We start from the raw sequence: 144,179 nt of genomic DNA, 5'->3' as shown, positions 1-144,179 counted from the left end.
AGAGATAATTCCCAAGGATCCTTCGGATCAGATCGTTTTGCAAGTGGAGGAGATACCTCCATTGGATGTCTTTTACAACCCAAAGCACCGGGCTGTAGTAAAACGACAGCGGAAAAGGAGAAGGACTGATCAACCTTCCCTATTCCCTGAACAAACAGTGACAGCCAATGTGGTCTGGAAAGAGGAGTTTGATCCTTCTGATGACCTTACAAAATTGTCCCAATATGCTAGAGCCTATTCGGCGGCCACCATGGACAAGGCATCAGAGTGACTAATCTATTAAGAGAAAAGGACCAAGCAATCGCCTCACTACAAGTACAATTATCAGAGGCACAGTAGAAAGCAGAGCAACTTGAACAGCAGTTGTCTACACAGCAACAAATAAACAATTGCAGGAAGAGAAACAAAGAATTGATTCAAGTGCCATTCAAAAGCAGAAAGAGCTGTCGGAAGCGCTGGCAAAATTAAAAACAATGAATGAACAAATGGGGAAATCTAAAGATGAGCAAATTGCTCAATTATCAGCCCAAATAGAAAAGTCAAAGAATCTTCCGTAGCCTGCAGAGTTCAGAGAAGAAGCACAACAGATTAACAAAGCATTGGTAACACAAATAAGGTTGGATTTGAGACTTCTGCGATCTGCATTATGTGTGGTTATATCTTCCGGATCCATCGCATTTCTGACTTCTTCACAAATCTAAATCCTGATGATGAACCACAGAGGATGGTTCGAAACGTCGATGCATTAAATAACAAAATGTGATGGATCCGGAAGATATAACCACACAAATAAGGTTGTTATGTCAACAAATCGCTCAAGCAGAACCCTTATGTGACATAACATCATCAATAATTGATAAATCGGTTGATGCTAGAACAGATTTGGAGCAGGCCGATGAGACCTTGACCAATTTTCTTGAGTGGCAAGACACTGATGAGGGACAGGCAATTAATTTGCCAAAAATCTTAGAATCCATCCTATTTATGGAATGGCAATCCCAGTTAATGAAGGCAGAGAGAGCAGTTTCCAGATGCAAGTTAACCACAAGTAATTTGGTTGAATTGATTAATGATACTCTCTACTTATCTAACATGATCTCTCAATGTACTCCAAGTAAATTACTATCGGCTAAAACATTGGAGCAGTCATGTTATCAAGAGCTGGAGAAGAATGGGAGATTGATCGCAGGTATTAACAGTTTGACTTGGGACACCTATTGTAGTAAAACCATACAACTAGAGAGCCGCCCTTAAGTGCCTGACAGATGCAATCGGGTGTATCATTCCCGATATACAAGATGCCACCTATGCTGCCCAACTCAATTCTCGTCTCAACCGACATCCAAAAGTGGAACCAATGCTAGCAATATGACAACTCAAGTCAAAAGGCAAACAGCCAAAGTGATGAATCATGCTGCCGACTGCCAGATTGCTATGAGGAAGATACTCCAAATCAAGTTGTACGAATTAAGTAGGATTTTAATTTCATAGTTAGTTAGTTTTAATCAAGTATTTATAGACCCTTTCAATGCATTGGAAAGGGTCGTAAGTTTTTGTATATGACTTAAACCTGAAGTTGCACTACTGTACTTCAGGCATATTTTTTTATAAAGACTGGGCCAATTATTCCAATTTTGATAACGAAGCTTTTATGTGGATGTGCACTACTGCCTTTGTTTAAAAGTATTTCTGAGTCGGAAGAAGGAATTCAAATAGTGATTGATGTTGGGAACGATTTGTAGCTAATATGGTACTACTATCTATGTCTGAGTTCATTCTGTTTATGTGAATTGTTGTTTGATCGCTCTTGCCATTATCGGATATATGCGTGTGTTTTTAACAGCATTCTTTACAATTTCCACTATTGGATGTTTACAGCATGCTTTTCTTTTATCATACATGTATCGGTAATATAAAAGGATAAGTGTAACAATGTTTTGTTAATCACTTTGTTCAACTATTTGAACAAAGCAATCATTAAGTGAATGAATGTCTATGTTTATTGTGTAGAGTCATCTATATGCCTATCAATGCGCAGAGATCATCAAGCGTTGCACTTAAAAGAATAGAAGCCTCCCGGGATAGAATAGTCATTTATGTTTTTGCTGTTAGATTAAGTCATCCATTCATTATCATTTATTAGAAACCAATCACTCATCCATCCCCTTTTTATTCATTATTGGGAAACTGGTCCCATTATATCCAGTCGGAACCACCATCCCAAATGGAAAAGGGGCTGTATTAAGGTCCGGACCAGGTGGTTATCCCCCAATGTTTATACAATGATTTTCGGGGCATCAACAGGATGTTAAACCCAACGGTCACATATTGTACTATAAATGTATATCTCTTGTTAATAAAAATGGCACTCTCATGATTTATCATTCATATTGTTCTTGCTCCCATGTGTGTTTAACAAAAATGTGTCTGCAAAAAGGCGCTATGCATTGAGATGGCACGGCGCATTGGGCAGTGGTTTACAGTGTAATTTTATAACTGGTGCTACACATTGGGGCAGTGCAGTGCATTGGGCTACAAAGCTTGAAATCCATTCAAATCTTCCTCCAAAAGCTCCAAAAATTGCAAATTCTTCATTCCACAAGTAAGTTAACATCTCCATAGTGCCAATGTATGAGTTCCCATCAGTGTTTATGGTGTTTCAATAGGTGAAAAATAAATTCCTAGCTCCTTGCATAGTTTCATTGAAAATCTGCCTAGGGTTTGCAAAATTGCCATTTTTTGCTGTCTTATTCCCCTCTACCACTTTTACATCCCCTTCACTACATTTCACTAGTTTCATTTCCCATTCCTCCTCTCATTTCCACTCATCCTACTCCCCTATCGCCAAAGCCCTAAAACCCTAGCTTCAACGGTGAAACCCTTGTTTTCTTCATTGCACTAATGGTTGTATACCCTATCCCCTTAATCCCACTCCCCTCATACATTTTCCCCTTAATCCCATTCTCCACATATAATTTCCCAAACACTACACTCCCTAAACCCTACTCACATCCCTAAAACTCTTACTCCCATCCCTAAACTTTGTTCACACATACATTTTTACACTCTCTTCCATACACTCTACCCATTTCATTCCTCCACTATATTTTTACACTGTTATCCACAAAGCCATCCATATACAACCACATTTTTCAAAACCAAAGGAAAAAAATGGAAAGAGACAATGATCATGGGTATGAGAAAGAGATTGAACATGACTGGGAATCTTGGCTTGAGAGAAAAAAATTTCACTTGGGAAAGGATGCTAGAGAAGGCCAAAAATGAGAAAAACATGTTGAGGAACATGGCATACCACTACTTGTCAATAAATATGGTGTGAAAAGCAAGAATCCGGATTTTGAAGGCCAAGTTGAAGAAGGCATCGAGGAAGCGAAAAAAGAAAGATAGACTTCAGATCTTGGTTGAGGCTTCCTTGGCCCAACATAGTACTTAATGGAGGACACCCAGCCCAAATTTCAAAAAATTTGGGACACTTTTTGCAATTTTCAAATTTTTGGCTTAAAAAACAGGGTTTTCTGCCCGATGCGCCGTGCCACCTGGCTCTCGCTTTTGATCGAGACCTCCTTTTGAGGAAAACCCAGCATTTTTGGATTTTTCATGGAAAAATATGCATGCCAACAAATGGCCAAGAAACTTTGACAGGTTTTGAGCTTCCGAAAAGGTCAAAAATTCCTCAAAAATCACCTTTTTGCCCCTTTTTGGACACACAGGAAGTAGTGTTGGGAGAAATCCGTTTCAGAGGGGAAAATGGAGGCCAAATTCAAAAATTCCACTTTTTCTGGAACATAGAAAAGTATACCTTTCCAACAAGCCCACTTGGAGATAATTTGGACACCGGAAAGGCCTCCAAAATCAGCTGCAAAGAGGCACTATGCATAGGGAAATCAGCGCAGCGCATTGGAGGAATTTTGCTCAGTTTGACCAAAAAACTCTTTTTTCGCCTAGTTTCTTGACAGTTGGACTTTTCTCCTTCTAATTGTCAAACTCATGATGTAATTTAATGTGAATTGATGGATTTTGATTTAATTATGCTAAATGTTCACTCATAGAGGTAGATTCATCCATGAAAAGGTAATTTGCAACTGAATGAATCAGTTCCCTAGTTTTTAGAGGCAAGTTGTTCCACTACTTACTTTTTAGTTCTCAGTTTAGAATTTGTTGGAATAGCTCCTAAACTTATGAGCTCGAACCCTTGAGGTTAGGATGAGTTGTTGATTGCCTATATCTATTTTTTTTTCAGTCATTAGCATGGTTGGACTTTTGAGAAAACTTGGAGCTTCATTGTATACACATTTCAGCAGTTTGGCTAAGGAATAGACTAGGGTTTGCAGCACTTTATGGGATTCCTGTGGCATCTTGCTTTGGTATTGTGTTTCCTTCTGTAATTGTAAGTTTACATGTGTTTTATGTATACCATCATCTCTATTTGCTTCATATTAACTAAATCAAACAAGGATAAAGGTAGAATCCACTGAAATTGCAGTGCTCTACCTAAGGTTTGTCTAGTTATTTATGTTTTCAACTGTTTGAAGAGGATCCCTGAGACTTTCTTGCCTCTTCAACTCCTCACCTATCTAAAGCTCTCCATTTCATTCAACTTGAAGTACCAAATCATTTTCCTACTTTGCCCCATAGAGATCTCTGCAAAAACTGAGTCTCATCCCCTAGACCCAAATCTTTGTTTCCATTTGAGCCAACAAAACATCATCAAAAGTTAATAAAACTCTTCTGCACACATACCTAGCCTAAAATCAGTCTTCACATCAGTCATCTCAAGCCTCATTGATCATATTTTGCTGAGATTGACAAGGAGAGAGCCCTATCCCGACCTGGTAGGGCTAGCTACCAGGTTAAGCATGGTTTGATGTTATCCTAGATCTTACCTTTCTCATCCTGAGGTAGATTTAGGAACTAACAACACCTACTTCATTATCAAACCTTTATTCCACATTCTAAACCTACTCACTACCCTCATTCCCCTCATTCCCTAAAACCCCAACATTCCTTCAAGCATTCACATCCCCATACATCTCACTTACCTTATATTTTAAAATCTCTTCATACTCATCTTGGTCCCACTACAATCCTTCATCTTACATCACCTCTCACATTATCAAAAATCCATGGAGGGAGACATAGACTATGAGAGGGAGGAGGAGACTTTCAGTGACACTTCCAGAGAAGCACATGTGCCAAGAAAACCCCACAAAGGGGGAAAGCACATCCGGGAGGAACCTATCAGTCTCACAGAATTGCTTGCTTGTCCTCTTGCTATATCTAGTTTTAGACATCAGTCTTTCTATGAGTTTTGTGAAATGGTGGAGAGGGTAAAGTTTCATCATGATCTTGCCCAGTTGTTTGTCACCCATCTACATAACAGCCAAGTGAACCTTGCTGGTGTCTCCTTCACCTTGTCACCTACCATTATTTTAGAAGCAACAGGCATCCCTAATGTGGGTGAGAAATGGAATAAAGGGCAGTATGTGGACATAGAACATTATGAGACTTACATTAAGGCTAGATATCATAGCAAAATCAGTAGAGTATTTCCTTTCAAATACTTTGAGAACAATTTTTCCCTTCTCATGAAGCTTATCATCAAATATTTCATCTGTGAAGGAAGGTTTTCCCGCTTGTATGCATATCATATCAGGTTGTTGATGCACTTTACTAGGGTAAGGATGACGAACCTCCCTTACTTTATATACAGGAACATTGAGAAGATGGCCCACTATGTTCAAAGAAAAGCTTTTCCTCAGCAACTTAGCAACATTTACCACTTCTCATTGATTAAGATTGTCGTCTTGCACCAGTTAAACTTACAAAACATACCATGGGAGACCTTTATTGCCCATGAGATGTTCAAAGACCCTCAGGTTTCATCAGTGCCTCAGGAGGAAGGAGGACCATCAGGACAACCAGGTGTCCATGAGACTGAGACTACAGGTGTGCCAGTATTTGTCACTTATGAGAGAGGCACAAGGAGTCTTTTTGCTGCTGCCAGGCGAGTACTATCTCCACCAGGGGTGGAAGGGGTCTCACCTTCTTCACTAGATCACAGGAAAATGCTATCTCCACCGATGGTGGAAGGGGCTTTTCCTTCTTCTCCAGCTATACAATTTGGCCAGCAGTCCAAGAGTAGAGACAAAGGGAAATAGAAGATGCATGAGGAGGGCCCTACTGAAGGGCAAGACAGGGATTTTATTTTGATGGAGGAGGATGTCACTGACTTGGGCTCTCAAGGCTCAAGAATCAAGGACATGATTATCAAAGAGAAGGAAGCTGAAATACGAGCCTTATCAGTTAACCTTGAGAGAGCTAAATGGGTCATTAGATACCTTGAGCAAGAAAACAAGTAGCTTACTGACAAACAAGACCTCATAGAGCTGCAAATCATCAAAGAAAACCGGCAAAGGTCCAAGAGGGAAAAGGTTAAGTTGACCTCCATTGAAAAAGAAATAGGGAATCACTGGGATTATTTGTTGGAGAAGGTGAATATGCACTTGGAGAGGTTGCTTGAGAAGGAAAACAAATGTTGGGTTGTGTTATATTCTTTCCACAACTAGCCCATGTAGTTAACCGGGGGGTTAGAGGGGGGGAAAAGCACCCCTTTCATTGCGCTGATTGTGTAGCGGGGGGGGGGGGTGTCACAGGGGGTTTGAGGTGTACTCGTAACCCCACTTTATGGGGTCTGGGGCAGCGCCCCGGAAAATTTTGGTTTTGGATCCTATGTTAGGTTGGGTGGACCCACCTATGGTTTTGTGCATGATTTTCAGACATGTTTTTTGGACGCGATGGTTTTAGGTCCATGGTATTGGACGCGATGGTTTTCGGTCCATGGCATTGGATGCTTCGGCATGTATAAATATGTATTATAACATTGAAAGGAACATAATGAAAAATCAAACTAGTAGTCCCGGTTTTGGGATTCAGGGGAAAATCTCTGTGTATATGTGTTTTATGTGTTATGCTCTCGTATTGTTTATTTTATGTGTTTTAGAATTCGTATGTAGGTAATTTCTGTATGGGGTTAAAACCTAAAACAAAGAGAAAAAGATGCTTCGCCACATGGCCTACCACTACCTAGCCCGGAACAAGATTTGTAATGCAAGGACAAAGAGGCTAAAAGCCAAACTAAGAAGAGTTTTGAGGAACAAGAAAGAGCAAGATAAACTCAAGATCTTGGCTGAAGCATCATTGGCTTAACAAAGCACCTAACAAGGATTCTTCATGCCAAATTTTAGGAAATTTTGAGTAATTTTTGTCATTTTGGAATTTTGAAATTTGAAAAACAAGTTTTTCCAATAGGTGCGCAACACCACTGGCGCTACACTTTTGATGGGGAGCTCTATTTGCAAAATGGCCTACATATTTGGAATCAACATGGAAAAATAAGTAAACCTAGAAATATTGAGAATATTTGGACAAGGTCTTGGTCACCAAAAGGGAAAAAAACACCCAAAAAGTGCCCTCCCTGCCACATTTTTGCCACACAGGAAGCAATCTTGGGAGAATCAACTTTTGGAAGGGCAAATGAGCTCCAAATCTAAAAAATCAAATTGTTCCAGAAACTAGACAGGCAGGGCTTTCCAACAAGCCAACTTTCACCTTATTTGGACACTAGGAATGCCTCCAAAACTAGCCCTGAAATGGCACTACGCATTAAATTTTTGGCGCTACACATTAAACTGATTTTGCCAGTTTTGCTTAAATTTCCAGTTTTTTCCTAGTTTTCTTGGAAATTGACTTTTTCCTCATTCGTTGGTAAATGTATGCATGGTTAATGATTGTATTTGATGTAAATATGGATGAAAAACACCTCATAGGGTAGATACATGAAGTTTCAAGTGGTTTTGATGATGAATGAATTGGTTTCCTAAGTTTTAGAGGCAAGTTGTTCCACTGCCTACTTTTGTGTTCCTAGTTTAGATATGGTTGAAACCACCCCTATTCTCATGGATTCGACCCCTGATAGCTAGCATGAATGGTTTGATTCCTATATTATGTACTTTTTTAATCATTTGTAAAGGTTGGACTCTTATGGAAGCTCTGAACTCTATTGTATATCTCTACAACAGTTTGCAAGGAATAAAACCAGGTTTCATAGCTATTTTTGTGGGATTCTTGTGACAGTGAGTTTATGTATTGTTTCTTCTTTGTAATGAGTTTTTCTTATGTTTTATATGTATCCAAATCTATCTTTCTCTTCTAAAACTAAATGAATCAAGGTGAATAGGAAAAATACACTGTTGTGCTTTGTTTTGGGAATGCATTTGGTTTCCAATGTTTTCAACTGTTTGAAGAGGACTCATAGTTTCTTTATGCCCTCCTCAACTCCTCAGCTGTCTTAAACTACCATCTCAATCCATTTCTAGTACATAAACCCTTGTCTACCTCGCCCCATAGAACATGACTGTATCCCTGAGTTGATTTCCCAGACCCAATCTGCCTTCTCCAATTGATCCAGCAACCAAAACATAAAAATCAAATCAAAAAACCTAAGATACTATACCTAGCCTAAAATATATATTCAATTCAGTCATCTCAAGTCATAATTACAACCATCCTAACTAAGATTGACAAGGAAAGAGCCCTATCCCAACCTGGTAGGGCTAGCTACCAGGTTAAGCGTGGTTTGTGGTTATCCTAGGATTGCCTTCCTTCAGCCTGAGGTCAATCTAGGCTCTAACATAGTGGCGACCATACTTGGGAAGAACAGAAATGTATTACCCCAGTACTCTTAAAAATTCTAGACCTTTGATGATAGGTTTAGAATTCATTAGGCTGAAAATTGAAAAATTGTAAGGTCCATTTGAATTTTTTTTGGGAAAATAAAACACACTAACTGCAAGAAGATATACCCGAGCTAATCCTGATCCTGATCCTCCTCTTGTATTTGAGAATCCCAATTTGATTCCCTAGTTCATTAGAAAACAAGAAAGATCACTCAGCCCCAGACCCTTAATCAGATCTAATTCTTGTCCAGTCGAGTGGCTTTTCTTAGAAGATATGCTTAACATCCCTTTTAATGAATATTTTGAGCTTTCTTTATTTAGAACCTCATCTGAAACTGAACTCTTGGATCTAGTCCAAGATCTTGTCTTTTTAAGCGAACTTGAAGATCAGAAAGCAAAACTATTAAGTGATCGAAAGCTACAAACTGTTGATCAAATCCCTGAACTTTCAGCTTCACCTTCCACATCTGTTGTCTCTACATCACCTCCTAAATTCATCCCTTCAATTCCTCAACAGCCTATCATTACACCTCAAATACCTGTCTCTTTCGTGTCATCAACTCCTCTCATTATCACAAATCCCTCTGTTATTTCAACATCAGTTTCAAATCCGCTGCGAGCCATGGCTGCCAGATATGCTCCTCTCATTCTACCTCAGAATTTGGATGCTATGCATGCTGATTACCAAAGTAAGATACCATTGTTTGATGCCACTCAGGGTATCACAGTGTAGCAGCATGTTGACCAGATGAATGACTTTTTCAATCTTCATGAGATAGATGAAGAGAATGTAACCATGCGATTGTTTGTGCAAAGTTTTGGAGGCGAGGTTCGGAAGTCATTCAGAGCACTACCCGCGGGGACTATCAATACATTGTCGTTCTCCACAGACAATTCCTGGATCGTTGGGAGGTAAAGAAAAATCCACTCCAAATTCTTTCTGAGTACAAAAATATAAAGAGGAATGCTAGTGAAAGTGTTTAGTATTATTGTGTGAGATTCAATACTGTCTACAATGCTATTCCAGCTGATATCAAGCCACCAATGGGGTTGGCTTTGATAAAATTTCCCGATGGTTTTGATCTTGATATGGCATACCAATTAAGAGAACGAGATTCTACTACATTGGAGGATATGTAGAAAAAAGCCGTGAGTGTGGAGGAAAATCTACTATCTAAAAGAGCTATGATTAAGACCGAGAAGAAAGTGACCATAAAGGAGGAAGCATCTTCCCAGTTGTAAAGGCTGATCACTTGCTGCATAAAATTGAGAAAATGTTTGACAAATTGACAATTGTAGATAAACCTGAGGCCCCAATCAAAAATCCAAATTTCCATGGTCAGCAACAACCACAATTTAGAATCAAACAACGGGAGCAGAAAGCACAAGTTTAGTCGGCACAACAGCACATCAAAACACCTTTACAATAGAATTATGTGCATGGCCTAGAGTTTGAAGATGATGAGGATCCATTAGGGGAGGAAAATCATTTCTTTACAGCTGATGGTTTGCCTATCTATCTCACAGAGGACAAGGAATATTCTGAGATCCCAGATGTGCAGAAAGATGAAGATTTTATATTAGCTAATGACACAAATTTGGAGGAAGAATCAGATGAATATTAGAGGGGATATATGAATGCACTGACAGCGCAACAAAAATAGTATTCACTAAGGAGTACGGATGTACCAATCAATCCGGTCCAAAAGGGAAAGGAAGCAGCACAGCCTAAGAACGATCCCTCAAATGTTCAGAAAAAAGGAAAGGAGCCAGCAGATCCTACTTCCAGCAAAGTACAATCTACAAATGAGAAGACAAATCAGCCCAATACAGCGAAGGAAAAGCCTGAAAAGAAGGACTCTCTTGTCAAAGAGGTAGATAAAATCACAGCCTTTAGCTTAGAGAATGAGATTTCTAAGTTAAAAGTTTTGATACCTCTGACTGAATTGATAAAGAACAATAGTTATAAGAGTCAAGTGTCAAAGATTTTGAATGTAGATCCCTTGTCTGATATGGTTAATGTGGAGGATGATCAACCAGAGCTTATTTTTGGACCTGCATTAGAAGGCCAATCTGAGGATAGTGAAGTACCCCCATTTTACATCAGCCTTAGATTGCATGAGTTTGTCTTGCACAATACTATGTTTGATTCAAGAGCCTCTCATAATTTGATGCCAAAGGCTATTACGGAAAAATTGGGTTTAGACATCACTAATAAATATCATGATCTCTATTCTTTCGATTCCGGAAGGGTAAGATGCATTGGTCTCACTAAGGATTTGGTTGTGACCTTAGATCAGATTCCAGCAAAGAATGTTCTCATGGATGTAGTTGTTGCCGACATCCCTCCTCATTTTGGCATGCTTCTATCTAGATCTTGGGGAGCGAAGCTCAAAGGGACTTTACAGTTAGATTTCTCCTATGACAAAATTCCAGTATTTGGTCAGTTAAGAAAGTTATATAGAGAAAAGAAGATGAAGTATATGATCACAAGCAAGGAGAAACCATTGAATCATCCAATTAATGTTGTACATACAGATTTAGAATCTTTTGTTCTTTATTCAGATAGTGGTTTTAATGATGTAAATAGCCAGCTAGTTGAAGTGGAATATGTTCCAGAAATAACAGAAAATTTCAAGGTAGTACTTGCTCAAGAAAGGCAAAAGCTTGCAAGTACCGCTGAGCAGTCTACATTCTAACAAAAACAAAAAATTGATGGACATCAGCCAAAGGTAGAAGAGCAGACAAAATTCCAACACTTGGAAGAAGAAGTCGGTTTATGGAGTATGGATTCGACAGAGCAGTAGGTAAGGATGGTGCAGGTATTGGGATTTGGATACGTAGCCCTGTTTTCCTACCAAATAAAGTCCCAAGAAATGTAATAATTTGTTCATATAAATTGGCTTTTGATTGTTCTAACAACGAAGCCGAGTATGGGGCACTGATTTCAGGGTTGAAGATACTCAAGAAGTTGAATGCAAAGAGGATATCAGTTTATGGAGACTCATAGTTAGTAATCAAACAAGTTAACGGTGAATACCAAGCCAAACATCTGCGAATGAGGGCTTACCGTAATGCAATTTTAGATATCCTAAGGATGTTTCCAGATTTTACCTTGACATGTGTTCCACATACACAAAATGTCATTGCAAATTCACTTGCTACAGCTGCAAGCAATTTAAAGATCCCGATGAACACAAACAATAAGTTTGAAATCCATGTTAAGCATCGCCCGGCTGTTCCCGACAATCTGAGATATTGGCAGGTATTTGAAGATGACAAGGAAATTGATAATTTCTTGAAGAATGAAGGCAGCTAGAAAGATACCTCCATAGATGGCGAGTAGGATGAGGATGAACCATAAATTGAGGTAAATCATATGGAAGTTTTACAGTTGAAAGACAATGTCATCCCTAAGGGTCTTATACCTTTAGAGGAACTATTTGATCAAGATGATGTAGCCCAAAAGCCAAGCTTGGTGCCGATCGAGAAGGGTGTTGAAGATATAAATATTGGGACAGCCGAGAATCCAAAGTTGGTGAAGTTGTCAAAGACATTATCTCCTCAAGTAAAGGCTAAATACATTATTTTATTGTCTTCATTTTATGATGTATTCACTTGGGATTATACAGATTTAAAGGAGTACAACAAACATATAATTCTCATTAAGCCAAATCAGAAGCCGTTTCGCCAAAAGCTGAGAAGGATAAATCCCAAGTTGCTGCCGTCAATAGAAAAAGAGGTAAATCAATTGTACAGGGTTGGTATAATCATTCTGATCAGATTTTTAGATTGGATCTCCAATCTAGTTCCTGTAAGGAAGAAGACAGGTGAGATCGGATTGTGCATAGACTTCAGAAATTTGAGTAAGGTGTCATTACAGGATAACTACCCACTGCCAAAAATGGACCACATTCTCCAGAGAGTAGTTGGAGCATCTCGTATGTTGCTGCTCGATGGATATTCAGGCTACAATCAAATTTTGGTGCATGAAGATGATAGGGATAAGACAACATTCACCACCCCTTGGGGAACATTGCACTATGCAACGATGTTGTTTGGTCTAAAGAATGCCGGAGCAACATTTCAGCGTGCCATGGACATCGCCTTCGCAAATGAAAAATATGTGTTTTTAGTAGTATATCTTGATGATTTGACTGTATTTTCAAATTCAGATGAAGAGCATATTTACCATCTAAAAATTGTATTTCAGTGATTCAAAAAATATGGAATATCACTTAATCCCAAAAAGAGCCTTTTTGCTATGGATGAAGGGAAGCTACTCAATCATATAATATCAAAGGAAGGAATCCACATCGATCCTGCAAGGGTGGAAGCTATACAGAAGATAGATTTTCCTCGTAATAAGAAGGAGATCCAAGCTTTTAATGGTAAGATAAATTTCTTAAATAGATTTGTGCCTAATCTATCTGAACACTTGAGGGAAATTACTAATATGTTGATGAAGGATAGTGTGGTCAAGTGGACTGAGGATGTTATGAATTCTTTTAACCTGGTAAAGTTGGCTCTATCTTCAACCCCGATTTTGATCAGTCCAGATTATACATATGATTTCATATTATTTTCATTCGCTTTTGAACATACTATGGCAGCAGTTCTAATGCAGAAAAGAGATCAGTTAGAAAAACCAATCGCCTTTTTCAGTAGGACAATTAGTGATGCAGCCTTGAAGTACAACATCATTGAGAAAGAAGCTCTTGCCTTAGTTAAAGCTTTGAAAGACTTCCGAGTATATATTCTGCTCTCTCATATAATAGCATACGTCCCTAACGCAACAGTTAAAGATGTTTTGGTACAAACATATCCAGAAGGAAGGCATGGAAAATGGATCACAGCATTGCTAGAATATGACTTGGAGATAAAGCCTACAAAGTTGATCAAGGGGCAAGGTCTAGCAAAGTTAATGGTGGAGTCCAATATACATGCATTAGATATAAATCTTATTGCAGCCATGTCTGAAGAAGAAGAAGATAGTTCGTTGATTCAGGTGTCTGAAATTTTTCTCCAATCTCCTTGGTATTTAGATATTGTGTACGTGCTTCAGCATCTTTCACCACCACCGAGGATGGCTAAAAATAAAGGTAGAACTCTAAAACTTAATGCTGCTATATTTTTCATTCTAAACAATGCACTTTATTGGAAGGATCCTGGAGGCATTTTACTGAATTGTTTAATTGAAGATGAAGCCCAGCAGGTCATGAGTGATTTTCATCAGGGAGACTGTGGTAGTCACTTATTTTGGAAGATGACGGCTAACAAAATTTTGACAGCAGGTTACTACTGGCCTACCTTGTTTGCCGATGTTTACAAAACTGTCACAAGCTGTCATAAATGCCAGATTTTTCAGGAAAGAAGAAAGTTGTAGCCTCTCCCTCTCAAGCCAATCAAAGTTAGTGCACCATTTCAGCAATGGGGCCTATATTTCATCGAAGAGATTCATCCCACATCCTCAGCTCAGCACAAGTGTATTTTGACAGGGACAGACTATTTCACAAAGTGGATTGAGGCAATTCCCACTCGACAAGCCAGAGACTCAGTAATCATTCAGTTTCTTGAAACAAATATTTTTTCACGTTTTGGCTATCCTAACAAACTTATTACAGATAACACCGCCGCTTTCAAGTCCAAAAAGATGATTGACTTTTGCAGCAAATACAAAATTACCTTAGGACATTCTACTGCATATTATCCGCAAGGTAACGGATTGGCCGAATCCTCTAACAAATCATTGGTAAACATCATTAAAAAGCTGTTGGAAACCAATAATAAGGGTTGGCATAAAAAATTGGTTAATGCATTATGGATGGACAGGGTGTGCCAAAAGAAGTCAATAGGTATTTCTCTGTTTGAGATTGTATACGGTATTGAAACAATATTCTCGACATCTCTTGCGTCCCGGTTGTAAAAATTTTACAGGAAGCTGGCAGCGAGGAAGATCATTTTCAGCAAAGAATAAGTCAAATGATCCATTTACAGCAGATGAGAGAGGAAGTTTTCCAGAATACCTTTAGGCTGCAGGAGAGAATTAAAAAGATTTATGATCGAAAGGCAAAGGCGAACAAATTTCAGATTGAAGACATAGTGTTACGGTGGGATGCTAGAAATGAGGATAAAGGAAAGCACAGCAAGTTCGAGAACCTATGGAAGGGACCATACAGAATTGCTGCATATAGGGGGCAAAATGCTTTCCTACTCAAAGAAATGGACAGGGAAGATTGTTCAGGAGGACTAGTAAATGGTAGGCTTCTGAAATGGTACTATTTCTAAGGAGATTTTTGTTATCATATTCATCATTGTACATACCATTTTATTCATTCCATTGCCAAAGTTTGTACTATCACCATTCATTTAGCTTGGGGCCCGAAGTGAAGGCTATAAGGTTGAATGTCTAGTTTCAGTGTTTGAGTGTCTAGTGTCAGTTGTTTGAGTTAGTCTCAATTATTAGTTAGTTCAACTGTGAATTTTGAGTCAAAGCTTCATAGTGTCGGTTTTGGGTGTTTTGAAGTTATTGACTCTATACTGCCCAATGGATGAGGCACTGGTCTGCTTTTCCAAAGATCTGTGGTTCTTGGCACCTCTAAAGAGCTACCATTCCCATTGGAGCCAATGTTAGTGTCAGTGTCTTCACACTTCCAATAGTGATCAAATTGCTCTTTTGCATGCATATTAGGTGTCTCATTCAATCAGCTGCATTCCATTAGGTCATGAATCAACTGATGGTAGTGGTTTCATTTCAATTTCCCTCATGTCATATACCTGCTGACTTGTTCAAACATCTTTTCTGTCATTCATAGTCATTCCAGTTCATTTCATTTATAAAAACCAGTCTTACGGTTTAGTTTCAGTAGGTCTTAGGGTTTGTCATCATGTTCATTTAGAATTGAATAAAAGGGTCAGCAGGCACATGAGGAGGATAGAAAGGTTCATATGGTCATTAGTTTACTTCTGAAATGCTGAATAAAGCTCTTTCACCTCAAAACTCTGTTTTGAGGTAAAATAGAGCATTTGTATTTGATAAGTTCATTTGATGTAATTTTATGTAATTTTACTGTTCCTATATGTACTAAGTATGTTCCAGGTGACTTGACAACAATGCCAGCTCCTGCCACTGCAAAAAGGTCAATGTGATTAGTATCAATCCACCTGCAAAAAGGCAAAAAGTCAGATATTAGCAAAACAGATTATTTTGAAAAAGCTATCAAAACAATAGAAAAGTGGGTTTTGGTTTATGAAAAATCAAAAGAAGAAAAGTATAAAATGTGAATTCATATGTTTTATTGATTCCTTGTTGAATTGGAGAGCTAAGGAAAACTGAAAAAATCGATTTTTAGCCAAGGGAAGAAAACAAGGAAATTCTGCTGAAGATTCACGGGCGCTACGCATTATTTCCCCAGCACTGTGCATTAAAATGGCACTACACACCTATTTAGCTCCTGTTGTGTTAATTTACATGTGTGCTGCGCATTAAAATGGTGCTACGCACCTGTTAGCAAGTGTTGCGCACCTGTTGGGGAAGCCAAAATTGCCTCAAATCGCCTCCAAACTTCCTAAAAAGCCATTTGATGCTTGTTTCAAGTAATTATATCATTCCTCATCATTCCTCCTTGCTAAAAATATTTGTGCTTGGTTGCTCGAGTGTGTTTTGTTTCCTTCGACACAAACCCTAACTAATTATTAAACACAAACCTTAACTTATTGCTAAATTACCTCTCACAAGCTATCAAAGGTTATTTGCTATTCTCTTTTTCTACATTCATACTGAGTTTTCCAAGTTCCATTCCCTATCCCTCAGTCATCAAAGTTCACTCCCCTAAACCCCACTCTCCTTATCAAACCCTAGCCCTATTACACTATTCCCAAACCCTAACTCCCAAATCCTACATCTTCACTACACCTACTTCATTATCAAACCTTTATTCCACATTCTAAACCTACTAACTCCCCTAATTCCCCTCATTCCCTAAAACCCAACATTCCTTCAAGCATTCACATCCCCATACATCTCACTTACCTTATATTTTGAAATCTCTTCATACTCATCTTGGTCCCACTACAATCCTGCATCTTACATCACCTCTCACATTATCAAAAAGCCATGGAGGGAGACATAGACTATGAGAGGGAGGAGGAAACTTTCATTGACACTTACAGAGAAGCACATGTGCCAAGAAAGCCCCACAAAGGGGGAAAGCACATCCGGGAGGAACCTATTAGTCTCACAGAATTTTTTGCTTGTCTTCTTGCTATATCTACTTTTAGACATCAGTGTTGCTGTGAGTTTTATGAAATGGTGGAGAGGGTAAAGTTTCATCATGATCTTGCCTGGTTGTTTGTCACCCATCTATATAACGACCAAGTGAACCTTGCTGGTGTCTCCTTCACCTTGTCACCTACCACTATTTTAGAAGAAACAAGCATCCCTAATGTGTGTGAGCAATGGAATAAAGGGCAGCGTGTGGACAGAGAACATTATGGGCCTTACAATAAGGTTGGGTATCACAGCGAAATTAGCAAAGCATTTCCTGTCAAATACTTGGAGAACAATTTTTCCCCTCTCATGAAGCTTATCATCAAATATTTCACCTGTGAAGGAAGGTTTTCCCACTTGTATGCATATCATATCAGGTTGTTGATGCACTGTACTAGGGTAAGGATGATGAACCTCCCTTACTTTATATACAAGAACATTGAGAAGATGGCCCACTATGTTTAAAGAAAACCTTTTCCTCAGCAACTTAGCAGCATTTACCACTTCTCATTGATTAAGATTGTTGTCTTGCACCAATTAAACTTACAGAACATACCATGGGAGACCTTTATTGCCCATGAGATGTTCAAAGGCCCTCAGGTTTCATTAGTGCCTCAGGAGGAAGGAGGACCATCAGGACAGCCAGGTGTCTATGAGACCGAGACTACAGGTGTGCCAGTATTTATCACTTATGAGAGAGGAACAAGGAGTCTTTTTGCTGCTGCCAGGCGAGTACTATCTCCACCAAGGGTGGAACGGGTCTCGCCTTCTTCACTAGATCACAGGCAAATGCTATCTCCACCGGTGGTGGAAGGGGCTTTTCCTTCTTCTTCAACTACACAGATTGGCCAGCAGTCCAAGAGCAGAGACAAGACAAATTGCACCTGATTTGGACACCGAGAAGGCCTCCAAAATTGGCCCTGAAATGGTGCTAAGCATTAAATTTTTGGCGCTACGCATTAAACTGATTTTGCCATTTTTGCTTAAATTTCCAGTTTTTTCCTAGTTTTCTTGGAAATTGACTTTTTCCTCATTTGTTGGTAAATGTATGCATGGTAAATGATTGTATTTGATGTAAATATGGATGAAAAACACCTCATAGGGTAGATACATCAAGTTTCAAGTGGTTTTGATGATGAATGAATTGGTTTCCTAAGTTTTAGAGGCAAGTTGTTCCACTGAATACTTTTGTGTTCCTAGTTTAGATATGGTTGAAACCACCCCTCTTCTCATGGATTCAACCCCTGATAGCTAGAATGAATGGTTTGATGCCTATATTATGTACTTTTTCAATCATTTGTAAAGGTTGGACTCTTGTGGAAGCTCTGAACTCTATTGTATATCTCTACAGCAGTTTGGCAAGGAATAAAACCAGGTTTCACAACTATTTTTGTGGGATTCTTGTGACAGTGAGTTTAAGTATTGTTTCTTCTTTGTAATGATTTACTCTTATGTTTTATATGTATCCAAATCTATCTTTCTCTTCTAAAACTAAATGAATCAAGGTGAATAGGCAAAATACATTGTTGTGCTTTGTCTTGGGAATGCATTTGGTTTTCAATGTTTTCAACTGTTTGGAGAGGACTCATAGTTTCTTTATGCCCTCCTCAACTCCTCAGCTGTCTTAAAATACCATCTCAATCCATTTATAGTACATAAACCCTTGTCTACCTTTCCCCACAGAACATGACTGTATCCCTGAGTTGATTTCTCGGACCCAATATGCCTTCTCCAATTGATTCAGCAACCAAAACCTAAAAATCAAATCAGAAAACCTAAGCTTCTATACCTAGCCTAAAATCTATATTCAATTTAGTCATCTCAAGTCATAATTGCAACCATCCTAACTAAGATTGACAAGGAGAGAGCCGTCTCCCGACCTGGTAGGGCAAGCTACCAGCTTAAGCGTGGTTTGTGGTTATCCTAGGATTTCCTTCCTTCAGCCTGAGGTCAATCTAGTCTCTAACATCTTTGATTCCTCCACCATCCATAATAGGCCAAGACCCATAATCTCTTTAAAGTCAATGAAAATCTTGATTGTCCAGCCATCTGCACCAGGACACTTATCTTTTGAGAAAGATTTAAAAATCTTAAACATTTCCTCCATAGTGAGAGCATGGGGGCTTCACTCAATTAACCTCTAACCTATCATGTGCATTCATGGCATATTAAACAGTACCCTTAATTTGACTACATATTGGAAAATACCCCTAGAAATCATATTATCTAACCCCCTACCTATACAAAGCCAATACAAATTCGCAATTTTAAAAACCCATACTTCCACTAGATATTGTAGGTATCCAATTTTTCATTAACTATTTTGATACACCTTTATATTTTTTCTTTAACTTTGAGTTCCATTTTTTATACCTGCCAATGTAAAAAACCCTTTCTCCCTTATATATATCGCCCAATTTATTATGCCATTGTTTCCTTATTTATCCCCCAATATGAACCCACGTGGTATGATATTGCTCCCCTAGTGAAGTCCCTGTGAGTGAGAGGGGGCTCCAACCAACCTTTCTTCCTACTCATAGAAAATTTCTGGATAATTTTCTATGAATTATAGTTGATTCTCTATTTCAGAAAAATCATTGCCTTTATAAAAATTCTCAAAAAATTGCACCACCAATTTATGAACCTCTTCACTCTTGGATGCTTTACCACTCATCCCATCCTCAATCTCCCATGTTCTATTGTGTTGTCTCATGTTTGTAGTGAACTTATGGGAAAATGTATTATTCTTATCTCCACATGCTATCTAAATCACACGACTTTTCAATCTCCATTGTGTAATATGTGTCTTTTGTGAGTTTCAAGCTCCATAAGTCTATGGTTCATATATATAGATAAAAAGTCCTTTGAATATGGATCTCCAATGAGGGCCATCTCAAAATCAATCTCCTTAAGTTCCTTCTTGTGTTGAGCCTTCTTTTGAGTTATCCATTTATAGACTCCCCTATAAAACCTTCAATTTGGAAACCACGATGCTAATACGAGATTTGGCCAATGAGTCCAAACATTCACTCCATGTCTTAGCATTTAGAAATGAGTGCGGTCTTGCATTTATAAAGTTATCCAAAACATTTCAGAGAATAATTTTTATTAAAATATTTACGAGAATATTTTTTGATTAATTTTATGAGAGGTTTGCATTTCGATGACTAAATTTACCCCAGTGGCATGTGAAGTCAATGCTTTGTGATTAATTTTATGGAAATGTGATACATTTTTCTTACTTTATTCAAACTTCAAAAAGGAAAATTTAATTTATGTGAGTGTGCTCCTCTTTTTGTAAAATTAACGAACCCGAAGATATCAGAAAGATTTGACTCTTCTGGCAATTCTTGATCTATATAGCTACACTGCCAAACTCCATTTTCTGTTGTATCAGTGATTCTAGAAATGTAGATTTATTACGTTCCCTCTCTTTTCTCATGTATTATGAGAATGCTTCTCCTCACCACCCTTTATTTCATTCTCTTTCTCAATCCTTTTGTGTTTTCCACAACCATCGCCCATTTCCTCACCATCCTCCTCGTCTCACCAATGCTTCTGATCAACACGCTCTACTTGCTTTCAAGTATGCCATCACATATGATCCCTACCAATCATTAGCTACTACTTGGAAACCAAATGTTTCATTCTTCAAGTGAAAGGGTATCATATGCAGCAGGTGCAAGCACAGAGTCGTTTCCCTCAATGTTTCAAGCATGGCATTACAAGGTACAATCTCTCCCCTTCTCGCCAATCTCTCCTTTCTTACAGTACTTAGCCTTCGCAATAACAGTTTCCATGGTCAAATTCCTTATCAATTGGGAATACTCTCTCGCTTAAAGATGCTTCGCCTGTTTCTCAATCATCTCCAAGGTTCCATTCCACCCACCCTGGGTATGTACCATAATTTGTGGAAATTGACTTTGTCCTATAACAATCTCACAGGAATCATTCCCCCACAACTATGTGTTCTCCCCAAGCTAATAGATGTGGCCTTTGTAGATAAAAATTTGATGGGAACAATCCTGGACTGCTTGGGAAACATATGCTCTTTGCAGTACTTATATTTGGAAACCAACAACCTTCACGGCAGTGTTCCTTCCGAATTGGGTATGCTAAGCTAGCTCAACTTTCTTAATCTGGGATTTAACCATCTTGCGAGACACATTTCATTGGAGTTGTGTAGCAAGGAACTCTATCTGAACATTAATCACCTGAGTGACAGCATTCCTTCTTCCCTTTTCAATTGTACAAAGTTTCAAGTGATTTCCTTAGCAGGAAACCAACTCAGCGGAATAGTGCCCATGGAGTTGGGTAAATTGACAATCTGCGGAATCTTTACTTCGGCGGCAATCACCTAATTAGCGACAGCACCACGATATTCCCCATTCTTGCTGCTCTCAATAACTGTTCCAAGCTACTATTTGTACACTTATCCGAGAATAATCTCATAGGGAAATTTCCATTTACTATAGGCCACCTCTCTATGAAACTCTACTACATAGGCTTGAGTTTCAATGAATTAGCAGGAGGAATACCTCCACAAATCGGAAACTTAACTAGTTTAACATTCCTTAGTTTAGAAAGTAATTCTTTTAGAGGGTCAATCCCTTCTTCAGTTAATATGCTTCAGAAGTTGGAGAGGTTATATATGGATTCCAATAAATTACAAGGAAACATCCCTATGGAAATTGGGCCACTAAAAACCTTAGGGCTCTTAGATCTCTCTAAGAATAATCTCTCTGGAAGAATCCCTGATTTTGTGGCCAACCTCCAACAGCTAAGATATTTATATCTTAACCATAACTAGTTATCAGGAAATATACCTGCAAATTTAGGGAAATGTGTGAACTTACTATTGCTAGATCTATCATACAACAAACTTACTGGGCACATACCTCCACAAGTTGCGGGCCTTGTAAATTTAGCCTTCTATTTCAACTTGTCAAACAATTTATTACATGGCCATGTACCTTTAGAATTAGGAAAGTTCAATAAGCTTCAAGCTATAGATATTTTTGCAAATCAATTAACTGGTTACATTCCAAGTGCACTTGGAAGTTGCCAAGAAGTAGAATATCTAAATCTTTCTTGCAATGCACTTGAAGGTCCAATTCCACTATCCCTCAGTGAACTTTTAAGCCTTCAAAACCTAGATCTCTCGTCCAACAATTTTTCAGGTGGAATACCCATATCACTAGAAAATCTCACAATGCTCCAATGCTTGAATTTTTCTTTTAACAACTTGTCAGGATAATTCCCTAAAGAGGGAGTTTTCAAAAAGATTGGCACCATGGCATTTATGGGAAATTTTGGTCTATGTGGACCTTGGTTTAATCCACCACCATGCTATGCTTATAAACATGAAAGTGTTCTAAATCTAAAAAGAGTTACCACACTTGTTTTTGTTGTAGCATTTGTTGTATTGTGTTTGTTTCTTGCAATCTTGTGGAGATGAAAATGCAAGAGACATATTCAGAAAGAGACTGGTCCAACATTAAATGTGGGCCATCGAAGAATCTCCTATGCAGAGCTCGTCATCGCAACAAATGAATTTAGTGATGCCAACTTGTTAGGAGTTTGTACTTTTGGCAAAGTGTACAAAGGGCTTTTGAATTATGGCACAATGGTTTCTCTCAAGATTATCAATCTACAAAATGAAGGGGCTCAAAAGAGTTTTGATAGAGAGTGAAAAGTTTTGGGTAAAGTTAGACACCGAAATTTGATTTGAGTCATAACCTGTTATTCAGATTTCCAAGTCAAAGCTTTGATATTTCCATTAATGCCAAATGGAAGCCTAGAAAAGTGGTTATATCCTGATGATGGAGAGAAAAGTGGTTTGAATTTGATTCAAAGGCTGAATATAGCAATAGACATCGCGCAAGGCATGACATATCTCCATCACCATTGTTTTGTGCAAGTGATCCATTGTTATTTTAAACCCAACAATGTGTTGTTGGGTGAAGATATGACTGCATATTTAATAGACTTTGGCATTGCTACTATATGTTTTGCAAGTAATGAAGATGGAGCTCTCACTTCCACAAATGAACTCAAAGGATCTATAGGGTACATTCCTCCAGGTATTATTTAAACTATATACCATCTAAAGCAATGCTATGATTCTCTTATGTTTGCTTCACATTTTGAATTAAAAAATTTAAGATGAGGATCTATGAATGCAGAATATGGAGTGGGAGGAGAAGTTACAATAAAAGGTGATGTATATAGCTATGGAATAGTGTTATTGGAAATGCTCACTAGAAAGAAGCCCACACATGACATGTTTGTGGAAGGAATGAACTTGCAAAAATGGGTGGGTAGTAGTTTTCCAAACCGAGTACAAGAAGTAGTCGACACGGGTCTATTGAGGAGGACTAATAGATGCAGTGAAGAAGATAAGGATCTCAATTGTCTCAGTTCACCCATAAATGTGGGCTTACTTTGCACAAATGAATCTCCTCAAGGACGACCTACTATGATGGGCATTCTATGCATGTTGCAAAACATCAAAGGCACTTTTTTGAGCACTACTGCCATTCCCAAATTCCATTCAAATCTAACACATTTGTTGGGGAGTACAAGTACTACTATGAACAACATTTGTGAAGACCAAAGTTCTTCCACATCTTAGTCTATTGTAACAAAGTGGTAGTTATGTAGCTAAACTACGATGTAATTTGAGTCTTATTTCCCTCTCCTTGTTTGTACATAAATATGTGGTTGATTGTATGCAAATGTGAACAACAAAATTAGATCCATTGTCAATGGTGTTTTGGAAATGTGGAAATGTCTTTATTATTCTAAAATTTCTTATTCTATATAATAAAAAAAAAGTTATATTCAATATCCTTTGCATGTATAACTGAATGCATCACACTCACTTGTATTAAACACATTAAAAATTAAGTATAAATGCATCACACTCACCTTGTATTAAATAAATTAAAGTTTTGTATTTCTTATAAATGATTAAAATATAGAAATATTTTTTAGTTTTGGAAATTTTTGAAGAAAATATCATAATTTCTAGTTGATAAATATAATTATTGTTGAATTTTTTCTTTTCTTTTTAATGAATATAACTAGTGTTGTGCATCCATACCCATGAAACTAGAATGATTAGAACAAAGTCATAAGAACATATAGACATTCATACCTTATTGAAGAGGTTGTGTATCTTGCAACGTATATTAGTAATATAGTAAAAAGTTGAGTGTTATTATTAGACTATGAAACATGTGATACTTCTTTGCCTTGAAATGTGTGATGTTATGCCACAACAAACCTAATTATACAAATTAAACATTCCTTCATTTTCCAACAACCTATTTTGATTCTAGAGATACTATGATTCAGAGCCATGTTAGTTCTTATTAGAAAGAGTCCTAAATTCTCATAACCATGATTGGAAAGTCCTAAATTATTAGAGCCATGATCCATTCTTGAAAATTGTATTTGATATTGGATGTTAAATTAGTGGAAGTTCTATTTTTAAAATTATCATTGTTATTGGATGTTAACGTAATTGAAGTTATATTTTTTTTAGATTTCATTGAAATTTTTAGTGAGTTTTAGGCATGCTAGGGACTATTGGTTTAAGGAATAGGTCAATGAGCTTCCACATAAGAAGGGGAAAGTACAATTAAATATGAGAAGAATCCTACCAAGATAAATGACGAGAAATTTAGCAGGAACATAAAATGATGGGGTAGAAGTGAGGGTTCTGTAGCTAAATGTTGCGATGTTGTTTATAACAACAAGAGTTTTTGAAAATGTCCCAGGAGAAGCATTTGTGTGACAATGTCCCAGGAGTTATAGCTACAATTTGCTCGATTTTAAATGCATTGTCCAGTTCCCTGGCAAGATTCTTTTAAATGCAGTGTCCAACTCCATGGAAAGATTCTTTTCGACAAAATTTCTTACTAGTTTAGCAACTTCAGCCTTACCTTTGCCTTCAAAATATCCAAGGTGGATAACATTTAGGACTGATGTGGCTAAAATTCTTCTCTACATATCCCTCCTAAAAACTTATTTTATTTTTTTCTTTTGAAGCAGACACTAATTTGGAGTTAGATATAGTTAATGAAGTAGAATGCAACAATGGTGGCTGTGATTCTAATTTCTACATACAAAAGATAGTTGATAGGATACTTTGAGGATCAACAAAATAAATGGCAAGATTCCCACCCCATGCTCTCCTTCATTAGGCACTGAAGATATATATTTGGACAGTAAATAAAATTTAGGAAACTTGATATTGAAAGAAGATTTGATATTTAGGAAACTTGCTATTGAAAGATTTGATGTCAAATTATAGCTATAGAGGGGGAGCAAGTTTCTTAAGAAGGGAGATCGAGAAATGGGTTCAGGCAGTCGAGAGAGGCGGTGGTGTGGTGGTGGAAGCTGTAGCCAGTGGAAAGGAAAAAATAAGTCACAACAACTGATTTGGAGTCAATGCAATATCCATTGCAATATACATGATTCCAGGACTTAGGCTAACATATACTTTTTAAAGAAAAATATATGTTTGGAATAGTGAAGGCCTTGATAAGACATTTATTTTTCTTCCCAATAAAAAACTATTTATAAAAAATAAATAATCTTAAATACAATTAAAACAAAATTTGATTCCTCGAATCTGGGCAATCACATGTGAAATAAGGAGGGGTAGTTGTCGCATGCCACCTCTGCATGGAGTCTTAATGGGAATAGTTAGGTGGCAACCATGCCTTGAACTCACCACATACCACATTCATTGCATCCAGTTGAAGGACGTCCAGATGAGGACAAGGCCATTAAGATTAGAGTGTGACATTGTTATAGACATATTTGGGCACTTCAACCCCAATCACATATGTCAATAAACCAAGGGCTCTTTAACCCCTAAAAATGTTGTTTCATACCCTAAAGGATCATGGTCAATTGATTACATCATTTCCCAGAAGTTCCACTAGAAAAACCACTCAGAACTGGCAAAAACTAGACCATACTGACTGCTCCATGGTCAAGGTGCGATGCATACTAAAAGAGCCTTTTGTGGGGTGAGATGAGCGAGAATAGACAAATGGCAGAGACAGGTTGCTAAGTGGAAACCCAGGGAATCTTCTAGAAACTTCTCATATGACACTTGCCTCTCTGAATTTTCCCAGGGATGACTAAGAGATCAAAGAAATCTCCAAGTGGAACCAAGAAATATCAGTGGAATGACACTAATCAGAAACCCTGAGCTGACTCACACCCTTGCAGGACATCTATATATGGATCCCTCATCTGAGAGATCTAGAGGCTAGAATTTTGTAATTTGTAAGGAAGTGCTATTGGTTTCTCTTTGAAAGGGAACATTGTATTTTTGGGTGATCTTGCTTTTCATTAGGTGAAGAGGGCTTTGATGATGGGAGGAGGGTTGTAATCCTCTCTTCTACTAATAATAAAGATATTTGAGTTTTCCTCCATATAATCGTGTATTTGTGAATCTTGTTGTTTATGAATGCAATTGTATGGTCAATGTATTTCTAATTCTTCATTGTTTATAGTATTATAGATCAAGATGCTTTGATGGTGTTTTGTTGCTTTGCCTCTACAGATATTCTTTAAAGCGGGACAAGTAGGAGAGGAGTGGCAAGCTCTATTAAGGGAGAGAGGAAACAAGCAAGGAGCCAAGTGGAAGATCCAAGTTGGTCCCCTTTGCTTCTCTCTTATCTATCATACATAAAAGAAATCGCAAGTTGCTTTGATTGTTTGTTTCTAAGTTAGCTACCCATCTTAGTTGGGCTAGAAGATGGAAAAGACACTAGTTTCCTGGAAACAGACATGCATTCCACCATTACTGTGGATTTTGGCATTCACTCCAACATTCATTCTTTCATCCTCTCTACTCTGCAGGTGGATGGTCAATGGGGGTTGGGAGTAGGAATCAAACTTAGGTTGTTTCAGGTATGTGGAAGAGATTTTATAAGTCTATTCATCTTGTTGAGTGAATGAGGTCGAGCTAGATGTGGGGGCAAAGGTTGTGGGTGCCAACCTTTCTCTCCCTGGCATGGTCAAGGAAAAGAAAAGTTTGATGAAGACATGCATATTCATATCCACCACCTCATTACTTCCATGGACATTGAAGAGAGATGAAATATAGGGAATGGCCACTGGTTCATACATAATTTTCTTTGAAAACAACTCTCTAGGTAGGAACAATCTTGGGAGAGATCCAAAGGAAGATTTGCTGAAATCAATGCTTTCTGGTTCACACACAAATGGCCTTAAAAATCATGTCTAGAGTAATGGAATTTCCATTTCCCCTCCTCCCCCTCCTCTAGTGTTGTCTAATTTGAATACAGGGACTAAAGTAGTGGAATCCTTCCATCAAGGGAAGATACTTTCTAGTCTGGCTCACATAGAACCTAAAGCCAAGAAAAAAATGGTGGTCAACAGTCACATCTCACTTGAACCAGTCGGGAAAGCGATGAAATTATCCAGTGAGTCTGGTGTTGAGGGAAAAATCAAAGGGGATCCCTCACAAAGCAAAGTAAAATCATACACTAGGGGAGCATTCATCGAATGGGAGTGTTCCCCTTGGATTCCTAAAGGATACGATAACCCCTTCCTCTACTTGGAGCAACAAGAATTGGCTAGGAAGGAACAAAGTTTGTAAGGTAAGGTTCCCAGGAACCAAGTGCATCTCACCCAAACCAAGACTTATGAGGACAAGCAACCACCCAAATAGGCATGCTAAATTCCCTAGATAATCTTTCTTAGAGTATTAATTTTGCATGTTATTTATGTTTCAATTATGTTTAATTTGTTTTGGTGTCATTTTATCACCATTATGTCTTTCAACTCTTACAGAGAGCGTTTGATTCCCTTTTCATGGGAAGTCGGTCTCCCCAATTTTTCTCTTGTCCTCTTTGTTTTAGTCATGTTCAATTTGCTTTTCTATCTCTAAGTTACCACTTTTTGTTCAAAACTATTTGAGAGACCATGTGAGTTCCCTCTCATGGGAAAATGGTATCCCAATTCTCTCTTAACATATTCATGTTTTTCTGTCGACAAATAGCTATTCCAAACCTCCATGATTGTATTCTACATATATTTTTTAAAATACAAAAAAAATTGGCTTTCTTTCAAAAAAAACTTTGGTTAAACGAGTGATATAAATATAAGTCAAACTAGTTAATAGGTTGTCAGTGTTGTTATCACTTAGGTTTTCCCTTGGCTCCTTAAGGGATACGGTCGAGGTAACCACAAACCAATCTTTGGACTGCAGATGCTAGCCCACCTACAATCAGAGAGGGCTCTCTCTTAATGATTTAGCTTTGTTGATGATGATTTTAGGCTAGTTATTGAGTTCAAGGGGTTTTGTTTAAGTTTTGGTGGGAAGGATGATGCTTTCAAGTAGAGAGGTAATGCATAGTGTGATAAGTTCAAACCATTGGGCATGGAGTCAAGGAGTAGGACTGTTGGTGTGTTTTCTTGGTCACAAGAGGAATATGGAGCAAGATAGCTACACATGAAACAACTTTCAACCTAAATGGAGATGGATTGAAGGCTAAGGAATGAGAGGCAATTAAGAATCTCTCTTTCAGCTTAACAGAGGGAAGGTGAATGAGCTCTATCTAGGAGCAGTAAAGAATCCCTAGATAACTATCAACATGGGTGAATTAGGGGAAATATGAGCCAAAGAGAATTCATATTCATTACCAATTCAGAGGACAACATAAAGAAACAACAGAAATTGAGCATAGAGTGCAGTTAAACAAAGTCTAAGCTATTCATTTTTCCTGCTATTTTAGATGGTGAGATATGTATGATATGAGCATATATCAATGGAAAACAGAGGTAGAAAACACTTATTGAGTCATGTTGCAGCACGAGAATTCCATAATTCACTCTTCAAAACATTAATAACACAGCAGGCAGTCCATCTTCCAAACTTTCAGCAGTCTTTGATTAAAGAAATCATCAAACATACAGAGCGAGTCTCTAGTGGAGCAAATCAACCAACCAACCCTCTAAACAGTGAATTAGGGTGGTTTATATAGAGAAAATATCCAAAAATATCTATTACAACAGACCTTAAACAGGTCTGAGGGAAACGAGTTTTTTAACCTAATCTTGTCCTGAAATTAATGCAAGAAAATATCTTTGAGCTGCGCTGGAGGCAGCTGTATCAAAATGAGTTAATATGGTGTCCTTATGGCTCTGTGCTATTCATTTAGCCATAACTGTGCTTTGGGTTTTGATCCCCTACTGTTTAGTGGCTTTGATGTGCATTAACTGTGATTTGAGAGCCTTAAATGGCTTCACCGCTTTCTTTGACTTTGCTTGGGGGCCTTTAATGTTCACCTGCTTTGGTATTGCCGATTTGATACTCTTTGCCGCTTCACTGATACTCTTTGCCACTTCACTGATACTCTTTGATTTAATCAGAGCTTCATCTTTCCTCTAATACTCTTTCACAATTGAATCAGGCCGTTTTCTCTCCCTCGACATGTTTGAAACTGTCAAATCGCCCCTTTTCTGCCCTTTCAAGGCAAAAATGGCTGTTGCAAATGCTTTTCATGGCCTCTGGAATGATATCGGCGCTGGCCGATTTGAATATGAATATAAATGAAGAAATCCTGTCAAATTGCGAATTTTTGGGTTTTGCAGGTAGCCGAGCCATGAGAGGCCCTCCATTTTGACCAATTTTTCTTAGCGTTGCCTCAGTTTTTCTTCCGGGCATCCTTTGCTGCGATTTTCGCCTTTCGTGCCTTTTTCGGTGATGACGTCAGCATGACATCAGCAGTGGGTCCTTGTTCGGCAGTGACGTGGCAAGGTAACATCAGCAGGGTGACATGGCGTTGACCTGTTGCTGTCGTGAGGGGAGGAGAGACAGAGGGCGGTTTGTGGTTTCATCGGACAGCCTTCTGTATGAGAGCGGTAATTGTCAGAGCCCGCCCGATGCAATAAAAGGCGGACATGCATCCTTCTATACGACGGCAAAACTGTTGTGCCATCGGACATTATCTGTCGAGTGACGGGGCGGCTCCGAAATCGTCGAGAGCCGTCGGATCTGGGAGGGCGGATCGGAGGGTTGACAGAGCGCGGAGCTGGCGACAGGTTTGCATGCGGGGCCCGCTGGAATATTCGAATATTTATACAATGCTGCGGGGGTTTTAGACTTTGGGTTTGTGGGTTTTATACATGGTTTGTGCACTAGGGGTAAAGTTTAATCAAAATATTTGAACCAAACCCGAAAATGTGAGCGCGCAGGGTAAAATATTTAAGGTTTATGGGTAGAGGGGTGAGGAAAGAGGTTATTAACTTTAACCACATGTTAAGTTAATCCCACGGTTAGGACACGGAAGGCTAATGCTAAGCCCCAAATGAACTCAGCATTTCCCCAAACAGATATTATAGGGCTATAGTGCCAGGGGATGGGACTATGTACATAGGGGAGCTATTTAGTGCTTTTAGTAAGGGGAAGGGGAAATAGATAGGGATTTACATAATAATGTTTAGAAGTTAATATGAATTTGTGAGGTGAAGTGTAGGGGAGAGGCTAAGTTTGTGAGCTGAAACTTAGACATAGGAAGTGAATGGACTATGGAGACATGATTTTTACACAAGAAATGTGACTTCTTTTCACTGAAGAAAGTCAAAGCTTGACTTGATATTCTACAAAAATGAAGTGACAACAGGACTGGTTAGGCAGATCCCAAGGTCCTCAAGGGGATGTTAGTGAGTGATTTGGAGATTTAGAAGAAGGGGGAATTAGACATGCCTCGCTTGAGCTCCTCCAAAGGGAAATTGCCTTGTACTTGTGATTTGAATAGATATAACATTTGAAAACATGAAATGGATCACACAGCTTGATTCTGCAACCACAAAACTACTTACCCGGCCTACTTACCTATCATTTTTTCTTCTTTTTGCATGGGTGCACTTGGACTTGCAGACCCTGATTATCCTTTTTCTTTTGACTGCCCTCCTATCTAAATGTACCCTTATATCATCCAGGGGCTCAAATTAAGCTGTTGAGCACCCTTGTTTCTCTACCTATCTACAAATCTGCCAATATTAAGCTGTTTGGACATATATTCATTCTCTATATTCTACAATAAGAAATTGAAACCTAGGGAAGCCAAGATTAAGCTGTTTGGACTTCCCTTAACTGAAAAACTCATCAAAATGGATTAACTCATCAAAATTTGGAATACAGCAGTGGCATTTAGACTGGCACACTTTCATGGCCTCTTCTTCGGCCTCTTTCTGGAAATATGGAACCTTGCAGCATGACAAGATGACATATTTGGCACTTTCAACTATCAATCATGAAATATGAACACCTATTGTGATAGGAGGCTAACAAGTGTGATATCTATCAAGTCATCAAGGTGATATTAATCGCCATATACCTATGGCTGGTAGGTATAAGAAGTAATTACATCATTTGATAGCTTCAAAACAATGAATGAAAATAATATATCACTATTATGTTAGAGAAGATATGTGGATCTATTATGAACCAAATGTTTTTTTAATTTTTTGGTATTACGAGAATGCTTCTATTCGTTATTTTATTCTATTTTTCATTCCTTTTTGGTTTACCCCACTTCAATTATCTAATTTTTGGCATTCTCATCTCGACAATGCTTTTGTTTAAGAGTCTTGTTGACTAACAATTATTGATAAGTTCTATGTGTCTTCTCTCGCTCTATATTATTGCCAACTCTCTCCTTTTTTGTGATATTTAATAAATTTTACATTTGTGTGGTGTCAAACACTTTTCTATGTTATCCCTCTTGCATCAATCACAACCCAGAAAATCCACCACACTTAGTTGTTTTTGTGTAGGTAGGTTGCATACCCTGTTTTTCTTCAAGTCATCTTGCACCAATATCTCCAGTTTCGAAATTTTTACCCTCATTTCCACAGCATATAAATCATACCTTTTCCTATACTTACCCATTTTATCATTGATGCAAGTTACAACAGGCATTTTCTTCACTTCTACTCCCGCATGAGCTCCTCTCGCGTGAATTCCTCCTACATTACCTTGTAGTCTTTCCCACATTATTCCCTACTTAGGAATTCCTACACTTTCTCTCTTGTTTCAGGTAGATACTAGAGGAATTCCTTGGTAACATCCAATATTCAATTCTCATATTCATTATTCTCCCCTTGACATTTTTTGAAGATGCATTAGATCATTAAGGCGAGCACATGCTTCATGTGACTTAAGATATATGGTATTAAATTAGGCACATTTCTCATTGACATAAATAACCATTATAGCCAAGGCCAAATGAATGAATGACTTCAACAAATTTGTTGATTACTTGAAAGAGAATATTAAAAAGTGATTGATTCATTTCATTAGCAAGAAAGACCAGTTTGACATAGTACATAAAGTTGGTTATGATTTAAAAGACATTCAAGATGAGTTACCTCAATTTCGAGTGAAACAAGAAGTCACCATTGCATCTTTACAAAATTCCATTGGGTAATCGAACAAAGATACTTTAAAGAAGGTACTGACTTCAAGATAACTCATTTACAATATCAATTGTTAGGCCTTAGGCACACGTCAAGTATTTTAAATGGAAGAAGTACTGAACACAAAATAGAGGTTTTTCCAACACTATTTTCTCTTTATTATATGGTTAGTGGGAGCCCCATCACTATCCTTAAATGGATGAATGCATTTTTTATTTTCTAGAATATTATAGATCTTATTTAAACACTTGTATATTTTTTAGAGGCTCCTTCAAGAACTACCAAGATTCCATCTCTAATGTAATCTTTCAGATTTGTCTTTTAATCTTGAAGATTGCAAGAGTGTAACTATTTTCATCCCAATGTGTCTAATGAAAATGTCTTTTAAATTTATTTGTAAATGCATCCCATGATTAATTTCTTATGTCAAAATGTCTGATTCTTTACTCAAAATTATGTTGGAAATTATTGGTTTCAAAACTTTATTTAATTCATATATCAATGTATATTATATCATTGTGAATATTTAATGTTTGGTCCTATCTCAAGCCTCTATAGTTTTCTATATTTTCTTGAATTTGAAAGTTCTTTGTTAAAAGGGAGTGACCTCTCTATAAAAACAGGGGGGGGATGTTGTTACCTCAAATGTTATCATTGAAATTTGTACGCATCATGTCTAGAGGTAAGCATCTACGCTAACACTATCTTCTCAACCTTACTCCTCATCAAGGTTGATACAAGATCAATCAATTGGAAGAGGAATTTTACAAGATCAAGGAATTGTGAGAAGTAGTTTTCAAGACCAAGGATTTGGATGAGATTTTTTTTTAGGACAACCTCCAAACATAAGAATTGTTGTATACGAAGTGTTAAGAACCTAACAAGAGGAAAACATTGTGTATATTAATTACACACTACAAAAAGTGAAAAATGAGATTACATGTCTCAAGAGAAGCGATAATATTATTTCACAAAATTTTTCCCATGAAGGAATAATGATGATTACCAAACCCTAGAGAATGAAATAATAGAAGTCAAATACTTTAAGAAAATAGACCAACAACACCTTGCATGCAAAATCCAAATGTAGTTGTATTAGGAGATGATCCAAAAATGGGTCTTGAATAAACCTCTAAGTCTAAAAGACTTCATATAAGAGGTAAAAGGTGCCAACTGGCACAAATCCTTTGTAAATTAGAGGAAAATGAAAGTCACAGGCTTCTCTCAGAAATAGCCCCATTGCATAGATCTTTTCCTTCTGAATCTACTGCAACTTGAATGGGCTAAAATGGACTTAGGATGTAGAAGATATCACATGCAGAAGACACCCAATTTCTTTGAAAAAAAGAGGCAAAACTCCCTAAAAATGGAAAAAAAAAACCCTATAAGGAAAAATCGCATCGCATAAGGCAAAGAGGAGGACTTAAATTCGGGCAGAAAGCACCCCCAATCAGTGACCTCTGATGATTGGATCGGCGGGTCGGATCGGAGGTAGGTGGTGTATACCCAAGGCAAAGGTCCCAGGCCGATGCGATGGTGTGATTGTCGATATTGGTGGATCACAATCGGAGCTACACAGAGGAGAGGCTATAGACATACATATATGCGTGATGTGATTAGTCAGACCTGATGGAAATATAAACGCTATTTCATAAGATTTGAGATCCGTCAATTGTCATTTTTAATGTATTTTTGCATGTTTCATTTATTAAACGAAATGCGAAGGGAAGCGCCGATGCGATGAAACCCGGACCCGAAGGGATTTGGGAATGAAAATGAATAATATTTCAAATCTGCCCAAAGCCATTTTTACAGGATTTTAATGTTTTTAATGTATTTTTAAAATACAAAGAGAAACCTTGGAACAGGACTGAAGCGACTTGTGATAGCGATTTTGGGAGGAATCGATAATGTTATAAAGTGCAATTATGAATATTTGAAGTTCGGGGAACATTGTTCTCTGCGGATTTTTCCCGTGTTAGTGCATTTCTCTGTGTTAACAGAAAGCGGCCGTTTAAGGGATTTCACAAGCTTGATGCACTCATCCGTTACAGAATAGGTGGCATCCATCCCTGAGGGCGTTTAGCAATGATTTCTAATGCTTAGAGAGGGGATTTGAGTGGACCAAAACAGGAAGATAGGGAGCCCAAAAGGGAAAATGAACCAGTAGTGCTAAGTGGGCTTAGAAAGCCACAGAACGATAGAAACAAGGGCAGCTGAAGGGCTGCTGAAGGGGCTACTAAAACGAAATGCTGAAAGCAGTGGCAGAGCCAAGAGAGAGCCGAAGAGCTACTATGCAGAGAGGTTGAGGGAGCCTTTGGGGTCACTTGAAGTTCAAGTGAAAATCTAGAGAGCCAAAGATTACAGAGGACCAAGAAGCCAGAGCCGAAGAGCCAGAAACAAGAGCCAAGAGCCAGAGTCAGAGCCAAGAGCCAGAACCAAGAGCCAAGAGCCATAGTCAGAGCCAAGAGCTAAAACCAAGAGCCAAGAGCCAGAGCCAAGAGCCAGAGCTTCAAGGGCCAGGGAATGACATGTTGTCTGAACCCACTGTTTTTGTGCAAAATAGTAGGAGTTGAGCCAAGAGCTTGTTAAAAGGACTTATACCATAATCTCAGAGAGCCTAGTTGAGTTGAGTAGAGTTCAAAGAGACATAGCCCAAGAGTTTTGGGTGAACTCCAAATTAATATTGTTGTTCTGTGTTTGTTTTTACTGCTGCATTATTTATTGTTTATGTATTTATATATCAGTTCAAGCACATTTACATATCAGTACAAACAACATAGTTTAAAGCATATAATCAATTAAATCAAATACTAGCATACACCTATATTTTCAAGCATTTTTAATTCCGCATTGTTTAATCATGAAGACTTGGGGATATTTTAAGCTTTGGAAGTGGGAGAGGTTCTTGTAACTTAGACAAGAAGCCCAAGAGCCCCATTTTCAGATTAGGTGGTATCAGAGCCTAAGATTGATTAACCACACCTTCAAAGAAGTTTATATCAGAATTCTTGATTGACAAAGCAAAGATTGCTTGTCTAAAAGGTGTTTGGGCAGTTAAGGATTGATTGTCAGAGGTTGATTGTATGCTTGTTGCAGACATAATATTGTTTGAGTTTGCAGAGGTGAAGAGGAAAGGCCTAAGTATTTGGGTCTTGGCTATGGACAATCTTATGGAAAGTGTTCCAAAGCTGCAATGAAGGCCATTGAAATAGCTCCAAGAAGGGGTTGCATTACAGAGTGTGAAGATTGTATTTGGGAGGAATGCAATAGCTTGAAACATCAGTTGCAGGATGCATGTGTTTAAAAGCACACACTTGAACCAGAGAGTCGGGGAGACTCTAACAACCTTGAAGAGATTGATGGTGTTCCAAAGGGAGCCACTTATTCATTTTCTTCACCTCCTCATGATGGCAATAAAGGTGAAAGAAAAAGGTATAAATCTAGTTCTAAACATTTTCCTTTTGATTGTGCAAAGCATGATAAATTTCCACATAGAGATGGGAAAAGAATTGCTTGTTCCTTTTGTGGTTTGGATAACCATAATGTTTCTAGATGTTGGAAGAGAATGGACACATATAAGAAACTTTTGAAGGAAAAGAAGCAAGAAGCTGAAGGTCCTTTGGACAAGGAAAATCATGCTGTTAAGAGGATGCACATGGAGTGCACTCATTACCATAAGGAAAGACATCTTGCTACACAATGTTGGACTCTAAATCCAGCAATGCTTCCAAAAAAGCTAAAGAAAGTGGAAAGAGAAGATGGCAGAAATGGAAAAAAATATTCCATGAATGATGTGTCTCAAAATGATTCACATGATGATGCTGATGTACAGACAAAGGTAGTACCTTTGAAAGGGATTGGTAAGGAATGGTTAGAGTTCTTATTTGATTGAGATTGCATGTCTATTGATGCATATACATTATATTTCATTTCAGCTTTGAAAGTACAGTGTGCTAAAGTGAAAGTTGAAGATGAAATGCATGCATGAGCATGAGATGCATGAACATAGGGATGTTGATGATTTCCTTGTTTTTGAACATGTATGTGTAATTAACTTGCAGAGTTTATTTATTTGACATGCATGTGATGCCATGTTGGCTTGGGAGAAGTTAACTTGGTCTCCAAATGGAGATGATGATGAAGTGTTTCATCTTTTGAAAAAGAGTCCTAATGGTCTTTTTCCACATGCTTGACTTGAAGGGTCATTTGTTTTAAAGGCATGTTTTGTGGGCTTGTTGTCTATTCCATCATTTGTATGCAGATGTAAGACATGGAGGTGTTCACAAGATGTGAAATATGTTTCTTTTGTTGAAGCAGGAGTTTAGGCCATCCATTTGTTGTCTGTATTCTGTTGTTGTTAACAGATGTTGTTGACAGCTTGTCAAATAGGTACAAATGAAAGTTTTTTGGAGCAGATGTACTTCAAATTTGTTTGATCCACCTTGGATCAATGATCAAGGCAAAGAAGTTCAAACCACCTCCTATGACCAGTTCAGTAGAAGTTCTACAGGAAGGCAAGGAGGAAGACAACTCTTCCTAGGAAGACCAACCCATTCGGGGAAGGGAAGTGGTTAGAAACTTTGGTCCAGAGGCATTATGCAAGGCAAGTGTAGGGAGGTTGAAAGAAGAGGGTGAGTCACTCTCATTTACTATTCAGATCAGTACATCAGTCTTTTGGAGACCAAAAGTTCTTTAGTGGGAAGGCGTGATCCAAAAATGGATCCTAAATAAACCAGAGAATGAAATAGGCAAAGAGGAGGACTTAAGGTCGGGCGAAACGCACCCCCAATCAACAACCTCTGATGATTGGATCGGCAGGTCGGATCAGAGGCAGGCGGTGTATACCTAAGGCAAAGGTCCCAAGCCGATGCGATGATGCGATCACCGATATCGGCAAATCGCAATCGGAGCTACACAGAAGAGCGGCTATAGACAAATATATATATGTGCAATGTGATTATCTGGGCTCGATGGAAATATAAACGCTATTTAATAAGAATTGAGATCCATCAATTGTAATTTTTAATGTATTTTTGCATTTTTTGTTTATTAAACAAAATGTGAAGGGAAGCGTCTATGTGATGAAACCCGGACCCGAAGGTGTTTGGCAATGAAAATGAATAATATTTCAAATCCACCCAAAGCCATTTTTACGAGATTTTAATGTTTTTAATGTATTTTTAAAATATGAAGGGAAACCTTGGAACAGGATCGAAGCGACTTGCAATAGTGATTTTGTGCAGACCCGATAATGTTATAAAGCGCAATTATGAAGATTTGAAGTCCGGGGAAAATTTTTCTCTGTGGATTTTTCTCGTGTTAGTGCATTTCTCTGTGTTAACAGAAAGCAGCCATTTCAGGGATTTCACAAGTCTGATGCACTCATCCGTTACAAAATAGGTGGCATCCATCCCTGAGGGCATTTAGCAATGATTGCTAACGCTTAGAGAGGGGATTTGAGTGGACTGAAACAAGAACACAGGGAGCCCAAAAGGGAAAATGAACCGACAATGCAAAGTTGGCTTAAAAAGCCACAGAATGACAGAAACAAGGGCAGATGAAGGCGCTGCTGAAGCGGAATGCTGAAAGCGATGGCAGAGCCAAGAGAGAGCTGAAGAGCTACTGCACAGAGTATCTGAGGGAGCCTTTGGGGTCACTTGAAGTTCAAGTGAAAAGCCAGAGAGCTGAAGGTTACAGAGGGCCAAAAAGCTAGAGCCAAAGAGCTAGAACCAAGAGCCAAGAGCTAGAGTCGGAGCCAAGAGCCAGAACCAAGAGCCAGAACCAAGAGCCAAGAGCCAAAGTCAGAGCCAAGAGCTAGAACCAAGAGCCAAGAGCCAGAGCTTCAAGGGCCAGGGAATGACATGGTGTTTGAACCCACTGTTTCTGTTCAAAACAATAGGATTTGAGCCAAGAGCTTGTAAAAAGGACTTATACCGTAATCCCAGAGAGCCTAGTTGAGTTGACTAGAGTTCACAGAGACATATCCCAAGAGTTTTGGGTGAACTCCAAATTAATATTGTTGTTCTGTGTTTATTTTTACTGCTGCATTATTTACTGTTATATGTATTTATATATCAATTCAAGCACATTTACATATCAACACAAACAACAGATTTAAAATCAGTTAAATCAAATACCAACATACACCTATATTTTCAAGCATTTTTAATTCCGCATTGGTTAATCATGAAGACTTGGGGATATTTAAAGCTTTGGAAGTGGGAGAGGTTCTTGTAACTTAGACAAGAAGCCTAAGAGCCCCATTTTCAGATCAGGAGAAGATGATGTGTTTGAAGAAACTTAAGAATATTTATATCCATTAATGTTGAAATATTTTAGGAGTCTCATATCTTAGAATCAATGCAATATGAAGAAAATATGTAAATTCTTACTCATGATGACTTTGTTGAACTAGAAAATTATAAATAATACTAAGAAAATTTGGTTTAGACAAAAGTCCAAACAAGCAAACTAAAACTAGATAATTAAGTCAATGAAGGAAAAAATATTAATAATTCACCTCAATCAACATTGCAACAAGGAACTCCATATTTGATATAATTTGTTCAACGATTGATACCAGATTTTGCTTCAATATTGAATTGAATTAATGAGCTGTTAAAAGAGGATCAAGCTTTTGAATGGAATCCATAAACACAAATGGATTTCACAAATATTAAACAAGAAATTAAAATAGACCTACTGCTAACAAGTCGATATTTTGAACGAGACTTCATACTCTACTCCCTTGTTTTGAATAAAACTATTGCCTCTTTACTTACTCAAAAGAATACAAATGGAAATGAACTTCCTATTTTATGCATGAGAAAAACATTACATGACTATGAATTGAAATATTTAGATCTCAGAAAGTAGGTTTTTTCTTTAATTAAAGTGGCTTCTTATTATGTTAGGAATTAACAATTCCCAGGGGGTGAATCAGTAATTATAATTTTTTTCATTTAATTAACCAATCAATTAATAAACTGCAATCTATAGACATCAATTATACATTCATACATATACACAATGATTTAAAATGGGAACCCTTTTGGGAGAAAAACCACCAAAGCTTCTATTTATTATGATGTAAATTGAAAGCACTAACTGTGATTACATCAATTATTTTGTGAGCACCTATTCAAATAAGGCCCCAACCCCTTGATATTTGTAAGCACCAACTTTCTAGAGGTGTCAACTTCAAATTTTTGCAGGCACCAAACTACTGTTTCTAGTTGGAACTATTCTTTTCATAGGATTTTCAAACTCATACCTCTCTCAATATTCTTTTATTCTATTTCTGAATAATTCCATTGCCTTCTTGAACCCACCTCCCTACTGTAGCTCCTTGATATCACCAAGATTCTATTTCTTCTACAAGCACACATTACCACCATCTACAACAATAAACTTCAACAATTCACTTTCTATCATGCTCTGTTGCTCTCACTACGCAATTCACATTCACACTCTGGTTGCTTCTACACTTCATGACCCTGTGGCTTTTTTTTAAAGAAAAATCCCACACTGGTCGAGAATAGGAGCTTCATTCGCTCCTCAATATGCTTGATATAAGCACTTCATTCAATGTTCTACTACTTGAGGAGGAAATTCATCTCTCAGTTAGCTCACATCCAGCCTATGAACTTATGGTTCTATAGTCTTAGTGCCCTATTCTAAGATAGAGAGTGTAAAATATTATCTTTAATTCTTACCCACTACAATATCTCACACTTTCTCTTAGCCTTCTTTTGCTAAACTCTTTATATATTTGTGTAATGTTCATAATTTAATTTCCTCACAAGTTACCATTATCCATGATTTGTCATCAACAAATCAAATCCTTTGTTCTTGTAGTTCTCCATTGTACAACTATGTAACAAAATATTTTAATTCATAATTGAACTCAGCACCAAATTCTAACTAACTAAACTCTTGGAGACTTTAGCACCTTTTTCATATGACCAAAAATGTGACCATGTTCTTTACAATTGATGTGCTTATGCTTGAGTTCAGGTTTGGAACTTTTTGTTGTTATGCTCGATAAAATCACCTAAATGATGAAGTCTCGAACTAACGCTTGTTACGGGTCCCACAATCTGGGATTTAGTATAATGTTAGAAATTATAAAACAAAGGAAATCTTCGAAAAACTTGATCCGCTAACTCAAATCCAAACACTATGCCACATCATTTTCTAACAACACTTCTCATGTCATGGTGATGTCATCATGCCACATTGCGACATCTGAATGATGCCACATGTCAAATGGATTTTGCCCACTTTTCCATCCAAAGACTCCAGATTTTCCTTCCATGTGTCACTTCTCCAACATGCCATGTCATCACCTCGGTCTATTTGGCAGCAACTATACGTACTTTAATAACCACATTATCATGCCATGTCATCAAAACTTTATAGAGAGGAAAGACTGGGTCTGAGTTCTTTTCTTATGTTTCCTTTAAAACAACCCTTCGGAGATGAATTCCCATCATACTCTGGAACTTCACCAACACATGAACTCTGACCATGAGTTTTGATTTAGGACTCTTCTACACCTGCATCCTTGAACAACTTACCTCGCCAGAACATCAAAATGAGTCTGAACTATTCAAAGTTCGACACTTTATCTGTGGACAAAGCACATGAAATTTGAAAATGAGTTTGAGTTTGGGAACATTTTGAACCTACATCCTTGAACAACTTACCTGGCCTGAACATCCATATCAGTCCAAATTGTTTTAAGTTCGACACTTTAGCCATAAACAACCTATTTTCTTCGTAAGGGGCCCAGACCTCCGAACTTCAACATTAAAGCTAACCACCTAACTTCAAAACACACTATATCTACAACTCTTAGGATCTTTCTTAAGTGTAATATACCATTGGAAAAGTCTCTTTAAGGATTATCCATCCATGCACTTTGTGGGGGCACCTAACTTGGGTTTCTACACACAAAATTTTCTTTAACAAAGTGACCTCTACAACAAAATTTTCTTTAACAAAGTGACCTCTACAACATACCTTCATCAACCGTAGGCATAAGTTTTAGGAATTCTTCACCATATCCTATTACTGTGATGGTTCTCAACTAAATACCTTAACTACCATCCAACTGATGCTGACTTAAATGAATTCATACTTGTCAATAGTGAAATAGTTGACATCAATGAGAACATTATGTCCATCAATCTTTCCAACAATCTCTAAGGACAACATTTTGTCAAAGATTCTCCAAGGCCTACATTTTTTCCAACAATCTCCCCCTTTGGCATTGATGGCAATTGTGCCAAACATTTCTAAGGCATTCGATGGCTACTAACTTGAAGAAATCCCCTTGACACTAATCAAGCTCATTCTTCTCCCTCAACAAGATTACACATATTTTCCCTAAGTGTGATACTGGCCAAGCCTAATTACACATTGTACCTCTTCATGTTGTTCTATCTATACGACATGTTGATACATCTTCTTTCTTTGACTCATGCATCTTCTCATACTTTTTTTGCGTGTGAGGAACATCTGTATTCATACCACCCAACTTCTCCAGGATGAAGCCATGCATTTGTCTGTGTGGGCCACTGATTTTTGCCACTGTGTGGAGGAGGTGGACAATATGCTTGTTAGCGATAATTGAGGAAACCATTTAGACAATAGAGCCTTCAGACGGCAAGACAGCTAGTCGATCAGACAAATGAAGCTCAAGCTGAGATATTAGGTAACAATTTTTCAAGTTCTCCCTCTCCTTATAAAAAAAAGGGAAGAAAGACTTAACACAGGCTCCAGAATTCTGCATCGAAGAAGCTAGAATTTGGTGGTTCCAATTTGGTTCAAGTTTCTTCTTCATGAGGGACTTGAGCTATACAATTGCTAAATGTATTGTATTGGTGTTTTGGACTCCCTCTTGAAGGTTAATGAAACTGTTTTGTTGATTCCTATCAGAAGAATGTGCAGTATGTTTTATCCTTTGCATGTCACTTCACGTATGTTTTTCTTCCTCTGAAATAGTGTAATGAATTTGTTGGCTTCACTCTCATTCATGGTTGTATATTTTCTGCTAAGTAGTAATAGTACCTGTGTTAACTACATATTTACTTGTGTTATGTAATAGCCTACAGTACCTGTAATGTGCATACATTTACTTAATGTTATTTGGTGAAAAATGTATTCATGAAGCATAGAGTTTGAGGCCTTAATTCGCGCTCCGCTGTTTCTGCATTTTCATCTCCTCACTCTTCCATATTTCTGTTGGATATTGTTACTTATGATTTTTTGTTATGTCTAGCCCTTTGCATCAATTCCCCTCCTTTCCTTCCTCTTGTCTACCTATACTACAACAACAATTTTAAGCTACCTATTGTTGTGTGTTGGCCACTAGAACCAAGATAATCCTCATTGAGATTAGCCATATTTACCCCCTGAGTGTTTAGAGATATGTGTTTTCTTGAGTTTACCTTATGAAGGACTATTGAACCAAGCCCCTTAATTATTTATTTTCAAACTAAGTTACATATGGGGTGAAACAGAAGTCCCTCTGATAATATTCAAAAGCACTCCTCTCTCATGCCCTAGCCACTGGTCTCATATCAACCCAAAGGCTCTCTCTAGGAGGCTTTTATATCTTTTGAAGCGATTATGTGATAGATGATAGCAAAAGCTACATTAGAAACTATGAAAGTGAATATTTTATATCATGTGCACAGATAGATGGAATCAAATATTTAGATTGAGAAGCACATTGATTTGTATTGATCAAGAATGAAAGCAAAAGAAGGAATATTGAAGATAGTGAATATGACAGTGAATCAAATGAATTCTATCTTATGGGTAAAAGTGAAAGTAATCTAATGGCCCTAGAAGTAGAGGTTAAAAGGCCCAGACATAGAATCAGAGATCAACAAAATCTATTTGATAAAAAGGATTGTACCTACAAAGAAGAGATTACCAGGTTAAAGACTCGGTTGCAAGATGGAAACAAATATTTGATAAAAGGGATTGTACCTACAAAGAAGAGATTACCAGGTTAAAGACTCAGTTGAAAGATGAAAACAAAATAAGGAAAACGTACAAGGAAAAGGAAGATCAATGTCAAAGGTTTCAGGATGAAGTAACATCATTAAGAAACGAAGTGAATGAAAAATATACAACATCCAAGGAACTTATAGAAAGAAGTAAAGGACTTGAAGCAAAACTCATTTCTCTAAAATATGATCTTGAAAAGTCAAACAAATGATATGAGGAAACTCTTCTAGTATTCAAAGAAGAAGGAAACGAGTTTAAAAAAGAAATCATTGAGTTAAGAACTCAATTGGAAAAGACTAGAAGTGAAAAAGAGGTCGAAGTAAGTATTCTAGAAGTAAGTTAGCAAAAAAAGATAAGCAATTAAGTGCGGGCTTTTTGCTCACTAATTCTTACCCCACTGAAGAGAGCCATCAATATTTTATTTTTATTTTTTCAAAATGGCGTATTACTTTCAGGATATTTACGCCGTAAGGCGTTTCCCTCTGAGATCAACTCCCCTCTCTGCCTACCTGTCATCTTGTAAGCCACAGGATTATATGTTAGACGATTGCAATCATTTCAGCCGTTGATCGGAGTTGCCCAAACGGTTTGGGCGTTTCATCGAATAGTTTCATCCGGGCAGCAGGGTTTGTACCTCAGATCAAACGCTTGCCCTCGCTCTGGATTTGGTTTCATCGCTCTGGATTTGGTTTCAGGCTCCCTGTTCTTGCCGGTCTTCGTATTTTTCCTCTAGGTAATTATTCCACTGGATCATAGGCTGCTGGATCATGCCATCAAAGGCGGCGCCATCAGATGCGATGTGCAGCAGATCAGGTCTTTGAATGCGAGTGCAGGAACAGAGCTTTCCAGGGAGACTCCAGAGGTTGGGAGCACTGATCAACTAAAAATAGCCCTAAAAAATTCCTTACAAGGTTAGCTTATTCTTACATGGGTATGTTATGCTTTCTGTTATTGAATTTGGGGTCCTTATTGCATTTTGGATGATAACAGTAATTCGAAGCTGAAGGATTTAAGCCTTTTCTGAAAGTAAATTGCTGATTGCCCGTTTGGGTTTTGTGAATGTCAATGCAAGGCCTGAACAGGGGTGTTTTCGGCGTTCCAGTGGCTAAAAGGAACGAAATAGAGAAGCTTCTAATGCTGCTTGAAGAACAAAACCCTGTACACAATCCTACTGAAAATCTCCAAATGGTAAATGCGTTTGTATTTCAGTGTGACACCTTCATTTCACATGAATCTAGTTGCAGGATTCCACGTCGATTCCTTCACCGCGTAGCCTCCGACCAACCATGCCTGCAACTTGAATTCTCTCTATATATATATCTATAACTTCTTTGCATATTCAATGTGGTTTTCGTAGGCTCAGTGCAAATATCCATTGCCTCTGTAATTGCGAATTCTGTGATATGAATATGATGGAACAATCAACAACTCAATTCGATTGTCTGCTCTTCGGTACTTTTGGCATGAATTCAGAAGAAATCCTGGATTCTGTTTCAATTTGAACTTTTCGCATATCTTTAATTGCATTTATCATGAACATTTTGCCAGAAATTCCAAAGTTATTTTGATGCTCTGTTTTATTTTTGTCACAGATTTGGATGATACTCTGTATCCTTCCAGTACAGGCATTGCCACAGCCTGCCGCAAGAATATTGATGGTGTGCTGTGAATTATGTCCCGTATTAAGTTTTACATACAGATTATTTTTTCCTTCCTCTATTAGAATTCAATTAGTTTTTTCTCCCTGGGTGTTGTTTCATGGATTTGATTAATGTTGTTCCAGAGTTTCTTGCACAAGTTTTCAGATTCAGCAGAGAAATTGTTTCCAGCCTCCGTACAGAATTTTATAAAACCAATGGGAGCACTCTGGCTGGGCTGAGAGTAAGATTTCCCGCCTTCCATATTCAATCTGCAAGAAAAAATCAATTCTTATTCACTCCCCTTTAAGCATCACCATGTGACAACTTCATAGAGCAGAACAGAGGTATCATTGCTTGGAGGATTTAGGCTGTTTGACTGTGACTAATAACTGTTGTTTAAAGTTGCAGAAACTGGGTTATGAGGTTGATGCAGATGAATATCACAGGTGCAATTCTATTTTGTTTGTGCTGTGAATGATTGTTTCTGTCACATTTTTCCTTTCCTACAATGAGCAAAAAAGAAAATCAATATAGAGTGCTGTGAGAGACCTATTTCAGAAAAATAGAAATAGCTTTTCAGCTTTTGTATTTAATTTTCCATGACATTCATGCTTAAATTGTATCACTAAGCATCATGGCTTAGTGAGGAGATTCACCTCTATTTCTCCCCTGAGATAATTGAAATTTATCTGGCTAGGTGCATATGCTTTATTGGCATTTTATCAAAAGGAAAATCTTATACATGTGTAATTTTCATAATTTCTAGATTTGTGCATGGGAACTTGCCATATGAAGTCATTGAACCAGACCCTGCACTGAGAAGCGTTTTGATGAGCATGCCTCAAAGGAAATTGGTAAGTATTTGGTAATGAGTTGCATAAATTCAATTTTTAGGTCAACTTCAATAGAATTTAAAGCCTTACAAGCACAAACACAATTCTATAAGGTTGCTTCCCCTGTGGATAGTTGAAAGAGATCATGAAAAATACAATAGTTGGCATTATTTCTCTAAGAATAAAATGAAATGAATGCAACCATAACTATTGTTTAGAGATATCTTATGTGCAGATATTTACAAATTCAGATAAGACTCATGCATGTAAAGTCCTAAAAAGACTAGGCTTGGAAGACTGTTTTGAGGATGTCATATGTTTTGAGAGCCTTAATATGGCTTATCCTTTTAATCAACAAACTGATGAATGCAAACCCAATACTTCTCCTGTTTTTATCAAGCCCTCAATTGAAGCCATGAAGCGTGCACTCACAATTGCAAATGCAGATCCACCAAGAACAGTAAGTTTCCAGCGTTTGTCTTTAATTTGTTTACATATTTTTACAGTGATCCTTCTTCGAACTCTTCTGCAGCTCTTCTTTGATGACAATGTCCGAAACATAGCAGGAGCAAAAGCAACAGGCCTTAATACAGTTCTGGTAAGCCCTCAAATGACCCTCAGAAATTACTAGTACATGTCATAATTTTATCAAATTGCAGGAAACTTTATAATTCTTTGTGACATAGTGGGAAAGGTTTAAGATGGAATTTATTCGTTACAGAAAAATAGTGGGGGAAAGAGAGTTCTGTGTTGTAAATTGTGAAAATTGTTTTAATAGTTTTGACCATTGGACTCGAAAACTCCTGTTCGTAGTCAAATTTCTTTTGAATCTGAGAGAAGTAAAAAGATTACTTGAAAGTCTAGATTATCATTCTTGGTGGCTTGATATTTATTGGTTTCTTACTTAATTTGGTATGTTGTTTGGGAAGGTGGGCAGCTCTGTAAAATCTGAGGAAGCTGATTATTCCCTAGAAAGTATTCATAATGTGAGGGAGGCAATTCCTGAAATTTGGAAGGAGACAACCAAATACATGGGCCATGATAGAGATGACAACTTTGACTTTTCAATTGTTAATGTGAATTCCATTGAAGAAACTCCTATTGAGGGTTAACTAGCCAAACATTCTGAAAAAATTTATCATTGAATGGAAAATGATAAAATATTCACATTTAAATAAGCTTGTAGAGTTTGTTAATTTCTACATTCAGGTCACTTGGATTGAATCCCACAACGGTTTCACAATCAAATGACCTTCTACTATGATCACTTATTGTACAAGTATGATCTAGGAAGCAATTCTCTTTGATACATTTGCAGATTTTTATGGGTCTTCTTGCAGAACCCAAAGGGCTTTAAACGCTTGTTCAGTTCTGTGGCCAAGGAATCCACTACCATTGCTTCCAATTCCTTCTGCATGGACATAAAGTGTGCCCTTTCTGCCATGTTGCTAAGAACTATTGGATAAAAATGCCAAACCACAACACTGAGGGCCTGCATGCTGGTTAAACTTAAAAGCCTGAGGAAAGGTAGAGATTTGGCTGACAAGACTTCTTTGGAGACAATCAATTGTGAAAATGACCATCCAATTAATGAGAGAGAAATTTTCTACTTGAGTTCAACCCAGATTAATTCCCTTTCCCTTGCAAAGAAATGCTGATCTAGAAAGCATCAACAAAATACAAATGAGAGGAGAAGGAAACAATCAAAATCAAAATCCAGCAGTGCTTGGAATGCAATCCGTCATTTGCAAGGGAAGCAATAATGCTTTTCTTCAGATTGTAGGTTGCTGAGAAGAAGAGAGCAATAACATTTATTTTTGCAGATTCTGCACTTCTTTCATCCTATTAAAGCAGCAAAAAAATTAATTATCAATTTACATTTTAAGAATAAGATATTTGGAACCCTTTCATATGATAGGTGTAATGTCTTTCAACATGCATTGGGGTTTGTAAGTTTGAGAAATTTCAATGGGCATATGCTAAAATCGGATCCTCTGTTTATTCTGATAACTAGATAAATATGTGTATGCTATTTCTAAACAAAGACGGAATTTAATACTTACAATTACCATCGTTCTTTGGTTTTGAACTCTTATCAAAGGAAAATTCAATCAATCCATATTCCTCGATCCCACTAAATCTTGTTTTAGATGTTGAGGATTGCTAATTTATTTGTTTTCACAATTGCAGCTGTAAATGCTGATGGCTTCTTAGCACGGGATATAACATTCGAAAATGCAGCAGGGCCAGGTAGTCAACAAGCGGTAGCCCTAAGAGTAGATAGTAATCACTCTGCCTTCTACATAGGAAAGGTTATTTCATTAACATTTAAAGTAGTAGCACATGATATTAATCAAAATTCAACAATTGCATTCACACTTATATAGTTTTTTAATGTTGTTTTGAATGAAAATACTAAGTTTTCATGGTTTCTTCATAAATAAGTGTAATTTGCACAAATTCATGGTTACGTTTCTGTGTTATATGAAAGCTCAATCTATTCTATTTTGAATTTGGAATCAGGAGCCAAGTCGGCACTTCTAATACCAACTTCAATGGACATGCACAAACTATGAAAGTTGAAGAAAGCTATATAACTTCCGAGGTGGGTGTTCTTGTTTTTGTGATGCAGCAGAAAAGGATCAATCCAGAAACCAAAAAGACTCAACAACACTGCAGAATACCAACTTCAATGGACATGCACAAACTATGAAAGTTGAAGAAAGCTATATAACTTCTGAGGTGGGTGTTCTTGTTTCTGTGATGCAGCAGAAAAGGAGCAGAAAAGGATCAATCCAGAAACCAAAAAGACTCAACAACACTGCAGCTGCTTGTTCCCAAATAGGGGGCTTATCTCCAAATTTTGTTTTCCCTTTCATCCATTTCTCTTCTCTAATTGCAGGGGTGTCACTAAACTGAACAAGGTACTCAATTTATATCGTGTTAAGAGGAGCCATTCTTTATTTATTTGTGGGATCGAACATATGACCTTTCCCCAATAAATAACTTATCCTGCCTGGCTTATCAGTTATCAGTCATAGTTAAGACCGATTTTATGAGTTTATGAAACATCGTTCAGATGAATTTTTAGGAGTATTACATAATGTGCAAATTTTGCATTGCAGTCACACTTCGTGTTTTTTAATCTTTCCTGTGAATTGGATCTGAATCACATTGAAACAAGTACAACAGGGGTTGTATTTAAAACCAATAAGATTCACTCAAACAAAACTCAGAGAATATGTCAAGCATCAATAGTTCTAGTTTTCTTATCAAATTTCAAAATAGAACAAATTTTACCACAAGAGAGCTCATTCCAAATTGATATTCCAAATTGATATGGTTCAGAAAAGGGCACGCCATCCCATCCCTCATCCCATCCCTTCCCTTTCCATTTGAGCAAAACAAAGATATATTTTTATATCATCTGTGGCCATGCATTTTTTACCACAAGAAAGCTCATTCCAAATTGATATGGTTCAAAAAAGGGCACACCATCCCATTGCTTCCCTTTCCGTCCGAGCAAAACAAAGATATATTTTTATATCATCTGTGGCCTTGCATTTTTCAACAGCTTCTCTGATGCAAACAATACATAGAATATAACAGATGGACAGTTCTCATGCCTCTAATCTTAAGAAAATATTTCTACCGTAACAAGTATCACTCCATGAATATGGTGGAGAAGCAATTAATTTTTTCATTTGTTCACCCATCAAAATCAGTTTATAATGACATTCCACGTTGCAGAATGCTTTGTCACCTCTGCATTAATCAGCAAACAGAGAATGAGATTAGCTCTTGAGAATTGGAAAATATAATCAATTCAAGGTGAATTTCAAAGATTAAAGAAAATTCTAACATAAAAACCATGTTTTGATCATTATAACAAACCTATACATGTAGATGTCCTTCCAATGGTTCAATTGTCGATTGCAAAGAAAGCATGCTCTGAGAAAATGGGCAACATGAAACACTTCAACATTTGAATTGTTGAATTGCTTTGAGATGGGGTGGCTAACATCCCATACTCCATGTTCATGTTGTTTCCAAACAGGGCATTGCACAGTTTCACACTTGATAACCGTCAAGAGCCATCGGTAAGAGTAGTCCCTGACTGTGCATTTAAGAAAAGTGTAGAACATTATACCTGTGGGTTAAACCGAGTTCAGGCAGGCTAGACCCTTGCTTACCCGGGAAAGATCACAAACCATATTCTTGTAAATAGCAAGTTTAAGGGAACCAAATCCATGGTGGTTGTCAAGATAATTAACATAGAATAACAACATAGCAAGAAAATCGTCATTCACTACACACTGAATTTAAAATAAATCCTTATGGTCACGGTATGGGTATAAGCATAAGGAGAACTAAGTTCCATTACACACAGAAATCACGGTATGGGTATAAGTAGAAGGAGAACTAAGTTCCATTACATACATAAAATTGAAAGACATTCTGAAAATATAGAATAACAACATAACAAGAAAAATCGTCATTCATTACACACTGAATTTAAAATAAATCCTTATAGTCATGGTATGGGTATAAGCAGAAGAAGAACTAAGTTCCATTACATCCAGAAAATTGAAAAACAATATGAAAATATCAATCGCATTGTCTAAACTAAAAAAGCTAGGAAACTGTAGTAATCATTCTCCTTGACTAGACTATTAAGAAGAAATTAGAGCAGTTAAAACTACCTAAACGTCGTTGAAGTAGCCATAGCTAAATCTGAAACCCTCCTCCGAGAAACTCTTCCGTAGAAATTAAATAGGGTCCATGCATTAATAACAAAAAAATAAATAAGCCGCAGACTTGGTGGAACATTTGTCAACCTGGAAAAAGAAAGGAAGCACTTGGTTATTTAGGGGAAGATAATTTCAAACCACCTTCGAACTGTGATTGAGAACCATTCACTCACCTGTGAACAAGAAAACAAGACGGGTCTCATAAGACCTAGATAACTCATAGCAAAAAGGGGAGAAGAACCACTTTCAACCAAGAGAGCAATCGCAAGAGGAAGATGAGATGATGAACCCTCGTGGAGTCAATTACCCGCCAGACGAGGATTATTGCAGAGACAAGAAATGAGCAAGGTTTCCACTCCTGTAAGCCAAGGGAGAGGTCGAGGATTGGTATCATCACTCCAGAAGCTGGGTAATGGATCGTTCTTTGCTTCAGAAGGTGTCGCATTAGCTAAACCTTAGCTAGACTTTTCCCTGCTTTCAGGGCGGACAACATGTCAGGCATATATCCTGCCTCCTTCATCCGCTTAGACAAGTGATCCAGCATTGCATAAATTCTCTCTGACTGTGGGTGTGATCTATCTCCTACAATAAATTTGTGCACCACATTCTTGATTTCAATCCAACTACATCCAGGATTCTTCTTTACCTCCCTATCTTTCATCATTCTTCTCACCTTTGCAACATCATCCCACTTGCCTGCAGCAGCATAAATATTTGACAGCAAGACATAGGAAGCTGCATTTTGAGGTTCCAAATCAAAAAGGTGTTCTGCTGCACGTCTACCTATATCAAGGTTTCCATGGACTCTGCAAGCACCAAGCAAGGCCTTCCACAGAATAGCATCAGACTCATAAGGGATGGAGTTGATAAGGTCCTCTGCTTCATCCAAGTGCCCTGAACGACCAAGAATATCTACCATGCAGACATAGTGCTCCACTCTTGGTCTAATACCATGATGCTGACTCATGGATAAGAAATAGTGCCAGCCTTTGTCCACTAGGCCTGTATGACTACATGCAGCCAGAACACCAAGAAATGTAACGTGATTTGGAGTCAAGCCTGCTTGTTGCATTTCTTCAAAGAGTAGTAATGCCTCCCTGCCATGTCCATGCTGAGCATATGCTGATATAATTGTGGTCCATAAGACCGTGTCAGGTTTGTAAATTTTATCAAATGATAGCCGTGCATCATCTAGGTTCCCACATTTAGCATACATATCAACTATGGCACTTCTCACAAAAACATCTGACTCAATCCCACTTTGATTATTTGAGCATGAACCTGTTTGCCCTGTTCCAGGGTTGCTAGGCCAGCACATGAACTTAACACAACCAATTAACCAATTCTTTGTTCCTATGTAGCATCCTTGCTTTGACATAAGTTGGACATAGATGAGGACTTACACCGACATTCCATATTCAACAGCTCTACTTAGACATTGACATAACTCATATAGACATCTCTATGATTGGGACTCAGCAACAGACAAACTCTGCTGTCAACTCAGCAGCTTATGAAATGGCCAGAGTCTTCTTAAAAATTTCAATATTTCTACAGTTGAGGATTGTAGCAAAGCTCAGGGATCAAACTTAACTCCATGCTTATGAGGCATCCGCGTTCTCACAGTTACTTGCAACTCATTCTCAGTTTTAATGGGAAGGTGATATATGGTGTATTATTGTTGTAGTGGCAGGGGATGGATTTTAATTGTTGGTTGGACCAAAAGAAATTGATGCAAATCAATATTAACTAGTTATTGATAATTTTGCCCACTGAGTTCCCTGAGGTCGAGTATAATGCTTTCCTTGCTTATCAAAGAGTATTGATTCTTTTCAATAGGAGTAGCATGTGAGTATCAGTTTTATAAAGAAGATTCTTTTTATTATTAATAAAAATATAGATAGTTAGTTTCATTTTAAAGGGTTATAAATATGAGTTATAAATACAAGACTTAAAAGGTTGTAAATATTTCAAGGGTTGTAAATATGAGTTATTAATTGTTTTTACTCAAAACATGATAAATAGCAATTTAGCAATTTCTTTTTAGTTGAGTGACTCAAATTCATGTTTCTTTAGGTTGACGGTAAACCCACTAAAGTGGAAAAAATTGTGATTCCAATAATTAGAGGAATTGTCATCATGGGGTGATAAGAAATTTAATATTCCAAGAAGAGGAGGTAGTAGTAGATTCTAAATAAATTAGCAATGCAATAACATAAATGTTTGCAACAAATTTAAAGAGATCCACCTTGTTGAATAATGCACACACTACATGGATAATGGATTTCCGCACTTTATGCCTTACGGCGTTTTCTTTGCAACATCTGGTGCAAATGCTAGTTTTTAGGCTCAGCCTCATTTATTCAAACTCCAAACAGACGGAAATATTTATTAATATGAGGGGCGGGGGTCTTCCTTTTTTTAAATTTACCCAGCTGGAAGATGCCGAAAATATTTCTGAATATACTTTTTCATTTATTCAAACTTCGGTTAGACGGAAAGATTTAATTAATATGAGCGCAGTCTTTCTTTTTGAAATTTAGCCCGGAGGAAAGATTTAATTAATATGAGTGCGGTCTTCCTTTCTGAAATTTAGCCAACTCGAAGATGTAGAAAAGATTTCTGAGAACACTTTCTTCATTTATTCAAACATCAAATAGACGGAAAGATTTAATTAATATGAGTGCGGTCTTGCATTTCCGAGAATATTTTTCCATTAATTTTATGCCAGGGCTGCCTTTCTTACTTTTTCTCACGGTCCACTTTATTCAAACTTCAAAAAGGTCCTCTTTTTGAATTCTTCCCGCAATTATCGAACAAACCCGAAGATATCGGACAGATTTGATTCTTCTGGCAATTATGCTGCATATAGCTACACTACCAAACTCCATTTTCATTCCAGAAATGCAGATTTATTACGTTCCTTCACTTTTCTCAGAATGTGTATTATCAGAATGCTTCTCCTCGCCACCCTTTCTTTCATTCTCTTTCTCAATCCTCCTTTTGTCTTTTCCACACCCATCGCCCATTTCCCTCGTCTCACCAATGTTTCTGATCAACACGCTCTGCTTGCTTTCAAGTCTGCCATCACATATGATCCCTATCAATCATTAGCTGCCACCTGGAAACCAAATGTTTCATTCTGCCAGTGGACGGGTATCATATGTAGCAGGCGCAGGCAGAGAGTCGTTTCCCTCAATGTTTCAAGCATGGGATTACAAGGTACAATCTCTCCCCTTCTCGCCAATCTCTCCTTTCTTACAGTACTTGATCTTCACAATAACAGTTTGCACGGCCACATTCCCCATCAATTGGGAACCCTCTCTCACTTAAAGATGCTCCGCCTCTCTAAGAATCAACTCCAAGGTTCCATTCCACCCACCCTGCGTATGTGCCGCAATTTGCAGAACTTGACTCTCTCCTTTAACAATCTCACAGAAAACATTCCCCGACAACTATGTGTTCTCCCGAAGCTACTGACCATGACCTTGGGAGAAAACAATTTGGTGGGAACAATCCCGGACTGCTTGGGAAACATATCCTCTTTGCAACAATTAGAATTGGGGGAGAGCAACCTTCACGGCAGTGTTCCTTCCGAATTGGGTATGCTAAGCCAGCTCAGCTTTCTTAATCTGAATGCTAATCAGCTAAGTGGCAGCATTCCTTCTTCCCTTTTCAATTGTACAAAGCTTCAAGTGATTGCCTTATCAGGAAACCAACTCAGCGGAATAGTGCCCATGGAGTTGGGTAAATTGACACATCTGCGGAAGCTTTACTTAGGCGGCAATCACCTGATTAGCGACAGCACCACGAGATGCCCCCTTCTTTCTGCCCTTAGTAACTGTTCCAATCTACTAGATGTAGACTTATCCCAAAATAATCTCACAGGGCAATTCTCGTTTTCCATAGGCCACCTCTCTACAAAACTCTACTACTTAGACTTGAGTTTCAATGAATTAGCAGGAGGAATACCTCCACAAATTGGAAACCTAACTAGTTTAGTGTACCTTGGTTTAGGAACTAATTTTTTTACAGGATCAATCCCTTCTTCAGTTAATATGTTTCAGAAGTTGGAGAGGTTATATATGGATTCCAATAATTTACAAGGAAACATTCCAATGGAAATTGGGCAGCTAAAAACCTTAGGGCTCTTAGATCTCTCACAGAATAATCTCTCTGGAAGAATCCCTGATTTTGTGGCCAACCTCCAGCAGCTAAGATATTTATATCTTAACCATAACCAGTTATCAGGAAATATCCCTGCAAATTTAGGGAAATGTGTGAACTTACTCTTGCTAGATCTATCATACAACAAACTTACTGGGCACATACCTCCACAAGTTGTAGGCCTTGCAAATTTAGCCTTCTATTTTAACTTGTCAAACAATTTATTACATGGCCATGTACCTTTAGCACTAGGAAAGTTCAATAAGCTTCAAGCCATAGATGTTTCTGCAAATCAATTAACTGGTTACATTCCAAGTGCACTTGGAAGTTGCCAAGAAATAGAATATCTTAATCTTTCTTGCAACACACTTGAAGGTCAAATTCCACTATCCCTCAGTGAACTTCTCAGCCTTCAGGACCTAGATCTCTCCTCCAACAATTTGTCAGGTGGAATACCCATATCGCTAGAAAATCTCACAATGCTCCATCACTTGAATTTTTCTTTTAACAAGTTGTCAAGAGAAGTCCCTAAAGAGGGAGTTTTCAAAAAGATTGTGGCCACTGCATTTATGGGAAATCTTGCTCTATGTGGACCTTGGGTAAATCTACCACCATGCTATGCTCATAAACATGAAAGTGTTCTAAATCTAAAAAGAGTTATTGCACTCGTTTTTGTTGTAGCATTTGTTGTATTGTGTTTGTTTCTTGCAATCTTGTGGAGACGAAAATGCAAGAGACATATTCAAAAAGAGACTGGTCCAACATTAAATGTGGGTCATCGAAGAATCTCCTATGTAGAGCTCGTCATCGCAACAAATGAATTTAGTGATGCCAACTTGTTAGGAGTTGGTAGTTTTGGCAAAGTGTACAAAGGGATTTTGAATGATGGCACAATGGTGGCTGTCAAGATTCTCAATCTACGAAATGAAGGGGCTCAAAAGAGTTTTGATAGAGAGTGCAAAGTTTTGGGTAAAGTTAGACACCGAAATTTGATTCGGGTCATAACCTGTTATTCAGATCTCCAAATCAAAGCTTTGATATTTCCATTAATGCCAAATGGAAGCCTAGAAAAGTGGTTATATCCCGATGATCGAGAACAAAGTAGTTTGAATCTGATTCAAAGGTTGAATATAGCAATAGACATCGCCCAAGGCATGGCGTATCTCCATCACCATTGTTTTGTGCAAGTGATTCATTGTGATTTGAAACCCAACAATATGTTGTTGGGTGAAGATATGACTGCATATTTAATAGACTTTGGCATTGCTACTATATGTTTTGCAAGTAAAGAAGATGGAGCTCTCACTTCCACAAATGCACTCAAAGGATCTACAGGGTACATTCCTCCAGGTATTTTTTAAACTATATACCATCTTAAGCAATGTTATGATTTTCTTATGTTTGCTTAACATTTTGAATTAAATAATTTAAGATGAGGATCTATGAATGCAGAATATGGAGTGGGAGGACAAGTTACAATAAAATGCGATGTATATAGCTATGGAATACTGTTATTGGAAATGCTCACTGGAAAGAAGCCCACACATGACATGTTTGTTGAAGGAATGAACTTGCAAAAATGGGTGGGTAGTAGTTTTCCAAACCGAGTACAAGAAGTAGTCGACATGGGTCTATTGAGGAGGACTAATAGATGCAGTGAAGAAGATAAGGATCTCAATTGTCTCAGTTCACTCATAAATGTGGGCTTATTTTGCACAAATGAATCTCCTCAAGGACGACCTACTATGATGGGCATTCTATGCATGTTGCAAAACATCAAAGACACTTTTTTGAGCACTACTGCCATTCCCAAATTCCAATCAAATCTAACACATTTGTTGGGTAGTACAAGTACTACTATGAACAACATTTGTGAAGGTCAAAGTTCTTCCACGTCTTAGTCTATTGTAACAAAGTGGTAGTTATGTAACTAAACTATGATGTAATTTGAGTCTTATTTCCCTTTCCTTGTTTGTACATAAATATGTGGTTGATTGTATGCAAATGTGAACAATAAATTTAGATCCATTGTCAATGATGTTTTGGAAATGTGGAAATGTTTTTATTATTCTAAAATTTCTTATTCTCTCTCAAAAAAAATTATGTTCAATATCCTTTGCATGTATAACTGAATGCATCACACTCACTTGTATTAAACACATTAAAAGTTATGCATAACTGAATGCATCACACTCACCTTGTATTAAATACATCAAAAGTTTTGTATTTCTTTTAAATGATTAAAACAGAGAAATATTTTTTAGTTTTGGAAATTATAGAAATAAATGTCATAAATTCTAGTTGATGAATATAATTATCGTTGATTTTTTTCTTTTTTTTTTAAACAATATAACTAGTGTTGTTTACATCCATACCCATGAAACTGGAATGATTAGAACAAAATCATAAGCACATACATACATTCGTACCCTATTGAAGAGGTTGTATATCTTACAACATATATTAGTAATAAAGTAAAAAGTTAAGTGTTATTATTAGACTATGAAACATGTGATACTTCTTTGCCCTGAAATGTATGGAGTTATGCAGCAACAAACTAACTATACAAATTAAACATTCCTTCATTTTTCAACAATCTATTTTGATTCTAAAGATACTATGATTCAGAGCCATGTTAGTGATACTATGACTCAGAGCCATGTTAGTGATACTATGATTCAGAGCCATGTTAGTTTTGATTAGAAAGAGTCCTAAATTCTCAGACCCATGATGGGAAAGTCCTAAACTATTAGAGCCATGATCCATTCATGAAAATTGTATTTGATATTGGATGTTAAAGTAGTGGAAGTTCTATTTTAAAAATTATCATTGCTATTTTAAAAATTATCATTGCTATGGGATGTTAACGTAATGGAAGTTCTATTTTTTATTTTTTTTAATTTGTCATTGAAATTTTCAGGGTGTTTTAGACACGCCGGGGATTGATGGTTTAAGGAATATGAGAAGAATCCTACCAAGCTAAATGACCAGAAATTTAACAGGAACATAAAATAATGGGGTAGAAGTCAGGGTTCTGTAGCTATATTGACATTAAATAAGATTTAGGCAACTTGCAATTGAAAGAAGAATTTATGTCAAATTGTTTGAGAAAAGCAGGATGAATTTCTCAGATTTGATGTCAAATTATCTGAGAAAAGCAGGATGAAGTTCTCAAGGGATTGCAGAGATTTTCGACATCAATTTTCCCACTCCAAATCCCACCAAGAAAATCTCGCTAGTTGGAAAATTTGCCGAGCGCATTGCTCGATCATTATTATTATTCATTACTATGTTCATCCATCTTCCAGAGAGCCTGTGCATGTGTATACCTTTAATTTCAAGATTTCTTGAAACACATAGTCGAAGTTCATTGAAGAAATACAGAACATGTTTGTGATTTCTTCAATATAAAAAATCTCAGTGAAGCTCGTTGCTTTGCTTTAGAGATTGAAGAAAAAATAAGCACAAATGATCCCAGATGCCAATGATTTCAATTATTCGTTTTTTGGTATTTTGTATTTGACTAAATCAACTCTTATTCAAAGCCCCTTTTCGAATCTTTGCCCGGGTTAGTAGTATGAATGGTTTGTTTGTTCAGGGTGAACCAACTCAATTCATTTTGAGTTGGGTTTTCATTGCTAATGATCTCTATGATGCTAATATTACAAATCTGATTTGATTTCAATATATATCATAGTGTTATGTTATGTTATGCATTGACTTCTATGATGCTAATATTTCAACAGGATTGCAGTGTTATGGAACAACAGGAGGGACTATTTTATTTTTTATATTGACAGGAACAAAAACAATTATTTAAAATGGGTCTAACTTCGCCACAAGGTATATGGAGAATGCAGATCAAAGCGGACAGCAACATCTTCCAGATTCAGGATTTTTGTTTTCAGGGTATACAGCTTTAAAGAATGGTAATTAATTCTGGTATATTTTTACTTTTCACATCCACACATGGCAGATCTCTCAGTGAAGGTATACCCATCCTTATTTGCAGTTATATTTTGCAGTTTTGTAAATCTCTTTGATTTCTATATCTACTGATCTCCTCTCAGTTTCCGTGTATGTATTCTGGATATCCTCCAAATTATTTTGTCATCCTCAAAGATGTGGTATGATCCATTCTACAGTCTATGCATCTGGCATTATATCATAGACATGTATGCTTATAGTTTCAAAATATATATCATAAATATATAGTTTTTTTTTTCGTGCTGAAAAAAAATACTTCAAATTTGACTTCTATGATGCCAATACTTCAAATCTGATTTGATGGCAATCTATCTCATAAGGTCTTACGTATATTGGCTATGTTGCTGTTATACAAGTAATCCAAACACACTAGAAATGGAAACAATACGACAAAGCCAACCATGGGTAAATAAAAAAAGTGAATTATAATTATAGAGTTAATCATAGGTAAATGTTATTGTGTTAAGGTTTTTCTTTAATAGGTCACCCTTAAGTATTTGAAGAATATAAAAAAATCATCCATATTATAGTGAATATAGTGAACTTTATATTTATTCAATGTTTTCAGATACTCCAAAGTTAATAGTCCATCTTGCCTCCTTCCTAATTCAATTTTATGACGTTGGGAATCAAGGTGAGATGATTTTGAGGTAGACCAAGCCGGGATTGTATTATCACTTGTTTATCATAGTTCTAGCGATCAAAATTAAGTCTCTTGCAATGAATCAAGTATGGCTTAGCTCTTAGTTTGCCTAATTGTTGGGTATACGAACAAAGTCCCACATTGATTAGAAGTGGGAAGGATCATGGGTATATAAGGATGGACAAATATCTCCATTGGTATGAGGCCTTTTGGGGTAAAGCCCAAAAACAAATCCATGAGGGCTTAGGCCCAAAGTGGACAATATCATACCATTGTGGAGATATGCGGTGTCCAGAGTCCTTAACAAGTGGTATCGGAGCCAAATTCGAAGTTACCCAAGTAGATGAATCCTCCGAATATTGAACAAAGATGGTGAGCCCCGGTAAGCCCGTGGATGAGCTCGGTTAAATAGGCGGTGTGCTCCGGATTCTTCATGGACGTGTCCTGGTCCCAACACGGTGAAGAGGAGTTGACCTGGGATAGAGCAAGCTCTCGAGACAGGTGGTGCTACCATGTAAGGCGGGTGCTTCCAACGCATTGGAGCAGAGAATCCTGGCCATGTAAGGCGGGTGCTTCCAACGCATTGGAGCAGAGAATCCTGGTTGGTAGAGAGGGGAGAATCCTGCGGATGGATAATCGTTCGAGGGGAGGCTCGATGGTCCTTTGTTCGAGGGGAGGATTGTTGGGTATACGAACAAAGTCTCACATTGATTAGAAGTGGGAAGGATCATGGGTATATAAGGATGGACAAATATCTCCATTGGTATGAGGCCTTTTGGGGTAAAGCCCAAAAACAAATCCATGAGGGCTTAGGCCCAAAGTGGACAATATCATACCATTGTGGAGATATGCGGTGTCCAGAGTCCTTAAAACTAATATGGTTTTGCTTGGTATCCCTTCCCCTAGTTTGGGGATGAATCCTTGGTGTTAGTAGTGTTTTGTAGGTGGTGATTCAAGAAGATTATTCATCTTATATATCTATATATAGCTATAGAGGGGGAGCAAGTTTCTTAAGAAGGGAGATCGAGCAATGGGTTTAGGCAATGGAGAGAGGTAGTGGTGTGGTGGTGGAAGCTATAGCCAGTGGAAAGGAAAAAATAAGTCACAACAACTGATTTGGAGTCAATGCAATATCCATTGCAATATACACACTTCCAGGACTTAGGCTAATGTAAATTTTTTAAAGAAAAATATACGTTGGGAATAGTGAAGGCCATAATAAGACATTTATTTTCTTTCCTAATCAAAAAATATTTATAAAAAATAAATTATTTTAAATACAATTAAAAAAAACTTTGGTTCCCCGATTTTGGGTAATCACATGCGAAACAAGGAGGGCTAGTTGTCGCATGCCATTCCTTGAACTCACCACAAACCACATTCATTGCATCTAGTCGAAGGAGGTCTAGATGAGGACAAGGCCATTAAGATTAGAGCATGACATGCATTCCACCATTACTGTGGATTCTGACATTCACTCCAACATTCGTTCTTTCATCCTCTCTACTCTGCAAGTGGATGGTCAATGGGGGTCAGGAGTGGCAATCAAACTTAGGTTGTTTCAGGTTTGTGGAAGAGATTTCATAGGTCTAGTCATCTTAGTGAGGGGATGTAGTCGAGCTAGATGTGGGGGCAAAGGTCATGGGTTCCAACCTCTCTCTCCCCTGCATGGTCAAGGAAAAGAACAGTTGGATGAGGAAATGCCTATTCATATCCACCACCTCATTGTTTCCATGGACGTTGAGGAGAGACTAAATATAGGGAATGGCCACTGCTCATACGTAATTTTCTTTGCAGACAACTCTCTGATTAGGAACAAGCCTGGGAGAGATCCGAAGGAAGATTTGTTGAACTCAATGCCTTTCTAGTTCACACATAAATGGCCTTAACAAACATGTCTAGAGAAATGGAATTTCCCTTTCCCCTCGTCCCCCTCCTCTAGTGTTGTCTAATTCGAATACAGGGATTGAAGAAGTGGAATCCTCCAATGAAGGAAAAAGACTTCCTAGTCTAGCTCACACAAAACCTCAAGCCAATAGAAAAATGGTGGTCGACAGTCACATCTCACCTGAACCAGTCGGGAAAGCGATGAACTTATCCAACGAGTTCGATGTTGAGGGAAAAACCAAAGGGGAGCCCTCACAAAGAAAAGTAAAATCATACACTGGGGGAGCATTCATCGAATGGGAGTGTTCCCCTTGGATTCCTAAAGGATACGATAACCCCTTCCTCTACCTGTAGCAACAAGAATTGGCTAGGAAGGAAAAAACTCTGTAAGGTAAGGTTCCTAGGAAGCAAGTGCATCTCACCAAAACCAAGACTTATGAGGGAAAGGAACCGCCCAAACATGCATGCTAAATTGCCTAGATAATCTTTCTCAAAGTATTAACTTTTCATGTTATTTATTTTTCAATTATGTTTACATTATTTTGGTGTCATTTTATCACCATTATGGCTTTGAACTCTTAGAGAGAGCGTCTGATTTCCTTTTCATGGGTTGTTGGTCTCCCCAATTTTTATCTTGTCCTCTTTGTTTTAGTCATGTTCAAATTACTTTTCTGTCTCTAAGTTACCACTTTTTGTTCAAAACTATTTGAGAGACCATGTGGGTTCCCTCTCATGGGAAAATGGTATCCCAATTCTCTCTTAACACATTCATGTTTTTCTGTCCACAAATAGCTATTCCAAACCTCCATGATTGTATTCTATGTATATTTTTTAAAATATAAAAAAAAAATTGGCTTGATTGTAAAAAAAAACTTTGGTTAAATGAGTGATATAAAGATAAGTCAAAATAGTTAATAGATTTTGAGTGTGATATCTATCAAGTCATCAAGGTGATATTAATCACCATATACCTATGCCTGGTAGGTATAAGAAGAAATTACATCATTTGGTAGCTTCAAAACAATGAATGAAAATAATATATCACTATTATGTTAGAGAAGATATGTGGATCTATTATGAACCAAACATTTTTTTTATTTTTTGGTATTACGAGAATGCTTCTATTCTTTATTTCATTATACTTTTCATTCCTTTTTGGTTTACCCCACTTCAATTATCTAATTTTTGGCATTCTCATCTCAATAATGCTTTTGTTTAAGAGTCTTATTGACTAACAATTATTGATAAGTTGTACGTGTCTTCTTTCACTCTATATTATTGCCAACTCTCTTCTTTTTTGTGATATTTAATAAATTTTACATTTGTGTGGTGTCAAACTCTTTTCTATGTTATCCCTCTTGCATTAATCACAACCCAGAAAATCCACCACAGATAGTTGTTTTTGTGTATGTAGGTTGCATACCCTGTTTTTCTTCAAGTCATCTTGCACCAACATCTCCAGTTTTGAAATTTGTACCCTCATTTCCATAACATATAAATCATACCTTTTCTTATACTTACCCATTTTATAATTGATGCAAGTTACAACAGGCCTTTTCTTCACTTCTCCTCCCGCATTAGCTCCTCTCATGTGAATTCCTCCTACATTACCTTGTAGTCTTTCCCACATTATTCCCTACTTAGGCATTCCTACACTTTCTCTCTTGTTGCATGTAGATATTAGAGGAATTCCTTGGTAACATCTGATATTCAATTCTCGTATTCATTATTCTCCCCTTGACATTTTTTCAAGATGCATCAGATCATTAAGGCCAGCACATGCTTCATGTGACTTAAGATATATGGTATTAAATTAGGCACATTTCTCATTGACTTAAATAACCATTATAGTGAGGATCAAATGAGTGAATGACTTCAACAAACTTGTTGATTACTTGAAAGAGAATCTTGAAAAGTGATTAATTGCAAGAAAGACCAATTTGACATAGTACATCAAGTTGGTTATGATTTAAAAGACATTCAAGATGAGTTTCTTCAAGTTCGAGTGAAACAAGAAATCACCATTGCACCTTTACAAAATTCCATTGGGTAATCACACAATGATCAAGAGCTCAGGACCAAGTGTCGTAAAATGGTCAAAAATGAAAGTGCATAGAACTGATTGGAACCTGAATGACCGGATATAGCTCGTCTTCCTGATTTCGGCACCACAAACGGTTCGAAAAACGGTCACCGTATGAGAAAGTTATGCTAAAAACAAAATCGCCCAATAACCCTTAATTTTTGAATTTAAAAAAAAAATTAAAAAAAGAATATTCCATGGAATATTCCTTGGAATATTTCAGGGAATATTCCTTTTGGGCAGTGAATCAGAAGTTGCCACGTGGCAAGCCCAGAGGCCGCCACGTGGTGACGTCAACGAATCTCTGTGGAGCGCATGTTAAAATTTTGGGAGTGCGAAGTTTTGAACCCGCAACCTATACTCTGCAACAAACACGCCTTACCAAGGCACCACCGGGGTTTCATTTGTTATATGGGCAGAGAAAATTGTTAATGAAGTTTAAAATTCATTTGGGCGGGGCCCAAACGGGGCCAGCCCCATGCCATATGACCCAGCGCCCAAAATCATGGGCCTAAACCCCCACCGCCTGGCACGAAATCCAATGTTAACCGCCAACCGGATTTTTCGGTCACATGCAATTTTAACAACCAGTTAATGCCCGGTATGTTTGGCGGAGATTCTGGCAGGAGTGCCAAAATTGGTGGGCCCACCATATTTGGCGGGCCTATCTGGACTTAACTAAAGTTAGCTGGAGTTTTTGTAGGGGCAGCTGGCAGTTGGGAGTAAATTGCCATAAATTTGGCTAGGAAAGGTGGTTTTGGAAAAAAAAAAATTGATTTTGGATCTCTTCGACCTTCTGAAGCCATTGGCATAGGTTTCACAGCCATCGGAGGTCATTTGCAGAGGTTTTTGCTTCGTGGAAGTTCCAGGAGCCACTAGGGCCAAATCAATTTGGGAGCTGCATTGGGAATTGTGCAGCCATTGAATGTGGAACGAAGGTCATTCCTGAAGGTTTTCAGCATTTTGAATCCATTTCTACAACTCGTTTTGCCTTCTGAGGCATTATTCTCACTGTTTAGCTTCAGGGAAGCTTTCAGGGCCACTAGGGCCATTTCAGTGCTTCAGTTGTTTGGGGGCTATGTTCATCTGTTTTTGGTGATTCAAAAGCCTATGTCTACTATTTTCGACCTTCTGAGTCTAATGGCAGAGGTTTCAGAACCAATTGAGGTCATCTTCACCTTGAAATTCTCCATGCAAGTTTAAAGGGCCATTAGGGCCAATTGGGGAAAGTACTGTATGAAGGTACAATTTCACTGTTTAGTGTTTGGGAAATAGCATGTCTAACTAATTCCTATCTTCTGATTCTGTATTTACAGCCAGATCTGTCCTTCGAGACACCCATATTCTTGTATTAGCCTTTGTAGCATTTTTAATACAAGATGACAAGCTTAGTTGGAGAGGCTTGGTCCAGCAGATGTAGCCCAGAAGGGGTGAATTGCTTTATCATTTTAATGTCTTTATGTGCTGAAGATGATATGCTAAACAAAACTGATATAAAATATTAAACAGAAAATATACATAACTTGCATACACACATAATCACCTATTCAGTTGCAGAAATTTATTTGCCTTATTCCGCAAGACATCAAATTTCAAGTATGTGTATGTCAAAGACTTCTAAGTGTTTACTTTGTTATTTCTTTAGGCAGAGCCTGTAGAGGGTCAGGTAGCCTCTGGAACTCATCCTCTCTTTAGAGGTGACATGTCCGATGAATGCCCCTACAGTCTATCTCTGTATAAGAAATAATAAGTTTTCACATTTTTAGAGGTCACTTGGAGTGTATAGCTCACATTTGCAATTATGGGAAATGGATACCTTGCACCCTTAAACAAGTACATTCCATTTTCAGATCAGATGGTATCAGAGCACTAGGTTTGCTTGACTGACATCACTAGCTTGATTGTGTAGCTTGAAAGGTGTCTTAAGCAGTGTTGAAGATTGACTGCTTTATTATTCTGCAAAGTACTTGTTGTTTGAGTTTGTTGAAGCTCTTTTGTTCATTTTTATAATGACAACTTCCATAAGTGAGTTCTCAAAATCGTCCTCCTTCACAAGATTCTTTGATGAAGGCTTGAAGCAAGAATTTTTCATCATGATGAATATGGTGAGAGAAATGTATGAGGATGAAAGAAAGAGCTCTAGACTTCAAGAGCAGTTGAATTCCATGAGGGAAGAGAAGCAGTTGCTTTCTAACCAATTGCAGGAAATGGAAGGCCAACTTCATATTGCAAACATGAATTTGTAAAGGATGCATGAGTTGGAGACACAACTCCTTGTTGCCAAAGAAGCCTTAGCCAAGTATGAGCTTGAAGAAGAGGCAAAAAATTCTAGTTTGTCTTCAAATTCTTATAAGAATGTTTATGTTGGTTCTTTTGAGAAACATACCAGAGGCATAGGGTCCAAGTTGATGTCCAAAATGGGATATGAAGGAAAAGGATTGGGAAAACATGCACAGGGTATAGTTGAGCCAATAATGGTTGAGGTAAGGCCTAAGAATTTGGGTCTTGGCTATGGACAATCTTATGGAGAAAGTTCCAAAGCAGCCATGAAGGCAATGGAAACAGTTCCTAGAAGGAGTTTCATTTCAGGTTCTCTATCTCAAGGTTGTAAAGGTTGTATTCTTGAGGAATGCAATAGTTTGAAACATGCTTTGCAGGAAGAAGGTGTGCATAAGCATGCACTTGAACAAGAGAATTGTGAAAGCTCTAAAACCATTGAAGGGATTGATGGTGTTCCAAAAGGAGCTTCTTCTTCATTTGATTCACCTCCTCATGAAGGTAATGAAGGTGAAAGACAAAGGTATAAATCTGATTTCAATCATAGTTCCTTTGATCATGTAAAGCATGGAAAATTTCTACACAAGCATTGGAAAAGAATTGCATGTTCTTTTTGTGGTTTCTTTAACCATAGTGTTTCTAGATGTTGGAAAAGAATGGCAACATACAGGAAACTTTTGAAGGAAAGGAGGCAAGAAGCCAAAGTTCCATTGAACAATGAAAATCATGCTGTCAAGAATATGAACATGTGTTGCACTTATTGCCATAAGCAGGGACATACTGCTGAAAGGTGTTGGACTCTGAATCCAACAATACTTCCACGAAAGTTAAAGAAATTGGAGAAAGAGTATGGCAAGAATGGGAAGGAAGTTTCCATCATTGATATGTGTCAGGATGATACACATGTTGATATTGATGTGCAGTTAAAGGAAGCGCCTTTTAAATGGATTGGTAAGAAATGGTTAGAATTCTTATCCAATTAAAGTTGCATGACTTTTGATTGAATGCATTTCTTTGTTAAGGGAATGCAAGTTGCAGGATGGAAAAGCTGAGTATGAGACTCACTCTATTGCAGCGAAAGTTATATTCATTTCAGCTTTGAAAGTACATGTACATGTGATCGAGGATATTGTACTTATGATTGTACTTAATAGAAAGTTGAAGGATAAACTGCATGGATGAGAATGATATGCATGAGCACAGGGATCATGATGATTTCCTTGTATTTTAAACATGTATGTGTGATTAACTTGAAGGGTTGATTACTTTGTTTTAACCATGCATGTAATGTATTATTGACCTAGAAAAAAGTTAATTTGATCTCCAAGATTGAAAGAGGAGAAATGATGAAGTGTTTCATCTTTGTAAAAGCCTTCTCATTTGGGAGGCAACACTTCTTTTGGAGCGGAGGTGCCATGGATGGGCATCGTGACAGTTGTTGGCTGAACGGAAGAGGATATTTTTGTTCCTCAAGTGCTATACAGTTCAGTTCAGAGATTCAGTGAGCTTTTGGGGACCAAAAGCCTTCTCATTTGGGAGGTGTGATCAGGAGCTCAGGACCAAGTGCCGTAAAATGGTCAAAAATGAAAGTGCTCAGAACTGATTGGAACCTAAACGACCGGATAGATCTCGTCTTCCTAATTCCGGTGCTGCAAATGGTTCGAAAAACGGTCGCCGTATGAGAAAGTTATGCCAAAAACAAAATCGCCCAATAACCCTTAATTTTTGAATTTTAAAAAAAAAATTAAAAAAAGAATATTCCATGGAATATTCCTTGGAATATTCTAGGGAATATTCTAGGGAATATTCCTTTTGGACAGCAAATCAGAAGCTGCCATGTGGCAAGCCCGGAGGCCACCACGTGGCCTGGGTGACGTCAGCGAATCTCTGTGGAGCGCATGTTAAAATTTTGGGAGTGCGAAGTTTTGAACCCGCGACCTATACTCTGCAACAAACACGCCTTACCAAGGCACCACCAGGGTTTCATTTGTTATATGGGCGGAGAAAATTGTTAATGAAGTTTAAACTTCATTTGGGCGGGGCCCAAATGGGGCCAGCCCCCATGCCATACGACCCAGCGCCCAAAATCATGGGCCTAAACCCCCACCGCCCGGCGCGAAATCCAATGTTAACCGCCAACCGGATTTTTCGGTCACATGCAATTTTAACAACCAGTTAATGCCCGGTTCGTTTGGCGGAGATTCTGGCAGGAGCACCAAAATTGGCGGGCCTATCTGGACTTAACTAAAGTTCGCTGGAGTTTTTGTAGGGGCAGCTGGCAGTTGGGAGTAAATGGCCATAACATTGGCTAGGAAAGGCGGTTTTGGACGAATTTTTTTTTGATTTTGGGTCTCTTTGACCTTCTGAAGCCATTGGCATGGGTTTCAAATCCATTTGAGGTCATTTGCAGAGGTTTTTTCTTCGTGGAAGTTCCAGGAGCCACTAGGGCCAAATCAGTTTGGGAGCTGCATTGGGAATTGTGCAACCATTGAATGTGGAACGAAGGTCATTCTTGAAGTTTTTCAACATTCTAAATCCATTTCTACAGCTATTTTTGCCTTCTGAGGCATTCTTCTCACTGTTTAGCTTCAGGGAAGCTTTCAAGGCCACTAGGGCCATTTCAGTGCTTGAGCTGTTTGGGGGCTATGTTCATCGGTTTTTGGTGATTCAAAAGCCTATGTCTGCTATTTTTGACCTTCTGAGTCTAATGGTAGAGGTTTCAAAACCAATTGAGGTCATCTTCACCTCGAAATTCTCCATGCAAGTTTGAAGGGCCACCAGGGCCAACTGGGGAAAGAACTGTATGAAGGTACAATTTCACTGTTTAGTGTTTGGGAAAGAGCATGTTTAGCTAATTCCTATCTTCTGATTCTATATTTACAGACAGATCTGTCCTTCGAGACACCCATATTCTTGTATTAGCCTTTGTAGCATTTTTAATACAAGAGGACAAGCCTAGTTGGAGAGGCTTGGTCCAGCAGATGTAGCCCAGAAGGGGTGAACTGCTTTATCATTTTGATGTCTTTATGTGCTGAAGATGATATGCTAAACAAAACTGATATAAAATATTAAACAACAAATATACATAACTTGCATACACACATAATCACATTCAGCTGCAGAAAGTTATTTGCCTTATTCCGCAAGACATCAAATTTCAAGTATGTGTATGTCAAAGACTTCTAAGTGTTTACTTTGTTATTTCTTTAGGCAGAGCCTGTAGAGGGCCAGGTAGCCTCTGGAACTCATCCTCTCTTTAGAGGTGACATGTCCGGTGAATGCCCCTACAGTCTATCTCTGTATAAGAAATAATAAGTTTTCACATTTTTAGAGGTCACTTGGAGTGTATAGCTCACATTTGAAATTATGGGAAATGGATACCTTGCACCCTTAAACAAGTACATTCCATTTTCAGATCACACAAAGATACTTTAAAGAAGGTAGCGACTTCAAGATAACTCATCGACAATATCAATTGTTAGGTTTTAGGCACACATCAAGTATTTTAAATGGAAGAAGCATTGAACACAAAATAGAGGTTTTTCCAACACTATTTTCTCTTTATTATATGGTTAGTGGGAGCCCCATCCCTATCCTTAAATGGATGAATGCATTTTTAATTTTCTAGAATATTATAGACCTTATTTAAACATTTGTATATTTTTTAGAGGTTCCTTCAAGAACTACCAAGAGTCAATCTCTAGTGTAATCTTTCAAATTTGACTTTTAATCTTGAAGATTGCAAGAGTGTAACTCTTTTCATCTCAATGAGTCTGAATGAAAATGTCTTTTAAATTTATTTGTAAATGCATCCCACAATTAATTTCTTATGTCAAAATGTTTGATTCTTTACTCAAAATTATGCTTGAAATTATTGGTTTCAAAATTTTATTTAATTCCTATATCAATGTATATTATATCATTCTGAATATTTAATGTTTGGTCCTATCTCAAGCCTCTACAGTTTTCTATATTTTCTTGAATTTGAAAGTTCTTTGTTAAAGGCGAGTGACCTCTCTATAAAAACAAGGGGGGAATGTTGTTACCTCAAATTTTATCATTGAAATTTGTAGGCATCATGTCTAGATGAAAGCATCTGAGCTAAGACTATCTTCTCAACCTTACTCCTCATCAAGGTTGATACAAGATCAATCAATTGGAAGAGGAATTTTACAATATCAAGGAATTGTGAGAATTAGTTTTGAAGACCAAGGAGTTGGATGAGATTTTTTTTTAGGAGAACCTCCAAACATAAGAAATGTTGTATATGAAGTGTCACCTTTCCTTAATGGCTTTAATTTTTCTAGGGTCTACCTTAACTCCTTCATGAGATACAATATGACCCAAATATTCCACCTCCTGGACTCCAAAGAAACATTTGGATCTTTTTGCATATAATTGTTTCTCCTCCAATAGTTGTAGCACCTTGTCAACATGTTCAACATGATCCTTCCAAGACTTGCTGTAGATTAGTATATCATCAAAAAATACTAACACAAATTTTCTAAGGAATGGTTTGAAAATTGAATTCATCAAACCTTGAAATGTTGAAGGTGCATTGGTAAGGCCAAAAGGCATGACCAAAAATTCATAATGACCCTCATGAGTTCTAAATGCCATTTTCGGAATGTCTTCAATCTTCATTCTGATTTGATGATATCCCGAATGAAGATCCAACTTGGTGAAGTAAATTGATCCATGCAATTCATCCAGTAATTCATCAATGACAGGAATGGGGAACTTATCTTTAATAGTGGTCTTGTTGAGCTCCCTATAATCTGGACACATGCGCCATGATCCATCCTTCTTGTGCACCAATACTACTGGAGCTGAGAAAGAACTTTGACTTGGTTGAATTATACCAGCCTCTAGCATTTCTGCAACCATACGTTCAATTTCACTTTTTTGGACATATGGATATCTGTCTGGCCTGATGTTTGGAGGAACACTTCCTGGAATCAGATGAATAGCATGATCATGATCACGCATAGGTGGGAGACCTTTGGGAGTCTCAAATACCTTGGAATGATTGTCCAGGACTTTTTGGAGATCTGGAGAAATAGATGATTCCAATGTGGAAACATCTACCGAACATAATTGTGCAATTACACCTCTTTGCTCCTTTTTTAGAAGATTTGTCATGCCATTAGAGCTGATTATCTTTCCTGGTTTCCCTGCAATACCCCTTAATTCAACTTCCTTTCCTTCCACAGAAAATTTCATGAAAAGTTCTTGAAAATTAAAAGCTATTGTACCCAAGGATTGTAGCCATTGGACTCCTAGTACAACATCAGCACCTCCCATTGGAATGGAAAGCATTGGGCTAGTCAATACATATTCTCCCATGGATAGCTTGATATTATGGCACTTTCCAGAACAATTTATTGTTCCTCCATTTGCAATCATCACTTGACACTCTGGTGCTGGATATAGGAAGCAATTCAATTCTTTTGCTACCCTACAATGAATAAAATTGTGGGTGCTTCCTGAATCAATCAACACTATTACCTTTTTCTTCTTGATTTGTCCTTCTATCTTGATGGTTTGAGGAGTGGTAATTCCCGCCAATGCATTACAAGATATGGTCGGATTTATTTGTTCTTCATCTAGGCTTTGTTCCTGAAATATATCCTCTTCTTTTGACCTTTCTTTCTCCTTTTCTTCTTCCTCTTCACAATCTATGTAGAATAATTTCTTCTCAGCACACTTATGACCTTTTGTGTATTTGCTATCACAATTGTAACAAAGCCCTTTTGCTCTTTTTTCTTCCAATTGTTGTGGTGTCAACCTTGTAGGTTGTGGAAGACTATGGGCAACAACACTTCCGTCTTTATAGTTGTGAATGGTATGCTTCCTAGTTGCCATAATTTTGCTTTCCATTTTTCTTGCTAACCTGAATGCCTTCTCTAATGAATCGGGTTCCCAAAGGCGCACATCATGTTGGATATTATCCTTTAAAGACCCTATGAACACATCAATCCTATGCTCCTCTAGAATATCTTTTACCCTTATGTTCAATTTTTGGAACTCCTCAATGTGCTCCATTATTGAACCCTTTTGTTTGAGACTTATCAATTGGCTAAAAAAAGTGTTGCTTTTTGTATCCTCATAATGTGCTATCAATTCTTCCGTAAAAATTGCCCAAGTGATAAACTGTTTACGAGAACAAAGCCATTGATACCATACAAACTGATTTGGTTCCAAATATAAAGTTGCCATACGTACCTTTTGTGTGCTTTGCACATTATTGAGATCGAAGAATTGCTCCATTTGTAATATCCATGTGGCGGGATCCTTGCCATCAAACTTCCTCATATCGATTTTTGGAACATGTCGAGTCTTCGATCCAACATTAGAGTCTATGGAATCATGATTAACATTTCTTTTATTCTCATCATGAGTTTCCTTTAGTACTATTTCACCCTTAGTGACCATTTCTTGTAGCAACTTATTCATATTTATCTTCAATTCGTCCATGTCTGTCTTCAAATCTATCTTCAAATCATCCATCTTAGCTTCCACGTCAATCATCTTAGCTTCTACGCCTTTCTTTAAACAGTCCATATTAGCTTCTACACCTTTCTTTAAACCATCCATATTAGCTTCTACATCTTTCTTTAAACCATCCATCTTAGATTCTGTTCCTTTTTGTGCAAGGGACAGTTGTTGCACTTGGTCTTGTAATTTTGATATATCATGTTGCATTTCTTCCTCTTCTTCATGAGTCATGCTAGAGCTTTCAGGTTCCTTACTAGGTGTTTGCATTTTCTTTCCTCAGGGCATCAGTTACCGATAATAATGCTCTACTATGCCCTTTGAATTCCTTCAAAATAAATTTTCAAACCAAGCTTAAGAAAAAATTTAAGAAAATCTACACACCTTTTTTCACTTTGTAGGAGCTCGATATTGCCTCTGATGTATCTCTGTACTTTCCAATCATCTACTTCTGAATTTGTGAGCTGTAGTAGCCCTCTATGTCCTCTTTCCAATGCCACAAGTCTGACCCAAATTTGATTCTCCAAGGAAGAGTTATGTGAAATCTCCCACAGTGACTTGCTTATAGACTAATTCAGTAGAGTGAACTTGTACGACGTGCCATGAGTCACTGTTTCGACCTCTGGATCTGAAACACACATAAAAGAAACTACAGTCCGTCCTCTTTCTATACTTTTTTACGAAATTTCAATCCGATCCTCAGAGAGAAAGTTATGACGATTTTCCCCAGGTCACCTGTTTTGAATGTAATTCAAGAGTCTGCAAAAAGACCAACTTCCTCAGATCATATCTCAGAAAATATCGCGTGAAAAGCTCTGAAATTCGGACCCAGGGTTCAGCGCCAATTCTTCTCAAATGGGTTTTTTTTGCGACTTCTTAAACGTCACAGAAAAAAAAGTTATAGCGAAAATTCCACGATGACCTGTTTGGAGCAGCGAAACCCTAGAATCCAAAGCTCTGATACCAAATGTTATGAAACCAGCTCAAGAAAAGATAGAAAAGAAAGATCAACGCCTTAGAATTCAGCCTCTTCGAGGGGGCAACCTCCTTTACATTACATAAATGAACAATTCTTGGATGATACAAATGACAAAACCTCCTTTCTATATATAGGAGTCTAAGGAGTCACCATATAATCCAGCCGACCTAACAATAATAATATAAAGCCACAAAAATAACAATAGAGGGATTCTATGGGGCACAGAAATAACAATATGGGGATAATAGGGGCACAAAAATATAAATAAGGGGTATAACTACATTAGTAATGGGGTAATCACTAGTATTATAGGGACCCAACAGACAACCTCCAAACATAAGAAATGTTGTATACGAAGTGTCAAGAACACAACAAGAGGAAAACATTGTGTAGATTAATTACACACTGCAACAAATGCAAAATGAGATTACATGTCTCAAGAGAAGCGATAATATTATTTCACAAAAAAATGTCCCATGAAAGAAGAATGATGATTACCAAACCCTAGATAATGAATTGATAGAAGTCAAAGACTTGAAGAAAATAGACCAAAAGCACCCTGCATGCGAAATCCAAATGTAATTGTATTAGGAGAAGATGACGTGTTTGAAGAAAGTTAAGAATATTTACATCCATTAATGTTGAAATATTTTAAGAGTCTCATATCTTAGAATCAATGAAATATGAAGAAAATATGCATATTATTACTCATGATGACTTTGTTGAACTAGAAAATTCTAAAGAATACTAAGAAAATTTGGTTTAGACAAAAGCTCAAACAAGAAAACTCAAACTATATAATTAAGTTGATGAAGGAAAAAATATTAATAATTCACCTAAATCAATATTGCAACAAGGAACTCCATATTTGATAAAGGAACAAGATAACATCACAAAAAAATTGCCTTACAATATTGGATAAATTTAGGAAGCTGCAAATCACTTTGTCTCTTCTTGACTACCTCAAAAAAGGGTGAACCTACTAAAATCTTAGAAAACATGGGTCCATCAAATTTAAGAATAGAAGTAGCTTTGGTTGGTAGTCATGAAAGACCCAATTAATTTCAACAAAGAGTAAGAGGAAAGGTTTATCCTTTTATATTCCTATTGAAAATCACAACTCTATTGTGCATAATTGCATGGTAGGCAACAAAGCTACAAATAATATCATGCCTTTCAACAAAAGGGTCCTTGGGGTTAGAATGCACTAAATATTGTGAAGTTAGAGAAAATATTTATGCTATTGATTCAAGAAAAATCCTTTCCTATGGTGAAATTAAAGACTTTTGTGCATGGATAAGATTGCCAACATATATAACCACAATATTCACTATAGTTTTTGTCAATCTCCTAGCTGCCTATGGAGTTGTTCTTGGTCATGATTGTTGTTCTAGGATTAGAGGATATATCCAAATGCAGTTGTATTAGGAGAATACCATGTGTTTGAAGAAACTTAATAATATTTATATCCATTAATAGTTGAAATAATTTAAGAACCTCATATCTTATAATCAATGCAATATGAAGAAAATATGCAGATTCTTACTGCAGGTGACTTTATTTAACTAGAAAATTCTAAAGAATACTAAGAAAATTTGGTTTAGAAAAAAACTCAAATAAGAAAATTCAAACAAGATAATTAGGTCGGTAAAGGAAAAAATATTAATAATTCTCCTCAATCAACATCACAACAAGGCACTCCATATTTGATAAAGGAACAAGATAACACCAAAAAAGAAATACCTTATAATATCGGATGAATTTAGGAGGCTGCAAATCAATATGTCTCTTCTTGACTGCCTCAAAAAGGGAGAACCTATTAAAATCTTGTAGAACATGGGTCCATCAAATTTAAGAATATAAGTAACTTTGGATGGTAGTCAAGAAATACCCAATTAATTTTAATAAGAGGAAAGGTTTCTCCTTTTTATATTCCTATTGAAAATCACGATTGTATTGTGCATAATTGTATGGTAGGAAACAAAGCCACAAATAATATCATGCCACTTTCAGTAATGGGATCCTTGGGGTTAGAATGCACTAAATATTATGAAGTTAGAGAAAATATTTGTGCTATAAATTCAAGAAAAGTCCTTTCCTATGTTGAAATTAAAGACTTTTGTGCATGGATAAGATTGGAAACACACATAACCATAGTATTCACTATAGTTTTTGTCGATCTCCAAGCTTCCTATGGAGTTGTTCTTGGTCATGATTGGGGTTCTAGGATTAGAGGATATATCATGAATTATGGAAACTATATGATATTTTCAAACAAAGAACCGTTACTAGAATCCCAAGAGAACAAAGGAAACCAATTTTATTTAAGAAAAAGGAATCAAATGTTGTTCAGAATTGTCAATATTTAGGGATAGAAAATTATGATATCCTCAATATAACACTAAATAAATATTGTCAAAGTGATATTTTTCTTGGATTTTGGAAAATGTCATTCAATGACTCTTGTTTAAGTTATGGAATTTGAGTCAGGAGAGTATTTCATGGTCCAAGCTCTCATATTTATATTATGCTTTTAGACTAGAGTTTCCTTGCACAAATAATAGGCAGAATATGAGGCACTAACTGAAGGGTTAATACCAACCATTCAGATTCATATTAAATATTTAGTTATGAGAGGATATTTTGAATTGATCTTAAATCAAATCAAGAAAAAGTATAATATAAACAAGCAATGATTGGAATGTTATGCTACAAGGGTTTGGGATATTCTTCAGAAATTTCAATCCTTTTGACATAATATTTGTTCCACTAGAAAAAAATCAAATGGATGACTCCTTGGTAGTGGAATGATCCCTTTTCAATCTAGATGATCACATATCTCAAATTTCTTTACATGTAGAGAACATCTACTACCCATCAATACCCGGTATTGTGGATTAGTGGAAATTCTTCGAAAATGATGAGCATGCCAAAGAATTCATGTATCATGCAAAAGAAATGCTATCAAAATATCAAGATTCTAATTATCCCCTAGATGATGTGGACCATAAAAACACAATCCTCACTAATGATGTAAAAATCCCCTCTCCCAAAAAGATATATCAATTTTGAGTCTTTATTTACAAGAAATTGTTAATCACACAATGAGAATCTTAAAAAAGAATATTATTTAATAAAATTTCAAGAAACTCAAAAGATTAATATTGGTATATAAGAAAATCCAAAATATCTAAACTTGTAAACCAACTATGCCCAAAAATAAATTCAATAATACCTTGATTTATTCAATGAGTTTCTATATGTCTTTGCATGGGCTTATTATGACTTGAAAGAATATGATATATCTGGTTTCCAGCACATGATACCACTCAAAGAAGGTGGAAAACCTTTTAGGAAAAACACTAGATCCATAGATCCAAATTTGAAGCCACCAGTCAAAATCAGAGTTGAGAAGATGAAAAAGGCATGTATTATACTTCCAACAAAGATTTTAAGTTGATTTCCAATGTTGTAGTAGTAAAAAATAAGAACGACGTATTTAGATTTGTGTTTAGTTTTTAGATCTTAATAAAGTGTCCGCGAAAGATAATTATCCACTGCCTAATACATAATTTCTCCTCATTGAACAAGTTGTTGGTTTTGCTTTAATTTCAATACATTATGGGTCCACCAGATAGAATCATGTGTTAGTTTTCAAATATGATCAATACAAGACTACTTTTGTAACACCATGAGGGACATTTTCATATGCTAGGATTCCCTTTGGATTAAAAAATGCTAGAGCTACATTAGAAGGACATATGGGTTATGCATTTAAAGAGATGATTGGTAAGTTCATGGAAGATTACCATGATGATCTTACTATCCATTCAGAATTAAGGGAATGACATATCATGCATTTGAGACAAGTTTTCAAACATTGTAGATTATATGGCATATCTCTTAATTGAAGGAACCATTTGTTTGCAGTATCAAAAGAAAATATTTTGGACCATATTGTGAGCAAAGAAGGAATAATATTTGATACAAATAGAGTTAAAATCATAAATAATTTGCAACCCCTAACTTCCCTCCCAAATGGGATTTGAATGATTGTGTTAGTTTGGTCTCAACCTATTCAGATCACCCATAAAATCATATCAGAGTAAGTGGATCCTTTATGGCATACGTTCAACAGATAACGTGAATATAATTGTGGCCTCTAATCATGGATCTATTCTGAAGCGGAAGAGTTATTTAAATTTTATTATTCATCGCTATTAACATATGGGAGGGATTTGTACGGAAGGCATTTAGTTCCATGACAACCAATAGTGGAGAAGATGTAAAGTTCAAAAGAGCATTAAAACAACATTGTTCCATTTGTTGAGGTCATTAATGCATTAAGAGCTGAACAGGAAATGGTCAAGAGAAAATTGGCGTAACATCCTCAACAATGTCGCCATCTTTTGAAGGTGTCAAAAACACTGGTGGGCAGAAGTCTGGTTGGGAAATCCTTCCTTGTGCATTCAAATCCTACTTAATTTTTGGTGATGTGTTAATTGATTGCCATGTAAAATGCACTAAAATAATTCGGTTGTGCGTTATTTTTTGGAGGTTGCACATTGGAATCACTAATCATAATATCTGTGCATCTATTGAATATTGTGCATACACATTCGATGCAATGAAATTATATGTGATGTGGAAATAGTTAGTGCAACTTTGTGAGTTGTGATGGGTATGCATTGATATTAAATGCCCATGGAATTTAGTTGAGCATGTTAATCTTGCATTGAAATTATTATATGCATTGGCATGTCTGTCCATTTTTTAAATTATAGCATATGCATCGAGTTTGTGTAGCAACAATTAAAGGGTTGTAATTTGCAAATATAGTCTAACAAATTCTGTGCAATCTCTAGCCTAAGGTATTAATTATAAGATTGGAGAAAATGGCTAGGATTGATGATGAAATATAGTTGTTGAATACTTTAATGCATTTCACTATTTATGAGATGGGAAACATCAGCAAAGACACTCTCTTTGACATTCAGAGTTGTCTGCATAATGCACAAGAAAAGTTAGAATTTTTGCAGTTCGAATCTCAACTTCAGCAAAATGAATTAAAACAGAAGAGTCATCATTCTGAACCTGTTTCTGTTCATAACATTGAAACAGACTCCCATAAGCAGCAAGTTGATTCAGATCGAGTACCCAATGAAGCAACAAAATTGCATGCAGAAGTAGAAATTCAACCTGCACTTTCCAAGCCAATCATGAGACCTTGGGAAGAACTTGTACATAACAAGCACAAAACCGGTCTTGGAGATGAAAATAATGTGTCCTTTCACATTCCATATTACTCAAAGCCCATTCAGTTTTAGAGTGATAGATTCCTTTATGATAGTACACCTTTAGATATTCCAGTTTCTCCTCCTGTTCGACAACAAAAACAACAAAATGTTAAATGCCAACACTATGACCAAATCAGCAATATGAAAGATAATGTTTTGATCTTCATATTTGTAAGCATTGTGGTCAGCGTACTCATTCTTCACACAGATGCTTAAAAAACAAGCCTCCTACAAGAACAAATATTCATCTTGGATGGATATCTTCTTGACAATGAGCTTCAACAACCAAGAAGATATTTCGCTCACACAACATGATTTGTTATTGAATATTGAAAATTCTTGCAGTTGAGATCTCTTCATCTTCTCACTTTTTATCTAACAAGGGGGAAGTGATGGTCATCTACAAGTTTTAAAGCCACATCAAGTGAGCCTGAGCCACAACTTGCCATACTGGATTCAGATTTGTAGCCAAAGACAAAGATTCCACTGAGCATGCCTTCAGTTGGTGGTCAGCCTTAAAACATCTATGCGGGGTTAAGACTTCCCTTCAAAGAATTGGGGGCACTTCCTCCAAGGAAAATTTTAAGGATGGAAGTTTATCTTAAAGTTTAGAAACCTTGGCAAATCTTACTAGTCCCTAATAAATTTTTTGATGATATTTTTGTAGAAATATTTAGATTTCCAATGATTTTATAATAGTCGATATAATATTTTGGCGATTTTTAAGGAAAAATAATGGTGTATTGTAAAATTTGGGTGAATCATTTTAGAAAAAAAAAAATGGAAATTGGCAAAAAAAGTTGGAAAAGGCGTGGAAAATTAGCCCACCTATGAATATTAGCCCCTAAAATTTTCCCTGATTTCGTCTAGCAGAAGATTTAAGCTTCTTGGCAGTTTTAGAAGAGTTCGAGGAATCGCATTAAGCATTCCAGAGTTGGTGGTCATCCTTAAACCACTGTAGGTTGTAAACCTCCCTTTTTCAGGTTGAAAATCTCCCTCTCTAAAGCATTTGGGACACTTCCTCTTGTAGAAGATTTCAGCGTCATGCTAGACTTGGAAGAGTTCTGGGCACTGCACTAAGCATTCCAGTCTTGGTGGTCATCTTTAAACCACCCCCTCATAACAGCATTTCAGAGAGCACATTCAGCCTAGTGTTGTCATCCATATTTCTGCACATTTTCTATTACAACTCTCTTCTTGGACTCATACATAACCCTTCGGATTAAGGGTGGGGATGTTAGACACCTAATATTCTATGGGTTGGTGTGGAATTGTGAACATCCACCGGAGTCCAAGAGACCACTTGGAATATGAATCCAAGGGTCACACCATGTACTATAAATGTATATCATGTCAATAATATATGCAATCTAATGCTTGTCTTTCACATTCGATATTTACATTCCATGTGAGCTCAACAATAATAAAAACGCATATTGACACGAGATATAAGTGGAAACACATAAAGGGATAATACCACTATTTTGTTATTTTTTAATGCAAAAGCAAGCTCATACTCCTTTATTACATCTGCTTTTCTGTAGGCTCCAATCTACCGGAGGCTGCTACCTCAATTTTCTGCAAGCTGCAACATGCAAGGAAAATCTGAATCTCATACATTTTTTGTAGGCTACAACCCACATGAGGCTCCTACCTAAACGGGCTCCCACTTGATATTTCTCAAGCCACTACTTGAAAGGAGACTACAATCCCTTGGTGCAAACAAGAAACAACAATGTGTTGGTTTACAAGGTCATAAATTATGCATATCTCCATCTTCATTTATGCCTCATCTTCCTTTCAAATCTGCTTCACATCAGCTTCATATGTGCCAGGTAACTAATGCACAACACGTCAATCATTTCTCACACATTCTCCAACTGTTTAACCACTCCTGCCTTTGAGAATCACCTCTTTTATAAATATTGTTTGCTGATTGTTTGTATCCCACATAATAATATGAAGTGAATAGGCTTAACTCTTTTCCTTCCACTCATTCGTTTCCAAACTCTTCATATTTTGAATATTAGAACACAACAATAAATGCTCCGCCCAATATTATTTTCATCCACATGTAATAATCAAATTCATCAACATAATGCCAACATCCTGTAACATCATAGCAATAACATATGACTATATAATTGAGCATTCATTCCTCATGATCAATAACAAAATTTTCCATTAATGCATCACAATAACCTCTGCAACATTTTTTCCTTTTCTTTGGACTTGCATCCCAACATCTTCCTATCATTGTCTCAATATCGTTTCCTTTACTGTTATGAAGTTTTTCCTTTGCTATTATGGAGTCCTGCCTTGCATCACAACAATTTTCTCCAGCAAATCTGTGTTCAAAACAACTTTATACACAATTGCTTCACAACCTCAACTAAAATGAGGTTCTTTCAACTCCCACTATTTGCAATGAACTACAACGAAGAACCCTTCACCCACATATATGAGTAGAAGACATGCTCCCCCTCATCTGGATCTTAACGTTGGTGGTGGCAACGGTGTCACTGAGATCTACATCGATAATTTGTTTCCCCTTGTCATTCCCCTTGTAGGGTTCTGACTGAGATTCAGAACATGCATTTAACTCTAAAGCTTTCATCTTGGCCACCAATGATTGCCTGGCGCGACTTGTGCACGTTTGAGTTTTAATTTTAATAAAGACATTATAAAAGAGTTGGAGGGATCCACTGTAATTTTGGTCTAAATTATATTTTACTGTGTTTTATTATATATATATATATATATATATATATATATATATATATATATATATATATATATATATATATATATATATATATATATATGTATGTATATATCTAAGTAAAGACTAATTCTATTAAGAGAAAATGAAAATACAGTTACAAAGAGGCAGAGGCCTCAGACAAGAGCATATGAATGCTTTCCGGAGAACTGAGCCATCCCAAACTTGGGAAAAGACCATTACAGTGATGCATAAACCAGCCATAGAAGCCTGACACAGACTGGTAAACCATGGAGCAGAATTAGGATAAACCCTTTGAAACATCAAAAAAACCAAGCCTATAGATAGCAAAACTGTACATGTCAGCTGGGAGACCATAAACTATTGAGCCAAAAAGACATAAAACCAGATTGTCGAACCACCTGAGCAGAACCAGAATCTTAAACTTCTGAGTCACAAAGACATGGAACCAGTTTTCCGGACCGCCGATACAGAGCCTGAACATCAAAAAACAGAAGAGACCGAACCTGACCCACGACCAAAAGGAAAATTCTGAGCAGACAGGAAGGAGACCAGGTGGCATCACATAGGGATGTCCTGGTCCAGCGGCTCCTTGATGACAGGGCATGCATTGTCATGCCAGAAAACACCATCATGTTCCACATCACCCACTCTGATGCCATATGGAGGAACCGATGCAGGATGGGTGCCACTGGAGATGGCAGCGAAAGCCATCGAAACATTGACTGCATGAGGGTGGCCACCTGGTGGCTATGAAGCGCTAGGATTAACCCGCTCACCATGCGAAACACCATGCCCCTCCACCTTACCTTCATTTGCCAAATTCTATCCAGAACCAAGGCTAGCCACACCTCTGAGAGCGCCCTAAGGATGCTCTGCTACATTACTCGCCGGAGGCCGAACCAGAGCTTCTTCCTCAGAGAAAATTATGGTGATATTAGTAGTAATGATGGGCTTATTTAAGCTACTCTGAAATTTGAAGTGGGTAGATTGAAATGCATTATGCGGGAAGGGATTTCTAGCAGGGCTGGATGGGGGAGAAGGCGCTTGGGACGAAGGCGGAGAGACATGGGGCAAAGGCTGATCCACAGATTGAGCTGTTCGAGGCCGCGCATGACCACCCCTGTTTCCGCCATGATGGCTTCTCATTCTATGCCAGACCATGGTTAGGAAACAAGGGGAGAGCACAGAAGTGCAAAAACCTCTAGTAGAATACCAGGGTCTGAATTGCACAACAGGAATCCCAGGAATGCTCAGAGAGCAAGATAAAGAGTGGGAGCAAGAAGTCCCAAAACCAGAAAGAAGAACAACCAGGAATCGGTACTGAGCCTCTGAGAATGAATTCCTGCAGGGGAATGTAGCAGAAGGCAAGCAGCGAATATGAGATGGGGCACAGGTAATGGAATTGAAAGCCAAAAACTCCATGTTAAAACCAGCTCCTACGATGTCTCAGCGGATGTGAGCATTAATAACCACCTGCAGACGGATCTGCTTGTATCAGATGTGAACCATTATGAGCCAGGTAAGGCCTTGGATATTGGCGCTGGCTAGCAACTAGCATGGCCGAGCGTCGTCGCTCATTAATATCCCCATTAATGAATTTTGAAATCACCCGGATCTGGGTGCTCTTCTTCTCCCTGATTCATGTCATTCTTCACTAGATTATTGAAATCCATGAGTTGAGATTCAGAGACTAATCTGGATATTGGGCCTGAGTGAAGTTCCATTTCGCTTTCAACCCCAATGTTAGCTAGTAAATTAGCCACTTTATTTCCGTCCCTTCGGATGTGCTTGAGGTAATTTCCCTATGAGAAGAGAGCCAGATTTCAATGAGCTCTAGCTGTTTCGCCATTCTCCAGCTACTGCTTACTTTACCTGAGGGAGTGCCTTGCATAATTTTTGTGACCATATTTATGATGAGTTGTCAGTCGCCTTATATGATAAGCAGAAAGAATTCGTTATTTTGAGCTAGAATAAGTCCCTGCCAGAGACCTTCCAGTTCAGCCAAATTATTGGTGTGCCAGCCTCTTGAACCTAAAAAGGTGAGAAGAGGAAGGCCCCTGTAGTTTCTGAAAATTCCTCTGAAGCCCGAATCACCTGGGTTGCCTTTTGAGGCGCCATCAAAGTTCAGCTGATACATATGCATGGGAGGAGGGATCCATTTTCCAGGAGAACGACTTGATGAAGGCGATGGATCTTTGGAGCAGGGTTCTTGATTCCATTGAAGGTTCCAATTATCCCAAATATTTTGTTCTTGGGCAGAAGAGGGAATGTCCTCCTGAAACCAATCATGGAGAAGTAATGTTTCCTTGATATTTTGGCATATAGTTTTCCAAAGATTCTCCAGGGGCACTGATATATCATTGAAGATCCTCCGTTTCTCTCCTTCCAAATGGTCCACATGAGGAAGCCCAGAATGAGTTCCATAGTAAGTTCAAGATCTTGCTTTGATATGGATTTCGATCCCAATTGCTGATGGTTGCTATGATGTCCCCCTGTATTCTGCCTTCCTTCTAACACCAAAAACTAACTTTTTCCCAGAGCTTGCACGCAGTAGGACATGAGTGCATAAGGTGCTTTATGGATTCCTCTTCTTGTCTGCAAATCAGGCACATGGAGGGCCCATGATAGTTCCTTTTCCTAAGATTGTCCCATGTTAGGATCTTGTTTTGACATAAGAGCCAGAGAAAGGTGGAAATTTTTGGCCAATTGTTAGTGTCCCAGACTTTGCTCTAGATTGGGCTTTTGACCATGTGCTCCTTAATTATTAAATTGTAAGCTTCTCTGGTGGAAAAGGTGCCTTTTTCTTCATAACCCCATCTAAGTATGTCCTTGTCATCTGAGTACTTTATTTTCCTTTTCATTAATTCTATAGCAGGAGATTGTTGAGCTTGTTCTGATCCATGCTATAAGATTTGATCCGCCTGAATCCATTTCCTGTGACCTTGTAATGGAGAGGGAAGCAAGAACATATTGATTTTGTCATAGGCCTGAATATCCTGCTCTGGGATTTGCATATGAGAGATCAGGTCCTTTATCTTGGGTTGCTGCTGCCAAGAGTCTACCCAAAACCTTGCTGTGTTGCCATCCTTAACTTCCCAAAAACTATGCTGCTGGATCAGGCTTCTATGTTGCTTGGCTGAGTTCCAAATTAGGGATCCCATGCAGACTTCTGACATTCTAATTAGCTCTTTCGTTGGGCGATTGTTAGCATATTTTGCTGTCCAAAGAGTAGCCCATGGGGTGAATGGTGTAGACAGCCATTTCCACCATATTCGAGCCCCCATGACCACATTGTTGTGATAGGGATCCCTAAGGCTAGTTCCCCCTGCGCATTTTGGAAGGAAAACGTTGTCCCATTTGACAAGGGCCCATTTTCGGCCTTGACCAGAATTGCCCCATAAGAAAGAACGCTGAATATGCTTGATTTCTTTAAGAACCCATTTGGGAGCCGCGAGGATTGAGAAGAGATACAGTGGCATGGATTGAAGAACAGCTTTTATAAGAACTAATCTACTTGCCATATTGAGGGTCCTGTGAGTCCATGAGGAGAGGCGGGCTTCCAACTTTTCTAAAAGGATCTTCCAGGAAGAGTGCTTCAAGGTTGAGGCAATCAAGGGTGCTCCTAAGTAATTGGAAGGGAGGACAGCAATGGAGAAACCAAGAATGCGGGCGATGGCTGCTTGGGTTACAACAGGAGTGTGAAAAAAGAAGATTTGGGATTTGACTTTGTTGATATTGGCACCTGAGGCATCCGAGAAATCTGATAATATCAATTTGAGCTAACAAGCTTCCTAGACAGAGGGATGACCAAAAAGCATATTGTCATCAACAAATTGCTGGTGGGTAAAAGCGGAGGAGTTATGAAAAGACAAACCTCTTAGGAGCTGTGACTTCTGAGCTTTTTTAATACTTCGGCCTAAACCTTCTGCCATAATAACAAAAAGGAAGGGAGAAAGAGGGTCTCCCTGTCTGATTCCCCGAGAAGGATGAAAGGGGGAGGAGGGGATGCCGTTAATCAGAATCGAAAAGAAGGATGAAGTGATTAGGCTCATGACCCACCTAACCCAGGGAGGAGCAAAACCAAAAGCAATAAGAACTTCTCTGATGTACTGCCAGCTCAAACTATCAAATGCCTTAGAAAGATCTATTTTAAGTAGCATACCTGAATTTTTGAAATGCTTCAAAGAATGAATAATTTCATGAGTCAAGATGATTCCGTCCGTGATCTGCCTGCCTTCAACATACCCAGATTGCTCCGAAGAGATAATTAGAGGTAGCATCAGTTTGAGTCTGGACGCTATAATTTTGGAGACAATCTTGTAAATTATGTTGCACAGGGCAATAGGCCTGAACTTGTCCAGGGTGCTGGGTTGAGCTTCCTTGGGAATAAGGGCTATGAAGGTAGCATTCATTCCTGGAAGCATCCATCGCATGGTTCTCGACTCCTCAACAACCTGCCAAACTTCCATTTTGATAAAATCTCAGAAGGAGTGGAAAAAATTAGAGGTGAACCTGTCCGGCCCAGGCGCTTTCCCAGCTTTCAATTGACGAGCTGCCGCTTCCACCTCTTGTAAGTCTACAGGCCTAAGAAGGAGTTGGTTATGCTCCTCAGTAATAAGTTTAGGAATTTTCCTTGTAATTTTTCCTATGGCCTGCGTCCTGTTTGTGTGGGGCTCCTTATGCGCTTGCTTGAAATAGTTTAGAAGTTCGCTTTCAATTTCTTCATGTGATTCCACCTTTACGCCCTGCTCATTCTGAAGATGTGAGATGTTGTTGTTCATTCTGCGCTGGATTGTTGTTCTGTGAAATTTTTTTGTATTTTTCTCTCCATCTTTGAGCCATCTGATTCTTGATTTTTGCCTCCATAACGTTTCTTCCTGTTTTTCCCTCTTTGAGATTTGCGAATCCAGAAGTTTTTCCTGTTCTGCCAAGTCTTCTGATCGGCCTTCTAGTATAATTTTTAGCTGCAACTGTTTTATATTCTTATCAAGGTCACTCTGAGCCATGAATATATTGCCAAAAGAGTTATAATTCCATTGTTTGATTTTGCCCTTGAGATGCTTAAGCTTTTGCTGAAATTGAAGCATTTTTGTACCATTAGGAGGAGAGAAATTGTTCCATTCTGTTTTTATCAGGTTGATGAAATCCGAATGAGACATCCAGAAAGCCTCAAAACGAAATGGTCTACGTGTTTTTTTACTAGGACGAGACCATTGAAGGGAGATTGGCCAGTGATCGGATCCAGAGATCGGCAAGATGGAAGCGACAAAGTCGCCTCCTATATGAATAGCATTGTCTGATAGCAAGAATATGTCTAGACGATAGGCTATCTGATGCATCCCTACTCTTTTGTTGTTCTAGGTAAAGCGTCCATTATTAAAGGGAAGGTCTATGAGCCAATTGTTCTAAATGAATTCTTTTAGGTTGTTCCCTTCCTTATTGCTACTGATTCTGCCTCCCCTTTTCTCCTCCAGATTGGTGATCATATTGAAGTCACCCCCGACGATCCAAATAGGGTGTATCCTATCAGAGTTGATTGCTGAGAGGGTGTTCAAGAGTTCTATTTTGTGCATGGCATCCTGGGGAAAATACACATTGGTTAGATGCCCGTGTATATTGGTCCCTGAGATGTGAAAAATTGCTTGAATGAAATTCTTAGCAACATGAAAGTTATTGAGCCTAATGGTACGAGCGTCCCATATAATTGCTAAGCCTCCAGACGCTCCATCTACATCTACTGCGACAGAGAGACTTCCTGGCCATGCTTTTGTTGCAATTCTTTCCAGAGCTGATGAATTACATTTAGTTTCTTGCAAGAATATGATTTGTGGTTTTTCTTGCATTATCAAGTTTTTGAGAAGTCTGCCTTTCCTTGGGCCATTGAGGCCTCTGATATTCCATGATATTAACTTCATTGGGATATATTGTGGAGGGAGTTGTAGTACTTTGTTAGCTTAGAGTACCTGCCTGACTCTATTAGCATTTCTCCTATTTGGATTGTTAGCTGGAGGTCTGTTTTCCTTCCTCGCTTTTTGTTATCTTTGGTAATGAGTTTCCCATCCCACACACCTCCCGTTTGGATACTGAGAGATTTTTGCCTTTGTGCCCTTTAGAGGATCACCTCCAAGTTTTATAGTTGTCTAACTGGAATTTTGTCGTAGTTTTTTGTTTTGCATGCCTGCTCTAGTCCTAAAATGTCCAGTTCCCTAATATCTATACTTTCCGGTTCCTCTTCCATTTGCTGAGACTCATCTAATTCTTCATTGGATTTTGTAGGTATTTTGGAGTCAGAATGTAGGTTTTCCACCTCCATTCCTTGACTATTCCATGCTGGGAGATTGCGCTTAGCTGGAGATAAAGGATTTGTGGGTAGAGTACTTTCTTGAAGGGATTTGGCGCTTGTATGAACAGAAAACTTATCCTTCGGGGCTTCCTTCTCTATGGATACAGGATTTTCGGAGCTAGTATCCTTTTGACAGGCTAAAGCTTCAAAGCTGTTAGATGTGGAAGGCTGGGAGGAGCTAGCTGGAGGCATCTTAGGATTAGGAGCAGGTTTCTTGTGGCTTTTTCTGTGGTTGGTCACTTTGGTAAAGCCGTCAAACTCAGGTTTCTCTGGAGCAGAAGGAGTTGAGGGTTTTTGAGTCAAAGGATAGTCCCTATATAAATGGCCCAGGGCGTGACATATTCTGCATCTAAACGGTACATGCTCATAATCAATCAACTGAACCCATTCAAAATCATCATGGAATATACTTAACGCTTCCGGAAGAGCCTTGTTAAGGTGCATGTAGACACAGATTCATGCAAAAGAGGTGTATCTTTGGAGTTTTGTTTCCTCTGCAACTTTGATAAACTCACCCAGAACATTTCCTATTGCTTGTAAGGAGGAATCTTCCCAATATTCCACGGGCAGAGAATACAATCTTATCCAGACTAGAGCCCAACTGAGGTCCTCTTTATCCCCATTGAAGCGCTCTACCTAGCCTCTAAGATACAGCCCAGCAGCATTGAAGAAATACGGCCCTCCATCTAAAACCCTGTTCCGATCCTTGAGACAGTTAAAAATGGCCCTAAAGAACCCTTTAGGCCCCAACTACAAAGTGATGTGTCCTTTAGGATGCCATTTAGCTGCTATCCAGCCACGCAGTGCTTTTTTAGTTGGCCAGAGTCCTATAAATTTTCCTATCAATGCATGGTCTCTCATATATTGTATCTTAGCATTGATTTGATGACCTGGAAGTTCTACCTTCGGTCGTTCTGTTGCAACTGGTTTGCAGGTGGTCGAGGTTACTTTGGGACGATCATTTTCCTCCTTTTTCACCTGAGAGTTCAGATCCGTGTTGTCCTCTTGTTGGTCCTCTGGTTTGTCGTTTTCTTTGCTCTTCTACCGCTCTGCATCTTCATTTGGGGGAGGCCTCGCGCCCTCCCCTTGAGGGGGATTCATGAAGACCGCGACTGTGCTTTCAGGATCTAAAGGATGTGTAGCTGACAGTGTTTGCAAGTATGCAGAGGTTCGAAGTGGTCTGTCGTTACAGGAGTTACAGAAACCCTAGCTCGCTGAAGCGCTCAGAGCTTCGTGATTGTAGATCCTGTGTTTTTTATTATATTAATTAAATGAAAAAGAAATATAAATATGCTAATCTGTATATTTAATTAATAAACTATACACATTTCTTATAAAATCACACATATTTTTTATTAAATTATATTATTATTTATATTATAAAAATTATATATATAATTTTTACTAATATTTTCAAAACTACCTCGCACGACGTGCACGTTTGAGTGTTAATTTTAGTGGGGACATTGTAAAAGGCTTGGAGAGTTCCAGTGTCCTTTTGGTCTAAATTATATTTTACTCTATTTTATTATCTTAATAAAATGAGAAAAAATGTAAATATACTTATTTGTATATTTACTTAATAAACTATATACATTTCTTATAAAATCATACATAATTTTTTATAAATTTTTTTTATTATTTATATTATAAAAATTATGTACATCATTTTTATTAATATTTTCAAAATTATTTAAATATAACATTTAAAGTTTTTATAAAATGGCATTATTATTTATATTATAAAAGTTATATATATTATTTTTATTAATATTTTCAAATTTATTTAAATATAACATTTAAACTTATATAACACTTTTACAAAAGAATGTGATAAAAAATCATTATCTTTAACAAATATTTTCTTAAAAATATTAATAGCCGCACTATTTACCAAAATGTGTAACATAGAAACTCTATTATAAAATATATTATAAACTCTTATTATAACCTTTCCAAAGACGTTATAAATTCTTATTAAATCCTCCAAATATTTAACATCAACATAAACATGTCCACTTTGAGTTTCATAGAGAATTATATGTTGCCCCTTTTTGTTATTGGTAAGTGAAAATTTAAAAATTTATAAAATTTATAAAAAAAAATATGAATATTCAATTTAATATTAATTATTTGTTATTTTTTTTTATAATTAACAGAGTATTTGGAATTTTTTAATTTATTTTATTAAATTTGGTATTTCACATTTGCCACTAAAAATAAGAGACTCTGGATAAGGAGAAAGATTTTTTATTAATTGTATAGACTTTTTACTTTCGTTTCACAGAGAGGCAAAGAGAAAGATTTATGATTAATTGTATGGACAAGTTAGAAAATTGTTTAGAGGAAGCAGGTTGTGCTGGCACGATCTTAGCTAGGATAGTTATCATCCTTCTTCTCTATGCTGACGATATTGTTCTTCTCGCAAGGTGCCCATCTAATCTTGATAAGCAACTTAGACTTCTTAATGATTTCTGCTCTACCATGGGTATGATTGTTAACACTGACAAAACAAAAGTTATGATTATCAAATCCAAGAAGGAAACTTACGCTAATTTTATGTATGACAATAGTAACTTGGAGGAAGTGTATTCTTACAAGTACCTAGGAATTGATATTCATCACAAGCTCAACTGGAACTATAGCATTGAGAAAAGGATTAATGGGGGGTGGAAAGATTATTTTGGTCTTGAAAATAATTGTAAGACGACAAACCTTGTAATGTGGGATAGAAAGAAGTTCCTTTTTGAAACTTTAGTCACTCCTGTTATCTTATATGGATGTGAGGTTTGGGGTTACAACATCTCTAGAGAATCCTGGAGAAAGATTGAGCAAATCTATAAGCGTTTTATAACGTATAACCTCAAAACTAAAAGAAATACACCCTATCCTATTCTCCTTGTAGAAGTGGGTCTTTCCCCTATCGAGAGCCTAGCTATGAATAGGCTTTTGGTGTACAAGCACAAACTCAATAACATAGGAGACCATAGACTTCCGAAGCTAGCTTTAAATTCCATCCAAAACCACCTAAGGCTCAAACGAGGTTTGTATAAAGACACGAGGGCCCGGTTAAACCATTGGGAGATCAACGAGAATGTTGCATTGCAAATCATTAATAACATTAAAAATATTGTTACTACTAAGTTCAAAGAAAAAATGTGGCGTGAGAAAGATTTAGCAGCTAAAAGAAAATTAACATATTATAAGGAGGTCATCAACCCCACCGTAGAAGATCAAAAGTATCTCTCTATTTTAGCTAGCTCGAAGAAGAAAATTAATATAGCTAAGATTAGAACGAACTCTTATGAGCTCCATAGTGAAACAGGTCGTTGGGCGGTTCCTAAAACACCATGGATGGAAAGGATCTGCCATCTCTGTGAGAATATGAACATCAAGGATGAAAATCACTTCCTCTTAGAGTGCCCCATGTACAACCACATTAGATCTCAGTTTCATAATCTTTGTTGCAATATTGACCTTCCTAGCCTCTTACAATGTCAAAATTGTAGTGAGCTCGGGAGGCTTCTCTCCAAGATTTTTGAGCATAGAAATAAAATCTTAAATCAAACTAAATAATTCATTTCTTAGGTCCGATAGACCAAAGTCTGGTCTCAGTGGACGTTAATCATCATCATCATCATTCTTGTTTCAATCATATAATTAGGATTTAGTTTTAATTCGATAAAGAAAATGTTTTTTTTTTTTTTGTATATAGAGATTTACTTGTGGATACGATATTGTTTCGTATAAGTAATTATGTCAATAGAAATATTTATTTGGAAAATAGATAGAGAGGTGGAGGATCACACTCAATCTAATAACCACTTCCGATTTTAATCTAGTCCTTATAATTCCATACAATATTAGCCTTTATTCTCCTACTTCACTACCACTACCTCTCCAGTACCACCTCTTCATCACCTCCTACCATCATCCCTATAGTCTCCTACCTACTGCCACCGCTCCACCTTCTACCACTTTTGTAATAATGATTTCACATTTCCAACCCACTACTATCACTAATCAATACCAACAATTATGACTTAAGAAGACATGTTTATCATTAGGTTGATCTCATGTTGATAAAATATTATTTTCTCAACTCTTAACATAATTCCTCTATTACCCATTTTTTGTACCGTGTCTCCAATGGCTCATGCTTCATCTTGTAAGTAGGCTTCTTCAATTCTCTATTTTTCAATCCATATCTTCTTGTCAAAGTAATGAACCTTATTTGTTTGCTTGCATTACTCGTATTTTTGTAAACATATTTTTTAGTCATCATAGTTTAAAGGGTTTTTATTTATCTTTCAACTTTGTTCCAATATTCTTTAGAGAGATGTGAACCCTAAGCATGGAAACTACAAAGAATCACCATTTTCTAGAACAACCACAGAAACTTAGTATTTGTACCAATATTTAAAGAGCAACTTCTTAATTTTGAATTAGATGGTTGAATTTTTTCTTTAAAAAAAACGAGGGCATTCATTCCCCCTATTACACATGTGTCCACACTAGTGATCCAACTAATAATACTTAGTAGAAAAGAAATGTCTCTAATTTGTCACTATTGAATTCAATGTTGATATCGTATTAAAAAGTACCTATTACCATTATCGTTCTTTGTTTATTCTGGTTAAGTGTAAAATTTATTCAAGGCATCAAGATTTCTTTGGAATGTGTTTTTGTGTTTTGCCATTCACAACACATTCTTTAAATAAGTATTTCTCTTCTCTCACCCTTGATGATTTAATCTTCTAAATCATCTATACATAAAATTTATTCAAGGCATCTAGATTTATTTGGAAAGTATTTTTTTGTTTCGCAATTAAAACCACCTTATTAGTCCCTGCCTGGGACTAATAGCGATCGATTCAGCGTTGACGGCGTATTAATCCTCTGTTTGACCAAAAATATTGATGTGCATCACAATTTTAACCAAAGTTTTCATATTAAAAAATAATATAAAATTTATTTTGTAATTGTTGATTGGCCAACAAAGTTGAGGGTCTTATTGCGGGCTTCGCAGGTTTCAAGACGGGTAAAAGTAAGATATCCTAAGTTTTTGGTACCTCTTCTGCGTGTCCTTGCGGCAAACTTTTCTGATATCCAAAGTTTTCAAGTGCAAAAGATATTCAACTTTTCTGCTATCCAAGGTTTTCTCGTGCAAATTTTTTTTATATCCAAACTAAATATTCTGGTGCAAAAGATTTTTATATCCAAACTAAATATAATTCACTGAAGATTTTTATATCCAAACTACATATAATTCACTGACACGAACTTCAGAGAGAATTTACTGCCACATGGCTATCTGCATGCGGAAGCTCTAGTGGGCTTTCTGCATGCGGCAGCTCTGGTGCTATCTGTAGGCGAGCAAGTTGATTTCTCATTATGAGTCATTGTTCTCAGGTAGGCCGCGCCCTTTTTTTGGAACTGGTTTCTTTTATAAGCGAGGTACTTCGATAATATGACATATAATCTCTAGGTTCTGGACCAGGTTTCGACCATGAGGCCAAGACTGTGTTCTGAGTTTTCTCGCAATTGCTAGAGTTGGAATGTCAAAGGTTTCATTATCTGTTTTTAGTTCAGCCTCCTCCATGGCGGTTGCCAAAAAATATTCTAATAGTTTGTTACAGTTTGTTGTAAAATAGTTTGATGCGTGTCCAATATTACAATTTGTTGTAAAATTGTTTGACGTGTTTCTGTGTTTAGCGTTGTTGGGTTGGAGCGGAAATCTTAATTTTTATTACTTGGCGGAAGGCAGGACAGACAGAATTCTCTGCACCTGGGCTCCCTACAAGTCGGAAACCCTTGGCCTGCGCATCCATGTTTGGTTTCGATCGATGGTTCTGCCCTTAACATTTCAGGTTTTTAAGGGGTTTCACGCTTAATTCTGAACGTATAGGGGTTTTAGGAGTGTTTACGCTTAATTTTAAGGCGAAATCAGTGCAGATCGGCGATCTCCGGCAGCAGATCTGGAGTTTTTTGGAGCTATATTTGTAAGGTATGTACGTGCCCTTATTTTTTCTGCCCTGTTTTTCACGAATTATAAATTATATTCAATTTCCTGATTCGACATTAAAAGATTATCGCGGAAGTCCCCTGGCGTGTGCAATTTGAGCCCTCTCAAATCATTAGTCTGTAGCTTCTTTGAATATCCAATGTCCCCTGAGTTGTGTCTGTTTTTGAAGTTCACTTATTGAGTAGTATAAACTAGTTGTTAACCTGATTGGTGTGTTTTGAGTCTTTGGAAACATGAGCTTTAAGGTTTTCATTTGAAAAATTTTCTGCAAAATTCTCAGGGTTTCATCCTTTTTTTTTGGTTTTTTCGCGTGAATAACAGCTTCGTTTCTAGTTTGTTTTTCCTGTCTGTTTAAGTCTACGTTGACGACCTTTGGTTACAAATCCACGAGTAAGGGGTATCTATTTCATAAAACCACAAGACTTGCACTTCATTTGCAAATTGGGAATGTTAACACATCAGCATGTTCATTGGGAGATTGAACCCAGGTCACTGCGTAAGGCACACTTGATTTACCTATTGACTACAGCCCACATGACCTCCAGCTGTTTGAGTTATCTCGTTTTATCAATACTGCCATGGTTGTTGAATGTAGTCTCGCTGTTGTTATAGTGCATTATTATGTTGGCATTTTTGAGAGGGATTTGTCATCTCAAGGTAACAATAGACTGTTATTGCGTGTCAGCAGCTTGATATCTTGGGTTTCTCTTCCGAGAAGAAAAAATGCCAAGTGGTGGCGGGTTTCGGGTGCTTCATCTAGTGAGGCCGTTTCTGTCCATCTTGCCCGAGGTCCAGACAGCTGAAAGAAAAGTGCCCTTCAGAGAGAAGGTTCTGTACACTGTAATCTCGCTTTTTATCTTTTTAGTATGCAGTCAGTTGCCCCTATATGGCATACATTCAGCAACTGGGGCGGATCCATTCTACTGGATGCGTGTAATTCTGGCTTCTAATCGTGGAACTGTTATGGAGCTTGGTATTACCCCAATCGTTACTTCGGGCCTAGTAATGCAGCTTTTGGCAGGATCCAAGATAATTGAGGTGGATAACAGTGTTCGTGAAGATCGGGCTCTTCTGTAAGTATTGTGGCCATTTTTTGTTATAAGACAGTTGATTTTGAGTTCTCTTATGATCTGCAAATTTTGTTGTTCTCGCTAGCCTCCAAATAGAGCGTTTTTGAGTGACTTGCGTGGTTCGTTGGAAATATCGATCCATATTTTCCACGATTTGCAATGAGGTCTTCGAATAATGTGTTATTTTTCCTTATGATGAGGCTTTGTTATGACGTAACATTGCAGTCCATATTATTCGTTGTTGCCATTTCATAAGATATTATATCGAATACAAAAGATTTCTTTCTTTTCTTTCCTTTGCACATTTCAACTCTTAGCGTCTGGTTGTTTTGATGTAGTAATGGGGCTCAGAAGTTACTCGGTGTCCTCATCACAATAGGTGAGGCAGTTGCATACGTGCTGTCTGGAATGTATGGTGACATCCGGGACCTCGGAGCTGGCAATGCCATCCTCATTATTGTCCAGCTCTTTTTCGCTGGTATAATTGTGGTAATATTGGATGATCCAGTGCTGTTAGTTTCCTTCAAACAAGTATCAATTACTAATTGTTGTCATGAATAGGTTTTCACGAAAGGATATGACAAGGGTGTTGTTGTCCTGATGGCTTCAAGAGCATCCAGAATAGAGAATCAAGATGCCATTGATGCGGCAATTGTTGGGATGCTCGCGGATACTAACGAGTTCATACAGTTATTGACAAGTTTGCTGCTCTCTTGCAGTTGCATATCATGTTAATAATATGACTTCTTTTGCTTTATCCTGGCCTGAACCTTCCCAGTATCTTCTTTTTCTTGATTATGTATATCTTCTTCTTCTTGATTATGTATATCTTTAATTAGTGTTTGATTCCATATCCCTCCTGATTTTGACTAATCATTGTAGAGCATAAGTAGGTAAACGGAGTTTGTATGAGCCGCACAAAATGATAGAGAATGAATGAGCTGAAGATTTCGAATGCTTGCTTCTAACCGTGCATCAAAATTATGACCGTGCTAGAAAGCACAAATGTGGAATGACTGATAGGAATTGTTGTTGCTCATGCAACTGATGCAGCAAGAAGTGCTTTGGACATAGTCCAGTCAAGAAACTGGCCCCATAGCTATTTTGTTACTATGTAATATTGACTTATATGAATTACTAATTTTTCAGTCAAGATTGAACAGAACAGAATGTTTATTAAGGCTGAATTCAATGAACAGAACAGAATGTTTATTAAGGCTGAATTCAATAAATGATTTTGTGCATTAATATTTGCATTCACTGTTCCAAGTTTTGTAATTCCCTGCAGACCCCAGCAGGGACTACCGCCACGGCAGTGGCTCCTTGTTTAAATATGTATTTCTCTTCTCCTAACCTTGGTGATTTAATCTTCTAAATCATCTATACATAAATCTAATAATATTAGATAAAGAGACATCCTAGTTTCACCATGGTGATATACCAATGGTATTGATTGAATGCTTATACCAAAAACAAGTGGATGAAGGATCTGTAAGATTATTTTCTTTAGTCCATTTAGTTATTTTGTTCACTAAAATTTTGGCAAATGATTTCGCGAAAAAGTCATTTACCATAATGTTCTATAATTTTCCATGAACTATTTAAATCAATACATTTATGAATATGTATCATATAATTTAAAATATTATCTTTCTTGATTTCCTATAATCATGAGAAAAGTGCATGCAAATGTAAAGGTAGACATCCTCCTCATTTAACAATTTCAACTATAAAATACAAACCTTTATTCTCTTGATCATTTAAATAATATGGGATTTGTCTTACCAATAGTTAAACTCATGAGCACATTTGATAATGTATATAAGGAACGGCTATTTTTACATGGCTCTCTTAGTACCTTTATTTTGTTGTTTGGTATTTATTTTTAGTTTTATAATATTTTTCAAATACCTTCCACTTTATGAGATGAAATGCAATTGTAATTCAATAGTATTTTTTTTGAAATTTTCATTAATTAACTTGATTTTTTTAAAATTATAATTTATATTTATGTCACGGTTATTTTATTCAATGAATTTTGACATATCACATGTTAGTGGTATATTAAACAATAATTTTAATTTGACTATATATTGGAAAATACCTACAAAAGCCACATATTTTAACCCCCTACTAATACAAACCCAATACACCTTCCCAATTTAAAAAACCCTACTTTCATTAGATATTGCAGGTATCTATTTTCTCGTTAACATTTTTTATACCTCTTTATGTTTTTTCATTAAGTTTGACCCCCATTTTTTATACCTGCCAATATAAAAACCCTTTACCCCTTATATATCCCCCAATGTTTTATGTCATTTTTTTCCTCAATATAGATCCCCAATATGAATGCACGTGATATGGTATTGCTTCCCCAGTTAACACCATGATTTATATTGGAAGAAAAAAAAGAAGATATTGACAATTTAATTTTTCACTCAGTGATATATAAGGTTGAACTTTTAATTTAAATATTTTAACACAGATAAATATAAAAATAAAGAACAAGAGTTTGCATCATATATATTATAAATTCAATTGAAATTTTATATTTATACCTATATATATATATATATATATATATATATATATATATATAGAGAGAGAGAGAGAGAGAGAGAGTACATGTAACATTCTTTAAGTTCCTTGTCCATAAACAAAAATATGTGACCAGGCTACAACTTAAAACCTTAAATTACATGATTATTGTCGTTGATAATTTGCCCAAAAGAATTGTGTAACGATTTATTCAGTCCAACATTTTGGATAGAATTGTTTAATGAGTTATTTAGTCCAATGTTTTGGATCCATCATCAAGAACCAAATCCAATTATTCTTATTCTATTGAACATACTGATTAGGCTTTCATTAAGCTTTCTTGTATATTTTTTCATTAAAAATTTGCAGCAAGGAGGCCATCTACTACTCATACATCAGAAATGTGAATGGTTTTGCTACTACTCTTGAAGAAGAACATGCTCTTTCTCTCGCAAGTGAATTACTCACCTTTAATGCTCATTTTCACTCTTTCACATTAAATGAATGTGAAGCTCGTAATAGAATTTTCGATAGCTTTTCTTACTGAATTTGGTGTTGCTACTATTGGGTGAATATCAGAACACCCTAAGGTATTATTTGTATTTCCTAACCGAGTAAGAAGTCTACACACAACTTGTTCATGGGGATTCCTTGGCTTAGAAGTAGGAGCTGGAAAATCTGAGAATGTACAAGTCCTTTCGAAATTGCTATGGAGAAAGGGGCAATTCAGAAAGGGTTTTATTATTGCTCACCTGGATACTATTGGAAAGGCGAAGGAGACAAAGCATGAATTCAAACAAAACACGAGTTGTTGCTCTTCTATTGATCACACAAAACATGATGATTACAATGAACCTGGTGAAGGGTATTTAAACCTTTTCCAACTAGCTACTTGCCTAAAATATCTTGACATGCAACCACATGTAATCACACATTCAAAGTCGTCTATCACTTAACTCGACTCAACACTCAAACACTCAACCACTCAATCACTTAGTTAATTGACTCTCTATGTTTAGCCAACTCCTCATGCAAGAGTAATTATCTTATTTTAACACCCCCCCTTAATTACGACTACTAAACTAAAACATGACTCATGACAACTCAAACATGCCTGCTGGTCTATGTCTCAGCTAAGCTTACAACACCTAAGTTTCTTCTATGAAACTCAAACACATATTGTGCTAATGACTTAGTAAATATATCAGCCAATTGATAACTAGATTTACAAGGCTTCAAGTGAACTTCTCCATTGCTCACAAGTTCTCTAATAAAGTGATATCTAGTATCAATATGCTTTCTCTTCTGATGAAATACACTATTCTTGGATAGTGCAATCGCTGAGGTGTTGTCACAATATATTGTTGTTAATCCTTGTTGTTTCTTCTTGAGTCCATCAAGTACTTTTCTTAGCCACACTGCTTGACATGCTGTTGATGTTGCTGCTACATATTCTGCTTCTACTAATGAAAGTGTCACAATGAGCTGCTTCTTAGATGCCCATGAAATCACAACTGAACCAAAGTGAAACACAAAACCAAAAGTGCTCTTCCTATCATCCAAACTGCCTGCAAAATCGCTATCTGTGTATCCAATCAAATCCTTCTTTTCTATGCTTGCATACATAATGCCACAATCTCTAGTTCATGCTATGTATCTCAAAATTATTTTTCCTACACTCCAATGTGTGTCTTTTGGAGTCTCCATAAATCTAGAAATCAAACTCACTCCTTGCATGATATCCGGTCTTGTAGCTGTGAGATACATGAGGCTACCAACCAATCTTTTGAATAAAGTTGGATTGACATCTGATCCTTCATCAGCGTTGCTTAACTTTGTACCTATTGCAACTGGTGTAGGGACAAGTTTGCCATCCTGAATATTTTCAAAAAATCTTTGGAATATTTATTTTGACAAATAAAAATTCCTTTTTATATATTGCTCAACTTCTATGCCAAGAAAATATTTCATTAGACCAAGATCTTTCATCTCAAATTCTTTCATCATGGCTGCTTTAAATTCATCTATCTCAAAATCACCTGTAAAAGACATGTCATCAACATATAAGCAAACAATCAAAATTTGTCCTTTCTCATTTACATTTGTGTACAAGGTAGGCTCAATGTTGCTTCTGCAAAATCCATTCTTGATCATGTAGCTGTCAATTCTGCAATACCAAGCTCTAGGCACTTGCTTTAGTCCATAGAGCGCTTTCTTCAACCTGTAAACTTTCTCTTCATTACTTTCAACTTCATATCTTGGAGGCTGCTGTACATAAATTTCTTCTTCTAGAAGAATACTGATTTCACATCCATCTAATATAATTTCCACTTGTTCTGAGCTGTTGTGGCTAGAACTTCTCTTACAATATCCAATCTGGCTACCAGAGAAAATTTTTCTCCAAAGTCTATTCTCGGTTGCTGCGAGAATCCTTTTGCTACAAGTCTAGCTTTGAATCTATCAATTTCAACTTTCTCATTCAACTTTGTCTTGTACACCCACTTCACACCAGTTAGATTTTTTTCCTTTGGCAAATCAACCAAATCCCATGTGTCATTCTTTTCAATAGCTTCAATTTAGTCATCCATGGCTTGCACCCAGTTTTCATCTTTGATTGCTTCTTCAAATGAAGAAGGTTGGAATGAAAATAATGAAAAATTTGAACTAACATCCAAATCATCATAAATATATTTCAAACTTCTCATCTTTCTCTTACCATTACTTGATTCATCACCTGATTGATTGCTGGGAGAATCTTGATCTGTTGATCTGCTTGAGGATCCATGCTTCTCTGAAAATCTTGGAGTCCTTGTTGGTGTGTCTCTGTTTGGTGTCTTCACCTGTGATTCTTGCTGCTCCTTTTCTGCTACATCATCTTCTTCCATCAGTGGCACTTGTGCATCAATTGTTTTGTCTACAGTTCCATTCCATGACTCTTGTTCCTTGAACACAACATCTCTGCTAATTATGGTCTTCTTTGTGACAGGGTTATACAATTTGTAAGCTTTTGATTGCTCACTATAACCAGTGAATATGAATTTTTCACTTTTATCATCCAATTTTCCTCTTCGCTCCTTAGGCACATGTGCATAAGCTACACATCCAAATACTCTGAGATGAGATACACTGCAAGACATACCTGACCATGCTTGTTTTGGTACTCTGTTCATCACACTCTTTGTAGGAGATCTGTTGATCACATAAATAACACATGCAACTGCTTCTGCCCAATACTCATTAGACAAGTTTCTTCCTTTCAACATGCTTCTTACCATGTTCATAATTGTCCTGTTCTTTCTCTCTGCTACACCATTCTACTACGGTGTGTACCTGGTTGTAAATTGTCTTCTAATCCCATGTTGTTTGTAGTAATCATGGAATGCCTTTAAGTCATATTCTCCACCAAGATCTGACCTCAATACCTTGATTTGTCGATCACTTCGGTTCTTTGCTAAGGCTTTGAATTCTTTTAACTTTGCAAAATTTTCTGAATTCTGCTTCAAAAAGTAAACCCAAGTCTTTCTACTGTAGTCATCAACGAAAGTGAGGAAGTAACAACTTCCACCAATCGACCGTGTCCTCATAGGTCCACACAAGTCTGTATGCACTAGCTCAAGAGGTTTCTTTGCTTTGTATGCAACTCCCTTTGGAAAACTTTCACGGTGTTGTTTTCCCAAGATGCAACACTCACAAGTACTAGTAGGTTCTTTGATGGGAGGTAATCCTCTGACCATCTGTTTCTGCTGCAACAACATTAAACCAAAAAAGTACAAGTGTCCAAATCGAAAGTGCCATAAATAATAATCATCAGAACATGCAACTGTAAAAGAACTCGCCTGAACACTGTAATTCAAAATTAGAGGAAAGAGTCTGTTCCTTGTCATCTACACCTTTTCTATCAGTTGCTTTCTTGGGGGCTTGGCATAAATAACACATTCTTGACCTTGAAAGATAACTTTGTATCCTTTTTGTGTCAATTGACCAACACTTAACAAATTATGTTTGAGACTAGGAACATAATATACCTCCGAGATTGTCTTTGGCTCCCCCTGCTTGGTCAGAATGTTGATAACTCCTTTGCCATCTACTTCCATAGTCTTGTTAGTCCCCATATTTACCTCTGTTTTCATAGATTGATTGAAATTTGCAACCAAATCCTTGTTGCTTGTCATGTGGTTACTACAACCACTGTCTAACAACCACACACTAACAGAAGGTTTATTCATGGTATGGCAAGTTGAGAACATGGAGTTAGAAATATCTATAGTGACATTAGCTCTTTGGTTCCCTTTATCAGCTATCTTCTTCCTGCAATCACAAGCATAGTGACCAAATTTATTGCAATAATAGCATCTCACCTTTGATTTGTCAACTCCTTGATTATTGTTGAAGCTTCTGTAGTTGATTCCACTTGCATGTTCATGCTCTTCTTGGCCATCTTTCTGACCACCATATCTTCCACTTCGTCCTCTGCCTCTCGATCTACTTCTGTCTCTTGGAATAGAAACCTGACTTTTTAAAGCAGTCTGTAAAGTGGAATCCTTATTTTTGCCTATCCTTGCCTCATGCGATAGAAGTGATCCCATCAGCTCATCAACTGTCAATGATGCCAAATCCTTGGCTTCTTCTATGGTTGCTACCACAACATCAAATTTGGTAGACAAAGATCAGAGGACCTTCTCAACCACTCTTTGATATTTTATATATTCACCATAAATATTTAACTGATTTATGACAATTATGACCTGATTCATGAAAGAATTGATGTCCTTTGTCTCCTTCATCTGCAGACTTTTAAAATCTCTCATAGTATTCTGCAACTTAACAATATTGACTTTGGCCATACCTTTATAGTTTGTCCCCACAGTTTCCTATGCTACTTTTGCTGAAGACGTGATGATAATCTTCTGGAACACTGCCCGTCCCACTCCCTACTGAATAAGCTTCAACGCATGTGCATTCTTCTTCTTGTCTTTATTCCATTTTTCCCTCTCTGTATCACTGAGAGCTTGTTCTTCTTCTTCGTTCTTAGGTTCTGAAAACCCAAACTTGACATAATCCCAAACATCACGTGCCTACAACGTGGTAGCCATCTTAATGTCCCACACATCATAATCTTTCCCTGTAAACAATGGGAACTGGGGTTGGAAATTTGAGAAAGCCATCTTTCTCCAAAAATTTCTCCACTTCACTTTAAAAGATCACGTGACTTTTAAAGCCTACGTGATTATGCCTTTTGACTTTCAAATACGTTGTTGTGTATTGAGTTGCGGCAAACACTAATTTTTCTACTAAACAACAATTTGCTCGTTGACTAATCAATTTCCCAGGTGACAAGTGTTCATGACAACGGTGACTGCTTTTTCAAGAAACTCTATCTATGTTGTTTAAAAACCAAATGACTTTGGATACAACGGCTGAGAAATTTCCGACTATCTTATTACTTGCACATGCATGGTGCGGTTGTAGAATCTCTCTGTATTAAACCTTGCTCTGATACCAATTTGTTGGAAAGGCGGAGGAGACAAAGCATGAATTCACACAAAACACGAGTTGCTACTCTTCTATTAACCACACAAAACTTGATGATTACAATGAACCCGGTGAAGGGTATTTAAACTTTTTCCAACTAGCTATTTGCCTAAAATATCTTGACATGCAACCACATGCAATCACACACTCAAAGTCATCTATCACTTAACTTGACTCAACACTCAAACACTCAACCACTCAATCACTAGTTAATTGACTCTCTATGTTTAGCCAACTCCTAATGCAGGAGTAATTATCTTATTTTAACAGATACAGGTAGCAAGCCACCTCAGTAGCCTTCGAAATAGCTTTCTGTGTGCTCCTTTAGGTGAGTTCATTTTATATGTTATTTGATTCTAATACTATTTTTCTTCTGCATTCAGGGGTATGGCCAGAATTTGCAAGTTTTGATGACACAAATATAGGGCCTATTCCTTCTCGATGGAAGGGGTTCTGCCAAAAGGGAACAAAATTCGGTCCAGAACACTGCAACAAGTGCGTTGATGAGGGGTCAGAGTAGCCTTCAGTTTGTTAAACTATATTTTCATATCGGATAACATTCAATTAAGATATTTAGCTCAAAGTTTTTCTTGCTGGTGATAAAGGATTCTATCTATATCCATCTAGAGGCTGAGATATGAAATTTGTTTTTATGTAATTAAATTGGAGATTCTCCAATAATATGATAGACATTAATAAAGTAAAACAGTTTCTCATGTACATCAAATTTCAAGAATATTTTGGCATTTACAATTTAAATAAAGATGACCTTTCTAGGTTAAACACAAGGCCAAAGAAGATGAAGAATTTCAAATTCTTTATAAAAGATTACAGTTTCCAGAAGTATGTTTGAGTTTTGTAATTCAAATTCTTTATAAAACATTACAATTTCCCAGAAGTATGTTTGAGTTTTGTATTCTTTTGGAGTAGTATGGTTTGTAAGTGTTTATTGATGGCCAGTTTTAAGCACTTAGGCCAGAAATCCTGGAACAGTAAGAATTTCAAATTATTTATAAAACATTACAGTTTCCCGAGAGTATGTTTGAGTTTTGTAATTCAAACTCTTTATAAAACATTACAGTGTCCTAGAAGTATGTTTGAGTTTTGTATTATTTTGGAGCAGTATGGTTTGTAAGTGTTTATTAATGGCCAGTTTTAAGCACTTAGGCCAGAAATCCTGGAATAGTAAGGGGTAGATCTTTGTAAATATGCTATATTTAAAGTAATCTAGCACTTTGATGTTTAAGCATGTTTTTGACTTAAGTATTGGAGTAATTCTCACACTCACCTCATTGGGAATGGATCATATGATCCTGAGATTCACTTTGGGAACATGAGATTAATTGCCCACTTAAGATAATGGTAAGGGTTTAGAAGTTTAACATTGTCTGGAGGTTTTAGTGTAACCCCAAACCTCAACATGGAATAAGAGCTTTAGCTGGGTGTTGGAGTGATTCTCACACACACTTCATTGAAAATCGATCACGTGGATTAACCGTCATCCTGGTATCCACTTTAGTAAATTGAGATTAATTTCCCACTTAAGATAATGCTAACGATTTGGAAGTTTACTAATGCAAACACAATTTTGAGTAATAATCGTCAGATTTCTTTGTGCTCTTAGTCCAGCGTTAAAGATGCTTTAAGGTTAACATATGGGATAGCTCTGAAATTATATGGTGCACAGTCTCGTTTTGTGATTTCTAGCAGAAAATTTAAGAGCTTTTGTTTTTTCTGGCTTAAAAGTGTCAAAGTTTTTGTCCTTGCTCCCAACATTCCAGAATCTGCACACTCTCAAATCATATGTTCATATTTTTCCGAGTTTTAGCTCAGAAAGTAAAGAATTTTGTAGTTATTTATAGACCGTGTTCTGATTTCCGGTTTAATATAGGTTCATGGTGGTGCATTATTGAAATGTATTGTTGTTGTCTTACATGCCCGAGCCTTTCATCCTGTAAGTCTGGATGCAATTTTATACCTTTTGGAATAATGTAGGATGGTCTCTCATTAAGTTTTGGTTTGTTTTCCCTGATACTTAGCCATGAATTCCCCCCCATGTGAGACGATAGAGCTTCCCATGAGCCTGTTGATTGGTAGGTTTCCCTCTCAGAAAGTCTGCCCTGGTTTTTCAGGGCCAGAAATTTTCCGGGATCTCGGAAGTTTCAATTTTGCGAGCAAACGCCTATAAGCCTGCATGACAAGGATTGCAAATCTTTTTGGTTTTCGGAAGGTTTGTACTAAGGTTGATGTGGCATTTACTTGAAGGAGATTTAGATTTAATGCCAGTCATTCACCCATCTTGTCTTATATCTGGATACGTCACTGGGATTTATTTCTTCTCGGGTATATGCCTTCTTGGGATTCTTGCTCCACTTTGTAAAGTGGATTTTCCTCTCGACTCTTCCATCTGTCAGTACTTCCGTCAGATATTTCTTAATTCTCACCCTTTAACTCTATCCTATCCAGGCGTTTCGCTGCAGGGAAAGGACAACTTCCATTAACTCGGGGAGTAAAGTCCCGATTTGGGAAATCCAGCCAGGACAGAAGGTACCCTGGAAAAATCTGAGATGTGGTGTGTGACATTCCATGGATAGCGTGTCGGATTCAGTGGCCATGGAGGCCATGATTCGCGCAGTGATACAAGCTGAAGCTGGTCAGGATGGTGCCACGTTACCAGGTGTGTGGCATTCATCCCTTGATGACGTGGTCGTTCAGCCCATGCTGCCTGTTGATGTTGGCAGGGGTGCTGAGTCATCTAAAGCGCATGCCATGTGGGAGGGAAAATATGAAAACGTCTACAATCACGTGGACCTGGGTAGATACAAGGGCAGACTCGAGCATGAAAACAATTACAACAAAAACTGAAAGCCTGTCAAAATCTCCCCTCCGCCTGCTACTATACACCTAGACAACATCAATCTGACTAATCGCATCTCAAGTTTACAGGATTTAGCCTTGGTAGGCAAGTGGCATTTTCCAGAAATGGACGATGCCATGATGCGGAAATGGCTGGAGTCTCAATGGAAGCCTCTGATTGGATATATTCCAATCATTTCTAACCTCATGAAAGACTGGTATTGCTTTCATTTCATCAGCGCCAATGATCTAGATACTATCCAGAAGCGGCCATGGGTCCATAAAAGGAGCTTTCTCGCCCTTTACAACTGGTATATTGGATATGACCCTCTGAAGAACACTCCCTCAAACAATTTAATATGGGTAAAGCTCCCGGGTTTGCCCTTGGAATTATGGTCAAAGGAAACTCTTATGGAGATTGGAAACGCTATAGGTAAGTGTGTCTACGTCGACCCAAGATGTCTTGGAGAAAAGGATAAAAGAATTGCATGGGTTCTTATAGAAAAGGCCTTCCGAGGTAGGTTCTCGGACCATTTAGTGATATCGTGGAAGGACTAAAAAATTGTTCAAAGATTGGACTTCTAGGGAGTCCCCTTTAGATACGCGTTTTGTCACAAAACAGTTCATTTGATAAAAAATTGCCCGCGGCGCAGGTCGGCTCCTGGAAGCTATCAGGTAAATAAAAATAGGCATAGAATGAACCCTTGGCATCCTGTAAAGGCGAAGCCTTCCTCCTCTATCAGCCTATCACTATCAGACCGCGCGGATATGCAAGACCTGTCAAACGTGGGAAAGTATATAAGTCAATCCCCACTATATTTTTCTCAGGAAAATTCCTTTTCAGAAATATCCAGCAGGGTTGTGTTGTCCTCTGGTAATATGGCCCAGTTTCTCCAGTGTTCGCCCCCTCTGGTTCATATGGATGATAAAGAAGTTCCTCTCCCTCCGCAGTCTGCCCTGCCTATCAAAGAATTCTCAGTGGGGTCCCAAACCGTAGTTATTTCGTCTCCATCCCCGCCTCTCAATAAGGGAGTAGGTCCATCTATAAAAGGAAAAGAGGCTTTGATCTCAGCTACCCCTCTCAACTCTCCAGTCTCCTCTCCTCAGAATCTGTTTGAAAGCAACATTGATTTTCTTCTAAGCAAGAAATTGCTTGAATTGGAGCCCCTTACTATCCACAAGCCAAGAAATTCTTCACCTCCTTTTATTAGCCCTGACTCTGCAAAAAACATAACAGTGAGGAGAAAAAATAACAGAGGCAGCCGACATTTTAGGGGGAGGGCGGAGGGCGCAGCAAAAGGAGTAAGGAATCTGTCTCTGGTGGATGTTCCCATCGTTGATATGTCTGAGAATCGGCCTCTTAGAGCAAGGGCGGGTGAGAAATCTCCTTGATGACCTTCATCTTATCTATGAACATTAGAGGTATGGGAGCAGACCACAAATTTTTGGCTCTTAAGAACTTGTTCCTCTCGGACCAGCCAAAAATTATTCTAGTCCAAGAAACTATGCATAATAAGTCTGTAACTATCTCTTACTTTAGGAAGATGTTTCCTTCCTAGCACATGACTGCCTCAGAGGCCAATGGTCTGTCGGGAGGCCTGGAGGTTTTATGGGATCCCGCCTGGATCAGAGCAAAAGCATACAAATGTTTCGCAGGCATTCTTATCTTGGCTTCTGTTAGAGGATATGGGTGCCCAAATAACATTTTGAATATATATGCCCCATACAAGAACAGGCTCCCATTGTGGGATAAGTTATTTGCTTCTGAAATTTTTGATATTGAATTCTTAATGATTGCAGGAGATCTAAATGTAACTCTGAACTAGGAGGAACGATGGGGCAAAAGCAGGAAAAGAGACCCACTGGCAGATCGCATCAAATGTGAACTTTTGCACAGGAATCTTATAGATATTACTCCTTCCAAAATGATGCCAACTTGGGACAATGGAAGGATCGAGGAGGCGTATGTTGCAAAAAGAATTGACCATTTTATTGTTCATGCCAGCATTATTGACAGATTGGGGATGCCTTACTCTTCTATTGGAAATGTTTTCATATCCGATCATAGGCCAATATATCTCAGTTGGAGGGAGAAGGGGTTTTGGAAAGGGTACCCCTTTAAATTTAACAGGTGTTGGTTGGAAGATCCAGATTTTAACGTGATCATATCGAGATCCTGGAAGGACCTAGCAGCAAGAGACAAGATTCCCCCCTTTTTGACTTTCAGAGAAAAAATGGCCTCGTTGAGAAAGGTGGTTAAAGACTGGCAAATAAAGAAGAGACACTTGGACAAAAAGAACCTGTGGGAAATTCAAAAAGAATTGGACAGTATTTCCGGATCCCTGGATGCTAATACACTTCCTTTTGAGATCAGATGCCGCATAAATGAGCTTGAAAGGAGAAAGCAAAAGATCCTTAAGCAGGAGGAGGCCTCTTGGAGACTTAAAAGCAGGGCGACTTGGCTCAAAGAAGGTGACAAAAACACAAAATTTTTCCATAGGTTCGCAAGCTCTAGGCGGGAGAAAAATTCCATTTGGAAAATCAGTGATGGTCAGGGGGGCTTCCTTTTTTCCCAACAAGACATCCAAATGGAAGCTGTGAGATATTTTGAAAAACAATATAAAAGAGGGGAAGCTTGCAGGTTTCAGGATATTTTATGGGGCATAGATCTTTATCCCCAAATGTTTGACGAGGATAAAAATGAAGATCTCTTCCAACCCATTTCGGAGGATGAGCTACTTGGTGTAATGATGTCCTTCAAGAAAGACAGTTGCCCAGGGCCAAACAACTGGACAATAGATTTCTATATCCACTTTTTTGATCTTATCAAATTCGACCTACTAAGGATGGTAGAGGCAGCAAGAATTTCGGGCAGCATTCACCAGATTATGGCCTCCACTTATATTGCCCTCATCCCAAAGAAATCGGATGCTGAATCCTTTCAAGACTATAGGCTGATTTCCCTTTGCAATATTACCTTCAAAATTATCACAAAAATCAATGCTGAGCGGATCAAATCTACTTTAGCTTGTTTTCTATCGAAGGACCAGCATGCTTTTCTAAAAGGGAGGAATATTCTGGATGCAGTCGCTATCACGCAAGAAAGCTTATTTTCCATGCTCTCAAATAAATCTGATGCTGCCATCCTGAAAATAGATCTTCAAAAAGCATACGACTGCTTAGATTGGGGATTTATCCGTTGCTTATTAGCCAAGATTGGTCTGAGATCCAATATTATAAATTGGATCATGGCTTGTGTAGAGAAAGTAAGCAATGCTGTTATTATAAATGGGATCCCCTCCCCTTTCTTTCTTGCTGAAAGAGGCCTTCGTCAAGGCTACCCCCTATCTCCTCTCTTGTTTATTTTGTCTATGAACTCTTTAAGCCTTCACATTAATGAAGTTGTCAGTGGAAACAGATGCAGACCTCTAAAGATTTGCAGGAATATCTCCATTTCACATAATCTTTTGTTGATGATGTGCTCATCTTCGCAATGCTGTGCAGAGGAACCTGGTCACACCTCTATATCATCTTGAAAAGGTTCCAAGATGCTACAGGTCTTCATATCAATAAGTCGAAGTCCATCCTTTTCCACAATGACATCAACATGGATACGGCTGAATGGGTCTCTCGGCTGTTCGGGATTGATATGAAACCCATTAAAAATGGATTCAAATATCTAGGCTTCTTGCTAAAAGCAAAGGGATATTCAAAAGCAGACTGGCTATGGATAATTGATAGATACTACAAAAGAATATCTGCCTGGGAATATAGAAGTCTATCTCTGGCAGGAAGGATTATATTGACGCAAGCTGTTCTATCTCAACTCGCTGTTTACTGGGCACATTTGTTCTTTCTCCCCGCGAGTGTAATCCAGAAGATGAATAAGATCACTGCTAACTTTATTTGGGGTGGTAAATATTAGCAGAGTAAATATCATCTCGTAAAAATGGAAAAGATTTCCAAGCCGAAGATTTCTGGAGGATGGGGACTGTTGGACCTGAGATCTTTTGGGAAGGCGCTCCTGTGTAAATCATTATGGAGAGGGATCTATGGTGAGGGCCCCTGGAGCAGCACAATTAAAATGAAATACATGGGCAGCAAAGAGATGGCGCATTGGTACAGATTAGGGAGAATCGGCTCCAAGCATGGGTCGGCTATTTGGTTGAGCTTTCGTAAAATCGAACACTATTTTCTGAAGAACCTGATATGGAGTTTCCAATCCGACAGCAGAATTATTATTGGAATAGATTCTTTTATAAGTGGGCGTGAGAAAATTTCTATTCCGGAAAATCTTCTAAGTTTCTTCCACAGGAAGGGGATCTTCACCTGGGATAAACTCATTGCATCATGGCAGGACCATGTCCCAACGTGGATTGAGGCTGACAGTTTGGGGATGAATGTTTTTTTAGCGCGACAATGGAACTCAATTAGGGTCGGCTTGAGGAGCAGTGGTTTATTTCGTTCGCAGCCTGCTGATGTTCTGGTCTGGAAAGTGCCAAATTCAAATTCCCAGGTTTGTGTAAAAGACATTTACTCTCACTTGATTGGGTTGAATTATGATCATGCCAGCCCTCTGTTTCCTCCCACTTTTTGGAAATCCGGATGTCCACCCAAATTTATCCTCTTTGCGTGGCTGGTGTTCTACAATAAAAACTTGTCTTGGGAGAACCTAATAAAGAGAAATTGGCATGGGCCGAGTATATGTTTAATGTGTGGAGCGGCAGAGGAAAGCAATTTCCATATGTTTTTCCAATGCCAGAAAACGCGTTTTCTGTGGTCTGAATTGGCAGCTTTATTTGGTTTCCCCGACGTGTCTCATGCTTCTACGCAGGAAGCTTTCTTTTGGTGGAGTGGGCAGCGTGAATCTTGGAGATCCATAATCATCATAGTCCTGTGGTTTGCTTGGAAATGGAGAAACAATATAATCTTTAGAGACAGGAGAGAGCCTTTTATGACTATTTTACAAAATGTTGTTTCCCTCTATGAATCCCTTCCAGCTATAATTCAAAAAAGAAAAAATGTCAACCGGATCGGGCAAGGAGTTGTTTCCTCAGGGAATCCCAGGGCCTTTTTTGATGGTGCCGCTCAGCTCAACTCCTGTGGTTGTGGGGTCCATATTATCATGGACGAGGGCCTCCATTATCTCATTTCATGGAATGGTGGTAAGGGATCAAATTGCATGGCAGAGGCGATGGCTTTAGCAGGGTTTCTCTCTTTTTGTATCTTTCTTGATATTCACCTGGTATCAATCTATGGGGATTCTAAAATAGTGATTGATCATGTTTTGGGAAAGTGCCGTATCTGCTGCCCTCATCTTACGGGCTGGATGAACAGAGTTATGTTTTTTGGGAGAAAGTGGATGGGTGCTCCATTCATCACATCTACAGGTCAAAAAATCAGCAAGCTGACTGCCTTTCTAAGGAAGGTTTGCTTTCTCAAACAGGTATCTGGTCTGTGAAGGTAATATCTGACGGGGAATCCTTCCCCATCCAGGACTTCTCCTTCCCTGGTTTTTGATGCTCTGATTTTGAAGGTGTGCTGTCTTTTTTGATCCTTTTGATATATGTTCATGTACAGGTATGGCTGTATATTTCGGTGTCTTTATCTGGCAATCTGTTGTATATCTTAGGCTTTTTTGATAAAGTATATCTTATATCTGGTTGTATGTGTGTCAGTCCCTCCTTTTGTTTTCCCCTTGATGCACAGGGTGTCCAGTTATGTCCTCTTCAGCTATATGCTTTTTAAAAGCTCTTGAAGGTTTCCATATGAATGTACTATCTGTTCTCTTATATTGCCTCAATATAATACATCTCAGCTTTTTCATTCTAGAAAATCGTCAGAGTTACTCAATATTTACCTTGTTGGGTTGTAACTGAATAATATATGTTTTTGCTTGTAAAATGCCCCTGCATTCTTATGCTGGCAGTCTATTGCAGTTATTATTTCTTGCATTACATTGCTTGGAAGAAAAACACTTTGAACTTGCTTGTTGGAGAATGCTCAATCTCTGTATTTGTTTCTTTGTTTGTTGGTATATAATAGAAGCCAACCGCGTTGTAAGATATCCCTGCCCGAAAAGTGGAACAGTTAGTATTCAATTCTTGGAATCATGGTTCACTCTCGAGTGTTTTGCAATAACAAGTTGATTGGAAAGCAAGCCCTTCACAATGGAAGCAAAGTTTCACCCTCCAAATTGCTGTTTGCAACAGGAAATTGATTGGAGGAAGGTATTTCATCAAGGGGCGTGATGCTGAAATTAAGCCTTTGAATCTCTCTGAAACAGGGGAATTTCTCTCTGCGCGAGACAAGGTTGGACATGGAACTCATACTCTGTCTACAGCAGGGGGAAATTTCGTGAAAAAAGCAAGTATATATGGACATGCAGAAGGGGTTGCAAAAGGAGGAGCCCCTCATGCTATAAAATTTGCTGGCCTATAGATTTAGTGTACTATGGTTGCTATGATGCAGATATTCTTGCAGCATTCGATGCAGGGATACATGACGGAGTTGATGTGTTCTCAGTTTCTCTTGGAGGTGAGCCTCTTCGGGATTATTTTCAAGATGCAATTTCAATTGGATCGTTCCATGCAGTTCAAAGAGGGAGGGTTGTCGTCTGTTCCACCTCAAATTCTGGTCCACTTCCGGCAACGGTTGCAAATGTAGCACCCTGGGTCATAACAGTGGGAGCAAGCAGCATCGACAGAGCATACCCTTCGAGTGTTCATCTCGAAAACAACATAACATATATAGTAAGTAGGGCTTATTGGCATCGTCTGACAATTTTTTTAATATGGTTAAATTATTTGTGGTCCAGATTATATATTTTTGTTGTTTAAAATATATTTTTGAATGTGAAAATTTTGTATTATATTTAAAAATTGATGTGGTGGATTAACTGCTACTTTCGGAACATGAGATTAACTGCCCATTCAAAGTAAATATCTAGAAATTTACTATGACCGACAATTTTTGGTTTAATAACAAACTCCAACATGATATTATAGCCTTGGCTGAAAGTGAGATTCCATTGTGTCATGTCAGAGTGGGAGTGTTGCAGGACCATGGGACTAACTGCGTTGAAAACATTCAGGGCTCGCATTGAAAAACCCTATAACACTCATATTTTCCAAAGTTCACAGCATAAATCTGTGATCCCAACACATCAATAATAACCACCCTGGAACATGGGACTAACCATTCACTCAAAGTAATAGTAAGAGTTTAGAAATTTACTAAAACCTGCTGATAAACCCCAATATTCAATGTTCTGGAACATGAAACTAACCACTCATTCAAGATAATGATAAGGGTTTAAAAATGTACTAAAACCTACAAGTAAACCCAACATTCAGTCTCCTGAGAAAAAAACCTGACGCTTATTTTTTTTTAAGTTCACAACTCAATCATGTCACTTCAACAAATCTCTATCAATTTTCCAATAAATTTAACCCAAAAAATATACCAAAAATACCTCAAAACATGGAACAGTTACACAACTACCGGCTTATAGGGGCTCTCTAACCTCTTCTCTAGTTAAGTATCGAAGAGCACTGAATTCATATTATGAAATTCGATTTACCAGTATTACCGTAAGGCTCAAGGGTGGAAATTAATCCCTGGAACATGGAACCGCTAAATAGGCCGAGAGGCTTATACATATTTCATTATGTTTATGTTGCATGTTTTTTGGAAAGACATATTTCATTATGTTTATGTTGCATGTTTTTTGGAAAGCATTGTAAGATTTAACGGTTTATTGATTATCAGGTTGTGAGTGCTGTAGAGGTATCTTTTCATACAAAATTTCAAGAAGGCAATAAAGCATATCGACATTTTCTCTTTGTTTCGGTTTATAAAATCGAAAATTTAATATTTAATTGTTTTCCCAATTCAGGGGACTGAAATCAATAAATCAGATCCTTGAAGTTTGCTAGAAAAGTTAATCTTACTCTCTGTCTCTTTGGCATTGAAATCAATAAATCAGATCCTTGAAGTTTGCTAGAAAAGCTGATTGTGTTACTCTCTGTCTTTTTGTTTGAGGGCAGGGACGAAGCCTAGCCCAGTTCCAATTACCAAAGGGAAAGTTGTATCCACTGGTATCATCAGCAAGAGTGAAAGCCCCACATGTGAATACGACAGCTGGGTATGATGCTACATACTACTACCCAATTAACAAAGAAAAAACTTGGATAGGAATAGCATTTCAATCCATCAAAGTCACACTTCTTTGTCATATTGTGTTTTAACAGTTTCAATCGCTAATATTTTCAGACAACTCTGTTTCCCGGGATCATTAGATCCCAGCAAAGTTAAAGGAAAAATCGTTGCCTGCCTTCGTGGTATCAGTGAAAGAATTGAGAAAGGTTTAACCGTTCGATTAGCAGGAGGAGTAGGCATGATTCTCGCCAATGCACCCGGAGGCGACACTGACGTTGATGAAGACTCTCATTTTCTTCCTGCTGCACATTTGAATGCAACTGATGGAGCAGCAGTTTTTCAATACATCAAATCAACAGCGTAGGATTTCAATGCAACTTTTCAACTTGTAGTAAAGCCCGGTTATTGCATGAAAAACCCTAATGCCCAATTAAATTATGCTCATCCAGGTCCCCTGTCGCTTCCATTTATTCAAGAACTCAATTAGATTTTTTTCCGGTAAGAAAAAAAGCTGTATATATTATGTATATATCATGTACATTATAGTTTGAAAAGGGAAATATTGGCAATATTTCCCTGCCATATATCAAAAAGAAACCATGATTGCATATACAGAAAATGATAGCCTGGTAAGATGACTGCATACACCGACAGACCTGAATAATTTAACAGACAGAGAGAACAAAACGTGATACCTGAGCATATTATCGATGATAAAAAGGCGGGATCATGATATATACCAGGACAGTAATGATATTCCTATATACCCGGCGTGGAGAAGTGTTGACCCCACAGTGATGCTCAGGTACCATCTTCTGCACTGTGATCGCATGCCCCTCTTAGATAGTGCATCATCGATCATATTCTGTGAGCATTTTACATGTGCAATGGAGAAGAGAGAAGTCTTCTAGATTGATGAGATCCTATGCATCCATCCAGTAAGATTGGCATTTTTTATTGAGTGTTTTCCAATCACATGATCGATAATAATTTTTGAGTATTTTTGAGTCGCCATAAATCCATAGGGGGAAAACTTATGCTCATTCAGGTACCCTTCAAGTATGGTGCATGTCATGTGTATCCAAATAAAGCTGGAGATCCTGGCCTAGTCTATGATCTATCAATCAAAGACTACAACATTTTTTTTTCAGCTTACATTATAATTCAACCCAACTCAAGGCCATAACAGGAAGGGCATTCACTTGTCCAGCACGACCCCCTAATATCTATAACCTCAACTATCCCTCCATCACTGTCTCGGCCCTGAAAGGGTCATCAATTGTGAGAAGAACTGTGACAAATGTAGTAGAGGGACCGGTGACTTATAAAGCAAAAGTACAGTCTCCTGTTGGAGTTTCAGTGTTAGTTGAGCCTGCAGAGCTTCACTTTTCTACCAGCGGGGAAAGGAAAACATTTAATGTGTCACTGAAAGCCGTGAAGAGTTCTAGGGGTCAGTATGTATCTGGGTACCTTACATGGACAAATGCCAAGTATTGGGTTGCAAGACCCATTGTTGTGAAGGTAAGCAGTGTGAATTAAGATAGTGAATATCTCACTGACAAGTTATTGCTTTTCATTTATTGACGGAAATTTTGTAAAAGGGTCATTGAATGTTTCTCTTTTGTAGAATTGGTAGGCCTTGAAACCTAATAAAATTTCAAGCATGGTTTATATTAATTAAATTTGTTTTTGAAGTATACAACGTCATATCGACTATCATTAAAATATGTAAATGCTACAAATCTTTCTTGATTCCAATTTTTTTTTTTTAATGAAAGGTTATTACATTAGTTTTTGATAATTACATTTTTTAATTACTCTTGCATGGAATAAAACCTAAAAGCATAGAATCTCCAAGATTGGTAAAACAGATTGCACATCAAAATTTATATTACATTAGATTAATCACGCTATAAATACATCAGTCATTGGTTGAAAATAGAAATTCTATCTTAACCATACAATCAATAAGTTGAGAAAATATTTCAACCAAACACTAAATTTCTCAAGTCTAACTAATTAACACTTACACAACTCACACAACAATAACATTTAAGGACGAGGAATATCACTCAAGATGCACAAGACAAGTAAGAGTTAATCTCCAAGTCTCTCCCTTAACAAGTACTTCTCTTGATCTCAATCAAGTAATGTCTTCATCAACTTGCCTTAATAATTTCGAAATATTCTAGATTACTAACTCCATCAAGTTGTCTCTTAGGCCTCATAAAGGTGTAGTTGGCAAGTTGGCTTCCCGAGTTCCACTCTTGAACTCCCAAATTTGGGATCTCCCGAATTCAAATACTGAACAGTTGGCAAGTTGGCTTCCCGAGTTCCACTCTTGAACTCCCAAATCTCGGATCTCCCAAATTCAATTACTGAATACATCCCAAGCTGTTGCATAACTTCATTAGAAGACTTGACTCTCAAGTCTTCAACAAATGAGGGATCCTTCCTTAGATCCACATCTGCCAAAATAAATCGACAACCATCCATGTTGAGCTTTTAACTTGTTAGAAAAATATTATGTATGACAGAGAAATGCAAGACATATAATATGTGGAAAAACACAAACACATAAAACCAGAGAGACACAGATATAGGTGGTTCACCCAGTTTGGGCTATGTCCACCCCGAACAACCAGTCCTTCCTTTCTATTATCCAGCAAAATGAAGAGACACAACCTACAACAAATCCGCTGTAATATCCTCTGTTTTCTCTCACAGTCTCACCTCTATGTTTCTCGCTCTGAGAATACACATATATTCCACAACCTCAATACAATACCCTCATACAAAGAGAGGGGTTGCCTTCTAGGGAAAAAAACCCTAAACTAAACATGAATTCTATCGTTAGATCATCTGCCTAATGAACAACCCAGATTGACTAGAAATTACTATACTTTTACAAGGCAATTTTACATCTGTTTTTAGCTTCGAGGGCATTGCCCCCGAAACCCCTGCTGGGGGACCGTTGGCCCCCAGACACCCCAGCCAGGGGGGATGCCCCCCCCCCTCGAACCCCCGCAGGGGAGACAAGTCCCCCCCGCACCCCTCCCCCCCTGCATGAAGGGGTGTACAATCTTCCTGGGCTATACATCCGGCTGAAACAAAAACCTGTAAATTAAGATGATAATCATGCTCCACACCCAACATAACTACACTTGATACATAGAAATAATGGAGAAAGGTTGCTTTGATTGTTTTCTAAGTTTAGATTTAGATCCTATTTTGTAGGAGATTGTTGTGATCTCCCAAACAAAATGTAACCATTATATTTGTGTATATGTTATTGCTCCAATTAATGAAAGCAACATTGTGATAGCCTCAGGTGTTCCTCACCTGAGTGTGGTGGGTTTCATTTTCAATTTCGATTTGTCTTCCTATTATTTTTAGTTGGTATCAGAGCATCAGGGGATAAAGTTGTGTTTTGATTACTTGTAGTGAGCACGAAGAGTCAGTCGGCCTGCTTGTAGAAGATTCTATGTATTTGTGTTAACGCTCATCGAAATAGATCGTTGAGATCGATGTTTGATCCAAATTCAATCCTGGATTGTTCATTCACAACACAAGCTGTGAGAGTTGCCGGTTGTGAGTACTAGCGTGGGGACAACATATAAATTATGAAAATGAAAAAGGCAGTCACTAAAGGCTATTGTTCTGCTAAGGTTTCTATTGCATGAGGTTGTTGTTAGTATTGTATTGAGTTGCTGCAAGACCTGTAAAGCCGCCGATTCAATATTCTGAAAGAGTGTAGTGAAGTGTCACCTCGTGAAGCACATGGAGGCGTCAGGAGATAAGATTGTGTGTGTAAGCGTTGAAGGTTGTTCTTACTGATGAAGAGCCTATCCATCAAATTATTTGTGCCATGATTTATTTGTGCCACAGTCTTAAGCCTAGAAGTCGTGGAGCACTAGAGGTTGAGTTTCAGAGAGGTCGATGTAGGAAATTTTGTAGATACACAAGCTCATGCAATGTACTAAAGCACAAGACAAGAATCTACTTCTACTTTCAACTAGCGGAAGCCAATAGATCGATGAAAACAATATGAACAAGAAGGAGATAAATCAATGGCACATAAAACAATATTTATCTGAGGAAAGAAACTGCTCAAAACCCCTACTATCTGTATTGCATTAATTAGAAATATGAGTGAAAATACAAAGCTTGTTCTCACTAGAACAATTCCTGCACAAGTATGATCAACTCTCTTCTCACAAGCTATTTCAAGCCAAACCTTAGCCTATTATGCTACTCTCCAAGCCCCTATTTCCTTGTGCAATTCCTATGGCTGAATAGCCCATATTAATTTGAATTCAGTGCTTCAAAAAATGCTCAATCCAATTTAGGTTGACTTCCTGATTACATGCATGATCTATACAAATCAGTAAATCATACAACTGATAGTACATTGTCCCTCCACTCTAGTCTCAACTGGGCCTTTCTCATAATCGACATGCACGAGTTTTTGTTAAGGGAATCTTTAGTTAACTAGAGTTCCACTTGTGGATGCACTAGTGCACCACTTGGTTGTTAACTCTCTATTAGTTCCACAAATAGTTTGGAACTAATTTAACTGAACATAACTCAGTAAACTGAGTTATCTAATTACGACTCACAAATAAACCCATCTTGAACCCCTAAAATTTAGGGAGAACACTTACATGACTTCCAAAATACTTCCAACTCAAAATTCCTAAGTTAACTAAGTCAACTTAACTTAATTAACTATTACAAGTGGCTATGAGAAAAGAATTACAATTTTAATTCACAATTTAATTCAAGGACAAATTAAATTGGAATTTCTGGATTCTATTTTTAACATTTCTTGTTGCTATTTCCAACACTCCCTCTCAACAAGAAAGGAATTCAACTCTATCCCGATCCTGAACCTTTGGAATTTTCTACATGCAACACTTCTCTCTAGTGTTGTTTCCATAGCAACTCCTGAAACTAAAAAAGGCATCCAACCTGAACCAGTATGATGCATCTGTCATCAAATTTTCTAACTGTTATTGCCTCTGTCAATTGAAAACTCTATGCTTCTACTGACTCTGCCTTTCTAAATTGTTGTCAACCCTTCTATGCACTCTTCAGTATCTGACTACTCTAGCCTCTATGACTTTGATCTCTGACTGCATCAATCATCACTGGTTCCTCCTGTTACTATGTACTTTGGGCTCATGTAGCAAGGTACGATCCATGAGATAAAACCTCTCAATGGACCCTGCCCAATTTCATCCCTCTTGGGACTATAACTTCACATCACCCAACCTCACACCTCGAGGTATAGTTTCATGTCCTCCCTCTACAAGGGAGAGGCCGACGTAGAAAATCTTGTAGATTCACAAGCTCATGCAATGTACTAAAGCACAGGAAAAGAATCTACTTCTACTTTCAACCAGTGGAAGCAAATAGATCGACGAAAACAATATGAACAAGAAGAAGATAAATCAATGGCACCTAACACAATATTTATTCGGGGAAAGCCACTTCTCAAAACCCCTACTATCTATATTGCATTAATCAGAAATCTGAGTGAAAATACAAATCTTGTTCTTACTAGAAAAATTCCTGCACAAGTATGATCAACTCTCTGCTCACAATCTATTTCAAGCCAAACCTTAGCCTATTCTGCTGCTCTCCAAGCCCCTATTTCCTTGCGCAATTCCTATGGCTGAATAGACCATATTAATGGGAATCCAGTGCTTCCAAAAATGTGCAATCCAATCTAGGTTGACTTCCCGATTGCATGCATGATATATACAACTCAATAAATCATACAACTGATAGTACATTGTCCCTATACTCTAGTCTCAACTTAGTATTTTTTAGAATCGACATGCATGAGTTTCTGATGAGGGAATCTTTAGTTAACTAGAGTGACACTTGTGGATGCACTAGTGCATCAATTGACTTTTAACTCTCTATTAGTTCCACAAATAGCTTTGAACTAATTTAATTGAACATAACTCAGTAAACTGAGTTATCTAATTACAATTCACAATTAAACTCATCCTGGACCCCTAAAATTTAGGGAGAAAACCTACATGACTTCTAAAATAATTCCAACTCGAAATTCCTAAGTTAACTAAGTAAACTTAACATAGTTAACTATTACAAGTTTCTATGAGAAAGGAATTAAAATTTTAATTCACAATTTAATTCAAGGACAGATTAAATTGGAATTTCTAGATTCTATTTTTAACATTTCTTGTTTCTATTTCCAACAGTCCCTCTCAACAAGAAAGGAATTCAAATCTATCCCAATCCTGAACCTTTGGAATGTTCTTCATGCAACACTTCTCTTTAGTGTTGTTTCTACAACAACTCCTGAACCTAAAAAAAAACATCCAACCTAAACTAGTATGATGCATCTGTCATCAAATTCTCTAACTACTACTACCTCTGTCGACTAAAAAATTTGTGCTTCTGTTGACTCTTCGTTTCTACATTGTTGTCAACCCTTCTTTGTGATCTTCAATATTTGATTGCTCTAGCCTCTTCCACTCCGATCTCTGACTGCATCAATCGCCATTGATTCCTCTCGCTACTATGTACTTTGGGCTCCCGTAGCAAGGTACGATCCATGAGATAAAACCTCTTAATGGACCCCTTCCCAATTTCAACCCTCTTGGGACTATCATTTCACATCACCCCACCTCACACCTAGAGGTATGATTGCATGTGCTCCCTCTGTAAGGGGAGGCCGATGTAGAAAATCTTGTAGATTCACAAGCTCATGCAATGTACTAAACTAGAGGACAAGAATCTACTTCTACTTTCAACCAGCAGAAGCCAATAGATCGATAAAATAAATATGAACAAGAAGAATATAAATCAATGGCACATGATACAATATTTATCCGGGGAAACCCACTACTCAAAACCCCTACTATCTATATTGCATTAATCATAAATCTGAGTGAAAATACAAAGCGTGTTCTTATTAGAACAATTCCTCCACAAGTATGATCAACTCTCTGCTCACAAGCTAGTTCAAGGAAAACCTTAGCCTATTCTTTTGCTCTCCAAGCCCTTATTTCCTTACACAATTCCTATGGTTGAATAGCCCAGATTAATGGGAATCTAGTGCTTCCAAAAACGCGCAATCCAATCTAGGTTGACTTCCTGATTGCATGCATGATCTATATAACTCAATAAATCATACAACTGATACTACAATGTCCTTGCACACTAGTCTCAACTGGGTCTTTCTTAGAATCGACATGCATGAGTTTCTGATGAGGGAATCTTCAGTTAACTAGAGTGACACTTGTGGATGCACTAGTGCACCAGCTGACTGTTAACTCTTTATTAGTTCCACAAACAGTTTGGAACTAATTTAACTGAACATAACTTAGTAAACTACGTTATCTAATTACAACTCACAATTAAACTCATCTTGGACCCCTAAAATGTAGGGAGAACACTTACATGACCTCCAAAAGACTTCCAACTCGAAATTCCTAGGTTAACAAAGTCAACTTAGCCTAGTTAACTATTACATGTTGCTATGAGAAAAGAATTAAAATTTTAATTCACAATTTAATTCAAGGACAAATTAAATTGGAATTTTTGGATTCTATTTTTAACATTTCTTGTTCCTATTTCTAGCACTCCCTCTCAACACAAAAGGAATTCAACTCTATCTTGATCCTCAACCTTTGGAATGTTTTGCATTCAACATTTCTCTCTAGTGTTGTTTCTACAACAACTCCTGCAACTAAAAAAACATCCAACCTAAACCAATATGATGCATCTGTCATCAAATTCTCTAACTACTACTGTCTTTATTGACTGAACACTCCGTGCTTCTGTTGAATCTTCGTTTATGCATTATTGTCAACCCTTCTCTACACTCTTCAGTATCTGACTTCTCTACCCTCTGCCACTTTGATCTCTGACTGCATCAATCACCACTAATTCCTCCTATTACTATGTACTTTGGGCTCCTGTAGCAAGGTATGATCCATGAGATAAAACCACTCAATGGACCCTGCCCAATTTCATCCCTCTTGGGACTACCACTTCACATCACCCCACCTCCCACCTGGAGGTATGGTTGCATGTGCTCCCTCTGCCCACTTGGCTCAAAATTTCCCCTACTAGAGGTCTATGCATGAGTGGATGCCTCCACTCAGTCTCCTCTCTGCTTCTCCAATTGTGGCTAATCAACAATTGTATGAGACAACTTTTGAGGCAACTTCTAGGGTTGCATGTTGAGAGGTAATTCACTCTCCCTCTCAACTACCAAGTCTTTAACTTTTCCTTTCTCCTTAAGGATTTTCATGCATCTTTTACCTCAAGAGCATACAGGTTCTTCACCCGTGCATCAATCTGTTTCACCTATCCCATGGCGATGTGTCTAAAGAAAACATTTCCCTTACTAAAAATCACATCATAGCCATGGTCTTCCAATACTGCGACTGAAACGAGATTCTTATTTAGTCCTGGAACATACATCACATCTGTGATCCTGAGAAGGGAGCCAGACTCCCTCTGAAAGGTAACAATATCGATCCCAATAACTCTATACCTCCCGCCATTTCCAAACTCTATGCTCTACTTGAGGTCTTTCTCCTCAAAATCACTAAAGAGATCTTTGTTCCCTGTCATATGGAACGAGGCACCACTGTCAAGATACCACACACCTCCCATGACAACGTTGGCCATGCATGAAATGAGAGTGAAATCAAGTTTGAATTGTGAAGCTAGTGCTTCACTTGTCGCAGCTACTGTAGGCTCCTTCTTGGTTTCTTTATTCTGTGGTAAATTCATGGCATAGGGTCGATGCTCGTGACAGTGAAAACACTTGACTTTAAACAAGTCCATCTTCTTGCTTCCCACCTTGCCTTGGGACTTATTTCCCTTGGCCTTCTTTTCCTTACTCACTAAGGCAAAATAATCTTCCACTTCCTTAGAAGAGGTCCCATCTTTGATGTTCCGTCGAAACTCCTCTTGTACCAAATCTGACCACAGTCGTTCCCAATCTACCAACTTCTCCCTCCCATTGACAAAGTCCTGATAACTATTCCAACTCTTGGGAAGTCATAGAAGATCTAGGCTCACCATATCATCCTCGAAAAAGCTGATTCCAACACTTCCAATCTCATCTCGATAAGGAGTTAACTTGGTCAAGTAATTTGGAATTGAGTCGCCCGCCTCCATCTTGATTTTTTGATGTTTATCTTTAAGTGCCAACTTCCTATGGTCACTATTGTTATGGAAAATGCCTATCATTGCTTTCCGCATAGCATACAAAGTCTCCTTCCCATGAAGACTCGAAAAAATGTGGTCTCAAACCCTCAAGGATTATCTGCCTCACACTTGCCACACACTTCTTACATTCGTCCAGATATTTTTCATCTGATGCTGGTGGCTTAGGAATGTCTTGATCAATGAATTTCTTCAAGCCATTATCCCCCAACATGACCTCCATCTTGTCCTTCCAGTCTATGTAATTTGAGTTTCCATCCAAGGCATACTCGAGTCACAAATCGTAAAACGCTATCTACCAATCCTGAAGTATGTATTGCAAATTTAAAATTTCACCTATAACCCAAGACCCAAAACTTCGAAGTCTCCTCTAGTATATTGTCTTTAGATTCGATACCATTTAGAAAATCTTGTAGATTCATAAGCTCATACAAAGTACTAAAGCAGAGGACAAGAATCTACCTTCAACCAGCGCAAGCCAATAGATCAATGAAAATAATATGAACAAAAAGAAGATAAATCAATGGCACATAACACAATATTTATCCGGGGAAAGCCACTACTCAAAACCCCTACTATCTATATTGCATTAATAAAAAATCTGAGTGAAAATACAAAGCTTGTTCTCACTAGAACATTTCATACAGAAGTATGATCAACTTTCTGCTCACAAGCTAGCTTAAGGCAAACCTTAGCCTATTTTGCTACTCTCCAAGCCCTTATTTCCTTGTGCAATTCCTATGTCTGAATAGCCCATATTAATGGGAATCCAGTGCTTCCAAAACTGTGCAATCCAATCTAGGTTGACTTCTTGATTGTATGCATTATCTATACAACTTGGTAAATCATACAATTAATAGTACACTATCCCTGCACTCTAGTCTCAGTTGGGTCTCTCTCATAATCGACATGCATGAGTTTCTGATGAGGGAATCTTTAGTTAATTAGAGTGACACTTGTGTATGCCCTAGTGCACCAACTAACTGTTAACTCTCTATTAGTTCCACAAACATTTTAGAACTAATTTAACTGAACATAACTTAGTAAACCGAGTTATCTAATTATAACTCACAATTAAATTCATCCTAGAAACCTAAAATTTAGGGAGAACACTTACATGACTTCCAAAAGACTTCAAATTCAAAATTCCTAAGTTAACTAAGTCAACTTAACTTAGTTAATTATTACAAATTGCTATGAGAAAAGAATTACAATTTTAATTTACAATTTAATTCAAGGATAAATTAAATTGGAATTCCTGGATTCTATTTTTAACATTTCTTGTTGCTATTTCCAACAATCAATTTGTGGTTGGTGAGGTTGATTGAGAGGCTAGTTTTCTGAGTGTTTGAAGAATTTGGACAGCGTATTTGGATGGTGCTGTGAGCCTGGAGTTAGTGTTGATCATTGTTAGATTGTTGTTGAAGTTCATACCTTACAAGGAGTGTCGACGACCTTTGGAAACAGGCGCATACACCTATGCGTTTTTCCCAATTGTTTGAAGAGTGCCTATTGCAGAGAGTGTTACTCTTAATTTTTTTGCAGTTCCATCTATCTCTAGCAAGTGTTGAGACGCTCAATTCCATAGTAGAATTAGGCAGGTGCATCGGTGAAAGGAAGAGAGTAGCGTAGTGAATGTAGTGATGGGTCAACAACGCCAGCGAATGCCTGTGGAGATCTACCGAATGCATCAGCCGGAGAAATGTGGTCTGATTTGTATTTTTTTATCAACACATTCAACAACAGAGAGGTCATGTCTTGATAAGGGTCAACTTATGAATCTTATATATTTTGGGTTACATCTCTCCCCTCCTCCTTTGAAAATTGTGTTCGAGTTAGTCAACAACACTAGTAAAAAAGGACACAAGTTGTTTTTTTCTTTAAAAAAGGGCTTTCACATTTTTTTAAAAAAAGGCACGTGGAGTGGCACCCACCATGAGGCCCTCCATTGCAAAGTGGCACCAATTTTTTTTTTTTTAAGTTTTTTGAGGTCCTCCTGAAAGACATTGTGAGAAGATGTTGAATCCACTTGCACAGACATACTTAAATTAAGAAAATATTTTGGATGGCACGAATTACGTCAACTGGAAATTTAGGCTACAAATTTATGGCTCTTGGACTATCACGAAGGGAGAAGAAGCAAAACCTACTATAGGATCGACAGTTACATCAATCAAGGACAGGGAGAAGAGGGAGAACAAAACAAAGTTATTATTATGGATGTATGCTAAACACAATGTAATTCCTTATCTTCTTGATTGTCAAACTTCTAATGTGACCGAGAATGCATTGAAGATGTTGTATGACACTAAGAATACAAACTGAGTCTTGTTTATCAAGAGTAAGCTCATGTATGTTAAGATGGAAGAGAATTATTTCTTTAGTGACTTTATTTCCAGAATCAAAGATTGGAAAGATAAGTTGGAAATATAGGAGAATCAATACCTTCTACTAATCATGTGACAATCACTTTAAATGGAATGTCAGATGACTATCAGCTGTTTATTACAAGTCTTGCAACAAGGGAGAAAGCACCAAAATTTGAGGAATTGACAAGTATATTGTTGTAGGAAGAAGAGAGGCGCAAGAATTTGAAGCCACAAAATCTAGATTTGGCACTTGTGGCAAAGAATAAATTATTCAAAGGGAAACAAAGAGGAGCAAACAAAGGTGGAAGCTCATCTTAGAAAAATCCATTTCCAAAATCAAGTCAAGGTATGTCATCTGTCAGAAATGATTTAAGAATAATTTGTTTTACTATGGTAGAAATGGGAATATTGCCAAACACTGCTATAAGAAGAAAAGTGATGAATCTAGGCATAGACATAGAAGACATTCATGAAATTTTGCAGGAGAAGCTGTAGTAGATCTGACTTGCAAATATATGAAAATAGAAATATGCCTAGAAATAGCAAGATCTGAATATAGAAATGCTTCTCTTTATTAATCAAAACCCTTAAGGTAGGGTAACACCATACAATCACTCCTTAATGAAGGAGAACACTCCACAAGCCATATGATTTCCAATATAATAATCCTTGACCCCTCTCAATGGGGAGTCTCTAGCCTCCATATAGGCTTCATACATACAACACCCTGGGTCATTACCATGGGTCTCTCAATACCATATATCTAATACAATGGGCTTACATTATTCCTATCTACTAGTGGTGCCTTACATGATGCATGTTAACCACTTTATTTATTAACTATGGCCCATCACCTCATTACCTTATTCCATTGGGTACCTCCCTTTGTACCCCATACCCCATAATATCCCCCCTAGGTATATTACATTCCACCCCCTTCAACATGTTTCGTCCCCGAAACATAAGAAGAACACAAATAATAAGATCTACAGAAAAGAATAGTCCAGTGGTATCATGCACATGATTACTCGATCTAGCTGGTGCCTCGCTCACTTGAGATGGGAGTTGATCCTAGCGGTTCCTTTGTGTTGATGTGTTTTAGTTGGATCTTCGCACCTCTCTATCTGTCGTGTGGGGGTTGTTGTCCTTGTTGCTAACTCGTTTCCATCTTGTTGGTTGTTTTCTTGCTGGGTGTTGTGGGTGGTGATATGCTAAAGCTTTAACCAATGGTATATCTTTCTTTAATTCACCACCTAATGGAGCCTGATTGGTATCTAGTACATGTTGTGGCACCTGCAATTGTTGCTTATCTTCTAGTATTACTTCAACAACAAACTCCTCATCTGATGTATCAATACCTGCAACATTTTCTGCTTCAGCCTCCTTGGACTCTACTTGTTTATTGATGGAAATATCCTGTAATGTAATTTTCTTCTTTTTATACCAGAGCTTCAGGAATTTCTTTTGCACATTAATATTGATAGTACCAACAGATTCCATCCAAGGGTATCCCAAAACAACAACCACAATAGCTATACTTGAAGCATAAAAATCAGAATGCAATACATACTTATCCATAGAAATCTTCAAATCTTTATAAACTTGCACCTGCTCATTATTAACCTGTGTGTGCTCCATTTGTTTGGCTGGGACTTGCAATCTTTTAGCCAAATGAACATTAATAAAATTATGCTTGCTATTAGGATTGATAGACACAATTATCTTCTATTGCTGAATACATCCATGAACTTGTAATAAGGAGATATCATCAAAAAATAACCATTTCCGTGTTTCATTCTCTTGTTGTGTAGCATGAGACCATTTGTCCAAAAGGAGTTTTTCAAATTCATCATCTGAAAGTTTCGACAACTTCGTGCTATCAAGTGAGCTCCACCGTATGGCAGTCTCATATTTCACAAAAGACCATACTAAACCTTTCCAATGTTTCGGAGAGGTTTTATTAAGATATTTTATGACTTCTTCAATAGTAGGACCATTATCTTTCCCTGTAAAAAAAATTCCTTGCTAGAAGCCATAAAGAGGGTTTTGAAAAAAATCACTTACTTTGGCAAAAATTTAAAATGGACACAACTCGATCAATATGGCTTAGAATCCTTATTATAATATTTTTTTTGGAAATGGAACAACCATTTTGCATCTTCTCATGTGATAGAAATTTCTATCTAGGCACTCTGGAAATTCAAATTCACTCTGCAACTGTTTAGCTATCCACAATTTCTTAAAAAAGAGTTGATTTTAAATCAGCGATATCTCCCTCATCCGGACTCCAATTCAACCAATTTTTTTTTTCAAAATCGGTAATTTTTCAAGAGGATATTATATCTACAATTAGTTTCTCAAAATTCTCCACAAAATCTGCAAAAGTTGACTGGAGTCCACGAATTGTCGTCAGAAACATTTCTACAACACAATTGATTTTTAAATTAGAAATATCTCCCTCATTTAGACTCTGATTCGGCCGATTTTTTTTCCTAAATTTGGGTATTTTTTCATAAAGAATCTAGATCTTGATTTTGTTTCTGCAAATTTTGCACCAAAAGTTTCAGATATGATATGCAAACTCGTCGCCCCAAAAATTCCTACAAAAAAAAAAATCTCTCATCTTTGCCCAAAAAGTGCTCTGATACCACTTGTAGTAGATCTAACCTGAAAATATATGAAAATATAAATATGCCCAGAAATAACAATATCTACATATAGAAATGCTTCTCTTTATTAATCAAAACCCTTAAAGTAGGGTAACACCATACAATCACTCCTTAAGGAAGGAGTGTTGGTTTGGGGTAGCATCAGATGTGCTCTAGCGATGAAAATTGGTGGAGAGGCTAAAAAGCATGAGATTTCTAAGACCCAGAAATGGTTTGGGAAGATTATATCACGTTAATGAGATATTAAAATAGTTAATATTTTTAATGGAGTTCGTAAGTCTAATCTTAGGAAAAATAAAATATTAATGGGTATTAATATAAAACTGGGTTAGAAGGTTCTAAAGGACATGGATCAAGCCAAATATAATCTTAGCCGTTGATTAGAGATGTAATCTCGGTCATTAAAGACTTAACAGAAAAAGTATAAGAGGAGGCTTAAGGGTCAGTTGGAGAACACACCAGAGTGATTAGACATTCAATTTTTTAGAGCGGGGTTTGCTAAGAGAAATCAAATCAGTGATCAGAGTTGCAGCGAGGGGCAATGAATATGAGGCAAAGAGGAAGAGATAGTGCCAGAAGACCAACACAGAGGCAGATGCAGAGCCAGAGGGAGCCATATAGAGGCTAGCAACGACTGTGTAGAGGCCAAAAGGGCCTGTGTCATCCATGCAGAGGCTACAAGAGTGATGCAGAGGGTCAGAGAGGTTGCAAAGAGCCTCAGAAGGCTGATTTAGAGGGTTTCAACCTGACACAGAGGCCAAGAGGGTTGACACTGAGCTTCAGATTGTGCTAGAGAGGGTTTTGTGGGGAAGACTTTTTGAATAACTGCTTCTGAATAAAGAGGTATTACTGCCAGATTATTTTCTCTGTCAGGTGAACCAGGTTGGCATCCAGTTGTACTTAGAAAGACTGTATAATAATATAACCATCAGAATTGCTGCATCGGTTTTCCCAAGTTGGGTTTTTCCGAGGATGATTGTCTAAAAATAACGGTGTCACTTGTGTGTTTGTTTATTTCTTTCAGTTGTCGATCTGTAGATGGTTGACACTATATTGCGTTTATTTCAGTGTTTATATGGTTAAACAACTTGTTAGTAATTAAACAAGTAGGTGAAATAAACCAGAGAATACAGATAAAATTTCTAACGGGTAATACATAGAAATTTCAACATGGTATCAAAGGGTTGCAGATCATTGGAGAGCTTAAAGCACTAGCTGCATCAGAGAATTTTTGACAGAAACATTTGTCCCGAGTGACAGAAGTTGTTCCTAGTAGAAAGCAGTAGAGAAGGGTTGACGCAGAAGGACTGCGTCATCCGTTCAAGCTAGAGAGAGGCCAGCGCAGAGGATGAAGAGGGCATAAAAGGCTCACGAAGAGCCATGTAGAGACCAAGAGGGTTGATGCAATTGGCTAATGGAGAAATTCAGCCAATGTCAAGATTGTGCAGATCCTAGAGGCTCAGTTCTTCAGCTATTGGGGCATATGAATTTGTGGGCAGATCCGAGAGAGTGAAGCTAGTGGGGTGTTGTGCTACTGAGATAGAACAGTACCTAACGGGGCAAAACAAGGTAGAGGGAGTCGCTACCTAGGTGGATTCCTAGCCAACGAATCTAGATCAGTGTTGTAGGTGCATAGGATATTGGAGAGGTGTAACTCGAAGTTTGGTAGGTAGATTTCCGCGAGGGAAATCCAGGCTCAGAGGGAGTCTAGTAGAGAAATTCCAGAAGGGAAATAGGGACTTAGAAGAAGTCAAAGAGAGAACTTCTAGGAGGGAAGTAGAGACTTAAAGGAGTCAAAAGAAGAGCAGAGAGATGGCCATGAATGTACTGAGGGATCAGGATAGGCTGGATAGGGCATCCAACTTTGTCATCTGGAAGGCCAGGATCTTGTCCGTTCTAGATAGACATTGCACCAAGGCCTTCGCCTTGAGAACCGTGGCTATCCCAGTTGACCCAGCTGAAAATGAAAGGTATGAGGATGCAATGGGCAAGGAGAATTGCATAATCCTTTATGGGGTCAATGATCATGCGGTCCAACATATTTCCGAGAAGGAGATGAAAAAATAAATGTGGTACACCTTGAAGACATTGTATCAGCACACTTCCATGCAGAGGAAGATGCTACTAGAGAATCAGCTGTGGTCATATCAGATCCAAAAGGGGGAGCAGATAGATCACTTCCTCATCATGTTGAAGGAAATCTGGGACCAACTGACTTCCATAGGGGCCATGCCGGATCAGGAGTTGATGGTGAGGACCGCCCTAAATGCAGTCTCCGAGGAGTGGGAGACATTTGTCCAGAGCATTTCGGGCAGGGAAAATCTTCCATATTGGGAAGAATTGTGGGCAGCCCTTTTCCAAGAAGAGATCAGATTGCTAACCAGGACGGGAAGTAGCAGCCAATGAGCCCGGGTCGAGAAAGAAGAGGAAGAGGATGCAACTCTGGCATCGACAGAAAAAGAGGTAGAAGAGGATGATTATTGTGTCATGATTTCTCATGTACCTCTAGAGAAGAGGTAGTCAGAAAGACTATAGGCGATGAGGGGCAGGATCCTTGAGGTACCCAAAATCTTGGATCATACTTGGCTATGGGAGCCCCGAAGTGAGAATAGCAGGATGGCGGATGTCGGTAGCAACGAATGCAGATGAAGTGCCAGAGAGTGCTAGAGTGCAATAGTACCTGGTAGCATAAAGAGGCTTTCAACAGTGCAAGAGGTAGAGAGGAGGTTGCAATAGTGCAGGATGGCATAGAGAGGTTTGCAGCAGTTCGAGAGGCATGGAGTTGTTGCAGCAGTGCAGAGGTAGTAGGCGAAGAACAAGATAGCGACATAGAGAGCTTCAGCATCAGGAGTGTTTCTAGTTTGACAAGGATGTTAGTAGTTGGTTGGATCAGTTACTTACTTCTCAAGGACTGAGTTGCAGTGTAGTAGCAGTTAGAAGTATCATGATGTAGCATGATGAGAAGGGGTTGCAGTGCAGATGGAGTTTTGGGAGAAAGGATCAACAATAGCACGAATGCAGAGGGAGTTGTCATACAGATGTAGCAGTAGCAGTAGCAGTAGCAAGGGCATGGGTAGTAGTATAGGATGCAACAATGTAGAGGATGTTGGGCGGGGAGGCATAGCATCAACACAGGTACTGGTGCCATATAATCAGGGTGATGCTCAGTATGGAGTATTACGAGTGCACATTCCTTGCTAAGAGAGAGTGTTGATTTTGGTTAGCATCAGACGTGCTATAGCCATGAAAATTGGTGAAGAGGCTAAAGCACGTGAGATCTCCAAGACCTAGAAATGGTTTCGGTAGATTCTACCCGGTTAAGGAGATATTAAAATAATTAATATTCTTAATGGAGTTCCTAAGTCTAAACTTAGGAAAAATAAAATATTAACGGGTATTAATATAAAACTGGGTTAGAAGGTTCTAAAAGACATGGATCAAGCCAAATCTAATCGTAGCCATTGATTAGAGATGTAATCTTGGCTTTTGAAGACTCAACAGGAAAAGTATAAGAGGAGGCTTAAGGGTCAGTTGGAGAACACACCAGAGTGATCTGTCATTCAATTTTCTAGAGCGGGGTTTGCTAAGAGAAATCGAATCAGTGATTAGAGTTGTAGTGAGGGGCAGCGAGTATGAGGCAGAGAGGAAGAGATAGTGCCAGAAGACTAGCGCAGAGGCAGAGACACAGACGTAAAACAAGAGGGAACGACATAGAGGCTAGCAGGGACTGCGCAGAGTCCAGAAGGGCCTGCATCATCCACGCAGAGGCTGCAGGAGTGACGCGGAGGGTTAGAGAGGTTTCAAAAAGACTCATAAGGCTGAGCAGGTTTTAGGCTGATGCAGAGGCTAGGAGGGCTAACGATGAGCTTCAGATTGTGCTGGAGAGGGTTTCGTGGGGCAGATTTTCTGAATATTTACTTCCAAATAGAGAGGTATTACTACTAGATTATTTTCTCTTTCGGGTGAGCCAGGTTGGCACCTAATTGTACTCAGAAAGACTGCATAATAATATAGCCCTCAAAATTGTTGCATTGGTTTTCCCAAGTTGGGTTTTTTCGGGGACGATTGTCCAAAAATAACGGTGTCACTTGTGTGTTTGACTATTTCTTTTAGCTATTGACCTATAGATGGTTGAGACTATATTGTATTTATTTCAGTGTTTATATGGTTAAACAACTTGATATTAATTAGACAATAGGCGAAATAAACCAGAGAATAGAGATAAAATTTCTAACGGGTAATAGCCAGCCTTTCAAACCATCCCACCTGGCCAACTAACCTTGGCTGCACCTCTGGATACTATGCCTGCTCTAGGGGGATTTCCTTTATAAGTTAGGGGGCTTCTTGATGGATTCAACCCTAATCAAATTGCTTGTCCCAAAGGTGGACGGGTCCCGATTCCTGGACCAGCCAGATCTCACATTGTTTCTAAGCCAGAGTCCCCCCAAATCATATAGGCATGAAACCTTAGAAATTTCAATAAGGAGAACACTCCACAAGCCATATGCTTTCCAATATATAATCCTTGACCCCTCTCAATGGGGAGTCTCTAGCCTCTATATAGGCTTCATACATACAATACCTTGGGTCATTACCATGGGTCTCTCAATACCATATATCTAAGACAATGGGCTTACATTATTCCTAACTACTAGTGGTCCCTTACATGATGCGGGTTAACCACTTTATTTACTAACTATGGCCTATCACCTCATTACCTTATTCCCTTGGGTACCTCCCTTTATACTCCATACCCCATAATATCCACCCTAGGTATACTACAGAAGTCCTGAATTCTGATCTCAAAAACCTTAAGTTGTTTGTGTCTAATGCTGCGCTGGTTGTTGAAATGGATGATGCAAATACATATTTTGTAGACTTTGAAACTCGATTCATATGACATGTAACAGGATTTGGTATGATAATTTCAAGGAGGTGTGCAATGGGGCTAATATCTATCTAGGAGACGATCACCCACATTAGATCAAGGGATGTGGGGATATTCCTATAACATTTCCAAATGGAAACGTCAAACACATTCATAATTGTTATGAAACCAGCTCAAGAAAAGATAGAAAAGATAGATCAACGCCTTAGAATTTAGCCTCTTCGAGGGGGCAACCTCCTTTACATTACATAAATGAAAAATTCTTGGATGATTCAAATGACAAAACCTCCTTTCTATATATAGGAGTCTAAGGAGTCACAATATAACCCAGCCGACCTAACGATAATAATATAATGCCACAAAAATAACAATAGAGGGATTCTATGGGGCACAGTAATAACAATATGGGGATAATAGGGGCACAAAAATATTAATAAGGGGTACAACTACAATAGTAATGGGGTAATCACTAGTATTATAGGGACCCAACATGCCCCTCTCCTTCAAAAAAGTGTTGTCCTCAACACTTGAGAAGTTTTGGATGCTTCTGTATAAAATTCTCATCCTCCCATGTGGAATCTTCAGCGGATAAGTTCTTCCACTTGATAAGACACTCCGAAATTGATCGATTTCGTAGTTGTCGAGTTCTTGTTTCTGTGACTGCTTCCGGTTCCAATATAATTTTTCCTTCCTCGTCAAGTTCTGGCAATATTGTTTGAACTGGGAGCCTGTCACCTATAACCTTCTTTAAACATGAAACATGGAAAACTGGGTGCAATCGAGAAGCTGCAGGAAGCTCCAATTTGTATGCCATAGTACCAATCTTTTGCAACACCTTGTATGGACCATAATACTTTGGTGATAATTTATTATCCTTCTTAGCTTGCTTGAGGGACATTTGCTTATATGGTTGTAGCCGTAGGAATACCCAATCACCTACATCAAAACTTCTTTCACTGCAATGTTGATCTGCCTGTTGTTTCATTCTATTTTGTGCCAACACGAGGTTATCCTTTGAGAGTTGGAGGACTTGTTGTTGATGTTCGATGTGATGTTCCACTGCTTGAACCTTAGAATTTTCTCTTAAATATGATGTGATGGATGGTGGCTGATACCCATAAAGTGCCATAAATGGGGTCATTTTTGTTGCTGTATGGAAGGAAGTGTTATACCACCATTCAGCCAGAGGCAACCATTTGACCCATTGTGTCTGTTTATCAGATACAAAGCAACGAAGATATCCTTCCAAACATTTGTTTACTATCTCAGTTTTCCCATTAGATTGAGGATGATAAGATGAGCTATGAGCTAACTGAGTACCAAGACAAGAAAATAATTCTGTCCAAAAATTTCTAGTGAAAATGGGATCTCTATCACTTACAATAATCTTTGGGTTTCCATGTAGCTTTTGAATTGTTTCCATAAATGCAGTAGAAACTGTACTGGCTTTAGATGGATGTGATAATGCACAAAAGTGTGCATACTTGGTAAGTTTGTCAACTACCACCATGATGACACTCTTTCCCTCAGACTTGGGTAAACCTGTGATAAAATCCATTGAAACCTCCTCCCAACGTTGGCTTGGAAGGGATAAAGGTTGTAATAGACCCGGTGTCTTAATTGTTTCAACTTTATTTTGTTGACAAACCAAACATTTTGCCACAAACTTTTGAATATCTGATTTAAGGCCATCCCAAAAAAATTCCTTCTTAACCCTGTGGTAAGTTTTTAAAAATCCTGAGTGCCCTCCTAAGGGAGAAGTGTGAAATTCCATAAGGAGCTTTTGTTTTAGCTGGGAATTCTTACAGAGGTATAAGCGATCTTTGTACCATAACGAATCATTTTTCTAGCTAAATGTATCAGACATACTGGAATCTTGTTGTAACTTTCGAGTAAGTGCCCACACTTCTTCGTCATTCTTCCATTCCTCCCTTGCTTCGTTTATCCAATCTGGTTGGATAATAGAAATGGCGCACAACAATGCTTCCACATCCTCATCCTTTCTTGAGAGTGCATCTACCACCACATTTTGCTTCCCTTTTTTGTAGATGATTTCAAAGTCATAACCCAACATATTTGTGACCCACTTTTGTTGCTCTTCAGAGGATAATCTTTGTTCTAAAAAGTATTTAAGGCTATCATGATCCGTTTTTACCTTGAAGTGTCTTCCCATTAGGTAGGGTCGCCATTTCTTAAGTGCATGGAGTATTGCCAACATTTCCTTCTCATAAATAGCTTTGTGTAAAAACTTTCCCTTGATTGGACGACTTTCAAAAGCAATGGGTCTTTCATCTTGCATTAAAACAGCACCAATTCCATTTCCTGAAGCATCACATTCCACAATAAAGGTTTTTGTGAAGTCCGGTGTAGCTAAGACCGGTGCTTGGCACATTTCCTCTTTAAGATGTTCGAATGCCTTTGTTGCTTCTAGAGTCCATGAAAATGCATCTTTCTTGAATAATGATGTTAGAGGTGCTGCTATTCTCCCATAATTCTTAACAAACTTGTGATAATACCCTGTCAACCTGAGAAATCCTCGCAGATGCTTTATGGATGTGGGAATTTTCCATTCCTTAATGGCTTTAATTTTGCTAGGGTCTACTTAACTCCTTCATGAGATACAATATGACCCAGATATTCCACCTCTTGTACTCCAAAGGAACATTTGGATCTTTTTGCATATAATTGTTTCTCCTCCAATAGTTGTAGCACCCTGTCAACATGTTCAACATGATCCTTCCAAGACTTGCTGTAGATTAGTATATCATCAAAAAATACTAACCAAAATTTTCTAAGGAATGGTTTGAAAATTGAATTCATCAACCCTTGAAATGTTGAAGGTGCATTGGTAAGGCCAAAAGGCATGACCAAAAATTCATAATGACCCTCATGAGTTCTAAATGACGTTTTCAGAATGTCTTCAGTCTTCATTCTGATTTGATGATATCCTGAACGAAGATCCAATTTGGTGAAGTAAATTGATCCATGCAATTCATCTAGTAATTCATCAATGACAGGAATGGGAAACTTATCTTTAATAGTGAGCTTGTTGAGCTCCCTATAATCTGGACACATGCGCCATGATCGATCCTTCTTGTGCACCAATACTACTGGAGCAGAGAAAGAAATTTGACTCAGTTGAATTATACCAGCCTCTAGCATTTCTGCAACCATACGTTCAATTTCACTCTTTTGGGCATAGAGATATCTATACGGCCTGATGTTTGGAGGAACACTTCCTGGAATCAGATGAATAGCATGATCATGATCACGAATAGGTGGGAGACCTTTGGGAGTCTCAAATACCTTGGAATGATTGTCCAAGACTTTTTGGAGATCTGGAGAAATAGATGATTCCAATATGGGAACATCTAGCGAACATAATTGTGCAATTACACCTCTTTGTTCCATTTTTAGAAGCTTTGTCATACCATTAGAGCTGATTATCTTTCCCGGTTTCCCTGCAATACCTCTTAATTCCACTTCCTTTCCTTCCACAAAAAATTTCATGAAAAGTTCTTGAAAATTAAAAGCTATTGTACCCAGGGATTGTAGCGATTGGACTCCTAGTACAATATCAACACCTCCCATTGGAATGGAAAGCATTGGGCTAGTCAATACATAGTCTCCCATGGATAGCTTAATATTATGGCACTTTCCAGAGCAATTTATTGTTCCTCCATTTGCAACCATTACTTGACACTCTGGTGCTGGATATAAGAAGCAATTCAATTCTTTTGCTACCTTACAATGAATAAAATTGTGGGTACTTCCTAAATCAATCAAAACTATTACCTTTTTCTTATTGATTTGTCCTTCTATCTTGATGGTTTGAGTTGTGGTAATTACCACCAATGCATTACAAGATATGGTTGGATTCATTTCTTCTTTATCTAGGCTTTGCTCTTGGAGTATATCCTCTTCTTTTGACCTTTCTTGCTCTTTTTCTTCTTCCTCTTCACAATCTATGTAGAATAATTTCTTCTCAGCACACTTATGACCTTTAGTTTATTTGCTATCACTACTATAACAAAGCCCTTTTGCTCTTTTTTCTTCCAATTTTTGTGCTGTCAACCTTATAGGTTGTGGAAGACTAGGGGAAACAACACTTCCATCTTTATAGTTTTGAGTGGTATGCTTCCTGGTTGCCATAATTTTGCTTTCCATTTTTCTGGCTAACCTGAATGCCTTCTCTAATGAGTCAGGTTCCCAAAGGCGAATATCATGTTGGATATTATCCTTTAAAGTTCCTATGAACACATCAATCCTATGCTCCTCTGGAATATTTTTTACCCTTATGTTCAATTTTTGGAACTCCTCAATGTGCTCCATTATTGAACCCTTTTGTTTGAGACTTATCAATTGGCTAAAAAAAGTGTTGCTTTTTGTATCCTCATAATGTGCTGTCAATTCTTCCATAAAAATTGCCCAAGTGATAATTTTTTTACGAGAGCAAAGGCATTCATACCATACAAACTAATTTGGTTCCAAATATAAAGTTGCAATATGTACCTTTTGTGTGTTTTGCACATTATTGAGATCGAAAAATCGCTCCATTTGTAATATCCATGTTGCAGGATCCTTGCTATCAAACTTCCTCATATCGATTTTTGGAATATGGTGGATCTTCGATCCAAAATTAGGGTCTATGGAATCATGATTAACATTTCTTTTTTTCTCATCATGAGTTTCCTTTACTACCCTTTCACCATTAGTGACCATTTCTTGTAGCAACTTATTCATATTTATCTTCAATTCTTCCATGTCTGTCTTCAAATCTGTCTTCCAATCGTCCATCTTAGCTTCCATGCCATTCATCTTAGCTTCCAAGCCCTTTATCTTAGATTCCATGCCATTTATCTTAGCTTCTGTTAGCTTTTGTGAGCGTGACATTTGTTGCACTTGTTCTTGTAATTTTGATATATCATGTAGCATTTCTTCCTCTTCTTCATGAGTCATGCTAGGGCTTTCAGGTTCCTTACTAGGTGTTTGCATTTTCTTTCCTCGGGGCATCCGTTACCGATAATAATGTTCTACTATGCCCTTTGAATTCCTTCAAAATAAATTTTCAAACCAATCTTAAGCAAAAATTTAAAAGAATCTACACACCTTTTTTCACTTTGTAGGAGCTCGATATTGTCTCTGATGTATCTATATACTTTCAGATCATCTAGTTTTGAAATTGTGACTTGCAGTAGCCCTTTGTGTCCTCTTTCCAATTCCGCCAATCTGATCCAAATTGGATTCTCCAAGGAAGAGTTATGCAAAATCGCCCACAGTGACCTGATTATAGACTAGTTCAGTAGAGCGAACTTGTATGACGTGCCATAAGTCACTGTTTCGACCTTTGGTTCTGAAAAATATATAAAGAAACTATAGTCCGTCCTCTTTCTGTACCTTCTTACGAAATTTCAATCAGATGCTTAGAGATAAAGTTATGACGCTTTTCCTCAGGTCACCTGTTTGGAATTAAATTCAGGAGTCTGCAAGAAGACCAACTTCCTCAGACCATATCTTCAAAATATAGTGCGAAAAGATCTGAAATTTGGACCCAAGATTCAGCGCAAGTTCTTCTCAAATGGGTTTTTTTTTAGCCTCTGAAACATTGCAGAAAAGAAGTTATAGTGAAAATTCCATGATGACCTGTTTGGAATGAAATTCAGGAGTCTGCAAGAAGACCAACTTGCTCAGACCATATCTCCGCAAATATAGCGCGAACAGCTCTGAAATTTGGACCCAAGAATCAGCGTTATTTCTTCTCAAATGGGTTTTTGTTTTAGCTTCTGAAACATCGTAGAAAAAACATTATAGCGAAAATTCCATGATGACCTATTTGGAGCAGCGAAACCCTAGAATCCAAAGCTCTGATACCAAATGTTATGAAACCAGTTCAAGAAAAGATAGAAAAGATAGATCAACGCCTTAGAATTCAGCCTCTTCGAGGGGGAAACCTACTTTACATTACATAAATGAACAATTCTTGGATGATTCAAATGAAAAACCTCCTTTCTATATATAGGAGTCTAAGGAGTCACAATATAACCCAGCCGACCTAACAATAATAATATAAAGCCACAAAAATAACAATAGAGGGATTCTATGGGGCACAGAATAACAATATGGGTATAATAGGGGCACAACAATATTAATAAGGGGTACAACTACAATAGTAATGGGGTAATCACTAGTATTATAGGGACCCAACAATAATGTTATGTATGTGCTTGGGATCAAGAAAAAATTGATCTTTGTGTCTACAGTTATGGATCAGAATTTGAAGGTTGAATTATTCAAAGCACATTCCATAGTGAAAGATTTGTTGGATCATAGTAAACTTGTTGCTTGAGGAGTCAGAGTTGGAGGCTTGTATAAGCTTGATGTTACCAGCAAAAGTCATCAAGCACTGACTTCTATAACTATGTCAATAGAAAGTCTTTGGCATCAGAAGTATGGTCACATCAATTATCATGATTTATTGTTGCTATAGAAACAAAGTATGGTTGAAGGACTCCCTATGTTAAAAAATGAATATGCTGATTGTGAAGGTTGTGCATTAGGAAAAATTCACAGAGATGAATTTCCCTCTAATTCTGGTAGGAGAAGAAGAGATGTATTAGAACTTGTGCACTCTGATGTTTTTGGACCCATGCAAACTAGAGCCCAGCAAGTGCCTATTATTTTCTATTGTTTATATATATTATTTCACAAGGTACACTTGGGCGTACTTCCTCAGAAAAAAGAGTGTTGTTTTTTAGTATTTCAAAGAATCCAAAAACATGGAAGAGAAGAAAATAGGTAAGTTCATAAAGATCCTGCGTTCAGATCATGGGGGAGAGTACATATTGGGGAACTTCACCAAGTATTGCAAGGATCATGGAATAGTGGAGGATTTTACAACACCCTACACTCCACAGCAGAACGATGTTGCATAAAGCAAAAACAGAACATTAGTGGAATTTGCACGGAGCATGATCAAAGGTAAGAACCTCTCAAGTGATTTTTAGGAAAAAGACATTATTACTGTTGTTTATTTAAAGAATAGAAGTCTAATAAGTTATCTTTATCTTAAGACCTCATTCAAAGCCTTGTATGGTTTTAAACCAACAATTCATCATTTGAGGGTGTTTGGATGTAAAGCCTTTGCACATATTCTGAAGGAGAATAGAAAGAAGCTTGATGCTAAATCCATTAAATGCATCTTTGTATGAGACTATTCATAATTTAAAGCTTATAAAATGTTTGATCCCTCTACTCACAAAGTGTTTGGAAGTAGAAATGTAATTTTCCATGAGCAGACAAATGAAGGAAACAATGATAAAAAGTAGAAGAAAAAGTAGAAGATAGTGAGAAATAAAATCTCGGGGAAGAATTCAGTGATATGGACATCACCAACAGTGAGAGCCCACCCAAAAATGGAGAAGTACTTTCAGATAACATAAGTGAAAACAATGAGGTGAGAAGAAGATATACTCAGCATATTTGACTACCTAAAACGTATAAGGACTATGCCCTCATGACTATCATTTTGAATGTCATAGAACCTGTTAGTGCCTGTTAGTCATGTCAGGCACTGGCAATCAAATGTTCTATTACATAGTTATTTTTAGGGTTTTAGGTCAAATTTTTATAGTTTCAAAGATTTTTTCAATAAAAATTTGGTCACCAGTTAGGAAGGTCAGTCTCTATTATTCCTTTCAGTCTCATGGTCAAAGAACACCATCTTGGTCAAGTCAAACATTGCTAGTAGAGTCCCATAGTCATTATGTTCATAATTCACCTAATAAGCCTATGTTAAGTCACCACTAGGTCAATAGGTTAAATTTTTGAAAGTTGGTCTTTTTACCATTAAAATTCATTTTATGAGGAATAGTAGAGATCAACTTGGTAAGAAAGGTTTTTTAAAACATGCTTTTATTTCATTTTCTTAAATGAAATACTATCATAAAGGTCATGAAGGTGCAAAGTGTCAAAGTTCAGGTTACAATTGTTATGGTGTGTCCACTAGCACTTGCAAAGGAAAATCAATTTTCTCAAGTTATAAAAGGCCATCACTCACTTTCACTCACTCTCCATTTTCCCATTTCACTTTCCAACACTCCACTCCATCTAATCAAGTCTAAATTGTTAGACAAGGAGAGTTTTATGCATGCCTAAGTCGAGTTCTCCATTGGTGTTGCACAAATAACTCTGTTCTGCTACGCAAATGTCAGACAACTGCTCCATCATCATTCCAAGGTTGTGAGCTCCCTACAGTGGTTTCCTCCATCATTTTCACATTGTGCTGCTACTAATACAGGTTGGTGGTTTATCATAAGGCTCAATTCTCTCTCAATTCTCTCAACTGTGTTTGTTAGGCTTCATGTCCCTCTCCCAGGGTTTTTGAATACAGTCTTCAAGGTTTTCATCATTTTCATGTCAAATTGTTACTAAAACTTATATCCAACTATTTGTAAACCATCATCTATCCTAAACACCCTCCATCAAACCCACTCTCAAATCTCATCAATTTTACCTAAACCCTAGACAAGCTACACCTTTTAAACCACAGGACTGTGTTTTTCTTGTTTGGAAACCTTCCACTCACCCAAATCCTAAATTTCCACTTTCCCTAGCTCCCTAACCTCCCTCACTATCCCCCCAAATTTTCCTAGAATTTTTCCATTTCCCTATATCCCTCATTTCCCTAAATTCCCTCACACCTATCAATAAATTCCCTGTTTTTCCTACAAGAAAAACCTTAGTTTCTATCCTAAGAGCTAAGTGTTGACATGGAATTTGAAACATTTGAACAAAGAAGGCATAGGGGAGGACACATCATCATATATGAACCTACCTCAACGCATGAGATCTTGTCATCTCCCTTCATTAGAAAATCATTTGAAGATGCATGTTGTCTTACATTTTTCTAGAGAATTGAGAAATTGAAGTTTCATGATCAATTGACCAGTGCTTTTGCCACCAAACTAAGAAAGGATAAAGTGACCATAGTAGGAGTTCAATTCACTATTAAAAGGAAACTTATCTCTGTAGCTGTTGGGTAGCGGAGGTCCCATGTAACAGTTTTGGGGCAGAAAGCCCAAAAAGTAGGATTAAATTATTGTAAAAACTCCGAAGTATGCGGAGCGCAAATTATAATAGGTTGAGTCAAAGGGTAGTCCGCCCAAAAATAATGTAAAGAAATATAAATGGAGTCGGCCCGCATAGGGATTTTGGGCCAAGGAAGGGTATAAATAGAGCGCATCTCTATAAGGGAAAGGCAGTTCTTTTTGAAAAGATGAAATGTAATGGGCTTTGGAAGCAAATAGTATGAAAGCGTTTGTAAGTCCGAGTTGAGGGTTGGGGTAGTAGATGAAGGCTCTGTAGCTGTGTGCACAGAGGCCTGGAAAGTCCGCAGCTGTGCCTGCAGCTGAGTGCGCAGGGCGGATCTGGATGTATTGAGGATAAGTGGAAATAAAGATAAGTTTCTTCTGAAATTCTGTGTTACTTTTGAGCTATCGTGAATCTGACTTTCATAATATCTGTTTAAATTAATATGCTTATTGTATGAATGTATGTAAATCTGGGTTCATTTTAATGCATGAATCAGTTGTGTTGGTTAAATGTTTGCTTAAAGACCCTATTAATTTGTAACCGCATCCTCCAATAGAATAGCGCACTAATAAGAAAGATATAATCAATCTGGATCTGTGCGAATACCGAGAAGCGTGACATTATAAACCAGTGTGCAAAACCTCCAGGCCACATCGAGACATCCCTAGGGTGCGGAAACCTGGTTCTAGCACCCTCCTCTGCTACCTCGGGTGAGGCCTCAGTTCGCGCTCCGCGGGCTGTTTCCGAAAGAGCCGGTAGCTACAGGATTTGTTTGGCTAAATAACTCTTCGAACTTGGGTCAGGTCCATATAAGCCAACAAATGGTTCCGTTGCTGAGACCAGGATCTGCATAAGGGGTGTTTGGTGTGGAACGCAGGGACTCTATAGAAAAGAACATTCAAAAATCAAAAGTATTAGGGATGGTAGTAGAGTAAGGGTAACTATGGAGAACACAATTCAGTTACCAGTGTTCAAAGGAGCAGGAGGTGAAGACCCAGAACAATTTTGGTTTGTGCTAACATCGGTATGGAATGCGCAGAAAGTTGTAGATGATAATATCAAGAAAGAAATATTAGTCAGCGCACTGCAGGACTGAGCGCTAACATGGTACATGAAGTATTCAAGCATCAACCCAATGGCAGGGATAGTAGACATCCATACTGAATTAAAAAGGGAGTTTACCTGGACAAAGTCAGAAGCGCAGTCGGTTGTAGGATTCAAAGAGATCACGATGATGCCTGGTGAGACCTCGTGGGATTTGGATCAGAGGTTTAAAAGCACCATTCGCGAGGCCAACATGACCCTGACGGATGCACAACACCGTGCTTGGTTCGTCGCATCATTAACGCCATATCTGAAGTCGGCTTTGTCACAACAAAAGATCTCAACCCAAGCGGAAGCACTAGAGGCAAAAATGCGGCTGCACGAAACCCTAGTACAAGACCTAGGGTTGGGATTTCAGCAAATCCAAGTGCAGGTCCAAAATTTGTGTTTGGAAATACAGAAGTTAAAACAAGAACAGACACCACGTTCAGAAGTTCGGGAGGAAGTATGGTGTATAAAGTGCAGGAGCCAGGGACACGATAAAGATCACTGTCTGGTCTCGGTGAATTTTGTGGTCACGGGGGGACCGACACCATTGCGACCAGAGGCACAGGCAGGGCCAAGCACGATCACCCCGCTCTGGTGCGCAATCTGTCAGGTAGGAGGAAAGCACAACACTGATAACTGTCATCTATTACCAAAATACAACCAGACCCCCCAGCAACTCTTTTGCAACTTTTGTAGATCGGTGGGTCATGAAGAAAGAGATTGTTGTAGCTATCGAATGTTGATGGACTAGGCACCTGCCTATAGAATGCAGACTGAGGTGCGAGGTCAGGATCCAGCCATGGCGATGGCACGCGGTGGGTTCCCAGGATGGGGTCGAGGACGGGGCAGAATGGGACTAGGAAGGGGTCGCAGGTACCTAATCTATTACAAATGTGGAGGAGTAGGACATTATGTGTAGGATTGTATCAATCCAACCCGAATATCATGTCCTTATTGTGAGAAATTCGATCATGAGTTGCTAGATTTCCCCATGCTGATAGCACAGATTCACGACA

The 144,179-nt window shown here is 37.8% G+C and overlaps 5 protein-coding genes and 1 pseudogene across 23 annotated transcripts; 5 read left to right on the top strand and 1 right to left on the bottom strand.

The window, feature by feature from the left end:
- The first annotated feature begins 44,282 nt into the window (after positions 1–44,282).
- On the top strand, positions 44,283–49,125 carry LOC149173638 (uncharacterized protein C24B11.05-like). 18 transcript variants are annotated; one of them, XM_089424679.1, is made up of 9 exons: positions 44,283–44,435; positions 44,607–44,712; positions 44,882–44,976; positions 45,117–45,182; positions 45,308–45,405; positions 45,567–45,610; positions 45,931–46,018; positions 46,233–46,595; positions 46,927–48,246. In XM_089424679.1, exons 3-9 carry the CDS (start codon positions 44,928–44,930, stop codon positions 47,107–47,109), a joined length of 891 nt encoding a protein of 296 aa, XP_089280805.1. In that variant the 5' UTR covers positions 44,283–44,435; positions 44,607–44,712; positions 44,882–44,927; the 3' UTR covers positions 47,110–48,246. The 18 variants fall into 18 exon arrangements, 14 of the variants coding, with proteins under 14 accessions (XP_089280805.1, XP_089280802.1, XP_089280801.1 ...); XM_089424676.1 differs by having other exon boundaries at positions 44,322–44,435; positions 44,597–44,712; XM_089424682.1 differs by having other exon boundaries at positions 44,357–44,455.
- A 1,272-nt stretch (positions 49,126–50,397) lies between these two features.
- On the bottom strand, positions 50,398–53,093 carry LOC149173637 (pentatricopeptide repeat-containing protein At2g03880, mitochondrial pseudogene; annotated as a pseudogene). The gene is made up of 2 exons (XR_016259698.1): positions 50,922–53,093; positions 50,398–50,835 (listed from the first exon to the last, which is right to left on the bottom strand). The product of XR_016259698.1 is annotated as a pentatricopeptide repeat-containing protein At2g03880, mitochondrial pseudogene (transcript).
- Positions 53,094–54,230: 1,137 nt separating this feature from the next.
- LOC149173636 (uncharacterized) lies at positions 54,231–87,950 on the top strand. Its single transcript, XM_089426774.1, has 3 exons — positions 54,231–56,265; positions 56,368–56,498; positions 87,789–87,950. Exons 1-3 carry the CDS (start codon positions 54,231–54,233, stop codon positions 87,948–87,950), a joined length of 2,328 nt encoding a protein of 775 aa, XP_089282900.1.
- A 5,207-nt stretch (positions 87,951–93,157) lies between these two features.
- On the top strand, positions 93,158–95,926 carry LOC149173635 (protein transport protein Sec61 subunit alpha-like). The gene is made up of 5 exons (XM_089424674.1): positions 93,158–93,659; positions 94,366–94,750; positions 95,086–95,225; positions 95,309–95,524; positions 95,641–95,926. Exons 2-4 carry the CDS (start codon positions 94,401–94,403, stop codon positions 95,326–95,328), a joined length of 510 nt encoding a protein of 169 aa, XP_089280800.1. The 5' UTR covers positions 93,158–93,659; positions 94,366–94,400; the 3' UTR covers positions 95,329–95,524; positions 95,641–95,926.
- A 13,699-nt stretch (positions 95,927–109,625) lies between these two features.
- On the top strand, positions 109,626–115,308 carry LOC149173634 (uncharacterized). The gene is made up of 5 exons (XM_089426772.1): positions 109,626–110,192; positions 111,257–111,345; positions 111,963–112,428; positions 113,725–113,822; positions 113,951–115,308. Exons 1-5 carry the CDS (start codon positions 109,626–109,628, stop codon positions 114,198–114,200), a joined length of 1,470 nt encoding a protein of 489 aa, XP_089282898.1. The 3' UTR covers positions 114,201–115,308.
- On the top strand, positions 114,547–115,375 carry LOC149173633 (subtilisin-like serine-protease S). Its single transcript, XM_089426771.1, has 2 exons — positions 114,547–114,641; positions 114,988–115,375. The coding sequence occupies exons 1-2, from the start codon at positions 114,547–114,549 to the stop codon at positions 115,373–115,375; spliced, it is 483 nt and encodes a 160-aa protein (XP_089282897.1).
- Positions 115,376–144,179: the final 28,804 nt, after the last annotated feature.

Source organism: Pinus tabuliformis, chromosome 4_2 (assembly GCF_031772625.1).
Source record: "Pinus tabuliformis cultivar Carrire ecotype Pingquan chromosome 4_2, CPIR1, whole genome shotgun sequence".
NCBI classification, from domain to species: domain Eukaryota; kingdom Viridiplantae; phylum Streptophyta; class Pinopsida; order Pinales; family Pinaceae; genus Pinus; species Pinus tabuliformis.
The sequence above is the reverse complement of the archived record's forward strand: the minus strand, read 5'-3'. Positions and strand labels throughout refer to the sequence as shown.

Bases quoted from the DNA above. Each gene is read 5' to 3' on its own strand.
- LOC149173638 (XM_089424679.1), top strand. From the start codon at position 44,928: ATGAATATGATGGAACAATCAACAACTCAATTCGATTGTCTGCTCTTC. The intron at 44,977-45,116 runs GTACTTTTGGCA...TTTTTGTCACAG, and splicing joins ATTCGATTGTCTGCTCTTCG to ATTTGGATGATACTCTGTAT. The intron at 46,019-46,232 runs GTAAGTATTTGG...TCTTATGTGCAG, and splicing joins GCATGCCTCAAAGGAAATTG to ATATTTACAAATTCAGATAA.
- LOC149173634 (XM_089426772.1), top strand. From the start codon at position 109,626: ATGGAAAAGATTTCCAAGCCGAAGATTTCTGGAGGATGGGGACTGTTG. The intron at 110,193-111,256 runs GTTTGTGTAAAA...GTTCATGTACAG, and splicing joins TGCCAAATTCAAATTCCCAG to GTATGGCTGTATATTTCGGT. The intron at 111,346-111,962 runs GTGTGTCAGTCC...TCTCTGAAACAG, and splicing joins TATCTTATATCTGGTTGTAT to GGGAATTTCTCTCTGCGCGA.
- LOC149173635 (XM_089424674.1), top strand. From the start codon at position 94,401: ATGCCAAGTGGTGGCGGGTTTCGGGTGCTTCATCTAGTGAGGCCGTTT. The intron at 94,751-95,085 runs GTAAGTATTGTG...GTTTTGATGTAG, and splicing joins CGTGAAGATCGGGCTCTTCT to TAATGGGGCTCAGAAGTTAC. The intron at 95,226-95,308 runs GTATAATTGTGG...TGTCATGAATAG, and splicing joins TGTCCAGCTCTTTTTCGCTG to GTTTTCACGAAAGGATATGA.
- LOC149173636 (XM_089426774.1), top strand. From the start codon at position 54,231: ATGACCTTGGGAGAAAACAATTTGGTGGGAACAATCCCGGACTGCTTG. The intron at 56,266-56,367 runs GTATTTTTTAAA...CTATGAATGCAG, and splicing joins TACAGGGTACATTCCTCCAG to AATATGGAGTGGGAGGACAA. The intron at 56,499-87,788 runs GTGGGTAGTAGT...TCCTTTTGACAG, and splicing joins GAATGAACTTGCAAAAATGG to GCTAAAGCTTCAAAGCTGTT.
- LOC149173633 (XM_089426771.1), top strand. From the start codon at position 114,547: ATGATAAAAAGGCGGGATCATGATATATACCAGGACAGTAATGATATT. The intron at 114,642-114,987 runs GTACCATCTTCT...TTTTTTTTTCAG, and splicing joins GACCCCACAGTGATGCTCAG to CTTACATTATAATTCAACCC.